The 137,567-nt window shown below is 44.3% G+C and overlaps 2 protein-coding genes across 6 annotated transcripts; both read left to right on the top strand.

Moving 5' to 3' along the window:
* The first annotated feature begins 7,947 nt into the window (after nt 1-7,947).
* COQ3 (coenzyme Q3, methyltransferase) lies at nt 7,948-24,397 on the top strand. Of its 3 annotated transcripts, none has more exons than XM_059732240.1 (7): nt 7,948-8,085; nt 15,836-15,956; nt 16,665-16,817; nt 17,309-17,408; nt 19,258-19,500; nt 21,151-21,310; nt 22,663-24,397. In XM_059732240.1, exons 1-7 carry the CDS (start codon nt 7,995-7,997, stop codon nt 22,863-22,865), a joined length of 1,071 nt encoding a protein of 356 aa, XP_059588223.1. In that variant the 5' UTR covers nt 7,948-7,994; the 3' UTR covers nt 22,866-24,397. The 3 variants fall into 3 exon arrangements, with proteins under 3 accessions (XP_059588223.1, XP_019341933.1, XP_014466564.1); XM_019486388.2 differs by lacking the exon at nt 7,948-8,085 and adding an exon at nt 9,739-9,766; XM_014611078.3 differs by lacking the exon at nt 7,948-8,085 and adding an exon at nt 10,097-10,253.
* Nucleotides 24,398-56,224: 31,827 nt separating this feature from the next.
* FAXC (failed axon connections homolog, metaxin like GST domain containing) lies at nt 56,225-123,760 on the top strand. 3 transcript variants are annotated; one of them, XR_002089939.2, is made up of 7 exons: nt 56,225-56,775; nt 60,696-60,831; nt 76,403-76,599; nt 89,518-89,735; nt 109,719-109,835; nt 112,222-112,952; nt 120,289-123,760. XR_002089939.2 is itself a non-coding variant. In XM_006276070.3 (6 exons), exons 1-6 carry the CDS (start codon nt 56,513-56,515, stop codon nt 112,509-112,511), a joined length of 1,221 nt encoding a protein of 406 aa, XP_006276132.1. In that variant the 5' UTR covers nt 56,225-56,512; the 3' UTR covers nt 112,512-116,164. The 3 variants fall into 3 exon arrangements, 2 of the variants coding, with proteins under 2 accessions (XP_006276132.1, XP_059588203.1); XM_006276070.3 differs by lacking the exon at nt 120,289-123,760 and having other exon boundaries at nt 112,222-116,164; XM_059732220.1 differs by lacking the exons at nt 56,225-56,775; nt 120,289-123,760 and adding an exon at nt 57,745-57,882 and having other exon boundaries at nt 112,222-116,165.
* The last annotated feature ends 13,807 nt before the right edge of the window (nt 123,761-137,567 follow it).

The following is a 137,567-nucleotide window of genomic DNA, read 5'->3' as shown; positions in this document are numbered from 1 at the left end:
AATCTTCTTTTTTGGACTATCGAGTAGCATATGCTGTGTGTGTAAAGTATGGATTGCTCTGTAATTTGAAATATGCCAAAACAGACCAAGCACCAGTGGGAATATGTGCAAGTAACTGATCGTGTGTGACACTAGTTCTCAGCTCTGGAACTCTATTCCTCAATCAAACACTTTTTATTTTGTGTTCAAAAGAATGTTCTGGACATCTGGGATTATTGTTTAAATAAGACTCAATTTCTGAATAAGATATTTTATTGGTTGTGCGCACATGTGCACAGAGACAAAAACTGAGAGACTAGGTAAACTTTCTTTGTGACACACATGACAACTATGTAGTAAACTTTTTAAACCAATATATATTTTTAGAATTAAGAGAATTGTAATTTTAGTTAAATGTATTTAGTTAGGTTTCTATCTAACCAGTTCCTCATTCTTTTAACATTACAGTAATTTATAATGAAAGAAGTTAATCAGTGTCTTTTTTAGTGAAGAAAATTAACTCATTATAATGAACCAGACTACAGAACAAAAAAAAAAAATCCACTAGTTGACTGGTGATTTATAAAGGCTATTAATTTAGAGAGAGGCTAAAATTCTGGTGCAGAAATCTGTGCCTACAAATTCTGGTATGATGTTCACTTCTAAAGCAAGCTGCATAACGTCATTAAGTAAGATATTTCTGAGGTTTCTCTCTTGTAAGACGAAATAAACTGTACTAGGCTAAATTTGCAATGCATGTCTTCTTGAAAGAAATTATCCACTCCACTAAAAGTAGGATTCCATTACATAAGATTTTTGCCAAGGTGTTTTTTTCTGTAAATTACAGGCAGAGATTTGTAGTGCTTCCACAGAGTTCACATTTTTTAACTATATGTTTATTGAACAAGTTAATAACCTATGTGAATAAATGCATGTTTGTCAAAACTGTGTTTCATAGACTGATAAGAATTAATTCAGTTAAAATAACAAACCCAAAAGAATTACATTCTATAGGTAGAGTAGTCAGTCATACCTCTCAGAGGAAGGCATAGTTTGCAATACACTACTTTTTAAACTTGCACTCTGAACAGCCTTTAGGTTTTTAGTACAAGCGAGGATTTTCTGAAGAGCTAAATAGCTTGACAGTTTAGATATTTGGGAATGAGTAGATTTTCCTTTTTTTTAAAAAACAACTACAATTAAGATGAAGATAAACTGCTGAGGAATACAGTTTCCATGATGCACTGCATTTGGTTTTCAGTCCAGATTTTATATTATCTGTTCAATAATAATACAAAAAATGTGTGTGCAAGCTTTATATACTCTACCAACAACTGGAATTGTCACTTCCTGTAACTATGAAAATTACATTTCTTTTACACAAGTGCACTGATATGGGTAGTGACTGTATGCCAATAAAAAGAGCATACTAATGCTATACTTAACTGTTTCATAGAGCTTTCTAAACAACCTATTCAACACATCATTCACTAGCAGTATATTGGTATAATTTTTGTTGACATTCATATACATTAAACTTTATCATGATTTATAAGAGTTTCTTTATGAGTGCGATTAGAATAAGAAAAATAAATAAGAATGCCAAACATCCAGTGTTCAAGTTGTAGCAGTTGTACTACATTTGAATCACTCCTAGCTTGGTCACATGTAAATAAACATCTCATTTAAGGCAGTTCTGGTTGTCCCAGGTTTAGGCACAGTTAAAACAGCAGCAACACAGCATTTTACATGTGTAACTTTCAAGGTCCACTGCTGCCCCTCTGCCAGTAGGTGGCTGAAGAAAACAGCCTGCAGCCTGTTGATGGGTACCTCGAGTTGGAGAATCACTGGTTTACACACTTAAAATGTAAGAGCTGTTGCCCTTTGCAAGAGTTCCTCCTTTGTCCTTACTCTGAAAGACCTTGGATTTTATGAAGTGCCTCCTTTCTGTCTTTGAACTATGGTTTTTTGACAGCTCTGCTTTGGAATAAATAAGAGATATGGATTCTTCCAGGGGTTTTAGTATTCACTTCTGAATTTATTAGATCTGTGGTTCTATTAGGCATTATGTATGAGTTTAACTGTAGGGGTACATAAACATTATTATTTGAAGTGAAAAGACCAGCTGCCATATCTCAGTTGCAGACAAACTTAAGCGAAATCAGTGACAAGGAAGCTGGTGTAATCCAAGTTGTCTTTTGAAACTAGAACTAGCTTCTGGAGGAAATCCAATTAATCCAGATTCTTACTATTTTCAGTATTTGTTGCATAACCCTCCTTTTTGGCAAATCATTTTAATTGTAATTAGTGTGATACTGGGGAGAAAATAAATAGTTGCATTTTTTTCAGAGATGAATGAGGCATGGAGAATTCTGTAATAGTAAGCAAACCTTTTTGTGACGGAAGTTACAGAAAGTCTAAGACCTCAGAGGTAAGGCAGGCGTACCTGTCTTATCCAAGAATGGTTGAGGAGAAATGTCACTGCTTGCCAGTATTCTCTGTTGTGAGCACTTGTTCTCTCCAACAAAGGCCTTCTGGACACCCTGCATCCCTCCCTCCCCACCCCCCATCCAAAAGGACATCACTTCTATGACGTTCTTATCCTTGTGGCTCCTTAAAAATGTAAGAAAACTTGTCCACCTTTCTTAAAAACCATGGGCAAGGAGTTGGGTGCTGCAACACTGAATATGGCAGCAGCTAGTGTTTAGGCACCCTGTCAATTAGTGGAATTCATGACTTGGTTTAGTTTAGGCTTAGGCCCTGTACAGTGTATAAGGAAGATTAGGTTTCTTAAGACTGGGATGCATGAAAGCTGGCTGCTGAGCTGGGAGTCATCTCAGCCAGCTCACAGGAAATGCAGAGAAAAGAGGTGTATCTAAGCACCAGTGTCAGGCCTCTTACAAAACAGCAGGGGAAGAGGAGCTTGGTGATTAGGGTGCTCACCTGGGAAGGGGAAGGCCTGTTTTTTTCAGACCTTGTTGCATGAATACTTTAATATAAAATATGTATAATAGATCACCAGAAGTATTGGAACTTGGGTTCCCCTCCCCATCCCTTCTGCTAGACAATGGACTTCTGGTCATACATACACTTTTTCTTATTCAATAAATATTTAACTTTTCCATGCAAAATAAGACATTCAAAAGAAGGGAATGAGAAACCCCAAATCCAGTTACTCTAGTTATGCTTAGAGCATTTAGGTATGATGTGGGAGAAGCAAGTTCAAATTCCCTCAGGCAAAAGAAGGACTTACCTGGGTTTTCTACAGCCTAGGTGAGCATTTTAACCACTGATCTATTAGATGAAGTGGGCACCATTATCACTTCCTGTGGCTGTGTTCTCTGCAGGCCCAGTCTGGGAAGTGTGCTCTGAGAGGAGTTACTGAATTGGGTCTGGAGAGTACGATCAGCTAAAAAACTTGTTTTGGATGCTAATATTGCTTAGGCATGAGCCAGGCACTGAGCAGGTTAGCACTGTTATGACTGAGGAAGTTTTGGACATGTGCAGAAGCAAACATTTTGGCATTTAAGAAACTTTACTTGTGGAACAATAGGTATCTATACAGTTATGTGGTAGCCAGGAGGATCTCTGGCCTATGTACTTCTGTAGCTTTAGCTTAAAATGCCTGAGGAGGAAATTTAACTTGCTGACTTCCCTTGAAATTTTACTAGCCAGTTACTGAAACATAAAAGCCACCATGCATGCCTAGGAAAGAGACAGAGGAGAACTAGCAAGGACTGTGTTTACTTGTATGACCAAGACAAAGTGGATGGGAGACAACTCTATAAAGAAATGGAAGGGTAGATTCAGATTTCTTTGGTCAGTGGGGAAGAATCCAGAATTGATTCAAATATGCAAAATATGAATGCAAACTCTGTTAACTGGAAGAAAGGAAATATTACTAAATTTATTAGGTACAAAGAATTGTTTTATTAATTTCCATTATTATATTCCTACTAGTAAAAGTGCCAGCAAGTTACTTTTCATCTGCACTGTTGCTTGTAGAAATGCAAAAAAATATTAATATTTTTTCAAGCCCTAGTGATTACAGAAGGCTAATCCTTGGAAACTATATTTATATTGGGTGTACCTAGTGTGTGGTTTTCTGGAGATCTGTTCTGTTGTGTTTTTTCAGATACAGCCCTATATGGATAGCAGACAGTTCTGTCTCTGTCTCTTCATGCTTTTTTGCTGCTTTTATATAACTAGTATTTCTGTGTATACCGGTGAGGAGACTGTTTCTGTCTCTAGACATGTGAGAACAAAACACTTCCTTCGTTTGAATAGTCTCATTCCCTTTTTCCTGTTAGAAACTACAGCACATCTTGATAACTTACTTTTAATCACAATTTTAACAGCAAAAGGCAGATTTGGTAATCCATCTATTAACCCTAGGTTGTCTACGCAGTCTTCATGAAAGAAGAGTTTGGGATACTAAAGTTAAGAAACTAACTAGTATCTTGTGCCTTGTTATTGAAGAAATTGATCATGAGTTTTGTGTACTTACCTCTCCAGGAGGAGAAATTAAAATCCTTCTTTAAAACCTCTAACCAACTTTTAAATTGTGGCTATCATTCCCTAATAATTCCTTGGCAGCACTTATTTTTAGGGGGAAAAGGAGTTGCTAGTAGTCATCTGCTTGCAGAATTTTGAGAACATCAAAAAATAATTCTAATTTTTCCAGATTACTCAATTTTTAACAGATGCAGATTAATCTGAATGCAGATTAATATCAATTTTAGAATTGACAGTTGTCATTCTGTAACTGCCTAATTGGATTTCCTCCTAGCAGTGTAGCACAGTAAGACTGACTTGCAGCTATTTTAGCATCTTTGTAATAAATTACAAGAAAACCTTAGATTGATTCTAGCCTTTAAATAATGGCTTACAACTTGGTATTTCTTAATTGCTTTTTGTTTTGTTGTGATTTTGATTTCTCTACACTTTATTATTGCAATGTTCTTAAACAGCACCAGAGCCGTGGTGGCTTTAGCCACATGTTCAGTTTTTCCTTTTGCCTGCTACAAACTATTAAATCTTAAAAATTCTTAATCCAGTAAAACCACTGTAGCCTGTATTGTCTCTAAACTTTATTAAAATCTTTTATGCTTGCACTAAATGCCTCTGACATGAAAGACTCAGTTGGTCTAATAAAAGATATCACATCTACTCAAAGAACCTTGCCTGATATGAATGAAGTATTTATAGCTTACTAAACAATGTTCCCTTAAAAATGTTCAGCAACTATGAAAATAACATTGTTTTCTTCTCCCTGCAATATACATGTGCACACACACAGTGAAGAATCAACTGTTGGGATAGAAAATGAATCTTGGGTGAAGAACTGTATGCAGCTTGTCCATCTTGGCCTTCACCAAGTCACACCATGTAAAGAGTAGGCTGCTGCCTGTGAAAGCTTAAACATTTCTGAATTAGTCTCTGACGTACCACTCTGCCCTGCCTTCTACTGTGTAAATATGCTAACTTTGGCACACACCGTTAAAAAAATTCTCTTTTGCAACCTATCCATTTATATTTCTGAAGCTCAGAAGCAACATTCTTTGATTAAACCTGTTTGGCCAGAGAGTTGGGTTTTCCTGACATAATTGCTTGCAATGTAATTCTTAGGGGTACATGAAACTCAGGTTAAGACTTAGAATTTTCTTTGGAAAAGCAACTTCTTTGAAGTAGGCAACACATTTAGTATTTCCCTTTATAAAATACACTGCTGAAAACCAGCCTCAGTAATCAACTTCACAGAGTTTTTTTTTCTTCCCCTAACTCAGACCCCAGCACACACACTTAGATCACCATACTTCCACTTGCTCAGTACTTAGTGTAGATGGCTTTAGTTAGCTCCCCAAATGGTGACAGGTGTTCTGCATTCTGTTACAGTGAGGTGGTTTAAGTGTGATGTGGGATCCTTCTACTGGGGAGCTTGACTGGATAAAGAATGGGGTTTCCTTAAGGCAGGCCAGGCTGCAGCCTACTAGTGGGTCCCTCTGCCAATTGTGGGGGACTGGTAGAAGATAGAAAAAATCAGGTGTCCGGAAAGGATTCTAGTTCTGATTCTTCAAATTAAAGATCTAGGCTTGGAGATCAGGTACCATTGAGGGGAAGAGATCAGTTAAAATACCTGAGGGACTCCTAAATTTAGGGCCCTCTTATGTCTTTGAGTAGTTCCTATGTCTCACTACTATAAATGTGTTTCTCATCTTTCAGTAGCACTGTGGGGGATCCAGGAGAGATTTCACATGTAGCAAATGAGGTTGTAGAAAAAACAGATTCAGCTCACAGATTACTAACCGAGTTATCTGGAGCTGGCTGAGTCTGGGTTTCATTGTGATTACTGTCTGCCTTGATCATGTAAGTGCATAGGCAGACCTGATTTTGAGGAAAGCTAGATGATTTCTGGTGATACACTCCAAGCTTAACTGGCTCACATACATAAAAGATATCCCCTGCTTTACTCCCCTCTCCCAGTCTCCTGCTAAAGAAGCAGAGTCCAGCTGTTTGCTGATTATAAATATTTGCTTATTTTGATTTATATCTTCAGGTTTATCTCTATGTAAAAGAGCTAAGTGTGGCTGAAAGGTTTAATAAGACTTTAGCTCCCCAGTGCATGTACTGTGATTATTTTAACTAGCTACTGACATAGTGGAAGAAAAAAAATAATGCCCCTAATTGTATGAACACCCCTCCAATGATCAAAAAACCTTTTAAGAATATTGTTTCATAATCTTATGCTATTGGTTAACTATATTTCTTAGCTCTGGAAGTGCTTTACAATGTAAATTAATGATGGACAGGTTTTTTATTCAGTTGTTTAATGCTGATTCTAGTCTTACTTTCAGAGTAAAATGGTAGGTGAAGTACTTTGAGTGTGTGCTGTTCGGGGGAATTCCCAAAGTGCCTGAATTACTTAGAAGCACAAGTTGCTACTGTGCTCCTAAATTACCTGGGTCTAGATTTACAAACAAATTTAAGCAACTTTACTACCATTTTTGGTGGTTAACTCCAATATCTACATGTAGCTGAGATCATCAACACCTTCCTTAGCTGCTTCCTGGTCCTATATATGCCTACATTTCAAAATGTGGGAATGCACAGAACATCTGAAGTCATGATGCTGCTTGAACTGTAGTGGGATTTGGGAATCTCAAACTAGGCATCCTGTTTTACCAGCAGGGTCTAGTCCAGTAGGAATTCTCAGTGCCTACTGGATTAAGACTCGCACAAAAAATAACCCCAGATAAGGTGCCAGCTGGCATGCATGCATGGGGCTACCTAATAATTCAGGTAGTCATGGCATTTGCCTGGACTGCTGCCTTATCTGGAAGTGGGCCAGAACCCCGGTCTAGGACCCAGGAGCTCACCTAGTGACAAGGCTGTCAACAGACACGTTGCCCAGGAGCTGAAGTTGGGAGTCAGGACCCTCAACTGGGATGGGAGAAAGCCAGACTCCTAAATCCCGGCCCAAATGAATTATTTACACAAAAAGGATGAGCTTTACTCCAAATGAACCTGCAGCCTGGGTTTGTGCCCCTGTTCCACCTCCAGCAGAAAATCTGGAAACAGTCACTAGATTAAAATGAAGTCTCTGGGTGCGCCTACACATTCATTAACACGCCATAGTTACGATGCATCTAGTGCCTGTAATTACAGGTACTCAATGCGCTGTAACCAGTGCTACTGTCCCTTGGCCAGATGAACTGGGGTTGGGGTTTTTTGGTGACGCTGCTGCGCATTAGGCTGCATGTACTGCGCGTTAGCCCGGGCCTCGCGTGCCACGCCACGATGTGCGGTACGGCGACTGCTGCGCGCACGTGTCCTGCGGCCTAGGCCCGGGCTCTTGAACTCGCGCGGCCCCAGGCCGAGGGACCCACCGCCCCTTCCCGCCACACCTACGGAGCCGGCCGGGGCGCGCCAAGGGGTTGCTCCTGCCAGAGGCAGCGTCAGTTCCCGCGGCAGAGGCGGCTCCGCCCCGCTGAGCCGAGCGGGGCCGGGCCGGGGCGATGCGGGGTTGCGGCGCGCTGGGCCGGGCGCTGGCGGCGGGGGCCCGGGGCCCGGCCGGGGGAAGCGGCCCGCGGCGCGGCGCGGCGGCCGGTGAGTGGCGGGGCCTGCTCCGGGCGGGGGTGCAGGCCCGAGCGGGCCCGCGGCCGACCCCGGGCTGTCGGCCTCGCGTGCGTGGGCAGGGCGGGGCGGGGGCTGTGGCCCGAGAAGGAGCCGGCGATCCTCCCTGGAAGGCCTCGGCCTCGGCCCTTCGCTGATCCGGCCTCATGGCTACTGCTGCCGGGTTGCCCTCGAGCCTGGTGCTGGCCCCCCGGGCCCCTCTCAGGTGGGCGGCCACCAGTGCTGCGCCAAAGACGCGTCTGCCCAGGAACCTGCATCCTTACACCCACACGGCTATAGCCAGCAACTGCTCGGCAGGGAGCCGCGCGCCCTCTGTCCCCCTGCTCCAAGGACCCCTGCTGCACCGGGGAAGGTGCTTCGGCCTCCTCAGGGCTGCGTCAAACCGCTTGTCTGTGTTTAACCCTCCCCAAGTCGAGAGATTTGTTTCTGTGTGCGCCCAGAACTGCCTCGCAGGCCGAAGCCCAGCCGGGTCCGGAGACAAGACCTCTTTCAGGCCACGTCCCCGGAGGGGCCCGGTGCAGCGGGTGGTCGTGGAGCGTGCTGACAGGGGCACGCTTCCTTCTGAAGCACCCGGTGGTGTTGCTTCCTGTAATCTGCTGGTGAGGGCACTCGCCCTGTGCGTGGGATGCCCGGGTTATAGGGTCTTTGGCCTGAGAGGGTTTGAGCATGCTCGTGTTAGGCGGTAAGTTAGGTGTGGGCTCTTTCTGCTCCTCTGTTGCAGGGAAAAAAGTTTGTGGAAATAGGAAGTGAGATAACAAGAAGAAGTATGACTAGCGTAGGGCAGGGGTGCTGAACCCCACATACAGGCCACAGAGGCATATCATCCAGTTTACGGGCTAAGCTTCATTACGAGTGCTAAACTTAATGTGCCATAATTATGGCGCATTGATGAATTTGGTGGCAGGGGAGCAGCGGCAATGCTAATTGCCTCTTCCTTGATGCCAAACTTTCAAACCTGGGAACCCTGTGGGCTAGATCATGTGGCCCTGCATGCCAGAGCACACCAGTGTGTGGCCAGATTGGTAAGTGAGCAGTGTGGCCAGACCATGGTGGCACAGAGCTGGATTGGGATGGCACAGGATCCAGCCCATGGACAAACCCCACTGCACTCAATAGTTTGGTAGATGTTAGGGTCAGAAGGGACCTATTAGATCATCAAGTCCGACCCCCTGCCCTGGGGAGAAATGAGTGCTGGGGTCAGATGATCCCAGCCAGGTGTCTGTCCAATCTCCTTTTAAACACCTCCAAGGAAGGGGACAGCACCACCTCCTTTGGAAGCTTATTCCACATTTTGGCAACCCTCACTGTACAGAATTTATTCCTGATGTCCAATCTGAATTTGTTCTCTTCCAGTTTGTGGCCATTATTTCTAGTTATCCTGACAGGCACCCTGGTAAACATTGTATCCCCTATTTCTTGCTGCCGCCCCCATGAGTTTGTAGGTTGCCACAAGATCACCTCTCAGCCTCCTCTTGCGGAGCCTGAAAAGGTTCAGGTCTCCCAACTGGTCCACATAGAGTTTTTTCTGTAGGCCTTTAACCAAACGAGTGGCCTTCCTCTGAACCCTCTCCAGGCCATCCACATCCCTCCTGAAGTGCGGCGCCCAAAACTGGATGCAGTACTCCAGCTGCAGCCTGACCAATGCCGCATAGAGGTAAAGTATCACCTCCCTGGACCTGCTCGTGATGCACCTACTTATGCAAGAAAGAGTGCGGTTAGCTTTACTTATTACCTTATCACACTGGTGACTCACGTTCATTTTGGAGTCCACTACGACTCCGAGATCCCTTTCCGCAATTGGGCTACTTAGAGTGGTAGCTCCCAGGCTGTAGGAGTGTTGACGATTCTTTCTCCCCAGGTGCAACACATGACACTTATCCTTGTTAAACTGCATCCTATTCTGTTCGGCTCATTTCCCCAGCCTGTCCAAATCAGCCTGGATTCGCTCCCTGCCATCTACTTTGTGTACCTCCCCCCATAGTTTGGTGACATCAGCAAACTTGGACAGGGTGCTTTCTACTCCCTCGTCCAAGTCACTAACGAAGATATTGAACAGTACCAGGCCCAGGACAGAGCCTTGGGGGACTCCGCTGCCCACATTTCTCCAGGTAGAAACCGACCCATCCACCACCACTCTCTGGGTACGTCCCATAAGCCAGTTTTCTACCCAGCGGACTGTGTAATAATCTACATTGCAACTGTTTAGTTTATTTATAAGAATTAGGTGTGACACTGTGTCAAAGGCCTTTTTAAAATCTAAGTAAATAACATCTACCTCTATTCCTTCATCCAAGCATTTTGTGACCTGGTCATAAAATGAAACTAGGTTAGGCAGGATCTGCCTGCTATGAACCTGTGCTGATTGCCCCTTAGCATCATTTTACCCGCTGGTCCCCCACAACTGTGATCCTTAACAATTTTCTCAAAGGTCTTGCCAAGGATAGAGGTGAGACTAACCGGCCTATAGTTACTGGTTTGTCCTTGAAAATAGGGACCACATTGTCCCTTTTCCAATCCTCTGGGACCTGTCCTGGGTACCATGAGTGCTTGAACAGTTGTGCCAGTGGCTCCGCTATGACTGCAGATAATTCCCTAAGCACCCTAAGATGAAGATCATCAGGACCTGTTGACTTAAATACATTCAACCCTTCCGAGTACCCCTTTACTAGGTCAGCTCGAACAGTTGGTGGGTTGGTATCTATACTGGTCTTGCCTAAGGTCCCAATGGTATGCGTATTTGTATTTGTGTCCAGGAACATGGATGCAAAGAAATCATTTAGAAGCTCCGCTTTGGCTATCCTATCTGTTACCAGTTACCCCTGTTCATCCTGAAGGGGCCCTAAGTTACCCTGCACCTTCTTTTTGCTTCCTATGTACTTAAAGAATGACTTTTTATTATCCTTAACTTTTACTGCCAGCCTAAGCTCCATTTCTGCTTTGGCTTTCCTCACTGCTTCCCTGCAAGCTTGAGCCAAGCAGGTATTCTCCTTGGTGGCTAGTTGGGCCAGGAGGCTGGGCACAACTGGCCTATGGCCTTCTGATGCAGGATGGGGGTTTCTGGGTAAGGGAAGAGTCCATGGTTCTGGTCTCCTGCTTTAGGGTGTTTTTCTGTATTTTATATTCAGCATTCACTGGATGAAATGCAGAAATAGAGCCAACTCCATTAACTTCTCAGCATTTTTTAAAAGAAAAGCTTTACTCTGTGAAAGAATTATTTTAGGACTTTGTTTTAATTAAATAGAAGAATCTGCCCACCTCCCATAGTCGAGCACCAAGACTGGAGAGAGGTTCACTACATGCCCCTGTTCTCTACTGGCTAAGCAGGGATCCAGGTTTTCTGTTTGCCTCACAAAAATTCAGTAAAACTCAGATGTTCTCTTTTTAAGGAGAAAAAATGTGGGAAACAGTGGGTTTCCCTTTGCAGGCTGGCTCCCCACCACTGCATGCAGTCCAGGGGGACATGGGGGGCACATGCCCCCCAGATCTGTGGACAGGGAGGGGGTGGATGCAGGCTGTCTGCCGCAGGCTCAGGCTCCTTGCGCTGCTGCCCTCCCCTGGGGCCTCTGTGGCCCAGTGGGTGAGACCCAGCACAGCAGGGTAGAGCAGGAGAGGGAAGCTCAGTGCCACCACTGGAAGCCTCGCGCTGCCATGATGAGGCAGCCCCTGCCTGTCTGGCGGCAGCAGGGCCAGCAGCACAGAGTTGTACCCCTTGCTGCTGCCAGGTAGATGGGGTGCCTCGCCATGGCGACATTGGGCTCCCAGGGGTGGCACTGAGCTTCCACACCCTGTTCTGCCCTGCCAAGCTGGGTCCTGCCTGCTGGGCCTTGGAGACCCTGGGACAGGGCAACAGAGCAGGTAGCCCAATCCTGCAGTAGTAGGCAGGCCTCATCTGCCCTCCCCTGCCCACGGGCCCTGTGCTCCACTCTGCCTTAGTAGCTGCTACCTTCCATGAGCAGCAGCAGGGCCTTGGGTGCTGCTGGGGCAGGGGGCAGGGGCTGTGGACTCGGGTCTCTGGCCCCATAGCCTTGGCAGCTGGGGGCCCCCTCCAGCAGGGCTGGGGGCCGTGGATGGGGAGTGAGGGCACCAACAGATCCCAGGGGGCTGCGGGTGGGGAGTAAGGGGCACCAACAGGTCTAGTGGGCTGTGGGTGGGGGCGGTGAGGGGCACCAAGAAGGCTGTACTTCTGAAGTGCCTATCTTTTTCCATGCCGTGTTATAAGGAGCCTAACATTAGGTTCTGGATTCTGCTCTGGTAACCAGACAACTACAGACTAGGCACTACGGCTCCTGTTTTGTAGGAGCCAAAGTCCTTTATTGGATCCAGCTCTTAATATCTCAAACGTACTGATCAGTAAACAATATGTTTGAGCTCTTTTTATTTGTATTCTGTACTTCCAGTTTTGTGAAGGCACCCGAGTCTTTCATGTTCCCTTAGCTCTCATATTTTTTGTCACTTAATAGGTTTATCATAAATTATCTAAATTATAAATAGTTTCGTATTGAGATTCCCTCTTTCCTCTGTCCCTTCCTGCAGGGTCACTGGCAGGAGGCTGACTGCAATACAAACACTTAACCTAAATAATTTAGTGTTATCTGCAGCTTTTGTTACATCTCTAGCCTCACCCTTGTTTGCAGAATATTAGTAAATGTATTAAATGATGAAGAACCTACGAGACCTTGAGAGACCCAACTGTTAACCTTTTGCCATGATGAAGACTGATCATGTAACTCTATTCTTTACTCTGTGTCTTCTAGGCATTTCTTTTAATTCATGACCATGCTTCACTTTGCTAGCAGCTCAGTTACTTCATAGTTAAGTCCTGTCCGAACTCTTGGATGTATACCATCTGGAGTCTGGTGCCTCAACTAATTCATTTCTACCCAGGAGAACTTTTACAATCTTTTCTCTGATGCCTGATGAAGGGTGTCTGTGCCCAAAAGCTTGCAATTAAAAAAAAAATGTTTTTGCAAAAATCTTGTTGGTCTAATCAAAGATATCACTTGTACTGCAAGCCCTGATTGCTCAATTTTCAGTTGGCTCCAGTGCTTCTTCTGACACCTTGGTCTCTGAGAGGACATCATTTTTATTACCAGGAAATAGGGAAACACAGCTACTGGACTTTCTAACACCAGACTTCACCACAGAAGAAGCAAAAATATAATCTGAGGAATGTCTCTATTACTTCCTTAGTGTTTTGGAATACGATGCTGAAAATCATGGCCCAGCCTACCACTTCCTCCTCCATGTGCACCAACCTGAAAATGAGAGTGGACCTGTCCTGCTATTCACAAGCCTGCATTGGTGTGAGAGCAGTAGCAGGGGTTACTCCTTTAGGGCCCTTCATTGCCTCATTTTTGGGTTTGCTGCATGCAGAATTGGGAGCAGATGGAGGAGTGTTTGGTGGCACACTCAAGGATGGCATGGAAGTAGTATAGCCATACCCTGTGTTTGTCAGAAATGCTCTTGTATTACTCTCTTTAAACCCCTAGGACAGTGCTTCCCAAACTTTTCCTCAGCAGGACCCCATTTCCTCAGCATAGCCCCTCAGTCCCAAGCCACAGCTGCCCACCCCTGTGACCCCATCTGCTGATGTTGCAACCCCATTTGCGGTTGCAACCCACAGTTTGGGAACCGCTGCCCTAGGATCTAGCAGACCCTCTGATTCTTTTACTGACTGCCTGCTTCTATATATTTAAAGAATAGTAATTTGTTTGTTTGAACACTTTTAGCTATTTCCTGTTCAATTCCATGTTGGCTTTCTAATTTCCTTCTTATTTCTTGACTGTTGTAATCTGCCCTATGGTTTATTGGCTTCTTCATGTTAAGATTTCCAAATATTGAAGGATTTCTTTTTGTCTCGGACTTTGCCATATTGTTTTTTTTCCTTGTTTTTTTAGTGACCTTTTTGTTCATGTCTTCTGAGACTGTAAAGCTATGTGCCACCTTTAGGGATGTTTTCACTTTCTTTACCCTTAACTCTTTTTCCTTTTAATTAACCTAATTTTGAAGATCAGTTTTTAAAGGTTAATGTCATTATAACACCTTTTGGTGTCCTACCTGCCTTTGGATGTTGAACGTAATGATATTGCAGTTACTCTTACTTAGTGATTCGGCTACTGTTACTTCTCAAAATAGCTCATGTGTTACTTACAGCTAAGTCAAGAATAGCTCTCTTCTTATTGACTTTAGAACTAGCTGTTCCAAGAATTAATTCATTAACATTTAGAGAAAATTTCTCTTAACTCTGCTTTGCTGTGCCATTTCACCAGTTTGTAGATGGGTGGTTGAAGTTCCTCTATTACTGTCTTCCTGGGTTTTGCTGCCTTTTTGCTTTGCTGAATGCTGTGTGTTCATTTACTTCTATCAGTTCAGAGGCAGCTTAGTTTCGGTAATATCTGGTATTCCTGCAGATTGGGATTTGTATCCAGATAGATTCAGCTATATAGTCCCCGATGCTCAATTTTTTTTCTCCCTGTAGAATCCTCTTCACTCTTCTCTCCTGTATAGCTAATAACCACCTATTGCAGTATGGCACTGATTTTTGTCATTCTCTCAAGTTTCTGTAATGCATGTCAAGACCCTTATCAATTGCTAAGAAGTCTAATGACCCTATTTTTGCTTTTAAATTACTTTTATTTGTGTATGAATATTAACAGTTTTTTTATTTTTGAGTTTTCATTTTACTCTGTAATTCAAGACCCTGATTTTATAGCAATTTTTATTGCTCTCGTTCCTGTTTTAGTTCAGTTATATTTGTATCGATTAGCAGACAGGATGCAAAAATAATACTTCTGTGATTGTCATTACCAATAATGCGCCTCAGATTATCCTGCAATTTAAAAAATATATTTACTGTTTGCTTCTCATTTTCATACTTGTTCTTCCCCCCATTAGAAAACTGGTCCTCTATGTTGTGGAAGGACATAAAATGTGCTAACAGTTTGACTATGGAGTTTCTGTTTCATTCATTTCTACTGCATATATATATATTTTTAACTGAGTGAATCCCCACATAGAGAGAGAGAGAGAGATTGATTTAAGGACGTTTTTGAACAATTTTATACCTGTCTGTAAAACTAAATTCAAATCCCGGCCCCTACCTTAAGGGTGGGTGGAGGTTTAGAGGTGTGATGTGACTCTGACCTGCTGTGCTGGGCTTGGGGTTTGAGAATTTGGCAGGAGGATGGGTGGTCGTACTAATGGCCACCACTCCCCCACTGCTAAATTTCTGGATGTTGAGAACCCCACGGACCAGGTAGGATGGCTCTGTAGGCTACATTTGGCCCATGGGCCGGAGGTTGAGCACCCCAATCTAAATAAAACAGATTACAAATGTGGACTGATGAGAATCAAAAATCCCATGGGAACTATGGGATTTCTGGTGACATGGCATTGATTAAAACCCCTGAGGATATGTATGGTAGTGGGAGGAGTTTTGAGTGCATTGGAAAATTTGGGGGCAGGCAGCAGAGGGAAGCAGCCAGTACTAAAGTGATCTGGTGAATTTTGGTCATGGGTTACTGCCAGGAAAGTATTTATTTTCCTCTTATTCCATGCCCCTTTTGCCCCTCCCTCCCACTCCTTATCCCCGACTCCTTCTCTGCAAGCTGGCTGGAAAAAAAATCTGTGGCATTTTAACCATTTTGACAAGTTGTATCTGTTTTACTTTTGGATCATCATAAAGGTATTGACTTTCACTTGATTGATTTTCTAATTTATGCAGTTCACCAATTTGGCCAGTCATCTGAGATGCACTCATGGGTGCTATGTGAAAACTATAATTGGAAAACACGCCTGCAATCCAGTAGTACATTTGGCTGTCTCTCTGAAATGAAAAATGGCATGTAAGTATAGTATACTAGAATTATGTAAAACAATGAGTGTAATTTACCGAGGAAAAATGAATACCATATTTTCTCACATACAGCATGCACCTCTTCTCCAAAAATTGCTGCTGGAAATTGGATTGTGCATTAAATGTGAGAAATAGGATAAGATGGGGTTCTGCTGCTTACTGGGTGAAACTGAATATAAAGTCTACACAATTCACCAGGAGCAGAGCAATGAGCCAGCTAAGCTCCCTAGCTGCTGCTAATCAAGTACTCGCTACAAGGAAAAATCTCTTTCTTAATTCTGTCTTTCAAAAAGGTGTGTTATGTTGTGTGTTATGTTGTATGTGAGAAAATATGGTATGTTGACGTGTCATGACAATTTGACAATCTGATAAATGAGGTCACTGATGAGACAGGCTTTTCAGGTTTCTTGCTGTTGCCTTATTAAAATTGCCTTACAGACCTTTAATCTATTTTACAGACTGAATTATTACTACATTGCATACAGTTAAAATATTTTTAAAAATATGAGAAAATTAAGGAGAGAGACTTTAAATTTTTGGCAGTGGAATTTAAATGAATAAAGGTAACTTTATCTGATTTTTTGTTTCTTTCACTCGTAAACGATATTTCTTACACTTTTAATCCAGCTTTTAATTTTTTTATGTTGGTGCCTGGTGTATCAGGGTTGGTTGCATGACTTTTGGCTCTTTTTTGCAGGTCTGCTGCAAGGCGACTATTCAGTGCTTCACACACAACAGTGGACCCAAAGGAAGTGAAAAAATTCCAGCTTTTGGCACACAAGTGGTGGGATGAACAAGGAGAATATGCACCTCTTCATTCTATGAATGACATTAGAGTGCCATTTGTTAGGTACAGTTTGAAAATATTTAAACTTTTTTATGTTTTCCCCAAGCCATCCTCTAAGACAGTGATTCTCAGCCAGGGTGCCACAGCACTGTAGGGTGCCTTCAGATCTTTTCAAGGGCACCCTGGGTTGCCATGCAATGTTAGTACTGTTAGGTGTACAAATATGATTCACAAGAAAAACTCAGAGATTTCAAATGAGAATCCACAGTGTTAAGAACATTCTGATCTGTGGTCTAGCTGAGTTCTTTGCAACAGAAGAGCTCCCCTATTATTTCTCTATAGTCAAAAAATGAGTGAAACAAAGAGCTAGCATTTTCCAGGGGGTGCCTCAAGTCTAATAAGGGATATCTCAAATCTAAAAAGGTTGAGAACCACTGCTCTAGGAAATGTAAAAGAGTTAAAGATGAGGCATGCCTTGGTTTGGCTATTTAGACATCTTTAAAACAATTATCTCAAACCCACTTGTATCTTTGTGCATGTACACTTTATTTCAGGGATACTTTATTGAACCTGAGTAGTGATCATCAGCTGGGAAGTCCTTTGTCTGGCATAAAGATCCTAGATGTTGGCTGTGGCGGAGGATTATTAAGTGAAGTAAGAGAGTTTGTTCTTGTTTCTCTTCTTAAGGAGCTTATGAAGATTTTGAAGTTTGATTTGTTTAACTTGTAAATGCTGGGGGTGAAGGATTTCCTCCCTTTTCTACAGTACTGGTGTCTTAATTACTGAATGTTGTAGAGTACGATACATATAGGCTGTGGCTTGTTATACAGCTGTGCTCCATTTGAGACCTTAAGGTCATCCATATAAATAGGTCCCTCAAATACCTCACAAACAGAAGAATAGCATACTTCTTTTCAAGAATGGCTTTGGAAAGTTATGACGACATGGTTTGGAGATTTATTAATGACCATTCTTGTTAATAAAGTGTCAATCCAGTAGATTCCATTATCAATCTATTTTTGGATTCACAGTGATTTTTAAAAATTTGCTTTTTTGTCTTAAATTTTTATACCGGGGTAAAATCCTCATCTGTCCCTTTACCCTGTATAAAACAAGGACACAAAGCAGCCTAAAGAGGCCCTGAAAGCTTTGTAGGCAGTAGAGAGATTATCCTGGTGCACCTTGTGGAAGACAGATGACATTAAGGTTGTTTCTTGAGGATCCCTTTGTGAATCTGGGGACAGGAAGTATGTTGAGAGCAGGAGTTCAGCACTCAGGTTCTGGGTGCTGCTGTGGTCAATAGGGGCAGTGCTGGGTAGCTGCTCTAATTTACACAGGTCCTCAGCTCTGTGTAAGTTGTTTTTGGAGTGTCTCCAGCCAGTAGGACACCCCAGGATCAGGAAGCCTCAGGGTTGATTTTCTAAGCTCATTGAGGTATAGAATAGAATATCACTGTAGGTCTCTGTCCAAAGGTGATACCTTCCTCCTTCTCCCTACTCCTCAAGCCTTTCCTAGTGGGTTGAACAATCCTTTAGTCATGATAGAAGAAGAAAACTCATCCTTTCTCTGCTATCAAACAGTTTTTATTTCCCACCCTCCACCAAAAGAAGACACAAACCAGATGCAACAAAAACTACATTAGAACCATGGAATTACCTTAATCTTTGCCTTGTCTGGGAAATATTAAAATAATGTGACTTGATTCAAAAAAGTTGCGACTGCCGTGCAGTACACAGGAGCATTAAATTGCAGGTGCACACTTAAAATGCATGCATTGTGCATCAGATATTTTTTTTAATTTCCAAATTCCCCTGGTGAACAAGTATAGATAAGGTAATGTCAGTGCATAATGGCAAACCCAGTGGTGCTTGTAACTTTCACAGAGGGAATAACTAATGAATTTAAGGTTGTAAGAATACAAATTTGGTCCTGTACAGCCTGTTTCAGTTTCAAAAGAGGTGATAATGATGGTGTTAACTTAAGTAAGATGACACTGGAGAAACTTCAATGACATCCAAGATTTTCACTATCCTAGTAAACATTGGTGTGTTCAGTTTTCAGTACTGAACAGGCTTCATAGATAGCCATGTATCAAATAGCCATTAAAAAGATATGTGGATTTACCATTACAGATAAATGTAGAGGAAAAGAATGACCACATGTATTCTCTCTGTTTGGTTTTCTCGTATCATTAAAGAGGAGAAAAATGTCTACTGGGGCAGCAAAGTGGGCAAAGAACAATTATTCTAAGAACATTAAAAACAGACTAAAATTTTTCCAGTGGAATTCATCATGTTGGAAAAGTGGAAAATCTAAATTCTTTGTTGTGTATTATCTTCAAGAGATCTTTCAAACAGTGCTGTAGGATCAGAACCCATTCTCATGGCTATTTGTCTCATTCTTCTAATGATGCTTTTTGCAAGCAAATTTATTTCTGCTAGTTTATGTAGGACTTACATAAATTGTTTTCAAGCTGAGAATAAACAGTGCTCCATATCATTAGCCTCTAGGTAGACTGGGAGCTTCGGTTACTGGAATAGATCCTCTGGAAGACAACATTAGAACAGCTGAACAGCACAAATCATTTGATCCAGATCTAGACAAGAGAATACAATACAAATCTTGTTCATTGGAGGAGATTGCAGAAGAGTCTACAGAAACCTTTGATGTAATCGTAGCTTCTGAAGTAGTGGAGCATGTGGCTGACCTAGAAACATTTATCTCATGCTGCTATCAAGTGTTAAAAGTAAGCGGGTTCTTTGTTTTCATTTAAGAGGTGTTATTCACCCTTAATATTAAGATTTTTGTTTAAAAAGAAATGAAAGAGGTTACAGAGACACCTGAGAAGCCTTAATGATACCATCACATAATACTGCAGAATTACCAGGATGTCCAATACAATGTGCATAGGGCCATACAGAGTCAAATATGAAAGAAATTTTCTGTAGCCTGATGGAAGAGGATTTGACAGGTATGTTGATGGTATCTAAAGATATGAATTGAATCTAAATTCTTTTTTCATGCAATTTTATTCTGACTCTAGCATTAAATCAACATGTATTCCTTGATTGCTTTTAAAGAGGGTAATTTATATTTAATACTCAAATTTTGTTTCTTCTTCTATATTAACCAGAAACAAGTATATAAGGATGTTTGTTCTAGTGTGCTAACTGGGGCTCTCCTTTATTTCACTGACTCATCTTCTTCCTCATAAGAAGGAACATAATTTATTTGAACAGGAAACTTTTGAGGGAACGACAACTTTTGTTATTTTACTTCTGCCAACAAGTTCTTTTCCTGTAGTGCACAAGATCTCTAAACATTTTTTGCTTTGTTTTGTTTGTTTTTTGAAGCTATTTGCATTGGCTCATTAAAAACATCTTTGCTTCATTGATTCCCTGTAGCAGAGTTATCTTGCAAATTATGCTGCTGTAAGTACTGAAAAATTGCTGGATATCTTGCTGTCTTGGCTGGATTCCAAAATGGGGAATTACCTTCTATGTACCAAAAAGACATTCTGTAGTTTCCTTGAAGTTAATTTCTACTTTTTGTCCAACTTAGCTTGTCTACACAAGATGTTTACTGTGGAGCTACCTAATTAGCTCAGCAGTAAAAAATTCAGCATCTTCACATGAGACCCTATTAGGCCACATGAAATTAATAAACTCCGCTGCAGGATAGGACCTGTAAACACAAGTCCTATCCTGCTGTGAAGTTTTTTCTTGTGCAACAATGCATGTGTAGATGCTGACAGGGCTGGGTGGGGCACAAGGGTGCTTCAGTATGGTGGGCTGCCTGTCAGCCAGCCCCTCCGCAGCACTTTGAGCCAAATTGGAACAGCCCTGGGTTGGAACATGTTGTCTACATATTAAATATTAAGTTGTACTTCTAAAAACCTGGGTTTACCTCTGTGCTATACCCATGACCACTATTGAGAAGCATGTACTGCCCATTCACTCCCATTTGGCATGTGCCAAATTGTAGCCTTAAAGCATCTTTGAGCATATGCCTAACACCTCTCTGCCTCATGTACACTTCTTGGTGCATGCTGATGGCTGCTCTGAGGCACTGACACTGCCCCATTTGTGCGATTTGGCACATGCCAAGAGCATTTGAGCAAGTGCGAGGTGCTTCTCAGTGGTGGTGGTAAGTATGGCTGAGAGATGATATAAAGAGGCCCTCAGTAGCTACAGAAAACGTCACCAGATCCTGATTTCTCTATCACCTACAACTTTTTACTAAGTCATAAAACATGCCCCAACATGAGAATAGCTCTGGTTCTTTCAACCCTCAGTTTTTGGATGGACAGATTCTGCGTCAGCAATTTGAAATGATTAATCTTGGGCTTTTTTCTCAATTAAGTTCACTGATGAGTATGTTGTTCTTTTCCTATTAGCCTGAAGGCTCACTATTCATCACTACACTCAGCAAAACGCAGTTGTCCTATGTCCTGGGGATAGTAGTCGCAGAAAAAATAATGGGCATTGTGCCAGATGGTACTCACAACTGGGAGAAGTTTATTACACCTGAAGAGTTGGAGTGCCTGTTAGAATCAAGTAAGTGTCAGAAACATATTGCAGGTATACTGCAAGTGTTACTGTTGATAATGGCAGTTAGCTGGGAGCTGTATAGCCAAACATGTTTAGTAATGCAAATAGAACTTTTCCACATCTAGGTTATCAGTTCATTTTTGGCCATGGTTATGCATAGTTTAAAGCTTGTTCACACCTGATAGCTTCTCAGCCAGCTATACATAATTAAATGGGTCTTGTTCAGTGACAACAGTAGATAAAATAATTATCACGACAAGGCCCCTTTTTATGGTCTAAGTAAAGAGGCAAAGAAATTTGCATCCTGTTGTGTTTCTTAGAGATGTTTCCTGTAAATCAGGATTGAGACGTTTAATCTGTCAGCATTCAGAAGCCACACTGTTGCTTCACTGAATGACACCTTTGTGTAAGCAGAGGGATTTTCATCTGTGTGACTCACTCACAACACCTGTTATTAGCCTTGCATTCATTACAAGTCTTCACTTAAAAGAAGTCTGAAGCAGACAGCTTGATTTTTAAGTAAAGCTTGAAAGAGTACATCATCATGGTCAGATCAAACCCACTCCAGTTGTTCCAATAATTAGTTTAAAATATTCTGTACTGAGGTGTTGGAATTTTTATTTTGTTTCTTTCTGCCAGCCACTTTTTCTCTATAGATAATTTGAAGTGCATGGTGGTGTGTGGGGCTTTCTTTTTGTCTAGTTTCTTTTGGTTTTTTTAAACTCACATGAATCTTGCTGTAAACAAGGTAATGCATGAACTTGGCTCTATTCTGTATAGGTTTTTCTGCTTTCATCTGTGTAGTACCTGAATGTCTCCTCATAATGCCTTAAGCAACATGACTGTGTCACATTTGTTCTCTCATCCTTTCCCCAAGGAAAGCAGCATGTGTCATGGAATGTCTTATTGTGATAAGGTTTTTAAGTGTTTTATTTTGTCTTCTATTACAAATTGTGTTGGGATGACATAGCAGCAGACAGTGAGTCAGAGAGAGGAGGATGGGATCGTTGCATTACTTTTATTCATTAGATTTATATGCTGCCCTCCCCAAGAAGGCTTAGGACACTTGCAGTAAAAGGTAAAAACAATCTACTGGTGGTGAAACAACAGCAGACCTAAGAGGTGGTCTCTCAGATTCCTTGATCTAAATTCTTTTTTGCCGCCTCTTTTTTTTTTTTAAATTTAAAGGCGAACCTTTTTCATATACTTAAATCAGACTGTTGGTTTGGGAGCGACCAATTTCTGAAATATTTGGCCAATTATGTAGCCTCCCAGTTGTACAGTAGTGTTGCTCTAAACAAGTGCACTTTCTTGTACTGAACTTAGTTTTGAATCTGATATATATGTATTTTTTATAGATGGCTTTTTAGTCAAGGCAGTGAATGGAATGTTGTACAACCCCTTCTCAGGGTCCTGGAGTTGGATTGAAAGTACTAGCATTAACTATGCATTGCATGCCATGAAATCTAAGGCACAAGAACAGTCAAGTTCAAGAGAGCCACCTTCAGAGGCAGAAGAGGAGCAGCACCCAGCTAGAGCTAATACCAGGACAGCTGTCTAAAGCACTTGCTGGTAAAGCCTACAGTGGGAAGATTTGCATAGACATCTGTAATAAAACTATCTGGAACAACACATCTACTTGTCTGCATTACTTGTAGTTAAGCTGGTTTTTGCCAGTGTGTTTCAGAACAATTTTTCATTATCTCAGAAATCACATGGATTTTAAAATGAACAAAAATCTTAGAAAAGATTTGTTTTCTAGGGAAAAAAAATGCAAACCTACCAGTATTTGTTACAGGGCTCATACATGTGATGGTTATTAGAGTCCTTTCTCAAAAAGTTGAGAGGCTAAAGAATAACAGCTCACTGCTGGATTCTGTTTGGAGTGGCTTTTTAAAATGCAATGCTGAAGTGTGGTAACTAGAATATTTATAATAAAAATGTTTAAGTCACTCAAGTATACTGCTCTAAGACTTGTGGCTAAGTGTGAACAATTTAAAGAACCAAAAAAGCAACTTTTCTGATTGTGATCCCATAAGAAGTGTAAGGACAGGTGACTCCTTTGTGCTATAGATGAGCCTTCTATGGCTAGTTGTGCTAGTTCTGCAGGTAGTCAAACCACACTTAAGAATTTGGTCTCTTATTGTCGATCCTTTGCATGTCACAAAAGTGGAAGCTGTCATCAGCATTTCTAGCAAAAAATGTATCATGACCTGTCATGGGCCAGAGTCAGTTTGGTCATACCTGTGCTCCACTTAATGGTTGCAAGGAAGTTGGTGACCTGGATGCTAGGGCCTCCTTAGTCTGAAGGGATTCAGACCCACATCTCTGAACTCACCAGGGAGTTCCCTATGGACCATATACATATAGAATAGTTGGGAGAAAGTGAACTGTCCACTTGTCTTGCTGAAGCCAGGCCGCTGTGCAACCAAGAATTCAAGAGTCATGGCACAGAAAGAGAAGGAGGCATCATTGATTTTTAAAATGACTTGGCGCTGTGTATACTGATGACCTGAATGGGTGCATCCAGATGAGCATGCATGTGCCTCTTGCCCCATCTAAAAGGGGTTTGAGACGGGGCAAGAGGCACATGTGGGAATGAAAAAATGTTCCCTGCACTACAAACTTGCAGCGTGGGGAGAAAATTAGACCCCTGGATATTCACTTGCATGGTCAAACTACAGTCTTGCTGCCCAAAATGAATTTAGGCACCCAGGGCATTTTCTAACTGATAGAACTACATTTGGGATCACTCTTTGAAACTGTAGCAGAATTTAAGCCTAAATGGAATTTAAGGGCCATCTACAAAACCAGTCTAGACTTGCACTGGAAATTTAAGTCGTATTCATTGCCACAGTCTCTCATCTAACCTACAGTCCTGATGGAATGTATGCAGAGTGCTGATCTATTCTGAAATGCAATTTTCTAAATAAAATGATATTGCACAAGACTGTTTTCCTGTCTGTTTACAAGTAAAAAGAAAAATAATTGTTTTCCTGTCGACTTGGAAACTCAGGACACTTCCTACGCCACATCATCTGTTGTTAACTTTATATATAATTCATAAATAGTCTATTAAACTTTTCTAATGATTATTGTTTCAAGCCTGTAACTTTATTTTATCTGTTGCATCTGTCTCTTTAAGATACCTGGTTTTGACTTAAAGTCTGTGTCTACCATTCTGTGCTCTTAAGTGCTTCAGCCTAACCAAATGGATGGCCATAAAGACGAGACCATACCTACCAAGTCATAAATGTTGGTCTGTATACCTGGCCTATCTCCATCACCGTTTACTATCCAGTGAGGATTTGTTACCTGTGAGAGTTATCAGATTTTCTTCAATAGTGAATTTTCTTAAGAAAATAGATATTGAATAGCATTGGGTCAAAGATGCATTCCCAAGGAAGCCCACAGGCAACCCCTTTGTGGGATGATAGTTCTCTAAAAATAAACTGTAAATGGAGATTTATCGGGTAATATAGCACTAATCTAGGTGATGTCTCAGAATGGAGCAGCTGATATTATTCTAAGATGTTAATTAAATATGCTTGTATAGCCACTTGTAACCAGTCACTTGTCACATTCTCTTTTCCTTCCCTTTCCTTCTATTACTTGTTAGCAACTTATGTTTCCCTTTAAACTTAGAAGTTGTCAGGTATCTAGAGACAGGGCTGTATCTTAGCGATGTTGGCTCCTTTTGTACTAGGTGCAGTATAATGATCCTGATTATGTCTGTGTACATCCCAGTGACAGAAGCAACAAAACTTACTTTTGTTACCACCACTGACTACAGAAGGACAAAATTGGTTCTTTTTTCTGGTGTAAGCTTACATCCATGGATTTTATGGCAAAACTTTCGTTTTCTGCTTTTAAAATCAATTAAAAATCCTCTGAAAGGTGCTAAATGAGTGTGAAATACTAGGTTGCTTTTCAGAAGAATGGCAGCCTTCTTCAAGAATAAGAAGTTATGATAGAAGCTGGATTATTCAATAGATTGTTTTGCCAAGAAATAATTCCATGTAAGGATTTTCCAAATATTAACTCTATGTTGGATATGTGCATAGCACTCTGTAGGCAAAACAGGAACCCTCCTAACTGGGGAGGAGGAAAAAGGGGATTGGTCAAATTTTGAGTTTACTGATGTTCCTGTTGCTCATACAAGATTAATATCCTATATTCTGGATGTTTGAGTAGCAGTGTTATAACAAGAGATGAGGATTTTCTGTAATCTCTTACTGGACCGACTGTATAGTTAAAAAAGCGGTTGGACAAGCTTTTGGGTATCAACTGACCTTTCTCAGTGTTAAGAGACAATCCAAAAAGCTCCACTATTACTACTCAAGATACTAGAGTGTTGTGGAATGGCTTAGAAACATGTAGAAATTTATTTGTAAACAGTGGAATAGATAGGTTCTCTGTATAAGTTTTCCTTATTTGAGACACTGAATACATGAAGAGTTTCCAGAAAGTTCATTTATAAAAGTATGTACTGTGGCAAAGTACAGAAACCACTGTAAACTGGCATCAAACAATTAGGAATTCAGACAGAACACAGATATAGAAGATTTTAGCCCTGAAAAGAGGGGGGAGGGGAACAGTCATGCTAATCTGCAAATGAAAACAGTGATTTAAAATAGAAGGTATTACACACACAGCAGGCAATGCTATGCCTGCTTTGAAATAAATGTGCATCATTTAAGGGCTAACTGCTAAAGCAAAATTTGAGTTAAATAAGTTTGTTCCAAGAGGTTCCCATGCTATAGAACTATTTAGCAGCTAAATTTAAACTACCCCTTTACAATAAGTATTTTCCTCTTACGTTAAAGCTTTTTGCCTTAAAGTAGGGGTGGGCAATTATTTCATCTGGAAGGCCATTTAACAAGTGTTGGTGAGCTGCCAAGGGCTGCAAGGATAGCCCCACACCTTGACAGGTCCCTGCCCCCTGGCCACCATCTTGGGACCACAAGTGCTGCTCCCTAGCCCCTGACCTTTGCTACTGGAAGTCCTTCCCCTTACCCCAGAAGCACTCCTTTTGTGGGGAGAGGGGGGTTGCCATCTTGAAACCAAACAAAGCCCCAAATCCTATACTAAAACAAAATCAAGCATCCAGTATAATTTATTTTAACTTTATTTAAAAAAATTTTTCCCCTTAATATGTGTGTGTTTGCATAGTGTATCTAGAGGAGATTGCATGATAGCTCAAAATACAATCTTACTCTTGTATATCATGTGGTGGGGTGTTGGGGAGGTGTGCCGGGTGTGGGGGTATGTGCTCAGGGTGGGGGGTGTGGGAGCTTTGGAAGGGTCTGGGTATGTGTATGGGGACTGTGGGTATGTGTTGGAGGTATGGTGTGTGGGAGGGTGTGGCTGTTTGGACTGGGGGGGCCTCGGAGTCCCTGGAGCTGCACGTGGTGGCAGTGAACAGGGCCAGCCTTACTTGGCCCCATAGTGTGCAACACCCCGCACTCCTTTCCCAGTCCCTGGCCGCAGGTGGCAGCTGCGTGTGGGGCCAGCCCCACCTAGCCCAGTTGTACTTCCACCCGAGTCCCTGTCTACAGGTGGTAGCAACATGTGGGGCCATGACCACCCAGCCCCATAGTGCGCAGCTCCTGTGCTCTTGCAACATGCAGGGCTAAACCAGCCAAACCCCATAGTGTATGGCTCCCTGTGCCCCTGCCCTCTTTCCCCTGGTGTAGTAAGAAACCTTTTTTTTTGGCTTGCTCCCCCTCCAATGTGAAGCCCCTCCATATGGCAAAAAGCCCCTTTTACAGTATTTGCCCCCTTTTGGGGATGCTTTCTCTTTTCTACCTTTTCTTCCTTCCTCCCTCTTCTTCTTTTATTATATTATTATTATAGAATATAAGGTGTTCTTGTAATAAAAATATAGTTTGTAGATGCTTTTATGGGTATAATATAGTATTCTGCATCAGTATGTCCGCCCCCCCCCCCATTGTATTTGGTCTATTTGTTGTACGTGTCATGGCATTTCACCCTTCTATGTTTTATATTCTATGCTTTTTAATTTTGTAACAAATGTACTTTAAGTTTAAATCTAAGTTGTACCATGTAACAATGTTAGCAAGGGCGGGAATCAAAACGCAGTTTCTCTGTATGGAGTGGGTCCCTGAATGAATCTTGATTGATTGCGTAACACAGTAGCTAGACAGGATAACAAGTTAATGAGTGGCAATTAACACCTAGGAAACCACAGACTAAGGAGAGGAAAGGATCAATACAGAGCCAGGAACTCCCTGAAACGTCACTGTTAAAGGTGCAGAAGCCCCGGTTTGAACTAATCAATGCCGAAGACCAACTCCTGGGACTGAATACCACCCTCCCCCCCCCCCCCCCCCCCCCCGATCAACTGCCCCCAGAGCCCTATTCATCACAGCAGTGAATTAATCAAACTTCATCAACGGACTTCCAAGATTGCAAATACCTGCGGACATGACCCCTGGAGCTGACAGCTGCCATCCAGCAACCACCAAGGGGGACATCCTATGAGGTCAACGTCCCCTGGATTGGGTAAGCTCGAAAATAGGGGAGTCACCAAAGTCTGCCAGAGAGGGATAAAAGGCAGCAAAGAATGACCCCCAAGGGCGCCCTCTTTGATCTGACCAGCACCCTGCCTGTGCAACCAGAAGGACCGGCCAACGACCCTTTCAGTGCTTTCTTTCAGTGCTTCTGAAGCAACATCGCACTGAAAGAAGCCCCGACTGGCCATCGACGTCGGACTCCAGTACTTAGGGATAGGTATATCTTGACACCGGTGCTTAGTGTTCATAGCTAGTTACTGTGAGTGTGTATGTGTGCATGCATGTGTGTGTTTGAGGGGATCAGTCCCAAGCTTTATGATCTGACTTTTGCATCTGTCTAATAAACTAGAATTTTATGATGATCCTATGAGTTGGTCCTTTGTAGCCAACACTAGCGAGAGTGTGGGGCCCCGGCCCGGTGGAGCCTGCACCTGCATCTCCAGCCTCACAGGTAGGGAGGCTAGGAACAGCCTTGGGGTGGCCAAGCAAAAGCCTGAGTCAGGCAGAGGCTTTTTGTCTGGAGTGCCTTGGGGCTGGGGGCTGTTCAGGCCAGGCTGGGGTGGAGGGTGGTTGCTTAGCAACTGGAGCTGCACCTCCTGCTTGGAGGTACTGGCTTGCAGAGGAGCAGTGAGGGCCAAGGCTTATAGAGGGGCCCCACGGGCTGGATGGAATTGCCCGGCAGGATGGATCCGACCCATGGGACATATTTTGCCTGGCTCTGCCTTAAAGGCATCCTAAAATTTATCTTTCTGTGAAACCTCCTCTAGCACATGCATTGTGATTTGTAGGATTATTCTATTACCAAGAATTCACTGCTCCAGAATTCTGCAGCCTGGATGAGCTAGGAAATACTCTAGTACTTTCTAAGACAGCAAAAAGCATGTTTCTGAAGTGGATGTGTGTTCTTATGACACTACCGCTATAACATCCGACTGCCTCAGGTAGGTTAATGACTTTATTTCTGCAATATATTGCAAGACAGTGAAATATTGTTATCTGTATTACAAAGATGGGGAAATGGAGGTAGAAACAAATTGCGACTTTGGGCGGGTCACTTAAAAGGAATCTGTGGTTGATCCAGGGATAAAAATCCAGATCATTGCAAGGCCCAATTCATCCATGACCTAGGTAAAGTCAAAGTCAGATGATCCTGAATTCTAATTCTGGACCTCGCACTGACTTCCTCTGTGGCTTTTGACAAATCACTTCCCACCTCACTGCTTTAAGTTCCCCAGCTATAAGCTATTGCTGACAAAGCTTCACAAATTGCCAAGGGAGTTGGTTGATTGTATAAGTGTTTTAAGTGCTTTGAACTTAAGCCATTAGTAAATTAATGCTAATTAGACTTTCTTATATTGATTGTTAATTTTGCTGTTTACCATTGAGTGTAGAGGGCCCCCCTTTCCAAACCACCTCTTGTAATAACCACCTAACTTGTTTTGAAGTCTAGAATTATAACAAATCATAGCAATTGTGATAAATTCTGGACTCTGGTAATGATGTTTATTCTAACTCATATATAAGATACAACTTTATATGATCAGTGAAAAAAAATTTGTAGTTCATTTTTTTCACAATATAGTTACTCTCTAGGTTAGATAAAGAGTTACTGTTACTCTTGGGTGGAAACAAAGCCTTCAAAATAGGTTCAAATATACCATATTGGGCATTTGATTTTTTTTAAAAAAGTGGAAAAAATTAGAAGAGTCCTCTTTTCTCCAGATTTCACTTCTACCAAGTGAAAGGTACTACTTGTAATGGAAAGAATTACAGTAGTCCTATCTTCTTTCATTAAATGGATTCCTGGAGAAAATTTCATAATGGGCATATAGTAACTGAATCACTTATAACACTGGCTCAACTATGCTTGGTTATGCTATCATCTGGCATAGGAAGGTATGCTTGTAATCTTCCTTAAGAAAGAAATAAGGGGAAATATGTATTTGTGCATCACAAAAATGTCTTAAGGCATACAAGGATGTTTTGTAACATCTTTTATCATCACATTTGCTGACATAGGTAGGTATACTTGTAAAGTTCACAGAAAACCAAAAAAGCAAATGACACATTATATAGATTAGAAGTGTACCCCTGCTCAAAGCAGCAGATGAGCACGTTTATTTTTTTTACATCAGGTATTCAAATGTCCTTCACCTCCTGTGCACTGGAGCACCTTAAAATCTTCATGTTTTTATCCTTGCAGGATCCCTTTGAGAGAAGGAGGTGTGGCTTTTTTCTTTTTTTTTTTTAGAATTGAAATAGGGGGTCAGAGAAGGAAAAAATCCCCACTACAACACAGCCAACCCCAAATATAACCATAGAATCATATAATCCTAGAAAATTAGGGTTGGAAGGGACCTCAGGAGGTCATCTAGTCCAAACCCCTGCTCAAAGCAGCACTATCCCCTACTATATTATTTCAGCCAAGGCTTTGTCTAGCTGGGTTGTAAAAACCTCCAAGGATGAAAAGTCCACCACTTTTCTAGGTAACCTGTTTCAGTGCTTCACTACCCTCCAAGGCTAAGTACAGACAGTCAAAAAGCCTGAGGCTGAATTGATTCAGTCTTTGCAGGTTAATCTAAAATGCACAGATTACATTGAAACAGAAGTGAACAGACATTTATCTTTGATTCAGGAAATGCAGCCACATACCTGCAGTGGCTCAGGCCAGAAGCCAGGGAGCACTAGAGCATGGCTATCTGGCTGTGTGTTCACTTCCTCTTCCTGCTGCCCCTGAGGTCTCTGGGACTTGCAGTCCAGAATCAAAGCAGCAGGACTCTGCAGGGTTTCTCATAATTTCCTCTTCCTGCTTCCAGATGCCTCTGGGATTTGTAGTTCACAATCACAGCCAGCAGAAAACTTGAGCAGGAAAAGGGGTTCTTAAACCCGCTCCCTGGCACCAGACTCCAGCTGGGGCTTGCCTGGAGGGGGCATCCCTCCTCCCCACATGCAGACTGGGCTGTCTCCCCAGCCAGGCTTGCTTCCCTCACCCCCTTATCAGCCACCCCTTACTGCTTCAGCTAGGGAACAGAGGGGTAGGGCCAGCCCTGCTCTCTGGAGCAGATAGCACAGCCCAGGCCAGGTCTGCAAAGCATGCTGGGATGCTGGGGGACTGATTTAACTTGAACCAAGTAGGGGTCTGAAACAGAATTTTCATCAACTGGTTTGACCCAAATCAGTTAAGTCTGATACTACATTCAGCCAGGTTTATCTTAAATCAGTTTCAGCCATTTTGAAACTGATTTATGTGCACTGAACTTCTGTTCTGTTACAGGTTTAAAACTGTTTCTGATCACTTAAACTAGTGTATATGTAACTTCTGTCCCCTAGTGAGAGAGTTTTTCCTAATATCTAACCTAAATTTTCTTTGCTGTGGCTTGAGACCATTGCTCCTTGTTCTGTCATCAGCCACTACTGAGAACAGCCTAGCTCCATCCTCTTTGGAACCACCCTTTAGGTAATTAAAGGTTGCTATCAAATCCTCCCTCACTCTTCTCTTCTGCAGATTAAATAAGCCCAGTGCCCTCAGCCTCTCCTCATGAGTCATGTACCCCAATCTCCTAAACATTTTGTTGCCCTCCACTGGACACTGTCCAACTTGTCCACATCCTTTCTGTAGTGGGGTCCCCAAAACTGGACACAGTACTCGAGGTGTGACCTCACCAGTGATGAGGGGAATAATTACTTCCCTTGATTTCCTGGCAACACTCCTACCAAAGCAGCCCAGCATGCCATTAGCCTTTTTGGCAACAAGGGCACACTGCTGACTCATATTCAACTTATTGTCTACTGTAACCCCCAGGTCCTTTTCTGAGGAGCTGCTGCTTAGCCGCTGCTTAGCCAGTCAGTCCCAAACCTGTAGTGGTGCATGAGATTCTTCCATCCTAAATGCAGGACTTTGCACTTGTCGAACCTTATGAGACTTCTTGTGGCCCAATCCTCCAATTTGTCTAGGTCACTTTGAATCCTAGCCATGGGTGACTGGTGCCTCCTGAATTAGGGGGGACGGGACACTGAATCACTGAGCAGGGGGAGTGGGGCCCAGCAGCCGATCATAGAGCCCAGGAATACCAGCAGTGAAACCGGAAGTACTGCCGGGGGCCCAACTTTCCCCCCCCCTTGCCCCCCAGGTACACCACTGCAGGGGGGTACCAACCAAGCACCTGTTGATGCTGCTGGTGGCATCAACGGCAGGGACGGCCCTGTCGGGGGGCACGTGCCCTCCTGCACCCTTCCTACGCATCACCTATGATCCTAGCCCTACCCTCCAGAGTATCTACCACGCTGCGCAGCTTGGTGTTATCTGTGAACTTTCTGAGGGTGCACTCCATCCCATCTTCCAGATTGTTAATGAAGATATTGAACAAAACCAGCCCCAGGACTAACTTCTGGGGCACTCAGCTTGGTACTGGCTGCCAACTACACCGAACAATTGATTGCTACCCTTTGCCATCCTCACTAGGTTAGTGAGCCTGTTTGTGAATATGCTCTTCCCTCTCTTTGTCAGGTGGATCTCGTCTCTTCCTAGCAATCCTTCTTAGAACAACTTCCCATGGTCAAAGAAGCCAAATCCTTGGTGGTAATACTAACTTAACAGCTATGCATTGATCTGTAGGATGCATCCACTCCTGCCCGGGCCATTCCCTTTGACCAGAAGGATCAAGGAGAATACCACCTGTGCCCCCATCTCCTTCAACCTTGCACCCAGAGTCCTGTAGTCATTTTGATCTTCTCAGGGTCACCCCTGGGAGTATCATTAGTGCCCACATGGATAAGCAGCATGGTGTGGTATTCAGAAGGCCAGATGAGTCTCGGTAATCCCTCTGTGACATCTCAGATCTGCCCTCCAGGCAAGAAGCAGACCTCCCAAGACAGCAGGCCAGCAGATGGATCCCTCCATCCCCTGCAGAAGGGTCTCCGACCACCATCACCCATTGCTTTCTCTTGGTGGCAGTGATCTCTGTCCTCCCCCACCTTGAGGATTCCTGGCCTGGCCTCTTCCACCAATGGAGTGCACTGTTTTTAGTGCTCGATAATCTGCTCTCCAGGCAAACCACTGCAGGTGGGGATGACAATGACTTCTTGCTGCCTGAGGTCACAAGCTTCCAGCTTCCACCTTCCTGGGTGTCCGTGCCCTCTTCCTTTTCTAGCATCACCTCTGGAAGTCCTTCTTCCACAGTCCTAGCATGGAATCGATGAAATCCTCATGGCAGAGGATGCAAGGAGACTTGCTACCTCCTCCTGTAGCTCTCTTGCATTGTCCCTGAGGGACACTACCAGAAAGCACCACTCACATTGCGGCCACTCCCCCACATGGCTGACACTGGAAGGAACCTGTAAGCCAGTCTACACGGCACCAAACCAGGACCTGGGTGGAAGTCTTGACAGTGTGTGGTTCTGCCTGGACAGACACCTCACAGGTGCAAGCAGAGGAAGAGCTGGAAGTGGCAGTGGCTCTGGGATTGTGACATCCTCCAGCCATCTCTCTGGGTCTTCTAATCTGCTGCCTCTCACTGCCTGCCTCTTTTCAAGCAGACCTCCCCTAGCAAAATTCTCTAGCTTTTTTTTTTTTTTTAAATAGAAAACTTTTCGTGTTCCAAGCCAAATCAATTCCAAATCCATGAGTCATTCAAGAACCATAACTGGCCCTACTATCGGCAAACATCCTCTACCCCCACCTGGGGCTTCAGCTGTTTCCAAATCATTTGCCGGCATCCTACGTGCAGACCCACGCCCGGAGACTTAGGGTTTGAATGCCCCCAAGTTTCACTTGCCCTCAGGCGTATGGCCGCAGGAGCAAGCTAGGGAGTGGGCATAGAGTCATAAAGCGGGTGTAAAGCCAAGATCTTCCCACTGGAAGTAAAAGTTGGAATACGTTACTTCCGCGGGTACTACCCCATGCCAGAAAAGCGGTTATAACCAGTGACTAGGAAAACGGCCTTAATGGTCACGGTATGTCCCCTGCCAGGTAAGTATACTACCCAGTATACTATCTAGTATACTTACCTGGCAAACTCCTTTGTAGCTGCCTGGCCTGTTAGCCATTCCTTGATGCTGAAGGGTCCCTTTTCTCTGCAAGCCTCTTTTCTCTCAGCAGGCTACAGTGAAGGAATGCAAGAGTTTCCAAGCCAACTCCCTAATTAACTCTCTTTAGCTCTGAATTCTAGTTAAACAAGGGGATTACATTTTGGTCTAGCTCCTGAGTTTTAGCTGCTGAAAATACAATAAAGTAGGTTAGTCAACCTTAATTACATATTAAAAAAAGAATCTTACCTTTTCTTTCAAAGAAACTCCCCTTCGAAGAGGGAGGCAGTAAACCAACTTGCAAATTGCTTGCAAACTATCCTGTTTGCTGCTCCCCTGGTTGCTTGGAGTGTCTTCTTACATACACTTCTTCTGGGCTTGGACTGGCTAGGCTTCTTTGTTAAGGCCCTTTTTCACACTCAGGCAGCAATCAATCAGCAACCAGACGACTCACCTGCTCAGAGCACACACCTACGCACTAAACCCACCAAACAGCCCTTAGCAAGTTAAACGCACAGGCAACTGTGGCTCACTTATGTTCCCAGAGCAGGATCTGGTGCTTGGTGCCTCTTCCCCCTCCTCCTCTTGCTCCCAGTGAACTGCTAGCAAACTGTCCTTTTTGCTTCTCCCTGTTCATTGCTCCCCTCAACAGACAAAAGCAGGTCCTTAACTGACTCATCTGAAGTCTAAGCAGGTAATCTACCTCTTCCTCACCTACCTTCTTGAGTGTCTGAGAGACCATGGCCACCTAGGCTTGACAGTAGAGTCCCCAAGGCACTTAGAGGGCTGCTACCATAGATGCCCAAAATTGACTGCCATCTTGCCAGTAGGTGTGAGTAGCTCACACCTTACCATGTTTGGTAACTACAAACTAGTGCCTAGGTTTTGAGGCTGTCATTTGGTGCATTAGTTCTCTAATCCAGAAAACAACACATGGCTCCGTTTTGCCATATCCATAGCCCCACAACAGTCCGTACACTGCACATAGCACCTAAAATGTTCTTTATGTTGTCCTTTAAATACTTAATCACTGCCCCTCTGTTCTAGAGCATTCTGCAGTTTTTTGGCCTTCTACAGCCCTGCTCTCTGGCTCACTGTCAAGAGCTGGCCAAAGTATTGTGTGACCAAAAGCTCTAACTTTCTCAGGGCTCACCTCTAACCTCCTCTTATTTCCTGGTCTTATGCTTCCTGGTATGGGCAGAACCAGAAGTGGGTGTGTTCATAGTCGTATAAGAACACCACTTGGTGTTACATCAGCATCCTAGAAATAGGGAAATGTATCCTATAGTCATGCCCTGTAATAAGCAGAAAAAAATGCTATTGTGTGTGTTGCATCAGCTTGTTGCATGGCTGGAAGACTTTGTCAGTCAGCCCCTTTCAGAAGCACTAGATTGCCTGCCCATCCCCACAGTACTGGTTCAACACAACTGGCCAGAGGTCTTTTAGCTATAGAATAGCCAAGGTTAATTTCTGTGGAAATGCAACATATTAGTTTCCATCACATGAAATGAGCAACAGTGAGAGGAGGTGCTTCGTTTCTTGTGTATGTTACTGCTTGTTACAGTACCATCACTGTATTCAGGGAGAGAAAAAAATTCTCTGCATGTTATGTTTTTGCAACATGCAGTACTTTATTTATTTAGATCCTAGAAAAATGATTTCCAAAGCTCACAAAATAAAAACTCTGCTGAGTTTGTGAGTTTTTTTGTTTGTGAATTCAAATGATAACGCTGTTTCTCTAGCTCCCTCTAGTGATAGTCCCATCTTACAACAGACCACAGCTTCTCAATTCTGAGCTTTTATTCCAAAAATCCGAACTGAGCTGAGATCCTCTTTCAAAAAATTACCAAAACAAGTAGCAGACATATATGAAGCTTGCCAAAAATTAAGATATACAGTACTTTGTTCTTCAAGCAGATTTCTGAGATAAAATGTACATCATTCTCTTAAAAGTGTGGTAGACCTCTGATATATTTTAGAAGCTTTATTATGTCTTTATACATCACTTTGCTGGGTTCTTGTGCAAAAATATGACTTTAATTGCTGAATTTGTGTGTTCCCAACCAACAGTAGGAAAATAACCCTTTGCTTAACTGTATCTCCTTTAGTATCTGTGTAAGATATTGATTTAAACTTCAGGAATGTATGACAAAAATCTTTTTCACTGACTGTTTTTATTGTCATGTGTAACCATTTTATCTTTGCTCACTTTCTTTTCTTTTAAAATGTCATCTTTTTCACTAGGTTTTGGTTCTGTTTTTGCTTTGCATGGATAAATTAGGACCTTATTTCTTAGTTTGTAATCACCCAGAACCAGGAGCAATCATCCAAAATCCACTAGCAGAGACTACTTATCTCATTTTCTTGCAAAACATCTAAATTCTAACTGAACCCCAGAACAAGGGCCTAGTTACATGCTTCCCTGAAGCATCTACCCGGCAGTTCTCAACCTTTTTAGACTCAAAGCACCCTTTGTTAGACTCGAGGCACCCCTGGATAGACTCAGAGCAGCCTTTGAGAAAATGCTTAGTTTTTGGAACTCATGGCAGAGGTGATATCTTTTATTAGACCAACTAGATATTTGCAAAAAAAAAGTCTTGATTTGCAAGCTTTCGAGCACACTCACTGTTCTTCAGGCATAGGAGAATGCGAAGATTGTAAAATTTCTCCTAGGTGGAAATGAAAACTCATTTTTCACAGGAGAGCTGAAGGTGTTGTCATTTTTCACAGGAGAGCTGAAGATCTCCTGGTTGGAATAGTTCATTTTGTGCAAATTAGGCTCAGATAAAAGTTGGACCAGTTTATTCACTGCTCTTAGTTTTCACTTTTTTTTTTTTGTTTTGACTACAGAAAAATAATAGAGAACTTTTTCTGTTGCAAAGAATCAGAAAGACTGGAATGTTTTTAACTCCATAGATTCCTATTTGAAATCTCTGGGTTATTTTGTGAATCATACTTTGATACCTAATAATATTATTGTGTGGCACCCTGGTGGCACACTCTTGAATGCCTATCAAGGCACCCCAGGGTGCCATGGCACCCTGATTGAGAATCACTGCCCTAGACTGAGGAGGAACATTTCAAGTAATACCATTTCCCCCCCAGTGGCACCACACTGAGAAAATGATCTGATTACCAGGAAAGGTTAGCTAAGGAGATAGGGTACTGCCATCTTGCAGCTACTACCAAGGAAAGCAGTATGTACTGAAAACTGAAGTAGTGACTGCACGCTGAGACTTGGGGCAGGTCTCCTTGGTCAGGGCTGAAGGGTGTTACATGGGTAACACTGTCTGTGCCTCACCTCCTCTGTAGATAAGGAAAAGGTCTCACTCTTTCAGGCCATCCACCAGCACCAGATTTGCAAATAAGCAGAATCACTCACCTTTCTGTTGCTGTGCTTATTTGTTCATTTCCTAGAGAATCCAGACCATGGGAAAGTTGCTGCACCAGAATCACCTCATCTGTCTTTATTACTGGAAATTCTCTGAATCTGAAAGAATAGTGCATGGAGTTTCACACGTTTCACATCCCCACCTTATGGGCCTTTTCCTCTATTTCCATCCCTTCAATCTTATTTTTCTGTTAATGTGACCTTGATTTGTAGACCAAAAAAAATGTTGCATCAAAATTATTAACATTTGTCACCGCTCACTGTTTTATTTTGTTACACTGTACTGATAAGCTTTGTTTCAGATGATGCCAAATTATTTTATTCTCCACAGTGTGTAGTAGCTAGCATTTTACCTGTATTATCACAACTTCAGGCTGTTTTTTTACTAATCCAAGACAGATGCACATAATATTAGTAACCCATTCCCAGGAAATTAGTTCAGATTTCCCAGGCAATGTGATTACATCTGAACTCTGTGTGCATATTTTTAAATGGTAAATAAAGCATGCAAAAGGAAACCCCAGAATGACTCATTTCTCTTAATTACTAATCAAGTTTGAGTAAAACCATTGGGCAGGTGTTAGGAGATTGCAAGATGTTCTTTAAATACCACAGCATAAAACCAAAGGAAACCAGAACAGTAAAGAACAGCATCTATGCATACACAGGGAAAGGCAAGATTGCATTTTAAGACAAAGGATTATTTATTAATTGCTATTAGTCCAGTTTTGTTTGGAGGCTAACAGGTTGTAAAGTATATCTTCTAATGCTGAAATTATGTGCACAAAATCCATTTGCTAAGCACTGATTCCTGGCAGTACTGTTATAGCTATTCTATATAGCTACTTCTACTCCTTACCTCACTGTATGTAGTATTTGCTGTGATGCAGCATGAATTGCACACAATACGCTCCAGCAGTGCTGCTCAACCTTTGGGCCCTGTGTGCTGGATGAGTGGGGAGGGGCCAGTCTATGGGCCAGATTGAGCCCTGTGTGAAAGGATCGGTCCCTATGCTGCCTCCCCTGGGCCCTGTGTGGCCATAACAGGCCCCACAACACTTCTGTTCCGCCTGTGAGCTCCTGAATCAGCCCTGTTCCAGCTGTGCCCAGACCCACGCACTCTTATTGGGCCCCACATGCTGGATCTAGTGTGTGGGGCCATGCTATCTGCAAAGCTTCCCATGAGTCCAGGGGAGTGGCCCCTGCTTGCCCACCACCACATTTTTGAACCTGTGGGGAGCCTTGCGGGCCAAATTATATGGCTCCACAGACCAGATCTTGTTCACCATTCAAGGGTTCACTTGTTCACCATTCAAGGATTGATCACCCCTGCTCTACAGCATACTAGCAGTAACATATGCACCCTGCCAGACCATTATACCCCAAGCAAAGGACAAAGCAGAAATGAGGTGGTGAATTATCAGAATAGTTGACAAAGATCTCCATCTGTAACTAAGATGTGTGTTTGGGATATCAGGCAGACCCAATATTTTATGTAAGCTATCTGCTGTGGATTCATTAAAAGATCCACAGTGGTACCCAAAACTTTCCGGTGTCAACTAAGAGCAACCCATGTATTCTATGTAAAGATGTAGCAGGAGCAATACTTTGCTGGATGTGTTGTAATGCTTGGAAAGCCTATGGGGACTTTGTCTTGGATTTAGGAATGTGACTTCTGATCCATAAGGCACTAATAACATTCAAGGTCACGAAAGAGGATGGAGTAATTGTAGTCTGAGTGAATCGACTGAAAGTGTCATTTTCTTTCTTATTTGACTCTAAATAAACAGAAGACATAAGACACCTGCATTTAGTTATGACTGAAAGAAATTCAGGTATTTGGTATATACATAGAGCTTAGGGAGTCTGGCATACTTAAGAGCTGAAGTGGGCACATCCAGAGTAGCTTCAGTGTCTTGTTTCCCGGTTTGGTGCATAGTTTCATAGTTGTTAGAGCTGGAAGGGACCTTACAGATCATTGGGTCCAGCCCCCCTGCACTTGGGCAAGAAAGACTGCTGGGATCAGATGACCCCAGCAAGATGGGCATCAAGATGTTTTTTGAAGATAACCAGAGTGGATGACTGTACCACCTCTGGGGGTAGCTTGTTTCAAGCCCTAGGCACTTGATTTGTAAAGAAGTTTTTCTTATGTCTAGCCTAAAGCTATCTTCAATTACTTTGTGCCCATTGTTTCTTGTCCTCCCCTGGGGGGCCTTGGTGAACAGACCCTTCCCCAAGCCCTGATGTATGCTCCCAATATACTTATAGGCTGCCACCAAGTATATCAGGGGTGTACATCAGGGCTTGGGGAACATCTATTCACCAAGGCCCCCCAGGGGAGGACAAAAAATAATGGGCACAAACTGATTGAAGATTGCTTCAGGCTAGACATAAGGAAAAACTTCTTTACAAGTTGAGTGCAGAGGGTTTGGAGCAGGCTGCCTCGAAAGGTGGTACAGTCATCCAGCATGGCGATCTTCAAAAAATGTCTTGACGTCCATCTTGGTGGGGTCATCTGACCCCAGCAGTCTTTCCTGCCCAAGTGGGGAATGTGATCAGGAGAGGATGGGTGGGGCATGTTTGAGAGCAGCCTTCCCCAGGAGCTCTGGTGACATGGTGTAGGGATACTTTTACTGTTGCTATTGGACTCTTGAGATTTGCAGAAATGGAAAATAATAAGAGCAATGATACTGGCATGGAACGTTTCTAAACACAAAGAAAGGGATAATGTTGTCACCTTGGAACCCTCAAAGTCAACCCTTTACTTGTATCATTATACTGCTTATAACATGGTATAGCACAGTAATTATAGCTAAGTGCTGAATGATCATATGATAAGATGACAGAACTTGAGGATTCTGAGATATATACTCATCACACAGGAACTATCTTTTTGCTGTTTACTGTCATTTATTTTTATTTGAAAAACAAAAAGGTGCCTACATACAGCTCTATACCTCCTGACACTATGTAGATTACAAGGAAACAAACCCTGGCAGCATTAAGAGCATGTCTACAAAAGGAAATCCAGAAGCCCAACATGTTTAGAAAATGTCTTGTCCACCTTCTCATGTCCTCAGGCCTTGGCACAAGCCCTATCAAAGGCACAAGCCCTATGGTATCTTCTAGAGACAAATGATCACTAAATTAGGGCTAATACACTAAATCAGCAAGTTCAAGAGAATGCCCTTCCCTCACATGAGAGGAGAGATCTAGCTTTGATGCCTCTACTGATCGTATCTGTGGCAGTATGGTTCAGAGAGAGATACAACTGTGGGCTTAAGAACTGTACATTTAAGTAGTTTTGCTTCCAAGACCAAAAGTCTGGGGATCAATTTCAGAAACCTGGGTTCTGTGGTGCAGAGGCATTTGGAATTGGCTGTATAAGAAAAAGGATCCCTTTCAAGCAGCTTGGGTTCAGAATCACTGCTGGCTACCACATGGTACTAGCAGTAAATAGAAATTAAGGAAAAGAGCTTAAGTGGGGGAGTGGAGTAGCTAACAGCATTATCAGAGCTTCAGCTCGGGAAAATATGGAAGATGAGTGCAGGATTCAAAGAGTGCATCATTCTATATCTGCAGGCAGTTGGTACCAGTGAAAAGAAAGATGATCAGAAGGTAGGTAGCCTTATTTCTGACAATAGCAGGTTCAAGTGAACTTGGTTGTTTAACAGTTTTCAGCTAACTGAGGCAAGGGAGGGTAGGTGTAAAATTACATAGGTAAACTTTCAGGAGTAATGCACTCCATGTAGAAATGGAACAAAATGGGGATCTGTTTTAAGCTTTGGAGTACAAAAATAAGTGGAACTGTGGATGACTGAAGGTGGAGGGGTAATTTTGTTGATTTTTTGATGAGGTTGACCTTGGGTGGATCCAGGACTTAATGAAGGGGAGTGTGGGAGCAGTGACCTGTGCTGCAGGGGTGGCTATATCATCTCCCAGTCCCACCCTCCATGCATACACCAGGACAGACACTGTGCCACAGGAGCATCAGTGGGGAACTTTTTTAAGTCCCTCAAGCTTGTAAAAAAAATAACCTTCCCTCTCTCCTCCCTCTCCTTCCAGCTAAGGTATTTTTTAGGGGGGAAAAAACATTTTTGATTGTATTGACAGTACAACAATGGCAGAAAAGTGACCAAAGTTTTGGGCACAACTAGGAAAAACAAGAATTTCTGGGCTAAAGCAAAGCAGACAAAAATATGAACTCCTTGTAACAAAAATACCATACCTGGAGCAGATCAAAATAAGGTAGAGGCATCACCAATATGGCTACCTCAACAGGTGAGAAACAGGTACCAAAATTTCTTGGAATGATAAACTAAGGGAATCTGGGCATAACTTGAACAGGATGGCTCCCAAGGGCTGCCATGATCCTGCCCAGATCCTGCTCTAGCTTCTCAGGGTCTCAGCCTGGTCCCTTGTCTACCATGCCTTGGTGTTAAAAGGTAATGAAAGGAGGCTGCCTGCAGCAGCTGGTGAGCCCAGGGTGCTTTTTCTCTCTGTATTTGGTCTTCCTTCTGGGCCAGCCTTGGCCCATCTAAATTTTGGGTTCTGACTTTCCTCCTTTGGCCCACGGTCTCTTGGCCCTGGGGCTTCCAACTCTGCTGGCCCAAATTTCCTTATGAGCTAGATTTTTCACCTCCTTCCATCCTTACAGCCACACCTATGCCTACAGATGTTGCTCTGTTTACAGTTTAGTCCTCTTGTAGAGACCTCAGCCCTCTTGGCTTTAGCCCCCCTTTACTTTGGCTTCAGGGTTCAAGCCCTAGCCCACTGGTTCAGACCCAGCTCTTTTGGCCTCAGACCTCTGTCTCTCCAATCTCCAGGCCCCTTGGCCCTGTCTTGAACCTTGTCCCAGCCCCCCTGCCATTTTTGACCCAGGGCGAGGCTGCTCTCAGTTCAGCCTCCTTCTAAGCATTTGGGTTTCTGCCCTATGCAGTCCACCAAGTCCCAGACCCTGGAAAGGCTCTTTGCTGGGTACCTCTGAAGCATGCCTATGGTTGCCTATCCACCTCTATCAGTCACACCTCCTCTTTCAGTTCTCAACAAACATAAACACCAGAACAACTGAAATACAAGCAAACTGCTTCCTCAAAGTATTTCCCTGCTGTCAGTCAACACCCTACTACAAGCTATAGTTCCCAGTGATCGGCTCCCTCTCATCCTTGTGTAGCTTGGGTATCCCTGGGTAGTGCTTTCTGCAGTCACTTCCTCCTCTCTCTGCAGCCTGCAGGGTTTGACTGCCTGCTCTGGCTCAGGCCCTGGGCTTATATGTCTCAAAGCACCACCCCTTTATGTCATGTTGCTTCCCCCAGCCACACACAGGGGTTTTACCCTCTTAATTAGGAGTCAATCTAAAGTCCTGCTGCTGCAGCACACACAATTGGCTCAGCCCACTGCCTTCTCTTCAAGTGACAGAAGCTCCTGGCTCCCTGTTACAGTAACCCATCTGCCTGTATGAACCAGCAGCCCAAGAGTAGTAATGTGCAATGATGCCTAGTGTGCACAGGGTACAAATCATGAGAAAGAACCTGAAAAACTGAAGGAGTTAATGATAGAGACCCTAATTCTGATGTCCTGTAATGGTGAGCAAAAACTGAAGTTTCCACCAACACAAGAGGATTTTGGTATTGTTTTTTTATAACTATGATCAAAACTAGATATCATATTTTATGTGTCCTGGGTACCAAGATAAACTGAATGTTAATAGCCCCAAGTAGAGGAGACAGCTTGGGCTGTAGTCCATAGGTGTAGAAGTTTTTTGTCTTTATAGGAAGCAAGTGTCAACTGAAATTGGCTATAAACCACCTACTGTTTCGCAATTGCCAAAACTATCTTGGTAAACACTCCTGAGAATACAGAGAATACAGAGATTTTTCTGTAAATACAAAACTGAGAGGGATTTGGTTGTTGTAGACATACCTTCTATGATATTTGGCAAAAGTACAGTGGAACAGTTTGATAAAAGAAATTCTGTCTGATCTCAGATGAAATATAGATTGTCTTTGGTAGAGTAACAGCTCAGGATAAGAATCTGCAGAAAATATTTATGATGAAAACTATTATAACTGGGCAGCCAGGATTGCATGTTCACAACCTCTGCCATAAAAGTAGCAGCAGAATGGTTTTCAGTTATAGACTGGATTTAGTTTAAAGGTGCAAGAATGACTAAGGTGTTACAGAGGGGTAGTTAGTCATGTTCAGGAGTGGATCCAGAGGGATGCACTGGTGCACTTGCACCCTCCTTTGATTCCTGGTCCACCCAAAGTTTAAAACCAACTGCCCAGTGGTAGAAGTAGTACTTCTGGTCAGGCAGTGCTGAGGGAGTCAATTGACTTAATGGCTCATAAAAATCTACCTGATCTGTCTAAACTTTGCATCCCACAGGTATTAACAATCTTCTCTTCCTTTTAATGGGCTGGATGTTCCACCAATCAAGCTATCCTTTCTTCTGTAATTCTGCTGTCTGTTAGCTGCTCCTGGTAATGAAGCTCCTATTTCACAGCCCTGCAGGTTGTTTTTACCTTATTCCAAATAAGTTATATTTGGTTTTGCTTCAGTACACCTCAAGCTCTTGGCATGCTAGTAAAGCTTCTAGTTTATTTTTAACTGGAGAAAAATGTGTTGTTTTATATGTGATAATGCACCTCACCATCTGCACCCCCTCCTTTCAAAATTCTAGATCTGCTCATGGCCATTTTAACATCAAAACAGGAAGAAGGCAGGGCAGAGTGGCACCTTAGAGACTAACTAATTAATTTATGCCTTTCTGCCTAAGGTGTTACAGGAAGTATGTTTAAAAGGATAAATAAATGCCCCTTAGACATTAAAAAATCTAAGAGTAAAGCTGAAGACATTTTATACTGGCCTCAAATAAACCCTGAAACTGAGGAATCAGTTCTTCTTGTACATGCCGAAGAAATGTCAAAGCAGGGTGGCTCCATAGCTGGATCTGGTGCACAGGGCTGGGACAGCATGCTGAATCATATCTGTGGACTGACCTCACACTCAGGATTTCACCTATGGATTGACCATATGCCACTCATCTAACCTGTGGGGTCAGATAGGTTAAGCGCCACTGTTCTGTAGATTATTTTCAATCCAATAGGTTGGTAGAAAATGGCATTAAAATAATGTACAGCTATTGAAAAGGTTCTTGCAGACTCTGATCTGTACTTAGCATCCTTAAATTACAGGACATCACAGATGTAATACTTTTTTGCTACCTGCAGGTATCTTTTGTTGTTGGTCTTGTTCCAGCACACTGAGAAGTAGGAGGTTTGTGATAACAGAATCTGAGATCTCAGGCACTGCGTAAGTATGAAGAGACAGAAAGGTATGAACAAAATAAAGCAGTATGATTCGGGGACCTGGGACTGCCCTACTTTATGAACAAGAGGCTGTGTTCTTTTCTGAGGGAAATCAATAGTTAGAATATGTATTAAAATATCTAGCACTGTTTTATGTCAACTTTGTTATTGAGTGTTATTAAATTTTGGCTAGGAGATGAGGTATTGGGAGCAGCCCTTGTAAGCAGTTTTGCTTTGGAGACAGGATATCTAAGGAGGGACTGCAGAAGCCAGTGTTCTGTTAGGCAGAGGTGGTCGGAACTGGTCACTGAATAAACTGGATTTCTTTCAAGCATCCGGGCCCCCAAATTTGTAATGAATGCCACAGTGATCCCTCTTAGAGCAGGGATGTCAAACTCATTTGGCCCAACAGGGTGAATCTGGACCATGGGGTTTCTTACCAGACAACCTGTGAGCAGAGGGAACAGCATTAACTCCTGTGGCTACTAGAGCTGCTGCATTGGTGTAGCTCTGGAAGCCAGGGGGTTAGCACCAGTGCAGCTTACCCCCCATTGTCCTCTCCCCCCATTGCCCCCCATTGTCCTCTCCCCCCATTGTCTGTTAATTGTCAACAGCAACTAAGGGCACCCAAAAGCCACTCTAATTAAAATGCCCAGAGCATTTTGTATATCAGTGTCCCCATGCTTAAAAATGGCAGTGGGGCACTTTAACTCAAACTTATCAAACAAGCTTCAGTTAAAGTGCCCCTGCTGCAGTTTTTAAGCACAAAGACGCTGGTAATTACCACACTCCAGCAGACTCACTTACTGTCTGCTCCAATGCACCGTAATTATAGTGTGTCAGAGCAGCCTTGCTGCTTGTGTATAGGTGCCCTATAAGCCCCAATTTCCCCAGTGGGTACAGGGGGGGAGGGTGGTAGGTGGTAGTAGTGTTAACTCCCTTTGTTCCAGAGCTACACTGATAAAGATAAAGGTGCCCAGGAGGATTGGAAGCTTCTAAAGGGCACAGTAGTGGACACTGGCGATGTGTAGGGGGTGCACGTGGGTGCATGTGCACCCCTGAGCATGGTGGTGCACCCCCTAGGAAACGGCGCCGCCGACACTGCTGGTGGTGCCTGCGGGTGGGTTGTCGCTCACCCCCCACCCCACCCCAGCATCTGCAGGAGGTCCACGATCATCACTAGCCAGTGCTGCCACTGCCGGAGGTGTCTGTGGGTGGTCACCAACCACTGGTCGGCGCTCACAACCCCCTCCCCCCTGCCACTGACAGCGCTGAGCCTGCCTGCGGCAGCTCCACACTTACCATCGCCATGCACTTACCGCCGACTGTGCCACCACTGCCTGCTGGACCTCACCATGCCCCCCCAGCTGCCGAGGGCACGCAGCATTCATGGTATTGGAATCCCACCATAATGCTGTCCAGACACAATGGTAGTACAGGAATGGCAAGGGATCAATGTGGCTGAATAAAGAACTTCTAGGATGCCTCAAATGCAAAAGGAAAGCGTGCAGGCAATGGAAAGATGGACAGGTCACTAAGGAAGCTTACAGGAAATAGTAAGAATTTGTAAGACCCAAATCAGGAAGGCAAAGGTAAAAAATGAGCTTCACTTGGTGAGGGAAATTAAAGACAACAAGAAGAGGTTCTATAAATATATTGGTGAGAAAAAAAGATCAAGGAAGCTATAGATCCAATAGACGATGCAAAGAATGCAGAGATGCTCAACAGCTATTTTGCCTCAGTCTTCACAATAGAATTAAGCTGCAAGCAGATAGCTAATAAGGATCATTTAGATAAAGGAATGGAGTAAACTGAGGCATGAGATACCCATCAAAAAGTTCTCTATTTCTTTGTTATGACTGATTTCAAGTCAGCAGGACCTGATGAAGTTCATCCTAGGGTACTGAAGAAACTTGCAGAAGAGATCTCAGAGCCCATGGCAATATTATTCATGAAGTCATGGAAAAACAGAAGGGGTAAATGAGGACTGGAAAAGGTCCAATCCTCTTTAAAAAAGGCAAAAAGGAGGACCCAGGGAACCATTGGTCTCACCTCAATGCTGGGGAAGTTACTGGAGTATATCATAAAGAAGTCCATTTGCAAGCATCTAAAGAAGGAGAAGTTGATTGTAAGCAGCCAGCATGGATTTACTATAAACAAATTGAGCCACACAATCTTGTTCTTCTTTGGCAAGATAACTACTTGGGTGGGTGAAAGGAAAGCAGTGGATATAGTATACATGGACTTCAAAAAGGCTTTTGACAAAGTCCCCGCATGACCTCATAAACAAATTGGAGAAATGTGGGCTAGACAAGACATCTATAAGGCGGATAAAAAACTGGCTCAAAAACCACAAGCAAAGGGTAGCCCATTTGGAAAGGCAGGCAGCTTTGAGTGGAGTCCCACAGGGGTCTGTTCTGGGCCTGGTGTTGTTCAGTGTGTTTATTTATGATTTAGATATTGGACTAGAACGTTTCTTGAGAAAATTTGCAGATGACATGAAACTGGAGAGGACTGCAAACACATTGGAAGATAGGATTGCAATTCAGAAGGATCTTGACAGACTAGAAATCTGGCCTGGAGCTAACAGGATGAAGTATAATGCTGACAAATACAAGGTGCTATGGGAAGAATAATAAAAAACAGACATTCAAAATGGGTGACAATTGGATGGATTCAACATGCCAGAGAAGGATCTAGGAGTCTTGGTGGATCACAGATTCAGCATGAGTCTGTAGTACAATGCAGCTGCACAAAAGGCAAATGTAGTTTTAGGATACATATATAGGAGCATTAGGTGTAAGACACAGGAAGTAATAGTGTCTCTTTACCTGGCACTGGTTAGACCTCATCTAGAGTACTGTGTGCAATTTTGAGCTCCACATCCTAAAAAGGATATGGAGAAGTTAGTGAGGGTCTAGAGGCAGGCAACAAAAGTGAAAAAGGGCTTGAAAGGCAAGCCACATGAGGAAAGGTTGAAGGCCATAGGCATGTTCAACTTGTGGAAAAAGTATTAAGGAGGGACATGATAGCAGTCTTCAAATATCTAAAGGGATGCCATAAAGAAGAGGGAGAGCGCTTTTTCTTTCTGGCTGCAGAACGCAGGATACAGACCAACGGCAGGAAGTTGCAGGAAAGTAGGCATAGACTGGATATCAGGAAAGACTCCTTCGCTGTTAGAACAGAAAGGCAGTGGAATAGACTGGCTAGGGAAGTTTCATCATTGGAGGTGTTCAAGAAGAGGTTGGACAGGCATTGCTCAGGGATTATGTAGAAGTAGATATGCCTATAATCTACGTTAGGTATTTCCCATGCTTCTGGGCTTTGCTTGTTGCCACATGGGGCCCAGAGGGAATTTCTTTCTTTCCTGATGCTGCATGTATCAGGATTTTTAAAAGCCTTTCTTAGAAGCATTGGATGTTGGCTGCTGCCAAAGCTGGAGATTTTGACTAAGGTGTACTAGGATTTAAACCTAGATGTTCCTGACTACAGGGTCTTACTCATGGTCAGATTGATTGCCATATTTGGGGTCAGGAAGGAATTTTACCCCATGGTCAGATTGGTGTGGACTATATTTTGGGGGGGGGGAGAAGGGGGGGTTGCCTTCCTCTGTAGCCAGGGGATGAGGGGAGGATAGCCCTCTTCCTTGGATCTCTCAAGTGTATTTTAACATCTCTTGCAGTCAAAGGGTAGTGGCTGCTGTGGTCCCCCTGTTTTACTTGTGGCAGATTAGGCTGCTATGTCTTGTGGCTGTGTCAGGGTCCATTGCATAGTTTTGCTAATAGGCTAGACAAAAGATAGTTTGGATAGGGATAATCCTGCCTCAGGCAGGAGGCTGGACTAGATGATATCTGGAGACTCCTTCCAGCTTTGTTTCTGTATGATTCCATGATCTGAATTGCCTAATATCTTTCATATATAGAGGATAAAACATCTCATGCTCTGGGCAACATATCCGGTATACCCAAATAAATGCTGAACACTGTTTCATTAGTGTCATTTGATAATTTTAAGATTATTTTTTATGTGATGATATGAACAAATGTCTAAATTTTAGCATGTTTAGATCTGTGTATACCAGTATCTGATAACCAGTGTTTTGCTTTATTTTGGGGAAGATGCCATTCAGAAAGATAAAGGCATTTGTTAGTACAGGAATATAGGGCTATCTTATCTAATGGGAACACAGATCTATAGCATATAAAATAAAGTAAAATCTTGACCCTACAATCTGTGTGCAGGGGCAGATCCAGGAAGGTACAGTGGTACAATTGCACCCCTGCTTTGATTCCTGCCCCACCCCAATTTAAAACCAGCTCCCTGGCAGTGGCAGCAGTCTGGGAGTCAATTGGCGTCAGAGCTTATTATAGCCTACTTCAGTGGTTTTCAGCCTGTGGCCTGTGGGTCCCTGAGGGTCCACAGGCTATGTATAAGAAGTCCATAAAGATTACTATGATCCTCTGTTTTTATGAACAACCCACGTAAGTAAGAAGGGGCCCAATGGGCATCGGGACAGGGGGACCATGAAGGGCACCCATCGGGGGGCTCAAGTGTGTCTATACTAATGCTAGGAGTATGGGGAACAGGCAGGAGGAACTCATTCCTGCCTGTAAACAAGAACTTTGACTTAGTTGGGCTAACTGAAACTTGGTGGGACCCTATGCATGATTGGGCAGTAAGCGTTGAGGGCTATAGGTTGTACAGGTGAGATAGAGTAGGGAAAAAAGTGGTGAGTGTTGCTCTCTATATTAAGGAGCAATATACATCTTCCGTAATCAAGATGGGACCAGAGGAGGGGCAAATTGAGGTATTGTGGGTCAGAATGCAAGGTGGTTCGGGGAAAGGGACTTGGTAGTGCGGGTCTACTACAGGCCACCACATCAGGAGGATGAGCTAGACCTGGAATTCTTCAGACAGCTCTCAGAGGCTGTACGGTCAAGGGACATGACCATTGTCATGGGTGACCTAAACTACCCTGACATCTGCCAGGAGGAGCAGTCAGCTAGATCCATCCAGCTGTTCACGTAGGTTCTTAACCTGTATACAGGACTGTCACCTAATACAGGAGGTATATGGTCCCACTAGGGGAAATGTTTTGCTGGACTTGATACTGGCTACAGGACATGACTTGGTGGGGGATCTACTGCCACAAGGTAACCTAGGGGACAGTGGCCATCACTTGATCAAATTCACCATCTGGTGTAGAGTCGGAAAGATAACCAGTAGGGCAGAAGTGCTAGACTTCAGAAGGGCTAACTTCAGTGTGCTCAGGAGATTAGTTAGTGAGGTACTGAAGAACAGGAGCATAGGTGAGATGGGAGTCCAGGAAAGGTGGTCGTTCTTAAAGGGAGCAATCCTACAGGTGCAGATGAAGACAATCCCATTGTGCAGGAAAGGAGACAAAGGGGCCAAGAAACTCTCCTGCTTGACAAGGAAATCCAGGAAAGCGTAGGGGCAAAAAAAGAGGCATATACAGGTTTCCCTCGCTTTATGTGAGTTCTGAATATGCAAATTCAGTCTTATGTGATGACCCTGTTTATACCAAAAATTTGTTATATGCGAGGTAAATTCACTCTTATGTGATTAGTGTGATGGAAGCCTGCAGTCAGCTGCTTTATGTGATGCATTGTGGGAGTGACACGCACCAAATATAGTCTCCTGTGTGGATCTGTGCTCCTCTCTTGTTGTCTGCAACACGTTTCTGTAGTTGCCATCCCCATTATGATAGTGCCCTGTGCTTGTGTGTACTGTCTGCTGTTGGTGAGTACCAAAATTGTCTTGTAAAAGTGGTAGAAATAGGTCTGGGGATCAGTAGAATTGCGGTCTTGGAACATATTCCTATTTGTTACATTGTAAAGTGGGTTCCCTTTATGCAAATTTAAGTTATGCGCCATTTTCCAGGAATGCATGTACAGCATAAAGCAAGGGAAACCTGTAGGCTGTGGAAGCAGGCAGTAGCTACCAAGGCAGAGTACACCTACTTGGCCTGCACTTGCAGGGAGGCAGTCAGAAAGGCCAAAGCAGAAATGGACCTTAGGCTGGCAACAAAAATTAAAGACAACAAAAAGTCCTTCTTCAGGTATATAGGGAGTAAAAAGAAGGCACAGGGTAGCATAGGACCCCTACAGGATAAACTAGGGCAATTAGTGACAGATAGGAGGGACAAGGCTGAGCTCTTCAGTTAGTTTTTTTGCCTCTGTATTCCTGAACATGGATCAAGACAAATCTCCCAACTGGATCATAGACAGGCATCAAAGGCAAACCAGCCCACCAACTGTTAGCGCTGACTTAGTGAAGGGACATTTGGAAGGGCTAGATGTGTTTACGTCAGCAGGCCTGTATGACCTTCATCAAAGGGTGCTGAAGGAATTGGCCAGTGTCATAGCAGAGCCATTGGCACAGCTGTTTGAGCACTCTTTGTGCTCAGGTCAGGTCCCAGAAAACTGGAAAAGGGCCAATGTGGTCCCTATTTTCAAGAAGGGGAGAAAGGGGAGGATCTGGGTAACTATAGATTGGTTAGTCTCACCTCTATCCTCAGGAAAACCTTTGAAAAAATTATTAAGGATCATATTGGTGGGAGTCCAGCAGGAAAAACATTGCTGAAGGGCAACCAGCACGGATTCATAGCATGTAGATCCTGCCTGACTAGCCTTGTTTCTTTTTATGACCAGGTCACAAAACGTTTAGACACAGAAATTGAGGTAGATGTCATCTATTTGGATTTTAAGAAAGCCTTTGATATGGTATCTCATACTATTCTCACAGATAAACTGAGAGGCTGTGATATAGATGATTACATGGTCAGGTGGGTGGCAAATTGACTTAGGGGTTGCACCCAGAGAGTGGTGGTGGAAGGGTTGGTATCAACTTGGAAAGATATGGGCAATGGAGTCCCACAGGCCTCAGTCTTTGGACCTGCGCTCTTCAATGTATGGATCAGTGACTTGGATGAGAGCGTGGAAAGCACTTTGTCCAAATTCACTGATGATGCCAAATTATGGGGTAAAGTTAATACACTACAGGGTAGGGAACGAATCCAGGCAGATCTGGACAGGTTGGAAATGTGGGCAGAACATAATAGGATGCAGTTTAACAAGGACAAGTGCAAGGCACTGCACCTAGGGAGAAGGAATCACCAGCACACTTATAGGCTATGGGAGGACTTTCTCAGTAGCACAGCAGTGGAAAGGGATCTTGGCGTCATTGTTGACACCAAGATGAACGTGAATCGTCAATATCACAAAGCGATCAGTAAAGCTAACCACACTTTATCATGCATTAGCAGATGCATGACAAACAGGTCTAGGGAGGTGATACTTCCCCTCTATGCGACATTGGTCAGGCTGTAGTTGAAGTACTGTGTCCAGTTCTGGGCGCCGCACTTCAGGAGGGATATGGACAACATGGAGAGGGTTCAGAGGAGGGCCACTCGTATGGTTAGGGGCCTGTAGGCAAAGCCCTACGAGGAGAGATTGAGGGCTCTGGATCTGTTCAGCCTCTGCAAGAGAAGGCTGAGAGGTGATCTTGTGGCTGCCTACAAATTCATGGGGGGGGGGGGGGGAGGGGGCGGCGCAGCAAGGAACAGGAGATGCTTTGTTCACCAGGGCACCCTGGGGAGTAACTAGGAAAAACCACCACAAACTGACAGAGAGCAGATTTAGATTAGATGCTCAGGAAGAACCTCTTTATGGTAAGGGTTGCCAGAATCTGAAATGGGCTTCCAAGGGAGGTGGTGCTCTCCCCTACCTTGGGAGTCTTTAAGAGGCTAGACATGCACCTGGCTGGGGTCATCTGACCCCGGTGCTCTTTCCTGCCCAGGGCAGGGGGGTGGACTCAATGGTCTGCTGAGGTCTCTTCTGACCCAAACATCTATGAATCTATGAATCAAAAGTATGTGAATGCCCACACTTACAATTCAGAGTAGTCTGTACCTTCATTCAAAATTTCCAAGAGTCTGCACCTTCATTTGAAAATTTTTAGGGGTCCGCAAATGAAAAAAGGTTGAAAACCAGTGGTTTACTTGATTCCTTCTAAACACTTCATTCCAGAGGTGCTCACTACCCTGTCTCCTCTTTAAGGGTCTTAATGTTCCATTAGCAAAGCTAGTTTTTCTTCTGCAATTCTGCTGTCTGTTTTCTGCTCCTGGTAATGCTGCTCCTCTTTCACAGCCCTGCAGACTGTTTTTAACTTATACCTATAAAGTTGTATTTGTTTTTATTTCAAACTTAAACTTAATAACACAGCCCTAGGCTCCTAGCATATTAGTGACGTTTCTAGTGTATTTTTAACTGGAGAAAAATGTTTTGTTACATATGTGATCATGCACCTTACCCACCTGTATCCCCCTTTTCAAAATTCTAGTCTGCCTATGTCTCTGTGCATTCAAAACTCTCACTGTAGTAATTAATTTAGAGTTATGAGAGATTTTATGCAGTTTATACCAAATGAGTACCAATAAAATCATTATATCACCTCCTGATACAATCTATTTGTTTATGCCATTTTTATTTTAGTATCATTTTCTAAACATTTTTTTACCTTTGCTCTTTGCTTTCCTTAATGATCATATTCAAGACTCAAGTAATAGATTCTGAATTATTCCAAAGGGTTTTTTGGGGATTTAAAAAAATATATCCAGAGCCATGATTGTATCTGGTGCTTCAGTGGGGCTGGATATGAATGTATGTGATCCCAGTTCCTCAGTGAAAAAAAGAGAGCTGGAGAACAGTAAGAATCATGTCTTGTGGGCTATCAGTGTTTTAGATGTGATTGGCAGAATAGAAATGAAAAACCTTCAGTGAAATCCTAGCCCACTGAAGTCAATAGCAGAACTCTTCAGGATTTCATTCCTTGTTTTCAAATGTGATTACCTAAGGTCCATCCAAAGATTTGCAAACCTCACAATTGTACCTGCAGCATAGATGATCTCCTGTGATAACACATAAACATGCAGCTTATCATCCATACACCCCCCATATATTTATAAATTATAATCTAATATATGCATATACACACATACGCACACAAAGTTGGGACCACAGCCATCCATATCCAGTCCCAGCTGAGCATTATGTGTATGTGTATATGTGTGTATTATACATATTATCATGTATACACACACTATCATATATCTATACACACACACACACAGAGTACTGTCATATACAGAACATAAGAACTGCCATTTACTGGGTCATACCATTGGAGTGCACCGATAAAGATTTTTTTGGCTGATATTGATGGCCAATTATTAACCAGCCATATTGGCAGATACTGATCCGATAGCCGATATGCAGCCCAGCTGCTTGGAGAGCGGCATCCAGCTGGTAAGTCTGTGGGGAGAAGGGCAGAGGGGAGAGAAGGGGCACTGCGGGCAGATTGAGGCCCCCATGGTGAGGGAAGGAGTGGGGCAGGGGCAGGTGCTGCCCAGTCAGGGGAATGAATGCTACCCTAGTGTTGGGAGCGAAATGGAGCCATGGGCGGCTCTTTAGGGGGGGTGCAGGAGGGATGGGAAGGGGGGTGACTCCCACTGCTGCACACACCCCGGGGGAGGCATGGGGGGCATGTACCCCCTGGATTTGTGCACAGGGTGAAGGTCCGCTGTGAGCTCAGGGCCAGGGGCTGCACTGGCCTCTTCCTGCGGGGGCCTGGGCCGGGGCTATGCTCAGGGTGGGCAGCAGAGGCACTGGGAGGGGATTATGGGGGGCTATGGTGAATTTTGGGGTGGTGGTAGCCAACCCTGTAGCCCCCATTCCCAGCACCACCATCTCCCACCCTGCCCTGCCTGCCCCGAGTGCAGCCCTGGCTCAGCCCCTCCTGCTGGGAAGAGGCCAGCACAGCCCCAGGCCCCAAGCCCACAGCAGGCAGCCCGCCTTTGCCCTGCGCACATGCACCCCATACCTCCCCCAGGGGTCCACACAGCAGTGGAGAACTGTCCCCCCTCCCCACCCTTGCGCACCCCCCCGGACGAGCCGCCCACAAGCAGCACCTGCCTCTGCCAGCCCCAGCCCCACTCCCTCCTTCACCATGGGGACCTTGATCTGCCCCCCCACACCCATTCCTTCCACCTGCCCTATCCCCTCACAGACTTACCGGCCAGACACTGCCATCCAAGCTGCCAAGCCTCACTCCTGGCTGCTGTGGCTGCATGCATGCATACAGCATTTATCAGTGACATTATCTGCTACACTGGCCAAAATAAGCTGATTGCTGACAATATCAATTTTCCTTTCATTGGTGCTGATCTGATATGGGCCAATATATCAGTGCACCTCTACATACCATAAAGCCATCTTGCCCACTGTTGAGGGCCAGTGGGCACTGCTGTACATCTCCCCTTGGTGCACTCATCATAAATCTATGGCCCTCACTCCTTTCTTTGGCTTTCTTTTACTGTCCCAAGCAATCAATTGTTATGTTCTCAGTGGACTCCTTAATGGAAGGCTTATAGTTTTACTTGGTGGGCCCAAGCTCACGCTTCCCCAGTGGTGTAAAAAGTAGGCCTGTGTCACACAGTGGCAGAAAGCACTTGCTAAACAGTCACTGGAGAGTAAACTGGGTATGATCAGGGTTTTGTTTTTTTTGGGGCAGGGGGAGGGGGGTTCCTCTTCTGTTCCTCTCTCACCTACAGCTCCCAGTGTTTAAGGTCAAGGAAGTTATGATTCAGGCGCTGTACCCCTAACTCCCATGCTCAATACCTACTGGTGTGTGTGTGTGTATACACACACACACACACACACATGTATATATACATGTGTATATATATCCATGGGTGACTGGTGCCTCCTAATACTTGGAGGGGGGTGGGGGGGCAACGGCAGCTGATTGCTGCTGGCAGCAACCCAGAATGCTTCTCTAAGGGGGTGCATGTGCACCAACATGCACCCCCTGCACATCACCAGTGTATATATCGATATATATTTATATATTCTCATGCTCCCAATATATATCAATTCCTATGCTCAGAAGCTACTGATACACACATGCACACACACACATATATACATATACATGTGCATGAGTACACACATATTCAAGTGTAGAATAACAGATTCTTATAATAGAGATGTGTGTATCAGTAGCTATTGAGCATGAGCATATATATATTCATATACATACGCACGCACACACACACACATATAAGAAGCTTTTGTGTGTGTGTATGTGTGTGTCTGTCCATGCATGCCCACATACATATGTAAACCAAATGTTTTCTAAAGCTAATACGTACTGGGTTCATAAGAGACCCGGCTCCTAACCCAGGACAGCAGGCACAGCCGTACTAGATGCTCATCCCCCCCCGCGGGCCAGACGCTGCATTAACCCGGTTCTCAAGAGACGCTGCAGTTGGTCCTTGTCCTGCTGCGCCCGGGGAGACGAGCCGGCTCCTGAGCCTGACCCGGAGCCCGGCCCCGAGTCAGATGCACTGGTCACCCGGGGGTGGAATGTCCTGGTCGGGGGGGAGATGCACTGGTCACGGGGGGGCTGGTGGCGGGTGCGCGCGTGTCCCCTGCAGAGGCAGCCCGTGACGTGTCCGGGCCGTGCCCGTCGCTGTGTCCGTGGGGCGGCCGAGGGAGAGCAGCTCGGCGCCGCAAGCCGGTGCCTCCAGCACGGCCGCCCCCCCGCGCCGGGCCCGCGGTGAGTGCTGCCCCGCCCCGCCCGTGGCGGCCGCGCTGGCGGGAGGCAGGTGCGCGGCGCTCCGCACCCGGGGCAGTGACATCACGCCGCCGCCCTGTGCCCGGGGCCCGGAGACAAAGGCGAGCGGCAGCCGCAGCGCGAGGATGCTGCAGCGCGTTCCCAGGAGCCGCAGCGCCGCCGCCGCCGCCGCCCCACGGCGCTGAGCAGCCCCCGGGCTGGTCGGGCCGGGCAGGGCCGGGCCCCCTCCCATGCGGTCGAGCCGGAGCCGGAGCCGGGGCCGTGCCCGGGGCAGCCGAAGGCGGCGCGCAGTATGCCCTGGGGGGTCGGCCTGGCCTCCTCCCGGTGCTGCGTGGTGGGGCTGAGCCGCAACCAGAGCCTGTCCCTCGGCCTGTGCGCGGGAGCCGACGAGCCCGACGCCTTTTATGGGGAAATCATCGCCTTCCCTTTGCAGGACTACGGCGGGATCATGGCCGGGCTGGGCTCCGACTCGTGGTGGAAGAAGACGCTGTACCTGACCGGCGGGGCCCTGCTGGCCGCCGCCGCCTACCTGCTGCACGAGCTGCTGGCCATCAGGTGAGAGGGCCCCGCAGGTGCCAAGACCCGAGGCAGCCCCATGGCAGCGCCACCCGCCGAGGTGTTAGGGCCAAGCTTTGGCTGGGAGGGTCTAGCTGGGGACGGCTCTGCTTTGACTGGGTGACCTCCTGAGGTCCCTTCCCACCCGTTGATTTGGGGAATTCGTGGACAGGAGACCTCAGTCTGAGAAGAGGCAAAAGGGGTTTTCCTCCAAGCCAGCATCCTAAAAGTGGGACCAGATGGAAACTCCCCATAAGGGAGATCAGCACCATACCTAGCGTCCTGGCGGCCCCGGGGAAACTTTTATTATCGGGCCCCCCTTCGCCAGAGATCATGATCATAATAATCATCATTATTTTCACCATTTTCAGGCCCCCTTTCTCTCCAGGCCCTGGGCAGCTGCCTGGTTCACCCATGCCTGTGCCCAGCTCCAAGGGAGATGCAGGCAAGCTGAAGCCCACTAGGAAGGCAAACCCCCATGTCCTAGGCAGCTCAACACCCAGCCCCTCTGCAGACAGGGCCTCAGCCCGGTGGTAGCTGTAAGCAGCTACCTGGGTTGGCCTGACTGCTGGATGGGGTCTGGGGATTAAAGCAAGGAGACAGGTGGGAGCTATGATTCATCAAATATTCTCCCTCCTCTGGCAAGGTTAGCTGCTGTGCCAGGGCATAGTAGAATAAACTGTCATGCTCTGAAGCCTCCTCATCCCTTGTGTGTTTCAAGAAGGTAATTTTGCCTAGCAGCAAACAGCCCCCTGTTCAGGCCTTCTTAGCAGCCAGCCCCAAAAACAAATGATGGTACCACTCTTGTGAATGGTGCAGCATCAACCTGCCAGGTGCAGCCTCTTGAAAGCAAAAGCATCCATGGTTGGGGATAGGATCATGTTGGGTGATGTTTACTCTCTGCAGCTGAAAATCCGTGATCCCATGAGTAATTAGGGAGCCTGAAAGCCAAAGAAAAAAACACATGGGCGGGTTTGTTATAGGCTTGGATCAGAAGTAAATAGTTGCATGGGGCTCTGCAGTTTGTTTACACAAATAATACAGTCGGCTGGGAAAATGGTGGCTTTAACTACTGATTTCCCAAGGATGGACCTGGAAGCATAGGAGGTGATGTGTTGTTAGCAAATGGTTTTGTGTGTTTAAAGCCATCTCAGGGGATTTTACGTACAGCTACCATAGATGTACAGAGGAGACTGACATTTTGTGGGAAAAACAACACTGGTTCAACTTCAAACCATTATTGACCCTAAGGCTCACTTTTTATTGAGCCATTTTACTGCATAATAGGGCAGTAATTTATGGTAGTAAATCACCATTACCATAATTGCTTTATCAGAGAACTGCTTGTATAATATAAAGACTGGCAAAATACAGGAAATATTCCTGGACTCATTATGGAGGAAAAAAAGATGCACACTGGGCTCATATTAATGGGCAATCAGTCAGGCACAAGATAAGGTAAACAAAAATAATGTTGATTTTGATAATAGTTTAAAACCACCATCATGGAGGGAAACAGATTTGATTGCCTTATTTTCTTTCAGCTTACAGTAAAAAACCCACATAAACATAGCTCTTGGAAAATATATCTAGCCTTCAGAAAATATGATAATTAAAAACATCTGGAATGTAGGGATGATTTTATAATTCAGTCTTTGCATTTAGAGGACAGATATATTTAATTAAATGCCTTGCAATTGACATATGACAAGTATATTTCAGATTTCTGGAAAAAATGTTAAGCTCTAGCTCGCAGGTTTGATACCTATGTGCCTCTTATACAGCCTTCTAGTGATAGTGAATATATGGTTGAATGTTTTACAGTTTACAGTAGAGAAAGTTGTGCTGTAAATTATCTCTAAAATCAGGCCATTAAAGTAGTGGCATTTTTGGCACTTTGGCACTCAAATTTCAATTGCTAGTAGCTCATTTTGAAAAGCACGATAAAATAGTGCTCCTAAAGCTGTAAATACAGTCTATGATGGTTCAGGTATCATTTCTGAGGGTTAAAATCATTGTTATCCTGGTAAGCAGAAGTGCTTAGGCTGCTGGCTATGATATACAGATTTATTTTGTACAGTATCTTTCGTGGAAGCCACGTCCCAAACACATCACAGACGTAAGTTGTATATGACATCAAAATAGTGAGTAAGGGTTAAAATCAGGGCTTGAGTCAGAGAAGAGGCTGTTTCCAAAAGAATCAATAGGAAGCGGGCTCCTCATTCTCACTTACAGCTGATGGTAGTGCAGCACCCATATGCTTCTATGGAAGTATCTCCAATAACTGTGGGCAGATACTGTAAAAGACTTTTGAAGGCCTAGAATTACATTTTAGAAAAACATTTCAAAAGAGACTGCTGAGGCGAGAGATTCCAAAATGCTGCTTAAGCTGTTAGGAGCCTCTGACTTTAAGGCTATAATAACAACAGTGGTAAATGCATGTGGAGTTAGGGGAGGCAGAGTAAAGGGGAATGGAGAATCCACAGACCTTCTTTCTCCTCTAACATCAGTTTTACACCAATGTTATTTTTGTTTTTTACTTTAATGTGTCCCATGGCTCTTGGGCCAAGTCCTGCCCTTAATTATACTGGTGTACATCTACCATAATTCTCTGTATTACTAAATAACTGTGTGCATCCACACAAGACACTAACTGCATAGTAGCCTAATAATACTGCGCAGTAGTGTGCTGGAAAAAACCCGTGCTAATATGCGCTACTGCACAGTAGTATTAGGCTATTGCACAGTTAGTGTCTGTAAAAAGCTGTGCTCTGGTGCTACTTCACAGCAGTGCCAATTACTGTGCATTGATTTAATGCTTGGTTATGCAAGTCCTAAACTTAATGCACAGTAACTATGGTGTGTTAATGACTGCGTAAACCAGGGATGGGCAAAATTTGTGGCCTGTGGGCTGGATGCGGCCCACCAGGCCATTCTGTCTGGTGCGCAGGGCCCCTAAAAAGATTTAGACATTTAATATTTATCTGCCCCTGGCTGCCTGTCTTGTGGCCCTTGGTGGCTTGCCAAAACTCAGTAAGCAGCCCTTCGCCCAAAATAATTGCCCACCCTTGGTGTAGACGCACTCACTGAGACTAGAATTTGGCCCAGCAAGGGTTTAAAAAAAGGAGAAAGACCCTTTGACTTGGATCCAAAAATGAATGAGTAGCAAGCAGATCTCATCAGTATCAGGAGTGATGTAGTCATGCTTTGTAGGAGCAGGAGCTTGGAGAATTGGATCTCCAGAAGCTAGAGATGAAAGTCAAGGAAAGAAGGGACAAAGTTTCCAGCAGGGGTGGAGTCAAAGCAGTGTGTATTTGGGCAGTCAAGTGCAGAGTGATGAATGCCTTAAAAACAGGTGGAAATATGGAGAAGGCAGAACTAGGCCAAGGGTAATGATGAGGTTACAGAAAAAGGCAGTGAGTCTGTAAGTGGGGATGAAAGATCTGGAGTTATGAGAATCTCTTTTTTTTTTAAGGAACTTGGCTGAATGAAATGCAGTTGCAGAGTCTGATTTTTGCCACTGCCTTGTACCTTGTGTTGTCATTTACAGCTACACAGAATGGGTACAGAATATTACCACATCAGAATGAGTGTTTTACGCTGACTTGTCACAAGGCATAAGGAAGGGAGAATAAGGCCCCCACTTACTTATTTTGTCTTATCAGTTTACTCTTGCCAGGTTTTCAGATAGCTCCACTACAGAATGAGCTAAGGTTTCTCTTGGAATTCTGACTCAGGAATCTAAGTGCTTTTAGTGACTTTGGACTTGATGAATAAAAAATTACAATAGCCCATTAGGGGGGGATGAATGTTTTGTTTCAGCCATTCGTTTTCAGTATGCACTTAATATATTGATGTATGGCACATAATATAGTCTGGGTTTTTTGCCCTGTTTTAAAATTCTGTTTTGTTTTTGCCAGGAAAGAGCAAGAGGTTGATTCAAAAGATGCCATTATACTGCATCAATTCTCAAGGCCCAATAACGGTGTTCCAAGTTTATCTCCTTTCTGTTTGAAAATGGAAACTTATTTAAGGATGGCTGATTTGCCCTACCAGGTAAACTTGAGTATGTTGTTTTCTTTTACATTGTCTCACTGAACTTGCATGTAATGCTAAATGTGTAGACAGAATATTTATCTCACTAAGCAAATTGTATATGCAGAAAGGGAGCTAAACACTTGTTATTAAGGTATATGGTCTTAAAGATGGGCCTACTGTAAGCAGACTGGTCTAAACATTCAGGCAGTTTCAGAGTTCACTGCTTGATGGTAAATCTGTGTGTATTTGGAGACTTAATTTTGGGACTTTGTGTGTCATGCTAAATGATGTCTGAAATGTACTAAATATTTTGTTGTTTAGTTTTGTTTAGCCTACAAAATTCACTATGTTAAATAGATCATACTTAAGTTGTTGACATTTTTCTTTCCCAGGAGCGTTTCACTTTTGAGGTCTCCCTAAAATGCAATGAAAAATTTCCGACATATAGGGCCGTTCACTGCAGGCACAGCTCCTCTAGCTGAGGGTGTTGTTTTCAGAGCCTATAAATACCACTTCTTAATAGTGGCACTCATTCCCTAGTAGTGTGGGTGAGTGTTGAGCAAGATGAGGTGCTGTCTTTCTGCAGGGGATGGAACCCAAGCTAGATCAGGGGGTGAGAGAGAGAAAACTAAGCAACTTATTTTGGTTCTTCCATTAGTCAATCAGACCAGGCCACAGAATAGCTCTCATTCCACTGCATTTTAACACAGCTGTGACAAACGTGTGTTAAAATGTAAGCTCTTTGAAGCATGGGAAATATATTTTTATGTGTGCAAAGTCCTGTGTGAATGTAAGATCATAAAATGAATATTGAATCACAACAACCATAAATTATGATGATGATAATGATAAAGTCCCTGAGGTGTACTAAATCTTATAGTTGGCAAAGTTTAGGATGACTACATTACTGTCAAGCAATGGAGCAATGAATAAGCTAGATGGTCATTCTATAGGGGTTTTAGGAACTTTTGATGCTATGTTTCAGGGCAAGTATTTGTTGATGTCACACATTTTATAGGAAAAAATATTTTAGAAATGCTTTGTAGTGTTTTGCATTTTCTTGTGTGCAACCATCCATTTCTAAAAGTTGACTGCTTTCCTGTAGGAATACAAGCATAAGCATTTCAGAGGTAACAAAAAATTTTATGTAACTAATACATAAAACATGTGCTTTATAGTATTGGTAAGGGAAAAATTCCAGCCCTTGCAGTGGTACATAGTTTTAAATTCCAATTTGAATGGCTCATAGATTATTGAACTTCAGATGTTTCACAAGACCAGGAGACACTTTACTGACACTGCCTGCAGAACAGTGTAATTTGGGTATGAAATGGCACATTTGTGGGAGGAAAAGCATATTTTGGCAGATTATACTTTCTTTTTTGTGGTTGCTCATGCAGTTCTGAGGTTTGGAATGATTAACATTGTTCCATAGGATGTGGCTTACCAGGCAGAAGGCAGATCAAATTGCAGTAGAAAAGAAGCTTATCACTGGGCTATTTTTTACAGGGATGTCACTACTCATTTATATAATTTAATGTCTTCTCCCCCTTTATGTGAATGACATGTTTTGGTTATATTGCACGTTCCATTTGATAGACCAAAATTCACCCTTTCCACTGGGAATTGACAGTCTTGGGAACCACCCAACCCAAGTGGCATGGTCAGTGATTCAACATTATGTGATATGATGGATGCCCACAATGACCACTGACAATGATACCATCAGCTTGGACAGGTTTAAAGTCCACACCTATAGTATTACCCCTAGGCCTGCCTTCCACACCGTGGATGTGTAGTTCCCCATACCTGCTGTTCCCTGCTTGTGAATCCCAACCTAGGCAGTGGAGTGCCCTATGCACTTACAGAGAGAGCATACACATTCTTGCAGGTCATTAATGGACAACCGTGCATGTGCCACTCTTGAGTCTTCCTCTTTGGCAGGATATTGTGACACATTACCTCCTGCCCAAGGTCTATAGTGCTTTTGCCAATGTGTGTGCTTTCAAGTAGCACTGACCTGCTTTGTTTTGTATTGATATTACCATGGAGCCTTACGTGCAGCTGGAGGGAACTGCTTGATGTAGTCCTCTTTGGCCAGTAGTGGGTTCATGTGGTCACATGCACCTGTCCTGCCATCATTTGTCAAATCAGGAGTACACAGAGCATTGCTTATCTCAGTGCATCATGGGAGCATGATAGCAGGCTTTTTTTGGTGCTTTCCTGTCAGGTCCATTTTGGTGTGCCTGTTCACTGTGCAGGTCTAGGGGTGCACTAATAAAGATTTTCTTGGCAGATACTGATAACCAATGATTAACCAACTGCATTGGCCAATGCTGATCTTATAACTGATATTTAGTAGTAGTGCAAGGCATTTTAAACTACTGACATAAATAGACCTTTTTTCTATTTGTTATGCGTTTATAACAAACACATATGCCTCCTGCCTGCTTCAGCCCTTGATGAGGCAGGTGGTGATTGTCTTATTCCCATGCATGACTCCCTCTTACCCACAACTCCTACCTGCAGCTCTGCTCTCCACGCAGCTCATGCTGCCATCCTGGGCAGGTGGAGTGGACCTGTGCTGGGCATGCTTGGAGCACGCTGCTGTCTCAGCACTGGTGGGCCCCATGCAACTAAGCTCCCATGGCTGTTGGCCTATTTGTGACCTTGTGTTACATGGGCCTATACCCCACTAAATTACAACAGGTTACCACTTAAGGGTGGCGATAGATGGAAGGCCATAACTGAATGTGGGGGACAAAAAATGAAAGAAGGGAACGTGTGTGTGGGTCAGAGGGTCAAAATAAGTGCACCCTCGGGACACCGAGCAGAGCACCCTAGACAGTTCCCACCAACTCTCAAATGCAGCTAGAGAGCCAGTGGCTGCTGCTCAGTGGTGTTCTGCCTGGAGACAGGACCAGAGGAAACCCAGGAAAACGGCCTCACAGTCCCCAGGGACCCTCTTGGCCAGAACCTCCTTCCTGGTGACATGAATAGCCAGCTTGGCCAGGGCTAGGAGGAGGTTAACCAGGAGCTCCTGGGCTTTTGTGGGGCCACCCATGGCTGCTGGGGAGGAGCCACTTTTGCAAAGGCATCTGGTGCCTGGTGGAGTGGATTGTCCCTTGTGCAGCTTCTTATGCTGCCTGTGCACAGCTCAGTGTCTCTGCAGCAATCCCGTCAGTCCTGCACAGCCCTGTCGCTCAGGCCCCTGCTGTGCACATGGCATTGCCGTGGCAGGAGCCAGTAATGGTCCTTTGTTGCTGAGTGTGGTGCCCTGTGACCACTCCTTGGTGCCCCCTCTCCCTTCCACTGCTCACCTGAACCTGTCGCCTGCTATGGGCTCAGGCTGGCAGTGGGGCACGGGGACTGGGCTACGCTCGCCAGGGTGCTCTGGGCACGTGGCCATAATTATTGCCTACAACGACCAAAAAAAGTTGATAGTCGATAACATCATTTCTCTTTTTATCGGTGCCAGTCTGATAGCCAACTGACATATCTGTGCACCCCTACTTGAGACACTTCTTTGTGCCTCACAGGATGTTGTCTGGAGGTAAGGACGCATGTATTTGGAGCTGTTTCAAAAGGGGGACCTGCTGATTGGGAACACACAGCAGTGGTTATGTCCTAACAGTTATGTGTGGAGAAGCCAGGAGCAATGCAAATGTAGCTCTAACTCTGGATGAAGCAGTGTTAAGTCTGGAGCTGTTTTGCTGCATTTGTCTTGTTCCCTGCTTGTACCTGTGTCACTGTAAAGATGTAACAGCTGCTGCCTGGTTAGGAGGAAGAGATCCCCCTCCAATTTTGAAATGGCTCCAAATGTATATGTGAGCGTACCCTTGGGACACCTCCTTTCTTAAATAAACCCCTACACCTTGCTTGGCTGAAACAATAAACATCTGAGTGCAGTTTCAGTAAAAATTGTACAGATTTTGAGGATCTGAGGTATTTTGTGTCTCTTGCCCCCATTCAGTTTGAAGCTGTTATTGACAAAAAAGCTTTCAGGCCATCTGATTTTAGTGTGCTTTTTAAAATTTGATGTGAATTAAAGAAGTTTCCTTGTTTTGGTCCTACATGCATTGTAAAATCAGTAGTGCTGGAGAGAGGGAACCAGATGGATTATGGCTGTCTTCTGACATTGGGGAAGCACCATTTTTTATTACTGGGCAGATTGGCTTTAAGCATGGTTTTGTTGTGTCACTGAATCGTGCTAGTAACAAGAGGGAACCTTCTCTTAACCATAATGGGGGGCATTCGTTTTGTCAATGACTTCAGGGAGAGCAGAATGAGGGAAAAAAAGTATTTTTGAGGAACCAACTATTATTCTCTAAGCTGGTCCGCTATTTCTGAGTTGAAGAAGCGGCTCTAATATCTGAAATAATCTGTATCATCTTACTTGCTATGAACAAGGTATTAAGATGCTTTTGGAGATAGCATCTTAAGGAAAAGGCATGTCAAATAAAGATGGAATTAAATTGTTGGGAAATATTTAGGATTGCTCAGAAACCTATGTTAGTTGGACTGTGAAACAGCACAGTTTTGAACTGAATCATTTATCATTCTCTGCAGGGTAAATTTTAATGATCATGGGGTAGGGAATAGTTATTTGGTTAATTTATCGCAGTTTTTTTTCCCTTCAGTGTGAATAGAGGGAAGCAGAAGGTGATACTTAGACATCATACAGTCTCCCTACTGCCACTGGGACTGCCACTGGAAATAAGTCCTGCCCACTAGCTCCCATTCCATCCATAGAGAAGCTTGGCATTTGGGTGAAGTAGATTACTTGGACAGGTCCTAATTGCATGCCTTAGAGCCACCCCAGGATTACTTAGCAACACTTATTAGACTGAGACGTGTTTAGAGGACCCCTCTTAGTCTGCCTATTTGATGTGATTGAGCTTAGGCGAACAGGAACAAGTGGGAAGGACTTTGTTGTGCTGTGGTGGTCCTAGGATCCACCAGTACGATCACGACTGTGGAATATTTTGCTCAATATTTAATATCATAAAGAGATAGAGGGCACATCTACACAAGATGCTTACTGCAGAGTTGCCTAATTAGCTCTGCAGTAAAGTCTCAGCGTCTACACATGCGGCCCTATTAGGCCCTAAACTAAGAAATGTTGCCATAGCTTAGTACTTGTCAACACAAGTAGTGTCCTATGGTGATGTTATTTAGTGCAGCGCAACACATGTGAAGAGGCTGATGGGGCTGGCTGGGACATGAAGGTGCTTCAGTGCAGGGGCTGCTTGCTGGCTAGCCCCACACTGAAGCACCCTTGTGCACAGCCAGCCCCTGTGCAGCATGTTGATCCAGGTTGGAGGAGCCCTGGGCTGGCAGGCTGACTCCCCCGGGGCCCTTTGCCAGCTGGGGCTGCTTTGACCCGGCTTAATGTGTCGGTCCCAGGCAGTTGAATTTATTTCAGTTGAATTAGTTTCACATGTAGACATGCCTAGAATATAACATTTACTTACTCCTGTTCAGGTCAGTCAGGGTGTTCTTCCTTCTTGCATTTAGTACATGCTAGAGGTTTGTGGGCTGGCAAATATGTGCCCTACCTACATTTATTTACATACCACTCACACTCTTTACCAAAACATTAACTTTCCAAAATCGGGATATAAGTCTTAAGTGGGAAAGCTGATTTTCTGGGCAGAAGAGAAGCATGGAGACACTGTAAGATGTCTGCTGCTTCTTTTCTTTCTTTTCCCTCCAGAATCTGCATGGTAGAAAGGGTAGAGTCTAGAAGGGACAGATTGGGAGAGGTGCAGTCGTGTGGTCACTCACCTTTGATTCTTGCTCCACTCAAAATTTAAAGCCACCTGCCTGGTGTCAGAAGTATCATTTCTATTCAGATAGCACTAAGAGAATCAACTGATTTCATAGCTCATTCTGATCTACCTGATTTCCTGGTAATGTCTCTTTACTCAACAGGTGTTAATGACTCTCCCTTTTTAATGATCTGGATATTCCACTAATCAAGCTATTCTTTCTTTAGCAATTTAGCTACTCCTGGTCTCTCTTCTCTTATTGTACAGCCCTAAAGATTGTTTTTAGCCTGTTTCTAAATCCTAGATCCACTCATTGACCTCAGTCTTCAGCAGCAGCTTCAACAGCAGCTACAATTTCAGCTTTTGGCTGAGCAGCCAAGAGATTTTGGTAATCCAGCTGTGAAAGGGTAAAAATGGTACCTTTTGCCTGAGGAGGAAGGGGAGTGTGAGTCAGCTGAAGATTAGGCTCTATCGCTGCTCTATGTAGTCATAACACTGGAAAAATCTTTTTTCCCCTGCATTCTGCCTTTCCAAAAACAAGGTTTTTGTCTTATTTGGGTGTGTGTAGTATGTAAGAAAATATGAAAAGGAAACACATACCTTGTTATTAATCCTTTCTTGACCTTCCAGAGAACACTGTGGCTTCAGTCAGGCCTCCACACATGGCAAGGATATTTGACAGACTATTGGTTGGTTCAATTGTTGACAGAACTCCTTGTCCATTTTTTGTTGAACATCTTTGCCAATAGGCCATTGCAGTCTCCTCAGCTGATGTATTTGCTTTTTGCCTGTATTACTGCTGCTTTACTAGTCCTCCTGTCTTGAATATTGTTACTGATTGCTGATTGTTTCCAGGCTGGCTTGACCTGACCCCACCACTTTGTTAGTGTCCGTGACTGTTGTCTCTCTTTCTATCCTCATAGAGTGAGAACACAGTACTATGTAACTAATGCACTACTATGAAATTAAACAGCAAATAGCTTAGCTTGTAGTGCTTTTTGTTTGAGCCCCTATTTAGCACCACAGGGGAATAAGGGAGTGTTAGAGGTATGTTTACTTCTTGCTCTGCCTTGTTCAGATGATGACAATATCTTTGGCAAGTTGCAGGAGGCTGCTTGTCTTGTGACAGGTACCAGACAGCGAGGGAAAGGGCTGGCATCCCCTCTTGTTCTCTACTGTAGCCTGCTGGGTATACAAAATAGAGCAATAGTCTTCTCAGAAAAGGACTTAAATAACTTGCTGTCCCTTGCACTGCTGTGAGAAACAGAGAAATAACTGTGACTCTGATTTATAGTTCATTCTCTGGCCTGTGCCTACAGGCTGCATTTTGGTTAGGGCCAAGGTTAGGAACTAGTGTCCATTCTGAGAGACCTCCTGAAAGTTTGAAAAAAAAAAAAAGTAATTCAAAATCAGAAAAATACATCAACATTTAAAATTTTCCTCTAAAAAAATAAAAACATTGGAATTTGGGACTATCAAAACATTTTGTTTGGCTCTCATAAAATCATAGAAAATTAGGGTTGGGATGGAACTTCAGGAGGTCATCTATTCCAGCCCCCTGCTTAAAGAAGGACCATCCCCAACTAGATTATCCTAGCCAAGGCTTTGTCTAGCTGGGTCTTAAAAATCTCCAAGGATGGAGAGCCTACAACTTATCTGGGTAACTTGTTCCAGTGTTTTACTACCCTTCTAGTGAGAGTTTTTCCTAATATCTACCCTAAAGTTCCTTTGCTGCAACCTGAGACCATTGTTCCTTGTTTTGTCATCTGTTACCACTGAGAACAGTCTAGCACCATCCACTTTGGAAGCACCCTTTAGGTATTGAAGGCTGCTATTAAATCCCTCCTCATTCTTCTCTTCTCCAGACTAAATGTGCCTAGTTCCCTCAGCCTCTCCTCGAAAGTCATCTGCCCCAGCCCCTGAACCATTTTTGTTGCCCTTCGCTGGATTCTCTTCAATTTGTCTACATGGTTTTTGTATCAGGGGCCCACAATTGGAAATAGGACTCCAGATGTGTCCTCATCAGTGCAAATAGAGGGGAATAATCACTTCCCTCGCTCTGCTGGCAACACTTCTACTAATGCCGCCCAGTATGCTGTTAGCCTTCTTGGCAACAAGAGCACATTGTTGGTTTATTTCAGTTTATTGTCCACTGTAACCCCCAGGTCCTTTTCTGCAGAGCTGCTGCTTAGCCAGTTGCTCCCCAGCCTGTGCTGGTGCATGGAATTGTTCCATCCTAAGTGCAGGACTTTGCACTTGTCCTTGTTGAACCTCATGAGACTTATTGTGGCCCAATCCTCCAATTTGTCTACATCACTCTGAATCCTAGTCCTACCCTCTAGTGTATCTACTACTCCCTCCAGCTTGGTGTCACCTGCAGACTTGCTGAGGGTGTACTACTTCCCATCTTCTGGATCATTGATGAAGATATTGAATAAAACCAGCCCCAGGCCCGACCCCTGGGGCACTCCACTTGATACCAGCTGCCAATTAGACATGGATCCATTGATTACTACCCTTTGAGCCCAACAATCCAGTCAGTTTTCTATCCGCCTTACAGTCCATTCATCCAACCTGTACTCCGTTAGCTTGCTTGCAAGAATGTTGTAGGAGACCGTATCAAAAGCCTTGCTAAAGTCAAGGTATGTCATGTGCACTGCTCTTTCCGCATGCACAGAGCCATTGTAGAAGGCAGTCAGGTTGATCAGGCATGACCTGCCCTTGGTGAATCCATGCTAACTGGACCTTCTCCATGATTTTTTCCAGGGACTGAGGTAAGGCTGACTTGTCTGAAATTCCCTGGATCCTCCTTTTTCCTTTTCTTAAAGATGGGCACTATATTCGCCTTTTTCCAATCACCTGGGACCTCTCCCAGTCACCATGTTTTTTCAAAGATAATAACCAGTGGCTCTACAGTCACATTGGCCAGCTCCCTCAGCACCCGGGGGTGCATTGTGTCCGGCCCCATGGACTTGTACACATCCAGCTTTTCTAAATAGTCCCTAACCTGTTCTTTTACTACTGTTGGCTTCTCACCTCCTCCCCAAACTGTTGCCCGGTGCAGTAGTCTGGGAGCTGACCTTGCCTGTGAAGACTGAGGTGAAAAAGGCACCAAGTACTTCAGCCTTTTCCTCATCATCTCTCACTAGGCTGCCTCCACCATTCCGTAAGGGACTCACACTTTCCCTGATCTTCCTCTTGTTGCTGACACTCTTGTAGAAACACATCCTGTTACCCTTCACGTCTGTTGCTAGCTGCAACTCCACTTGAATTTTGGCCTTCGTGATGCCTGAGCCAATACTCTTACGATCCTCCCTAGCCATTTGTTCAAGTTTCTACTTGTAAGCTCCCTTCTTGTGTTTTAGCTCACTAAAGAGTTCCTTGCTAAGCCAAGCTGGTCTTCTGCCATACTTGCTAGCCTTCCTGCAGTGTGGGACTGTTTGTTTCTGTGCCTTCCATAAGGTTTCTTTAAAGCACATCCAGTTCTTCTGGACTCCTTTCCCCCTCAGACTAGCCTCGCAGGGGATCCTGCCCATCAGTTCCCTGAGTTTCTGAATCCAGGGTGCTTCTATTTAAACTTATTTAATCCAGTCTGTTCAGGACAATTGCAACTGTTTCTGCCAAGTTTGGGAACTTTAATGTTAACCTCTAAAAGTTTGAAGGGAACAGTTTTGGCTGCAGTAATTATTCCTAAAGAAGTCAAGATTGTGTATTTAGAATCTGATCAAGTTGGGCCATCAAAACGGTCCGTTTTCTTAAAGTCTATTATACTTGTTTAGAATTGGATTTAAACAGACAACCCCCCCATGCTACAGTACTTGGAAGGGTGGGGGCTAATTCCTTCAGGAAATCATTGTAAAATAAACCCCAGATGTCCCATGAAATTCTGCTTGCAAATTCCAGAGCTTCAGAGGAGCTTTCTTCACAACTGCTTTTTTAGACTACAGGTATTATATTGGGGTGGATTTTGTCTTTGATAACAATACCATATTTATTCACTGGTTTGCAGCTGGACTGACTCCTAAGTGAGAGTTTAACTGATAGTTGCTGACAATTGGTAGCAGCTCTAAAAATATTAAGGTTTTTTGGCTTAAAATATCTGCATTGTAATGTAACTTTTATCGAGGGATATCAAGTGTCTTAGCATATCAAAAAATGAATTATACTTCATTCTACAAGCAAACTACAAGCAAACATGGGAATACCAAAGAAATTTAAGATGCATCAGAGTTTAATCCATGTGATATGATTAAGCCATTGTTGTTAGTCAAACCTTACCTGCTGTGCTTCCTAAATATTTTGTACTTTCAAGTATAACCTTTAATGTTGTGGTAACATCATTCTTAACACACAAGTGCATATGCATGTGTATATACAGAAGTGCATATTACCATATTTACTTGATTCCAATATGAAGTTTTTTCCTATTTAACATAGGGAAGGGAAAGTTCCTCATCTTTTAATCAAGTAAAAGGCAGAAGTGGGGCAGGCAGCTGCTGTAGCTCCAGCTGTCACCCCAGCCCCTCGGTTGGAGCCACAGCAACACCTGTTGCTTGGCTCCCTGCCACCATCTGCCCCTTCTGCCTCTCCCCACTATAGCCTCGGACCCCTGTCCTCTCTCCCGTTTCCATTATCCTCCTTCATCCATCTTCCCCCCGCCCCCGACACTTACTTTTGCCCTGGCACCAGAAGCCTCTGTCCCTACTCCAGCCTGGGGTATGGAGCCTGGCCCTATAGCAATGATGCTGGCTCTATCTTGATGCTATGGGGCTGAGCTGGGGCTGTGCTTTGTGCCCCTGGTTGGAGTGGTGACAGAGCCTGCTGCTGCCAGAGCAAGGGTAGGTGGTTTGGGGCAGGTGAGAGGCGTAGGGTTTGAGGAAGAGGATGCGGTGGGAGGAAAGGGGGTCCGAGGGCCTGAGACTATGATGGGTGAAGGCAGGGAGCAGAGGCTACAGGGGTGGGGCAGTCACAGCAGGGGTGGGGAGGGCAGGCAACAGGAAGAGAACTGCCTCCTCCCATCCCTCCACTGCTTTCCTTGCTCCCACTGCCTCCCTACTACCTGTCACCACCTGTTCTTCCTGCAGCCTGTTCCCTTAATACCTCTCCCTACGCCTAACTCCCACTGCTGCTCCCCTACCACTGCTTTCCCTGATGAAGTGGTGGGGAGAAATTTTAAGGTCATCCTCCAATAATTATATTCTGCATGTGGAAAATTATAACAAATTTTATAAATTTTCCATGTATAGAATCTTATTATTTGCGGTTTGTCTTAAATTCAGGGTCATCTTGGATGCAGGTAAATATAGTGTATATAGCCTCCACTAACTTTTTTTTAATGAAACCACTTTGATTATTGGTATTACAGCAAAAAAATTGTACTTATGTTTTACGAACACCTAACAACTGCTCAAAATATTGATATTTTTATCACAACAAAAAGCTTGTGGAAATTAGCAGAGATTTAAACCAGCAGTGCTGCATACATAATTAATAGGGTTTTATAGAATTAATATAATTCTCGATTAATTCTTCTGCATGGTAGATAAAATATTTATTTTTTTTACTTCAAGTAATCTGCATTTTTACTATGAACCAGCACATCTTCCATCATTCCTTCCCCCTGATATGCAAGTCAGGTGATGCCTATTGCATTATTTTTGCATATCTAGCATCATATTTTTTATCTTCAGATCATGTGTGTGGCTGGGCAGGAATCCCAAAATGGCATGAAGCAGAAGGCATTGTGTTCCCAACAATATTCTCTTATTATTTCTTGTATTTTGATCTAGAGGGAATATGTGCCTAGAAATGGCCACACATTTGTAATACATTGTGCATCTGTATTTCAAAATGTAGTCAGGGTGGCGTACTATTAAAAGATCTTCTGCTGAATTCCCATTGAGATGGAGACATTAGTACTTCTGGCTGCAAAATGAGCTGTTTGTCCATATAATCCCTTAATGAATCTATAATAGATTAATGGAAGATAAATATTGAAGACCTAACCATGTTGCCATGGCATTGTTGACAGTGAAACTTAAAAAAACCAGGGATTAGGCCCTCAAACAAATTAGATTGGTTTAAAAATGACAAGACTTAAAAGTGCACTAAATTTTAATTTTTTTTATTTGGCTTCTCATTCTGAGCCTTCAGGGTATATGTTTTTCTGAGTTTTTTTGCTACGTTTTTGAAATTTATTCTGTTTTTGAATGTAGGTGGAGATTCTTACATAATAACAAGACTCAGCAAGATTATTCCAAAGTTCAATAATAAAAAATAGTACGATATGTTGTTAATATTAATGTAGCAGGGCACTTGATGTGCCTGTCACTTTAAGCGGTTAGGCAGCCTGTTGAACCACTGGCCGGTGGGGGTCAGGGCTAATTGCAGAGCCAGCTGACCCAGGGGGCCAGCAGGTGTGGCTCGGTCTGATCAAAGGAGGCACCTGATTGGAGGTGGGCTAGGTTTAGACAGGGTATAAGCCTAGACCCTGAGAGCAGGCTGGCAGTAACATCTTGGGAGCTGGTGTAGGAACATCACTGAGCAGAAAGACTGCCACTCCTGAATGCCAGCAAGGAGAAGGACATCCAGATGTTTGGGTAGGAACTAAGGGGATGGAGGAGGTTCCTGGGGACCCACTGTGGGGTCCAGAGCCCTGAGAGAAGGGCTGAGTTCCTAGGGTCTGTTGGGTGGCTAGATGAGGCTGGAAAGAGAGGGGCTGAGTGCACAGGGGTATAGTGAAAGATTATGCAAGCCCTGAGGGAGAGGCTGAAAGTGTGTAGGCCTATTGAAGGTCCAGGTGAGATATGGGAGATTGCCTGGGTCTGATTGCCTGGGCTCTGTTGAAAGGCCAGATGAGCCCAGAGAAAGAGACTGAGTGTACAGGGGCCTAATGAGAGACCAGGCAATTCCTGAGAGAGGGTCTGAGGGTTGGTGGGCCTACTGAGGGGCCAGGTTGTAACCAAAGAAGGAAAGGGTTGTGTAGGAAGACCTAAGGAGGGCTCTGAGCCTGCAGAGAGAGTGTGATCTATGGAGGGGCCCAAGAGGGTGGACCCACAGAGGTGAGGGGGCTGATGGTCAATGGACTGACCCTGCGAATCTCTGTGCAGGGGCAGGGCTCAGGATAGGCCAATGCTTGAAACAGACCACAGCGGAGATTGCCAGAGCCGGGTGGGCTTGTTGGCCAGTAGAGGTGAGGCCATGGCCAAAGGTCCGTGAGGGGCCATAGCTGAGAGACGAAAGGGTTTAAGAGGGGTGCAGACCAGGATGACAATGGCCAGTGGGTCCAAGAGTGAGTTGGGATCAGAGATGGAGGACTCAGAGGAGAGATGGAGCCAGGGGGCCCAGTGGATAACAACTCCGGAGGGGCGTTGGACATCTAGGGGGAGCCCAGAGAGGGGTGAGCCAGATCAGGGAGGTGTGAAGACTGATCTAAGGTAAGACCTGAAACTGCACCCTACTAGGAGCTGGTTAGCATGGTGGGGGCTACCTGTGGCGAAGCAGCCTCCGTGAAATGCCATGCCTGGGCCACTCTAGGGAAAGGCGAGGATGGACCGCTGGAAAGCTTCAGCTCCCACTGCCTTGTGGATGACACCATGGAGGGGGAATGCTAGGGGAGCACATCCCAACAGAAAAGCACTTGGCAGGGAAAATCGGTATCATATGGGTCCAGAGACCCAGTGAGGGGCCAGGGAAGATCAGGATCATGTGGGATCAGAGGCCCAGTGAGGGACCAGGGAAGACCAGGATCATGTGAGTACAGCAGCCCAGCCAGAAGCCAGGGAATAAAGGGTAGGACCAGAGGGGTCCAAGGCCTGGTGTTCTGAGGCCCAGCAAGGGGCCTCGGGCCTATAGTGAGGCCCAGGGGGTAGGGTGGGACCATAGGGGGCCTCACCCAGAGAACTGTGATGCCCAGCAAGGGGCCTCAGGCCTATAGTGAGGCCCAGGGAATAGGGTGGGACCAGTGCGGGGCCAGGAATAGAGTGCAGGGCTGGACGGGTTTGAGGGACAAGGGACCAGAAAGGAGCTGAGAGCCCAGAGAAGAGCTGGGAGAAAGACCAAGTGGCCTAGTAGCCCAAGAAATGGTTGGATGAGACTGAAGGGCTTACGGGCCCAGAAAGGGGCTGGAGGAGAGGTTGAGGGGTCTGGCAACTGGAGTGGGGTTGAGAGGCCAAGGGGTCGGAAGGCCCAGCGAGGGGTTGTGTCAGCAATTGGTTGAACATCTGTGAGGATGCTATCTATGAGGCATGGGACATGGTGTAGGGAGGTATGGAACCATGTATTTGGCCCACAAGTCCATGACCACAATTTGGGTGGTCATTAGAGTAAGACCAGGGCAGTCTCCCGTGCTCTTATCATTATATTTCCATCGAGCCGCGGCAGGTGAGACAGGAAGGCGCCCTAGGGGCAGAGTGGGCATGGTTGTGGAACCACCAGGGGGCATCATGGCATGATAAAATGGAGATAATACTTGTGCAGTAAGGCCCTGGTAGTGCAGTCCGATCTGTACATGCCGGCCTGTATGGAATCTCATGCACTTTAATGGGAATGCAGGCTCATGCCTGGTTCTTGTGGATCTGATTGAAGTAAATGAGTGACATTTGCAGAATGTCAACTGCTGAGATGGTTCATAAAGCTGTACTTCCTTCCTAGCCAAAGAGGCTAGGAATGTCTGTCTAAACTAGGCTTACTGAAGGCCTGAAAGAAGGTGGAGGCACTTGACTTTGGGATTTTTGCCTATTGCCGCTCTTGAGAAGATTGAGGTGGACTTTAGTCCCTCTTTCTCCCATTTTCAGTATGCGTATGCAGATTTGCATTTTCTATCTCAGGGCTATGAGGATATTTAATATTTATAAAGTGTTTTTAAGAGGAAAATTGCTGTTTTGTGTAAGTCCCAAATACTGTTGTTGGTTTTTGTTCTGTGATGAAAATTCTTCAGCATATTGGGTCCTGTGCTGTGGGATGCTGGATGCCTTTAATCCTCTTTGGTTTTTAATAGAATAATTAATACAAAATCATGCTACAGCAAGTGTGAAGGGCAAGTAACATTGCAGGATCAGGCCTCCTGCTTGGTATTAAAAATGACAGGTAAATTTTCTTGCTTTAGCATTACTTTTGCTGGAAAAACTTTTTGCTTTTCCCTTTAGGCTAAGTACTGACAGTCAAAAAGCCTGAGACTGAATTGATTCAATCTGTGCAGGTTAGTGTAAGCTGTATAGATTGAACTGATAAGCAAGTGAACAGACATTCACTTTTGATTTGAGAAATGCAGCCACATGCCTGCAATGGCTTAGACCAGAAGCCAGGGGGTGGTAGAGCACATCTCCCTGCTTGACCGAAGCAGAAAAGCATGGCCCAAGCCTCTCTGCTTGGGCAAAGGCTAGCCCACCCATCCTGTAAGAAGGGAGTTGCGGGGGAGGTGCAAAGCATCCTGGGATGCTGGGGGACTGTATGTTATCTTGAATCCGGAGAGGATCTGGGACAGAAGTTCAATAAACTGATTTAACCCAAATCAATTAAGTCTGATGCTACATTCATCCATATTTATCGTAAACCGTTTTTGACCATTTTGAAACTGGTTTATGTGCCCTGAACTTCTGTTGCGTTACAGATCTGAACTGATTTCTGATCCCTTATACTTGTTTATGTGTAATTTCTGTCCCTAAACTTAGAGTCAGGTTGTTGCTGTTTGGTAGTTACCTTGAAATTAGAATATTGCTTTTGTGATTTGGATAATTGCACCTTTTTATTCTGATTAAACAGAAGCTGAAGGGCTTTTTGTGTATGTTTTTTGTTTCTTTACTTGCTTCTTTTCTTAGAACTATTTTGATGGAAAACTTTCCCCTCAAGGGAAAATGCCCTGGATTGAATACAACCACAAAAAAGTATCTGGCAGTGAGTTCATTATTGACTTCTTGGAAGAGAAACTTGGAGTGAATTTAAATAAAAACCTTGGTCCACATGAAAGAGCTGTTTCTAGAGCAGTGACAAAAATGGTGGAGGAGCACTTCTATTGGTAAGCTTGCATGATAAAGCTAATTCTGTTCTAATGCTACTAAACCTGCAGCTGCATTTTTTGCCTGGAAACAAATGTCTATGTGGTCTTTCAAAAAAAAAAAAAAAATCAGAACCTACTTGTCGATCTCACATTCCTTTTCATTTCTGAGAATTGGTGCCTGTCTCTGCTCCTGCTGTTGGTGCTGTAGTGGAGTAAAATGACTGTAATAAGGATTCAGACACAGTCCTTTCTCTGCAACTTTATAAAAGCCAGTAATGCAGTGATTTTTGCAGTTCTTTCACACAAACTTGCTTGGCAATCTTATCCAACCTATTGCTCAGTCTAGTTAATAAGTGACTAGAATATGAGATTGCCAAAAAATGAGAAGAAAAATCTATCACTTAGTCTTAGTATGGTATAGTAATGCAATATTTTGAATTAATTCTAAGCTATATATATTTGCATGGTCACCTTCCTCCAATACAGTTTAGCTGATCATGTTTCATTGTTTTGCTGTTAGCAAAACCTATTATGAGTACTAATACATTGTTAGTAGTCACTATAACAGAAAAAGGTAGTTAAGCATCCAGGTGAAGAATAAAATTGATGGAGTTAGCAAATATAACAGTTTTAATATTAGTAATCTACATGTTTTATTAATACATTTAAAAATAATTTCTGTATTTGCTTTCCCTTATTTTTTTCCATTTATTTTTCAGTCATTTTTTCCAAATTGGAATAAAAGGAAGTAAAGTAAGAAAAGAATTATTGGATCATTCAGTCTCTTTCCCTGTAAATAAATGGATTGTTCCTTGCAGTACATTTTCTAGTCTGGATTCATTTTGTTGAATTAGCTTTTGTGTTTTAATATTTTTCATGATGGCATACATGAAAATGAGTTGACCTTGGTTGTCTGTGTACCTCCTAGAGTGGAGATGAATGGCATCTCAGGTACACAACCTTTTACATTTCCTCTTCCATTTTATCCATTGCATGCTACAGAACCGTTCTACAGTGATTTTGATTTATTTCTATGTGGATGCACTTTAATATCAAAATAATCAGATTTAAATTGTGGTTTTTGGAACACAAAAGCTGTTTCTAAATGTATTGTCGACAAATAGTATCTTCAGTTGATCCAATAAAAGATGTCACCTCCAAAATCACCTTGCCTCCATATATCAATGATGGCATTTCCTCAGAACTATGCATTGTTGTCAGGCTCCTGTAGCTGCCAAGGCCTCAATCCAACTCTGCCTTTAGAAGACAAGTAGCACTTACACAGCTGAAGTTAGCTATGTTAGGGGTATTTCTGGCCATTTAGGTGTATTTTGGACCCTCCTTTCCCTCAGGAATGTATATAAATCACAACAATAACAAAACTGAGGAGGGGGAGGGCAGGCCTTTCATCTTTTAGCTTAGGAGATGGGGTATGGATTGCAGGTTATATTCATCCAGAGGGCGTTTAGAGCTTATGGTTTCCACTACTAGCAAAGTGCTCCACTCCTTAGGTCCTCTCTTCTTCTTCTGTTGGAGCTGGACCATTGGGAGTCAAGAGGGTGAAATACATGGGGTCAGAAGGGGAACAGCCATACAGGTGTGGCTTAGTCAAATAAGACCTGTCCTGGAAGGCAGTGTGCCCTGGGTTTTGACTCCTGCTTCTTCCCCCAAAGGCATTTTTTCATTTAGTCGTCATTGTATAAAACTGGTAGATAGGAGTGGGATAGCTTCTGCATGGCCTTCAGACAGCTTCAACAGGACATGTGAAAGATGTTCCTGGCCTTGCCTTGTTCATGGCCTGGTGGCTTGTGCACTTTACTGGGAAGTTGGAGATGTAGGTTCAAACACTATCTAGGTGAGGTAGACCTAAAATCTAAGTCTCTCAGTCCCTGGCAAGTACCCTAACCACTAGCCTATTGGGCCCTCTTACTCTAGCATCACTCAGTTGCTAGTTGTGGTTTTTTGTGATTTAACATTTTTTCACAGAGTTTATGTGCCTTCCTGGCTAAGATAGTGACCACAATGCAGTTGGGTTTGACATCCATGTAGGAGAGGAGATGAGAAGAAAATCTACCACAGTAGTTTTTAACTTTTAAAATGGAGACTATACCAAAATGAGGAAGCTAGTTAAAAGTTAAAAGGGTCCCCAAAGAAGGTAAAGAATTTGCAAGCAGCATGGGAACTGCTTAAGAACACCAAATTGGAGGCACGGAGCAAATGCATACTGCAAATAAGAAAAATAAAAAAAAAGGAAAGGGGACCAAAAGAAAGCCAGCATGGTTTAATGGCAGAGTTGCAGAAGCAGTAAGTAGAAAGAAGGCTTCTTTCAAAAAGTGGAAGTCAAACACTATGAGGAAAATAAAATGGAGCATTACTTCTGGATAATCAAATGTAAAACTGTAATAAGAGAAGCTAAGAAAGAATTTGAGGAGAAATTTGCTAGAGATGCAAAAGATAACAACAAAAATTCCTTTAAGTACCTTAGAAGCCAGAGACTTGCCAGAAAGTCAGTTGGGCCTCTGGATGATCAGGATGTAAAAGGAGTGCTAAAGGATGACAGGACCATTGCTGAGAAACTAAATGTGTTCTTTGCATCTATCTTCACTCTGGAAGATAGGGAAATTCTGACACCAGATCCATTCCTCTCTAGGGACAAGTCAGTGGAGCTGACACAAATTTATGTTTCATTTGATGAGGTCATAGTGGAAACTGATAAACTAAGCAGTAGCAAATCACCAAGACCTAATGACATTCACCTTAGAATCACGAAGGAGCTCAGATCGGAAATTGCCAAACCGGATCTAAATCGGATTTATGCATGTGGTTGCATACTAACTATAGTATGCAACCTATCACAAAAACCAGCCTTGGTGCCAGAGGACTGAAGGGTTGCTAATGTGACTCCAATATTTAAAAAAAAAACTGTTTAGAGGGGGCCTGGGGAACTACGGGCTGGGTGAACCTAACTTGTGTTCCTGGAAAACTGGTAAAAACAATAATAATATAAAAAAGAATTGTTCAGCACATGGATGAATATGACTTACTGGGGTGGAATCAACATGGCTTTGTCAAAGGGAAATCATATCTTACCAACCTACTCGAGTTCTCTGAGGGTGTCAGTAAGCAGGTGAATTGAGGTGATCGAGTTGACATAGTATATTTGGATTTCCAAGAAGCCTTTGACAAGGTCCCTCCACAAAGGCTCTTAACTAAGTTAGGCAGTCTCAGGATCACAGGGAATGTCAACTCGTGGATTAGAAATTGGCTCAAAGATCTTTCTGTTTTGTATGATGTCAGATATCTAGTATCATCATTCATTGTGCAGATTCTATCTGTCCTGTCTGGGCATTTTTAAAGATTGTGGTTTTTGATTAAGTGCTGTGCTGTTGGCTGGACACTGAGTTCACACAGGGGGCTGTCCAAGATGTTCATTTTGTAGAGTGTTATTCTGAAGCATCTTTATACGGATCTCAGTCTGTTCAGCTTGACCCATGTTTCTCTGTCAAAGGTGTGCCCACTGGGAGACTTGATGTTGGTATAAAATACTGTAGGAATAGGTCTGATCTTTCCCAGCAGTCAGCCCACTCTATTTCTGCCCATAGGTTTGGTTCAGCATCCCCAGTCTCTTCCAGGAGCTTGTGGGCTTCATGTATTAACAGTTTACGACTCTTAAGCCTTCATATCTTTGGGTCTTCAGTTAACAGTTGATGGAACAGGTGATTTTTGTCATCTCTTGCCTCTATTGCCAGTAATGATGTTAGAGTCTGTTTTCTTATGTCACTTGGTTTAGTACATGGAGTACATCTGTGTGTGTGTAAATTGTGCATCTTGATATGAGTCTTAGTGCATTGTTCAATGTGCTCTTAGCTTGATGATTGTCCAGGTGGAAGAGTGATAATACTGATTTATTGATGCTCAACTTTAAAAGCCACTTGTGGAGATTAGCGATGAGTTCCATGTCTGTACTCAGTATCTTTTCCAGTTTTGTCATATCAATTCCTTGGGCTACTATGGAGCTATCATCAGCATTTGTATCGCTTAGATGTTGTATGTGGGAAGTCTGAGATTATGTACATTAAAACGTATTGGTGCTAGCACTGACCCATGAGAGACTCCATTCTTCAGAGTTTATACTCTGTTTTTTTTCTCTCTGACTAGTAGTGAGTTTAAATGATCTGCTGCCGAACATGTTCATGATGAAAGCACATAACTTGCACTTGGGTATCATAGAGTGAAGTTTATATTTGAGGCCTTGGTGCCATACAATATTATAGGCTGCTATAATGTCACTCAACTATATAGAACAAAGAGTGATTATAAATGTTGAGTTTTCAAGAAGGAAAGAGGATCCCCCCAAGGATCTTTGTTGGGACCAATGCTGTTCAACATATTCAGAAAATATCTGGAAGAGGGGGTGCATAATGAGGTGGTCAAATTTGTGGATTTTGTGGATGAGAAAATTATTCAAAGTGGTAAAGACCGAGGCAAACTGGGGGGAACTACAGAAGGCTCTGGCATGCTTGAATGAATGGGCAACTAAATGACAGGTTAAATTCAATGTAGATAAGTGCTAAGTGATGTATGTGGGCAAAAATAACCCAAACTATACATACAGTGATGGTCTCTACATTAGCTCTTGCCACACAGGAAAGAGATTTGGGAGTCTTTGTGGACAGTTTGCTAAAAACATCAGCTCAGTGCTCAGCAGCCATCAAACAGGCAAACAAAATGTTAGGGATAATTAAGAGAATTATAAACAAATCAAAGTATCATTTTTTTCCCTTTATGAATCCATGGTGTGTCCAATACTGTGCCCAGTTCTGGTTCCCACACTGCAAAAAGAATATAGAAGAACTAGAGAAGGTCCAGAGAAGGGCAACAAGCATGATTAGTAGCATGGAGGGGCTTCCAAATGAGGCTAGGCCTATTCAGAGATGCTACGGGTGGGGGGGAACATGATACAGGTTTACAAAATATTAAGTGGCAAAGATAAAGTAAGTAGGGATTTATTATTTATCAGCCCTCTCAATGCAAGAACTATGGGTCACAAAATAAAACTAGTAGATAGTAAGTTTAAAACTAACACAAGGAAATTCTTTTTCACACAGCATTGCCACCAGATGTTGTGGAAGCTGACAGTTTAGCCATATTTAAAAAGGTATTGGACAAATCCTTGGAGGAAAGAGGCATCAGTAGCTATTGCACAGGAAGTTAGGAATACAGCCTCTGAATCAGAACTTCATAGACCTTAAATGCTGGAGGCTGCAAATGAGAGAGGAACAGTGGGGGAAAAAAACCCTTATCATACACAGTTCACTCTCTCTTTTCAGCATCCACTCTGCCAGTGTGTGACACAGGATATTGGGCAAGATGGATCTATGGTCTGACCCGGTAAATGTCCATTCTTATGTTCTTAAGGTCACAACAGAGAGCAAGTGCCTGAAGTGACCAATGGCCACCCTGCTTTTAAACTAAGAAAGAATATAGCAGCATAAACCTCTAAAAACAACTCGTTTCCAAAGAACTTCAAATTTGGCTCATAGTTGACCTGCCAGTGGTTCTGATGCAACAAAGTACATACGCTTATGTACATAAATATTGTCATAAAAACCAAGTTAAGTACATGCTTTAGTACTTTCCTGGTTCAGAGTTGGGTTCACTTTGTTCATATGCACTATTTGAACCAAGGTTCCCAGAAATGAAAGGCTGCCTAATCTATTTAGGTTGGAAACTATGGGAACTTGTACATGTGACACCATTACCATATACACGTGATGGAAATGTCACTTTGTGTGGCTTAATGACATCACACTGTACAGGGTGCAAGAGGTTTGAGGGTTTTAAATTAGTTTGCATCATTGCAAATTGCGACAGTGCAGCTGTCAGCTTGCCCCCTGGCTGTGGGAGAGGCGGGCAGGCTCTGCCAAAGAAGTAAAATCAGGTCCCTTGCCACTTCTGCATTCAGCAGGCTCTTGTGGCTGGCAGAATGCCTGGGGCTGCCGTGGAATTGGCTGGCTTTCCCCTAGGGCAGCCTGGGAAGGTAGCAAGAGTGTGGCTGGATTTGCTGGTGGCTGGAGAAGGCAGTGGGAATGGTGCATGGGCACTGGAAGCCTGGGTGGGTTGCTAGCTGCCTGGGTGCTGCCCCAGCTTGGAGGCACCTGATCCAACACTTCCCCAAGCCCACTCGGGCTTCCAGCACCCCATGCACTGTCCCCATTGCCTTTTCCAGCTGCCAACATACCCAGCCGCCCTCCTGCCACCTCCCCGTGCTGCCTTGGGCAAGTTGAGTGTGCTAATGGCTGGAGAAGGCAGTGGGGATGGTGCATGGGGCGCTGGAAGTCCAAGTGGGCTTGGGGAAGCGTTGGGTCAGGCACCTCCAAACTGGGGCAGCACCTGGCCAGCAAACAGCCTGCGCTCTTGGACAGGCTCCAGCTCTGGCTCCGGCAAAATAAGAAAAGGATTGGGCCCCTTACCATAACGTGATGGAAAATTAGAAATAGTTAATGGTTTAGTCCTCAGTATTTTGTTCTTTGCCCCACTGTTTCAATTTAGGGGGCATAGAATAAAACCCTGAGGGCTAAACCCCCGTCACGTGTACAAGCACCCTATGTTTTTGGCTGAAAATGTGCTCAGAAGGGCACAGGGAAAGTAGGATCTAAATCTGTGTAAATGGCCCTAAATAGTGTTCTTATGGCTATCCTTAGCTGCATGAGTGCTACTTACTCTTTAAAAGGGAGCTGGATTTGTGCCTGGTTTTTGTTTTGTTTTTTAAACTAATATGGATGTCAGGAGGAAGCTAGTGTCTTTGAAACCCAAATGACCCATCTCCTCTTCCTTTTACTGATTGTTACATATTCCATCAACTCACTGTTTTAAATGTGAAACTCTTCAGAGCCAGACATATAGATCTGTTGTGTCTCTCATTACAAATTATTCTCTCCTACCTCTTATCCCTGGTCTATTCCCGGTGAGCTGACTCAGAACTTTTGATAGAAATTGAGGTTATTGAGATGGTGACTCAGAGAAGGGGCAATGGAAGATGGACAAAGACATTGCATTGTATTGTTTGTTGTAGTGCAGTAGCTACATTAGTGAGGACTGGGCTTGAGCCCATGTAGTTTTCCCTGCTACATTGAGGCAAGCTTTTCCAGTGCAAGTCCTCCTCTGAACCAAATGAAACATTTGCTAGTTTGACTAAAACTGTACCATTGCAAATCCTGTTTTGCAAAGAATTGCCTTGTTTATATAGCTTCTTTCCCCACTGTAGCTACTTTAGTATAACAACGCTGATCCAATTTCAGACTAAGCAGGTCCTGAGACTGAAGCATTTAAAAGGGCCTTATTTTCTGTTCACTTAGGGTATGGACACATGAACACTTGGAGCCCTTTCAAAAAGGGAATGTTTTGAAAGCACAGAGCCGGTACATACTATTGCAGAAAACCTGCTCCAGCTTCAGCACTCCCTCATTCAGGGGCAGAGTTGGAGCAGCATTTGGATCATTTTCAGCTAGTTCATCCCTAATAATTGGAATGAACTGGCTGCTGCCTTTTTGCAATGTTTCCTCTTTTGAAAGGGGTGGACGGTGGGGGTTTCCACCTTCCTCTGCAGTGAACAGCATGGCCCTCTACATAGGCTCTCTCAAGCATATATTCATAGAAGCAGGATGTAGGCTGCCCTGGTTCCTTTGCTTTACCTGTGGCAGATTAAGGTGTTGATGTTTTATGTTAGGGTTGATGGTAGTTTTATGAGGAGTTTAGATTATGGATTTGTTTAGGATGGTTTGGATAGGGATGATCCTGCCCCAGGCAGGGAGTTGGGCTAGATTAGGGATGCTCATCCTCTAACCCATGGGCCGTATGTGGCCTGAGGAGCCATGGCAGTTGGCCTGTGGGGCTCCCCACAGGTTGGAAAATTTGATGACGGGGAGCAGTGGCAATACCGCCACCCTCCCCTGCTTTCAAATCCTTTCCCCTCCCTCCCCGTGGGGATGGCCCAGAGCCAAGCCATGTACCCTTCCCCCCCGTTGGGGCTGGGCCATGCCTCCCTGCCCATGGAGCTGGGCTGTGCACCCTTTCCTGCCTACAAGGCTGGGTTGGCACGAGAACATGCCCCCTTCCCTCCCTAGAGGGCCAGGTCAGGGCTCCTTCCTGCTGCAGGACCTGGCCATACTTCTTTTCCTCCCAGCAGGGTTGGAGCTGAGTCACACCATCAGGGCCATCCCTAGGGGAGCGAATCAGGGCGATCATGGTGGGCCCCATAGAGTTGGGTGGAGCGGTGGCTCCGCATTCAGCCGCTCACTCCCCCCCTCCCTGCTGCTATTGATGGCGGTGGCAGCTTCTTTGGTCCCGGGCCTGTGGAACTGGAGTCGGGGCAGGGCCCTGCACGGGCTGATTTGCTCCAGGCCCCGCACCCTGTTCGGGTCAGCTCTGCACACTGTCTTCCCCTTCCCCCACAACAGGGTGAGGCCAAGGTTGGGCCATGCCCTTTTGTTCCCTTTGTCCCCCCATAGACTGGTTGATGCTTCCTCTCCCACCTCCCCCCATATGGCCAAAAAGATTGGGCACCACTGGACTAGATGACATCTGGAGCTCCCTTTGAGCCCTTCTTCTCTATGATTCCAAGCTTTTGTGTGTCCTACCCTTACACTCATGTAGTTCATGAATAACCGCATTGACTGTGGTGGGATTATATCAGTGTAAAACTGGCACGAGAGGAAAATCAGGCCCAGAAGCTATATCTGTGTAGTAGCCAGTAGCATAACTGAGTGGGGGCTAGGGTTGCCAACTCTGACTGAAGCTATTCTGGGAAGTGTTTTTTCCCAACATAACATAATGTCATTAGTTGAACCCGTTCACAATATCAATTTCCCGGATTGCTTTCAGTAGTCACCGGGAGATCGATGTCGATTCTGGTTGACTTCCGGCCAATCCAAGGGGGCTGGCAATCCTAGTGGGGGCAAGCAAGGCAACAACCCTTGGTGCTGCCTTCTTTTGGAGGGTGCAAAAAATAGTTGCCACTGCAGCAGCGGCAGACAGCATAGCTGCAATTAGCAGTGTGGTAGCTCAGTGCTGCCACGTACTTTGTGGCTGCTCTCAATGCAGAGCTGCCCTGCTACATCTTTGGCAGTAACACTGTGCTGATTACACTCGTATTCTCACAGTGGTAGAGCCTTCTTGGTTTCCAGTGAAAATTTACGGCGGGACACTGAAGCCTCTAATCATGGCATTGTGATACTTGTGATGTCAGGGGACTGTTTGCAGAGTAAGGGTTATGGAATGAGGCTCTTAATAGCAGATTACAATATTGAGTTTCTTTGTTTTTTATGATTTTGTTGCTTTAAATATATTTATTACAGACCATTTACTAGCATTTGGGAAATCTGGTCATAAATAATGAATACAAAACTGAGCTTTTCAATAAAAAAACAAAGTAACATGTAAATTCACAAGGAGCAGGTTTAGAACCATATAAAAATAGCTGGGATAATGCATCACAAAATGTAGTGTTTGTATATATCTTAATTTAATGCATGACTTGCTTGTCTTCCATGACTAGCCCATAAATATGTGGTGGTGTTATCTTATAGATGTCCATAGCAGGATATACAACACAAATTACTGTGTTAAAGATTTGAAAGCATTCCCATTTAAGCTTCCGTGCATTATGATACCTTTATTCAAATTTTCTTTTTCAAGTTTTGTGTTTAAAGATAGGTATTTTTAAACGCACAGAGCCGGCTCTTGCAGTCTGGTATCTCTTGGAAACCATCTGATTTGAATACCTCTGGCATCTTACAAGCTATTTCCTGCAAGAAGTGCTACCATAGAGTTTCTTCAGCTGACTGGAATGAGTTCATATAAACTATCTTGATACCAAGAATTACATTTAATGTAGTTAAACTTGGAAGAGGGTACAGATATGCACAAGAGCATCTGATTCATGTGGCCCAAAATAATGTGCGGCACCTTCCCTGAAATGTAGCAATAAGTAGTTTGCTGTAAATAGTAATCAAAGAATACCTGCTCTTGTCTTTCTGGCGATACCAACTATTTTATTCCAACGTCCTCTGGAAATTTTTTCAATGTCCCCTGTCTAGACAGGGGACAGGGATACATTCCTCCTTCAGACCTAGTCTCAGCCAGTAGGCTTCCAAATAGAATAGTTGTCTATCAAAACTAAACAAAATGGGTCTAAAACATCCCAGTAATAAAGAACGTAGGCATTAAATGTCCTTAGTTATGATAAAACAATAAAAATATATTATGACATTCAGAAATGTTAGTTATGAGTTCATCAATTTAAAATTAATGGTTACTTCTAGCCTCTGTGGGAAGTCTTTTGTCCTTTCAAAGTGTAGTGTGTCTCTTTCTGCTTTGTAAGGGATAGTTTAGACTAGGAAAAGAGGTTGAGATTAAGTCAGGTTTCGCTAACCTACCTTGGATACGTTTGTTTACTATGACCAAATGTTAGCTGCTTATCCCAAAGTAGATAAACTGGTTGGATCATAAGCTGGTGTACACTACCGCAAGTCCACAAAAATCAGTTGAGTTTACAGAATTGTACACCAGCCAGCATTTTGAACTTGCCCTAATTTGCTACCTTTGAGATTCCCTTTCTTTTGAACACCACTCTCTTGTCTTGCAGCATTTCAGATAGGGGATGCAGCCTAGCCAGGGCTGAGGATTCACCTTTCCCATCCTATCTCCTGACCTCTCTATTGAGTCCAAAGTAATTACCTGTGTTTGTGTTTCAGATATGCTATTCCCTTGTACCAGTGCTATTTAACAAGCTATAATTATTTTATTTCTATACAAAAATTTTGCAGGAATGCTAGTCAGAGGGATGCAGATACTTAAAATAATCATGTAATCATGTCATTTGAAACTGTTCCTTAAAGCATACATACAGGTGTGTTGTGCATTAACATGCACAGGTGTGTTGTGCATTTCCTAACTTTGCCACTTGAATAATGTCCTTTTAACAGATTTTAAGTGCAATTACAGATATAAAATGAATGCGTCATGGCTGTTAAGTACACATAAACCAATCTTTGGAACAGTAATATACTTTTAAAAGACCCTAGGTTGGGTCAGTTTTTTAAGTGGCCTCCAACTGGCCTCTACATTTGAACCTGCAGTTTTCTTGGCACACACTTCTTCATGCTTAAAAGCATGAATTAGATTGAGTAAATCAGATGATGTCTACTTAGGTACTTTTTGCAGGCACAGATCCAATTTTGGAGGCTTGTGAAAACTGTGATCCAAGACCCATCTGTACAAAGTGGTAGCCTCAAGTCTGAGAATGATCTTAAAACTGGGCTTTTACTGGATTACCTAGCAGCATAGTTGTTTATCCAGATTAGTTTAATATCCCTCTTGGGTACATCCACTCCTAAAGAAAAGGCATATTGCTACAAACTGTGATGTGAATCTTAGGGAAGCATTTTTATTGTGCATGCTAATTACTTTTGTGGAAAATCTTTCTTCTTTCTGTCTTGCAAAATAGAAACTGCTGGACATGCTTGATTATGGTTGGTCCAGTGCCAGTTTGCTGGTAAGATCTGGCAGAATAGTTATCTTGAGAAGACTAAAGAGCTGGATTGGTTGTTTGTGACAGCTGTGTTTTTCTAACAACAGCGCACCAGAGGACCATCCTCTTTTTCTTGCTATCATATTACGTGTCTGGCTCTGTTTTCTGAAACAAGTAGATTCATTCTGTTGTAACATTCCTCCTCCAGGCTGATTCTTTTTCCAATACCGATCAGGTCAATGGACTGAGATGCAAATACATTGGTTTATTGAAGTATGTTTAATCAGATTATTGAGCAATTCCCTTATGCTAGCTGCAAGATCAGGTTTCCAATCATGAATCAAGATTATTAGTTTTTATCCTTTGACCTAATACAGTAATATGGAGGAAAAACCCCTATCAGACAGTTTAAAATATCCTTTTACTTTCAGACAATTTTGTCTTCCTTCTTTTTTCATTTCTGTTCTCTACTGTTTGAGGATTAAAATAAATAAATAAATACATTCAGACACCTTTTTATTCAAAGATTTATGTTAAAGTAAACAATCCCATGAAGAAAACTTTTAATTTATATTTATTTTGGTTAAGTTATAATGAAGCATACCGTCTAGGAATAAAATGTGTCAAACACAAGGCAGCCACATTATTCTTTCTTGATTGTTTTTCATTTTGCCCTCTTAAATTAAATTTTAAAATTGTGTACTTTAGTAGACAGATATGTATTGAATTAATTTTGATTAGTTTATAATGTCTCTAGTGCTCTGTTTTGAAAGTATTGTTATCTTAAGCTTTTGTTGCATCTTGCTTAGTTGTTGAGTTTACATTTACCACAGGATTAGGACTAGTACAATGATGAATGGAAATCACTTTTCAAATGGGAGAATCTAGATTCTGATTATTTTGTCTGGGAAACTCCAGACATTGGAACAGTTTATTGGAATTTTATATATATAATTGTCTCTCTCTATTTCATAAAATCATAGGAAAGTAGGGCTGGATGGGACTTTATAAGGTCATCTCATCCAGCCCCCTGCTCAGGGCAGGCTCACCCCTGACTATACCATCCTTTGTAATAATTCAACTTTTTAGGCTAATTTAAGCTAAGTTATCATGCCTCCGTCAACAGCTTCCCAAAAGTTCAAAATATTTACACAGCTTTCATATTTCACAATTTAGAAATTACTCCAAATATCAATATGTATCCATAGACATCCAGTGTTTCAAGACACTCTCAAGTGCATGTGAACTTTTGTCACAAGTTATTGGCTAGCTTTCCCTGAGCCTAAGATCCCTTGAAGTCCTTGAGTATTGCATAATATCCTAACATACTTCTTTTGAAAGGTGATCTATAAATGTGTTGAACTGTGTGTGCTGCAAAGTAGTAACTTGTTTTCACAATATTGTAGGACACTGGTGTATTGTCAGTGGGTGGACAATCTCCATGAGACTCAGAAGATGCTTTCATTTACTGGCCCCTTCAGTGACCTGTTGAAGTGGATTTTGTGCCATCTAACAAAAGGAATTGTGAAACGAGAAATGTATGGCCATGGTATTGGCCGCTTCTCTGAGGAAGAGATATACAAGCTGATGGAGAAAGACATGCGGTCTCTAGCAGGCCTTTTGGGTAATGTACAATATATCATGAACTATATTCTCCATAAACACTTTTTGTGATCAGACATACTGGAATGCTCTCTATCAGGCTGTTTTACATTCTGTTTTGTTTCCAAACAAAGTATATATAATCCATCCCAGGCCTATCATTCAATGGTTGTTTCATCCTTGAACAGAAGATATCTCTTTCCTACTATCTGTATATGCATATATTGTCGAATTCTGTTTCCACAGTATACTTATTAGGAATTGTAGTGTGCATGTAGGTATACATGCTCAAGGGAAGAATTTTGGCTAAAATATTTTAACCAAATATTTGTAAAACTGATGTTTGAAAGATATTTGAACCTATTGTGTCTATTTTGATGAATTGAGTGTTTTAATTGATGTTAGCATCTTTGGGTAAGGCAGCTTCCTAGCAGGCTTTAATTGTTATTACCTTGATATTCAAGATGGCTGAGTTGCTGTTGGAATATGGCACAGTGTAGGTAGTTGAGAAAACTCAACCAAATTACTGACCACCTTTTAAAAGTCTTCTGGTTTCCTGCTTTAAAACAGTTAATTTACTTCTGCTCACCTTTGATAGAGAAATGTTGTTCAACTAGTCACTGAATAAAGCAAAAGTGACACTTTTGTAGTAATTAACATGCAAGAATTTAAGTTGCTTAATCTTATCATTTCCTCTGTCTTCAGACTTTTTACTTCTTCATACATGTGTAGTAAAGTTACATTTTTATTCAGTTAACTTGTGTAAATATTTAGAAAGAAAATATGTCGGAGAGTTGTGGATATAGAAGGAATTTACTGACTGCATATCTTATTTTGGGGACCATTCCCCCCCCCCCCCGGTCTTGAATGTGTTTTATAGTTACTTTTTCATACCTCTGCTAGCATCTGCCTGCTCTGGAGGATTCTTTGAGATTCATAGGTTCCTGGAGGATAAGGAGTTTAAGTATAGAATATAAGAGACCATTATATCATCTAGTTTAGGAGTGGGCAATTATTTCAGCTGGAGAGCCACTTAATGACTTTTGGTGAGCTGTCGAGAGCTGCAAAGATAGCCCTGCCCCTTCACAGGTGCCCCACTCCGATTGCCATCTTGGAATCAGAAGTCCTACTCCTAACCCTGACCTTTACCAGCAGAAGTCCCTCCCCTTACCCCTGGAAGTACTCCTTTTGGGAGCAGGGTTTGCCATTTTGGAACCAGAAAAAAACAAATTCATATACAAAAAATTAAACTTCTGTTATAACATATTTTAATTTTATTTAAAAAAATATTTTTATCCTGATTTACATGTGTTAGCATAGGGTATATAGAGTTGATCACATAATAGCTCAAACTAAAGTCTTACTCTTGTACATTGTGTGTGTGTGGGGGGGTGTGGGTGTGGGGTTAGTGGAGGAGGTGTGCATGGGTGTGGGATTTCTGGGGGTTGTGAAGGGGTGTGGGGGTGGTGGGTGTATGTGTGGGGTTTCTGGGGGTATCTGTGGGGAGTTTGTGGTGGGGTGGGTGCAGGGGTGTGTAGGGGTGAGTTTTGTGGGGGGAATGGGGTCCCCCACCGTATGCCCCCTTCTCTCCCTTCCCTGGCACACAGCTCTACTGCCAACAGCAGAAGCAGCAGGCGGTGGGCCCTTGGGGTGTTCATGGCCTGTGGCAGACAGAGCTCCATGGTGGCCAGCTGAGTCCTAGGGATTAGGGGTGTACTGATAGAGACTTTTTGGGCCAATACAAATGGCCAATTTTTAGCAAGCCATGTTGGCCAATACCAATTCGATTCTATTATGCCAGGCAGCATGGAGAGCAGTGTGCAGCTGGTAAGTCTGTTGTGGGGGAAGGGGCGTTGTGGAGGGGCAGATTGAGGTCCCCACTGTGAGGCATAGACAGGTGCTGCACAGCCCGGGTAGGGCATGGGACGGAGCTGCAAGTGGCTCATCTGGGAGGAGGGAGGGGGTGGCTCCCACTGCTATACATTCTGGGAGGGCATGGGGGGTGTGTGCCCCTGGATCTGTGTGCGGGGTGAGGGTGGGCTGCTGCTATGGGCTGGTGCCAGGCTGTTCCTGATGCTGGGCTGGGCTGGGCTGGGCTGGGCTGCACTCAGGGTGGGTGGTGGCGGTGCTGGCAGGAGGGCTATGGGGGGGTGGGCGGGTTGCAGCTACCCAGAAATCACTAGCTCTTCTTCAAGCACTGCTGCCACCTGCCCTGAGTGCAGCCCAGCCCAGCCCAGCCCAGCCCAGCCCAGCCCCCTGGCAGGAAGAGCCTGGCACAGCCCTGGCCCACACTAGCAGCCCGCTCTCACCCCATGCGCATATATGGGGGGGCCCCACACCCCCATGCCCTCCCAGGGTGAAAGTAGTGGCAAGAGCTGCCCCCCCCCCCACACCTCTTGGATGAGCTGCTTGCAACTCCCTCCTGGACCCCATCTCAGCTATGCAGCTCCTGCCCTTGCCCCAGCCCCAGCCCACTCCTTCCCTCACTGCAGGGGCCGCGTTCTGCCCCCCCCACACCCTTTCCTCACAACAAACTTACCAGCTGGACCCTGCTCCTTGCTGCTGGGCTGCGTTCCTGGCCACTTGCATCTTGTGCTGTGGCTTTGTACATGCAAGAGGCATTTATCGGCAACATTATTGACCACATCAGGAGAAAAAAGCCAGTTGCCAATACTGTCAATTTTCCTTATATTGGTGTTGATCTGATACGGTGCACCTCTGCTGGGGGCTGCATATGGCAATATGCAGCCGGGCCAGCCCGTTGGCATGCACCTTCAAACCAGACCAGACTGGCTCCATGCCAGCATGTGGGACTTGTAGCATTGCAGGTGGGAGCCACATGCCAGTGGACCAGGCCAGGCCGGCTCCATGCTTCCATGTGGGGTTTCCAGCACTCCAGCAGGAAGCTGCATGTGGCAACATGGAGCCTGCCTGGCCTGATGGTGAGCGAGTTGCCGTGGCTTCTGTTCCATGCACTGTCAGGCCGGGCGGGCTCCGTGCCATAATTTGGGGCTCCTGGCACTGCAGCCAGGAGTGCATGCTGCTGGGCTGGGCTGGGTTGGCTGCATGCCTCCATGTGTGGCTCCCCGCTGGAGTGCTGGAAACCCCACGTAGAGGCACAGAGCTGGCCTGGCCTGGTCCACTGACATGCAGCTTCTGCCTGCAGTGCTAGGAGCCCACATGCTGGCACGAAGTCAGCCCAGCCTGGTTTGAAGATGTACCAATGGGCTGGGCCAGCTCCCTGCTGTCATGTGCAGTCCCCAGAATTCAGAGTTGTGTGTCACTGTGGGGTTCTGCCTACCATGGGCCATGAGTGCCCTGAGGGCCTGTTACATACTGCTGCTGGTGGCAGTGGGGACTGTCATAGGGGGGTGGGGGGCCCTTCCCCCCACACACACACCCCCATAAACCCCACACCCACCATACAAGTGCGCCATCTGGCCAGGCAGGCTCCCTGCCGCCATGTGTGGCTCCTAGCACTGCAGGCAGGAGCTTCCCTCCCCACTCACCAGCTGTCCAGTCACCCACCCATCATGGTTGGCACCTCCACAAACAGCTTCCAGCTGGAGTGCCAGGAGCCCCACAGAGGTGGAGGCACAGGGCCTGCCCTGTACAATGGTGTGTGACCTCTGAAAGCCTGTGCCTCCTGCTGGCTTTCTGAGGGGCAGCTGTGGGCTGGTAATAATTGTTCTTTGAAGGCCCTGCAGGCCTTTTTTTTTTTTTTTTTTTTTGGAATGGCCTAGAGGGCTGGATTTGGCCTACAGGCTGGATTTTGCCTGCCCTAGTCTAGTCTGACCTCCTCTATAACACAGGATATTAAACTTCATTGCTACCTCTGTATCGAGTCCAATAATTCATGTGTGGCTAAAGCATATCTTTCAGAAAGGCATTTAGTCTTGATATGAAGACCTCAAGATCAAGGTGAAGAGATGGAGAATCTACCATTTACCTTTATAGTTCCACCCTGACCATTAAAATTTTGTTCCGCATTGAATTTTTCTGGCTTTCTATTTCTAGCTGTTTATTCTTGTTACAACTTTCTTTGAAAAATTAAATAGCCCTATAAAGAGAGATACTAATCAAACTGCCTCAAGCTGCCTCTCAATCTGCTTTCTGATAAGTCAAACAGATTGAGCTACTTAATGTTCTGACTGTTGGGCATTTTCTTCAGCTCTGGAATTATTTTGGCTCTTTCCTGTACCTCCTAAATTTGTCAACATTTAAATTATATATCACCTTTATATGCCTAAATGCCATTTAAGTAATTTGGCAGACAAGGTTCTGTAGGTAAATCTGACATCTTTTATTAGAGCAACTAAATAGTTGGAAAAATTGGCAGGTTATCTGCCTTGCCTGTCATCTGATAACCCCAGGTAACCTGCCTGCATTTTACCAGCTACATTCTACCACCAGGTCAACATTTCCCCCTTTACCCCCCACACCTACCTGTCTCACACCTATTGTCTCCCATTCCCTCTGATCCTCACTGCCACACATTTGCATTTTTCACACATCTGCATCTTGCATTTTGGCTTGTATTAAACCCAGGAGAGCACACAAAACATCAGGAGACTCTCCCTATGCCTGAAGAAGGGTGTTTGTGCCCAAAAGCTTGCAAAGAACAATTTTTCTGACTATTTAATTGGTCTAATAAAAGATACTACTACATTTACCCAAAGAAATTTTCAGTCTAAAAGTCATGAAGTACTAAGTCAAATGCCTTACAGAAGTCTAAGGGTATTGTAACCTTTCTCAGGTACTATATAGTCTCAAAAGAATCAAGTAAGGTTAAGCCTTGTTTCTATAAAACCATGTTAACTGACAGTAATTATATTTCTATTCCTTATTTGCTTATCATATGAATCGTGCATCTGCTTTTCCATTATTTTGTCTGGGACTGATGTCAGGTTAACTGGCCTATTTGACCAGGAGATTCTGGCATACTTCCAATTTTCTAGTCTCCTGGAATTTCCCCCATATCCAAGATTTATTAAATATTAGTACCAGCAAGACAGAGATCTCCTTAGCCACCTCTTTTATGTTTCATAGGTCCAGACTTACTGATTTATAAATCATTTATCCTGATAGCCTCCTTTTTTACTTTGTGTGGAGAAATATTATTTATTTCACAGAAGTTTTCAGTATTTTAAAATTTGTTTTCACTCTGATTAGGAGATTTGGATTTGCTGCCAGCCTGAGTTCCTTTAGAACTTAGGTGAGATCAGACTGTTTCCATGAAATGCTCCTATTTTGCTGGCTTAGCCAATACCAACCGAATTATGTTTTTGTCTTATTTTTTTCTGATCAGCTCTGTCTTTTTGTAACAAATGGACTAGCATGAATTTTATTATCATTGTCATCATCACATTATATGAGTGTGTTATCCTGTTTCTTCCCAAATTAAAGAGAAATATTAATCAAATACTTTTGCCTTCAATGTGGTATTATTATAAACACATTTATTATCTCCATCTAGTAATGGGCCCAATTGGATTTTGCATATCTTGGATTGTTTTTTTTCTGTCTGTTTTGCAGGGGCAGCAGTGACTTGCAGTTGTCGCTGTGCTGTGTGCATGGTTGTGATTGCAATCTAGTGGCTGCCAGCAGCAGCTGTTTTTTTTCCCATCAACCTCCCATCATTCTCCCCTTGTCAGTTCCCAGGGAGGTTGCCTCAGGCACTCTGTCTTAGTTATGCCACTGGAACCACCAACTTCCAGTCTAGTGTCTTCCATAATTCAATGTTTTTCATTAAGATAAGGACCAAATTAGAATGACCTCATGTTGGATTAAATCCTTTTTGCGTTTAAAGTATCGTACGAATTCTTAGAAATTCTAATTACTATTGACTACTGCCTACATAACACCCCCGGAGTCTGTCCGTACCTGATTGATGTTCTTCCAACAACATCATTCTTTCCCTATGTTATTGGCAGTGCTTAAGTTATAAATCATGCTGCAGTCTGGTTTGATTCAGTAATCTGCACCAAAGGATTAGCGGTTGGATTTGCCAGTAAGTTTACCATGTCCAGTACGATAAACTCAATGTAGCTGCATCCATGCTGTGATCTAGGTGTGGTAATTAACAATGATCTTGGTTTTCTGTGATTTAAAAAATTGCAAATTCTCTGATTAAAAATGTCCAATTCTCTGATTAAAACCCCCAAATCCATGATTAAAATGAAAGGCCACTATATATATATATATGTGTGTGTGTGTGTGTGTGTGTGTGTGTGTGTGTGTGTGTGTGTGTGTATATAATATATATATAAGTATCAGTTGAACACAATGTTTTATTGATATATGTACAGTTTTAAAGCAATTTGGAAGCCAACCAGTGCCTCAATCACTATACTAAAATAAATTCTAAATACCTATATTTTTGGCATTTGATTTTGGGTTTTTCAGCATGGAAAATTAGAGCTCCAACTCAGGCCACTCTGTATACCTCAAGGAATTATGTGCAGAAAATTCAAAATTATGCCCAAGAAAACTCAAAATTATGCAAAATTAATTACTTTTATTTTTATTTTTACAAATTAAATATAACACTATCTGAACCTTCCTTAGAAATATATGCAGGTACTTTGGTTGGGGGGTAAGTGTGGGGTGTGTGTTAGGGGGGAGATTTGTGAAGGTATGGGGGAGTGTGTAGGGTTTGTGGGGGTGTGTGAAGGGGTGTAGGGGTGTGTATGTGTGTGGGGTTTGTGGGCAGGTGTGGGTTTTGTGGTGCACAGCTCCTGCCATCGGCAGCTCGGCAGCAGCAGGCATCAGGCTCTCAGGGTGCTCAAGGCCACAGCAGGCAGAGCCCCCGGCGGTGCGCACATCTGGCTGAGTCCCAGGGCCTGCATGTGCTGGCATAGAGCCAGCCCAGCCCGCTGCTGAGCACCTTAAGACCACATTGGCTTGGCCCCGTGCCAGCATGTGCAGATTGTGGCACAGCAGGCGGGACCCATGTGTCATTGGGCTGGGCAAGCTCTGTGCCTCCACGTGGAGTTTCCAATACTCTAGTAGGAAGCCTCCCATGGAGACAAGCAGGAGCCCGGCTGGCCTGATGGTGCGCAACTCCTTGCTTCTATTTGCAGCTTCCTTCCCAGCCTGATGGCACGCAGCTCCCAGTCCATGTGCCACCAGGTCAGGCCGGTCCTCCACATGGGGCTTCCCGCAGATGCCTCTCCACTCCCTCAGCCCCCACCCACACATCCCCACCTGTCCCGCTAGCTCTTCCCACAACACCTAACACTGCCCTCCACTCCACAGGGCTCTTCCCAGCCCTGCTGGTGCATTCCATCCCTGATCTGCAGCCTTCCCCTCCCCCCCAGCCCTACTGGAGGGGGCCCCTGCAAGCCCCACTTACCCCAAAGGCTCCGGGAGGGAAAGTGAGCCTGAGCCAAGCCCTGGCTGACTGAGTCTCAGGTCTGCCCCTTCCCCTCTCCCTCCCCCTCGGGGCCAGGGCTTAGCGTTTGCCCCCTTTTTTGCAAGAAACTCTTGCAGGCTAGAACTCTGCCAGCCTGCAGAGAGCTCTTTGCAAAAGTGGAAAATCTGTGGATATCTACTGAAATGAAAAATCTGCTTTTTTCTCCGTTAAAAGGGAAAATCCCCGTTTTTTTCCCGTGGGAAACAGCATTTAGACACATAAAGGTGATTATAGAATTTGGCTCAAAGAATGATGAAAACAAGGACAAGGCAGGGTAGATTTACACCTTATGAATTAACTAAATCAGAGTTATATGAGCTTTGATAAGCAGCAGCTTACTTCATCAGCAGGGATGCTGGTTTTCTCTAATTTAAAAAAATCTCCAATTTTCAGGTTAAAAAAAGTAACCCAAAAATCCACATTTTTCTGTGATTGAAAATGAAATGCCAGTAATACACACACACACACACACACACACACACACACACACACACACACACACACACACACACACACACACATGGTATTTCATTTTGATCATGGAAAAATGTGGATTTTGGGTTACTTTTTTTAACTTGAAAATTGGGGATTTTTTTTTTTTTAATCGGAGAAAACCAGCATCCCTGTTCATCAGACACTATGGAGGGACCAGGATCCCTGCTGGCTAACATTGCTGAGTGATAGGGACAGTTAGCTTGCTCCTACCTAATTAGTTAGTCTTCAGCACTGGGTGGACACAACTACACTTCTGCTTTGGGAGACACACTCTGCTGCTCCTGGCAGGCTATGTGAGGGCAGTGCTGCCAGGCACAGTAGTCACATGGTCATAGATGCTCTGTCAGGCACAAGGTTGGCAAATTTGTGCTTCCCATGTGTTAATATTACTACTTTCTGAAGAGTATTTTTACATGAGATCATAATAGATTTGTTTTCAGTATTTTGTGGGTTTGGAAACTAATTAGAATATCAAATGACGGTAAATGGATCTCTGCCCTACCGTATTCTGCACTGTTTCCAACAGCTGGAGCATTATTTAGGGACACAATTGGTCTTTTTTCAGATGTGCATAGCTGCTGATGTAGACAGTCTTGCCACATGTAAATTAAATAAGCATGAAAAGTAGGACTGGTTCATTCACTGTTTTGCACTGGTTGGCGAGTCAGTTATGAACTCATCCTAACTTTCTTTGAGTGAATTCAGTATTTATAAGTATTCTGTGAATGGGCCAGTGGTTAGGGTGCCATTTGAGGAGAGAATCACTGGCCCCTTCATTTATGAGGTATTTGCTTGGGTTGATATTCTGGTCCACAAATGGCTTTTATTTGTTCACAGGTTTATGGGCTTAGTAAAAAATAAACTAAAAAGTAACCAAACAAAACAAAACAATGTCCCTTTCCATTCCTCTCAGTTTCCAATGGTGTTGGATAAAAACGGTGCATAAAAATGGCTTCACTTTTTAAATGCAGTTTTGTCATATGGTTGAGAACATTGCATTTTACACATTTAATAAAGTTAGGCTGGAAATGAGAAGGTTTCTAACTACCAGATGAGTGAGTTTTTGGAGCAGCCTTCCAGTGGGAGGAAGGAAGCCACAAAGCATAATTAATTTTAAGATAGCATTTAATCAAGTTATGAGTGGCTTCATGGGAAGTATTAGGCTATGGTAGGAAGGGGACATGGCTCAGTAGGTTCATTACAGGTCTGTGTCTTATGACTTCCCATATAAGCATATTACATTCTTAGTCTGCATTTCCCAGTGTTTGTGAATCAGATTCACGACTTGACAAGTCCAATAAACTTCAAAGGGACCTGTGTGAAATGTCTTATTGTAAGTCTGTAGTAATAAATAAAACGGGAGGGATGAACTTAATAATAGTTAGTCTGGCATTGTTATGTCGTCTTCATAGCCAGTGAGAAAGCATGTATAAATCTGTATGAACATTGTATTTTAGTTTATTGTGCTGTCACGCTAAGCATTTTCACGACACTGGCAAACTACATAGAGTCGGTGGCGATGGGCCAATAGGGGGCACTCGGGCACTGCCCCACCAGTTTAAAAGATAACACACAAAAACTGTCAGCTAAATAAATAAAAAAGAATAGTATCGTTAATTGGAAGTATCCAAAACAGCATTCGTTGAACTAACAATGTAAACAAAAGTAATAACATTTTTTTCTTGCCTATGTCTTCTAGTAACATAATCAATGATTATGCTCGTCCACTATGCATACACAACAAAAAGTTGAGTATGAGCAGTAAGCACCTTGGGGCGATCTCTTTAGCGCTCAAGTGGCGCATGAGCAGTAGAAACACCTGAACAGTGTGAATGGATGGCAATAACCACTTGCTTAAGTGGACAGTGGGGCACCTGTACTGATGCCCTAGCCCAGGTAAAGAGCTGTTACCTAGGAAACTGGAGGGGGAGGGGCAGAGGGAGGGAGAGGGCAGGGCCTGACGCTGTCAGTCACCCAAGGTTTGGCTCAAGTTGACTTTCCTTCTGGAGCCTGTGAGGTAAGTGGGGCTTACAGGGGGGTTGCAGGGCAGGCAGGGAAGCTGGCTGGGTGCTCCAGCAGGGAATAGGGGCTTGCAGTCTGGGAGCTAGGAGGTTTGCAGCCCAGGAGTTGCGGGGGAGTGGGGGGTTTGCAGCTAGGGAGCTGGAGGGTTTGAAGCTGGGTATCTGGGGGATTTACAGCTGGAGAGTCGGGGTTTGCAGCTGGGGAGTGGGTGGGATTTGCAGCCTGGGAGGAGTGGGGGGTTTGCAGCCAGGGAGCTGGAGGGTTTGAAGTTGGGGGATTTGCAGCTGGAGAGTGGGGGTTTGCAGCCTGGGATCTGGGAGGTTTGAAGCCAGGGAGTGGGTGGTTTGCAGCTGGGGAGCTGGGGGGTTTACGGTCTGGGAGCTGGGGGGTTTTGGGGAGCTGGGGGAGTTGCAGCCGGGGAGTGGGGGTGGGGGGTGTGGGTTTGCAGCCAGGGGCGGGGGGGGGTTAGTTTTGATAAACATAAAAAAATTACGTTATGTTTTATAGCATTGTTTTTGTAAACAAACAAAAATTAAATAAACAAAACAAAAAAGGATTTGAAACTGGATGATTCAGTATGATGCTTCCCCTGCCCCACATGTCTCAGAGTTCACCAGCTGTGCCTGCACAGAGTGGGTATATTTAAGAGAGGTGAACCGATACACTGGTCTGATATCCTATTGGCACCAATATAAGGAAAATTAACTGTATTGGCAATCAGCTTTTTTGGCTTATGTGGCTGATAATGTAGTTGATAAATGCTCCGTGCATGCACAGCTATAGTGCAGTACGCAGGCAGCCAAGAGCACAGATGGGCAGTGTGGAGAGCAACTGGGTCTGGCTGGTAAGTCTGTTGTGAGGGAAGGGGTGGGGGGAGGGAGGGAAGGGGCACAAGGAGGGCAGATTGAGATCCTGGTGGTGAGGGAGGGAGAGGGGCAGAGGCAGGTGTTGCACAGCCAGAGCAGAGTTGTGAGTGGAGAGGGCTGCGCACACCCCTGGGAGGGCATGGGGGGCTGTGTGCCCCTGGATCTTCGAGCAGGGAGAGGGTAGGCTGCCATTGCAGGCTGGGGCTGGGGTGTCACTGGGTTCTTCCTGGTGCGGGGGCTTAGCCGAGCTGCACTCAGGGCAGGTGGTGATGCTGGGAGCGGGGCTACGGGCCCCCTCTCCCCATAGCCCTCTCCCAGTGCCGCTGCCCGACCCGAGCGCAGCCCAGCCCAACCCCCTTCTGGGAAGATCCCGGCAGCAGCCCCAGCTGCAGCCCCAGGCTGCAGTGGCAGCCCACCCTCACCCTGCAAGCAGATCTGGGGGCACAAGCCCCCCATACCCACCTGGGGTGCATGCAGTGGTGGGAGCCACCCCCCTGCACCCCCTGGATGAGCCGCTGTGCAGCGCCTGCCTCTGCCCCAGCCCCAGTCCCTCCCTCACCATGGAGGCCTAGATCTGCCCTCCCCCTTCCTCCACTACAGGCTTACTAACCAGATGTCTCTTTCTATGTGGACCAGCTGCATCACAGAATCGGATTGGTATTGGCTGATATAGCTTGTTAAATATCAGCTATCAGTATCTCCCCAAAAATTCTCTATCAGTGCACCTCTAATATTTAATACAGAAATGGAGAAGCATAGACATTTATACAACAGAGAGCAACATGAAGAATCTCATTGACATCCTGGAATATTATATTGTTGTTCGTTAATATTTGCCATTCTTTCTCAAGTTGAATCGTATCTTATTATATGTGTAGTAAGATATAATTCTTAATAGTGCTCTTTATTTTATGAATTTCTGTGGCGCTCTATTTTCTTATTGTATGTATATCCATACTGTATATAGAAAGCATTGTAGGCTGTATGTAGATTCCATTGACCCACTCTGTAATGGACATCCCCCTTTAAAGGACATTCTGGGGCAGTGCGGGGGGATTCAGGCTCTTGAGAGGTCATAAGTTCTCTATGGAGAAGGCCCTTATCTCCTGTTGATCTGCAGAGATCATGGTTTCTGTGGCTAGGGGCAGAAGTTACACATCAGCCAGTTTAAGTGGTCAGAAACTGGTTTAAATCTGTAATGGAACATAAGTTTGGTGCACATAAATCAATTTCAAAATGGCCAAAACTGGTTTAAGACAAACCTGGTTGAATGTAATATCAGATTTACAGATTTGGGTCAAACTGGTTTGTGGAACTTCTGTCCCAGACCCCTTGCTGGTTTAAGGTAAATTAGAGTCCCCCAGCATCCCAGCATGCTTTTCAGTCCTGGTCTGGGCTGTGCTGTCTGCTTCAGAGAGCAGGGCTTGCCCTGCCCTTCTGCTCTCTAGCCAGAGCAGGAGGCGGGGACATGGGCAGATGCTAGTAATATGGCCCGCTAAGGCAAAGGGGCAGGGAGGGGATTTATTTCTCCTCCTTCTCTCTGCTTGGCCTCCCCGGGGTCTGCCTAGCCAAGGTGGAGCAGCCTGTCAGGATCCGCCCCCTCCTCTCTGCTCCAGGGGGTGGGTGTGGCCAGAGGCCGGGGCTGGGGCAGAGGCTGTGGGGCTGAGCTGGGCGGGCCGGGGGTGCTGCTGAGGGCAGGCATGGAGGCCCCCCCCCCCCCCCCGGCCCAGCCTCAGCCCCAGGTGAGGTGGGCAGATGGCGGGGCCATGCCAGCCAGCTCTAGCCAAGCTGCCTACAGCATGAGCAGCCAGTAGAGCAGAAAGCTGGGCAGACCCTGGTTGGGGTTCCTGTGCCCGTGCCCAAGAGGGAAGACAGGGAAGTTTAATCCCCTTTCCTGCCCCTGCTTTGCCTGAGACTGCTGCCTTGGCTGGCTTTGCCGACGCCCCCTGCTACATGAGCGGCCAGTGTAGTGGAAGGCTGGGCAGACCCCAGCTGGGGTCTCCGTGCTGGTGGGACAGAGGGGAGACAGGGGAGTTTAATCCCCCTCCCTGCCCCCGCTTCATCTGAGGCGCTGCCTAGGCTGGTGTCTGGCCACCCCACACCGCCCCCCCGGGACAAGCCTGGCAATGGCTGCTTTCCCATTCCCCCTTCAGGCACACCCTGGATGCGATCCCTGGAGGCCCAAGGGGGCGGTTAAACCCCAGGCTACGTGCCCGCCTTGCTTCCTCTCCTCCTCCTCCCCCTCCCCCCCCCCCCCCCCCCCCGGTCAGAATTCCTCCAGCCTTGCAGCTGTTGCCAAAGGGAAGGGAGGACTTGCTGCTTGCCTGAGCCACTGCAGGCATGTGGCTACATTTCCAGAATCAAAAGTGAATGTCTATTCACTTGCAAATCGGTTCAATCTACACAGGTTAGACTAACTTGCACAGATTGGATCAATACAGGCTTGGGCCTTTTGAATGTGTGCATTTAGCCTGTGAGACTTGCAGTGTAACCCAGTGGCCTGTTGCTGCGGGTGCAGTTGGGCTCCCCCTTTCCCTGCCATGAGTTTTCCCACTGGAGGTGAAACTGGAGGGACTTTGATTCTTAATCAGACTAACCCAGGGCAAGAGTAAGAGAATGAAAATGTTGCCCGAATGCTAATGCAAAGTGGCTTCTTATGCTGAGTTGATTTTGAGACTGTAATGCTTCAGACACATCAGATTAATTTGAAACTCCTTTTTGCACCACAAATATATGTGCTGAAGCAATGATAATTATTTTTAGCTCCAAAAGAGGTTTCGGAAAGAATAATCTGGCAGCTGCCTAATCTCAGTACACTAATCTGGACATTCCCAGTCATGTCATTTTTATCTTCATTTGTTCTATTAATTATTTTTTTCTTCTCTTTTTTTAGTTCTGTTTCAGCACCTCTTATAAAAATGCATATTGTACTAAGAACCCAGTACAGGTGACATGCGATTAAAAGTGCCCTGGTCAATTATGTCAATGATCTTGCTGTTTCTAAGGCATGAAAATCTTTTTCTTGCTTAGTTTGAAGCTTCAATTCACAGCTCACCTGGTGGCATAAGGCATCATTGGAAGATTGTGAAATACCCTTCTATACATGGATGGTGCTGTTAAATGTATAAAATAAGGCAAAAGAATTTTATGTAGCTCCTTTCCCATTCAAGGGGCACAGCTACACATTCATTAATGCACTTTAGGTAACGTGTATTTAATCTAGTACCTCCATTGTGAGGTACCAGAAAAATGTGCATTAGGTTATTTCAATGCCCATTAGCTAAAGAGTATGTTTTTTTTGTGATGCTTTAATTCACATTAAAATAGGCTAATACACATTAAAGCGCATGTGTAGACACTTCCAAGGTGTTCCAAAAAACTTCAGCGAGTCACATACCTAATTTTGGACATGAGCAGACAAATCCTTGGCTGGCACAAATCAGTTGGAGTTACAAAACCAGATTTGCATTATTGTTGAATCTCTTTTATTCAGAGCTTTCTTACTGGAATTTTCTCCCACTCTTTTTGAAAAGCATCATGTATCAAGCAATTTTGGCATTCAGGTCAGAGTACTAGACACTGGGGATGAATGATGAGTGCATCCCACGCCTTGGCTGCTGCCACTGCCACACACGTTCTACCTCAGCTGCTGTTGCTACTCCATGGTCTCTCTGCAGGCCCTGTTCTGGCACCAACTCTCCCATGGCACATGGGGCTGATGCCCTGCTCATCCTGCTCTAGTTATGCTCCTGGAAGGGGCCTCCCAAGTTATAAAGGCATCCCCTATGGTTGTAGCCAACCAGTTGTCCAGAAAGGTCTACAAGTCATTCGCTGTGATTCCTCTCACAAACCACAGCTACATAAGCAGCCTATGAAAAAATCAAACAAACAGGCCCCACACCCTGCCTTGGTGGTTTAATGGTAGGGAATATGCTCAGATGATCCTAAGAAGATGACTGTCTTGCATTACAGAGGAAAGCAAAAAAACCCATGGCCCTGCCAGTCTGACCCAGGGGAAGAATTCTTTCCTGCCCTGATCTGTCAGTAAGTTTGATGGAGTGCAGGAACAAAACCCTCCAGCCAGGTGCCTGAGTGGTTTCTAATACTGGCAGCAACACCAGAGCTCCTCAGTCACATTCCACCTCTGGCTCTGGCTAATGTCAAATGCTTCAGAGGTAGAAACCTCACCTGAAGCCATATAATACATAAATGGAGGGGAGGGGGAAGGCTTCTCAGCCCTGCAGGTGTCCGGCAGAAGCCCTGAATCATGAGATCAATGAGTTCTTTTACTTCCACATAGGTTATATCTAGAGCTTCCACATCAGAAGCAACTGAGTTGTCAGAGAGATGATGGAGTTAGTACGGTACTCCTTTCCTTGGATTTTTCTTTACCTTAGGGACTTAGATCATTGTCCAGTACCTTTTTCCTGCGGGAGGTTGGAGTGACGCAGCTTGGGCCAGAGGTAGGTTGGTATTGGGACCAGGCTGGTGTTGCTATGATTCCCCACCAGCTTGGACACAGCAAAGGTGAACCTCCCCATTTCCTCGCCACAGCCCAAGTGAAACCCCTCGCTGCAGAAGCTCTGCAAGCTGGATCCAGTGGTTCCACAGGCTGTAGGTCACTGACCGCCTAATTTATAACTCCCATTACAGCAGACTGATCTTTAATGTATTTTTCCTCACAGTGGCCTATCCTATGAGATAAAGAAGCACCAGTCCTATTTTACAGATGACGAGCTGAAACATGAAAAGATCCAACATTTAGGCACCACTGACATTCACAGAATCCCTGCATAACCTTGGGGACACTGAAGTTTCTGCTAGTAGGCATGGGCAAGCCTGCCTGAATCCTGACACGGCTGAGGAGCTCAGCACCCTCACCAGGCAGTCTAGAGTTCCTCCAGGTATCTTACCCATGGGACACCTGAGCCAAACAAATGAAAGAGATGGGTGTTACTGGCTGATCTGTGTCTCCTAATACAATGACTAGTGTGCTCAACTAAGGTGTGGAAGATCCATGTTTGGAAGCTGCATACGTCTCTGCACTTTCTAGGAGAGTGCCCAAGCCCCACCAGGCTTGTGTGTGGTGAATAGCTCCCTGGAAGCTGTTCCACTTCGTATAAATAATTAAATATTCCTTAGGGCAGAAAGAGAGAGGTTGACCCTCAAGTCGGGTGGCTAAGGCACTCTCAGGGGGGTATACCATTGCTGTAAGTCAGTGGGGACTTGAAAATCAGTCTCTATGATGAGTTCCCTAACCCCATAGGTTGTTGGGGATCTTTAGCTGGGTGTCATCTTTGGAGGAAAAGATTGATGTTTTGAGCACCTACCTCTAGGATTGGGTTCCTTGCCAAACATCTCAAGCAGAGTTAGAGGTCTAACTACCTTGGCATTTCTCATTGATTTGCTTCGGTGACCCTTTGTTTGAGTTGCTGGTTTCTATGAACCCCTTCTGTATGCACATAACTCTCCCTATACAATGTATGGGCAACTGGGTGCCTACCTTGGGCCTGAGGAATTTGCTAGGTGCCCAGGCCCTTAAAAGTTGGACATTTCAATGCCTAAGTCCCTGTGTGCCAAGTGAGTTACCCAAGTCACATAGGAAATCTGTGGCAGAGTAGGACATTGAACCTGGACCTCTTGAATGCCAGGGCACAACACCAATCCCAGTTCCTCTCTAGTCTGGGGTTGCATGGCAGCCTTAAAATGGATGTTGTAAGCAAAAGTTAGGTCCATAGTAAAGTTAACGTTGCCCCAAAGGAAACTCCTAAATCTGCAGTTGGAGAGGTTGAAAGGCTGGGAGGTGAAGCAAACAGGAACACTTGGTGACAGAATATCAGCCTGCACAAATGTACATTTCAGGATTGTTTTTGAAGCTGCAAATGAACAACACATGTTGGTGGGTGGCTCAATAGGCTGCTTAGCAGTTCTCAGTTGGCAGTGTGAATCAGGCACCCTGGCAGTGGTGTATTTTGATCAGGAGTATGAAAGTGGACAGGGTGGTGACTGAATTGGTTCAGGGACAGCACTTCATGCAGAGTGGAGTACACGGGTGTCGTGCACTGGGAGAATTCTGAACCCTCAATTGATTCCCTGTGGTGCTGCAGGATGGTCTCTCCTTTCATCAGACTCTTCCTGATCCTTGTGGAGGATTCCTTGCTACTTTGATTTTTAACTAAGGTCCTGAAGGAAGAAGATCCTAGAGAAATTCTGGATGTTTGATGATTTCTTGCCATCCTTTAAAGGCAGATGGTGACTTGAAGTATGGCCCTGAATAGAGCGGTGGGAAAGTGTTTCCCTGGGAGGCAGAGTGTCTCAGACCCTTGTCTGCAATGTAATTTGATGCTGGTTTGTACCAGCAGCAAATTATGACATGACTCCCGCTGGCTAGGCTGCTCACAAAGCACATCGGGGATTTCTGCTTACTCCTGTGCTTCTGGACACAGCGTTCAAGTTGGTCATACAGGAGACCAAGGGCTAGGTCACAGTCATGCTGGTAGGCCAAATATTGAATTTTTAGGGAACCCTGGGAACAGACATGCAGGAAACCCTATTTCCTTCCCCACTCAGTCTAGCTTGTGCCTTCTCTGAATAGATCCTGAATAGATGCCTGAAGAGATCAGCTGAGGTCATCCCCTCTTGAGCTAGGAGTTGGATGAATAAATTTACCACTATCACTTTTAAAGAGCATGTTATCTCTGATTGTCCTACTGTTCTGGACTTGAGTCTCGAACTCAGTTATATTGCCTCAAGTGCCTGATGTTAAAATGGGATTTTAATTCAAAATATACCGTTTTCATTTGGGGAGCAATTTTTTGAGATTTGCATGAGAGAATTAAGGAGCTGACACTGTAATTACCACAAACACACTTGCAACATTTATTCGCTGTCAGATGGATTCTTTACCTGAACATCCTATTCAGACCAGGGGGTTGCCTGACTATGAAAAAGCAGGAAAATGTTGCACAATTTTGATACTATTATTGTTATTGCTGTTGTTATTGCTATTGTTGTTGATGTTATTGTTATTATTGCCTTTTTACAGGGAGTTATCATTATCACACATTCATAGTGCTGCTTTGCTATGATTTAGTACCACAGAGAAGTAAGCTGTAGAATTTTGGAAAACACTCTGTTGCGTTGCTGTGCAGCATTGCTGAAATTGTATAATAAACCTGAAGTTAGAAGACCCAGCAAATCCAAACCAATTTAAATCAAATCCATGAAGACCATCCCCAAGTGGTGGGGTAAATGGATTTGAAAGATTCAATTAGAGACAATATTTCACAGGGTTTATAGCATTTAAGGCCGGAAGGGAGCATTAGATTATCTAGGCTGACCTTGAAAATATGGGAATGGCTCATAAAATAGTGTGCAGGGAGATACTTCTCTCCGTATTGTGCTGTATGTGTATGCGTGCTCTGAAGCAAGCTCATGCTAGATGGACCTTTGCTAATGGCGACTTTGAACTGCTGTGTAAAATAAATCTTCTTTCCTACCATATTTATTAGTATTGTGGTAGCATCCAAGGTTTCCTATCATGGGTCAGCACCACACTGTTCTAGCCACAGTACAAACACAAAATGAAAAAGACAGCTCTGTCAGGAAGAGCTTGCAACCTAAGGCAGTGGTTCCCAACCCATAGCTTGTAGGCACCAGGCTGCCTATAAGACCTGCCAATATTGCTTGCAGCCACAGGAAATTAAAAAGTTAAAACTGAGGTTGACAGGGAGAGCAAAGTATGATGCTGCAGCTTGTTACATGCTCAGTGCTGTTGCCCGTGGGTCAGATTCCTTAGATCAGGGGAACTACTGATCTAAGGAATCTGATTTTCATATATGATTCTCATTTCACTTGCATAAGAAGTTGATAATAAAATGGCCAGTTTGGTACACCCTGGAAGAGGGGGAAATGTATCACAGCACTGATCCAAAAGTATTTTAGCTTTACCCAGTTCTCTCTGCCCAATGTACAGGACTGGCAGAGAAGAAAGGGGTGAGTAGAGCTGGCAGTTCATAACTATAGCATTGATCAGTTGTCAATTAGCTTTTCAACTGGTTTTGTGAAATGAGTTGGTGATGTGGGTTTCCTTTCTAGCAAACTAGTGTTCACATAACTCAGACGACTATCATTGTTGTACTCGTGCTGGCAATCTCTGCTACGAGGTCAAATGACTGAATGAGACCCTGTTATGCTCCCTCGTTTTGAACCCAAGATGGCAGTGTGCATCTGGGACAGCCTGGGAACTTTGCATTGGTTGTGTACACACCTACCATTGCTGAAGATGAAAAAGTGGAGTTCAGACCCCAGGACTGTTTTTCTGGCCTCTTTTAGAAGTAGTTCAGATTGCTTTAAAATTCTAGGATGAAACTGGGTATTATTTCTGAGATCTATTAGCCATGGCTAGGGCCTTTGTAAACTTGCAAATGTGAAAAGGTACTTTGCAAACTTCCTTACAGCCCCTGCATGGGCATCCTAGTCTAGAACTGCACCAGATACCTGGCTATCCAGTCCTAGGCCTCTCTCAGGCAGAGCAGGCCAGTGTTATTGAATCATGTTATGGTTTGCATTTGGATGACTTTGAGCAAGTCCTTAGCGGAGGCCATCATTCATTTTCATTGTAATCTGAGGGGAAGACCTGAAACCAGATCTCTGCTAGCAAGAGGCCCATTGGGCTACCAGCTTCCTTCCATCAAGATAGTCATCCTGGTGCAAATTTATTTTTTTCCAGAAAGAGGAAATCATACCTCCAGTGCCCTATTACTAGCATAAAAGGCCTTGAACACATCAAAACAGGTAATTTTTTTATCCTCTGAATGACATGGTGGATTGCTCTGCCCAGTATGCCAGAGAGGCAGAGAGAAGAGGTGTAAGTCATGTTGGTGGTTCTGTAACTGTATAATTTAATTGGCACGCAGATGGAGAAGCTGCAGTGGTGAATTCTTTCCCAAAGAATCCTGGGAATTCTGTAGAATTATCATAGAATTATCAAAATTTGCTCTGAGATCTGGCTATAAATCAGCCCACATGCAGTTGCTAAGGCATAGGCTCCAGACATTGATTTATTTTTTTTAGAGTATACAGGTGGCCAACCAAGTAATTTCAAGAAGAAGTATTTTTGAAAGGTGCAGCCAGTGATTTGACTGGTATTTATATGTGGGGAAGTTATGTGAAGGTCTGTAAATGTTTGGTGTTTTGCCATCTGCAGGTGACAAGAAGTACATCATGGGACCAAAGCTTTCCACTGTTGATGCCACTGTCTTTGGTCATCTAGCACAAGCAATGTGGACATTGCCAGGCACAAGGCCTGAGAGACTAATCAAAGGTAAGAAAATCTTAGATGCAAGTACCGTTCATTTGTCAAAAGTCCCTCCACAGCATTCTTCACTTGCAGGTCTGGAGCAGGCTTTAAGGAAGATCTCATTGCAATACTTGCAGGAAGACACTTTCAGGTTCACAGAATATTTGGAAGCAGGAGGAGTGCTTAATATTCTACAAGACTGTTCTAGCCTTTGCTGTTGCACTTATCTTCTTCAAGGTCACTCTATGCTCTGAGCCAGATGCAGACTACAGGGCTTTTCATAAGCTGGTTCTAGCCTGGGGTGGCAGTTCTGGTATAGAGTGAAGGCTTCCACATGGGGTGGCGGCAGAGGAGGTAGGGAAAGTGACTGTAGGCCAAGCAGCCGCTAGCGGCAGCAACAGTATCGGTGATGGATCAAATGACTGCAGGGCTAATGGGGCTATCTCTGTCTGCTTGCCATCCTGTCACCAAGGGCCACATCCATTAGGGCTCAAGAACCCTGCTTTCTACAGCAAGCCATGCCCCCAACTTCCCTAGTCCACCAGTAGCCCAGCAGGTCAAGTGAAGCAGCTCTGAGGGGTGTATGTTTGACATCCCTCATCTACAATGTTTTTTTCTATGCCAATTCTCATTCACTTTCTTCTTTAAGTTTTTCTTACTAGTTTTTCCTATTGCCATTCTTGGTAATTTATACTACATCTTTCTGTTTAAAGAAACGTGGTCTTTGTTTTGTTAGTTGATTTTGTTAATAATTTATTAATAGTTAATGCTTTTATTAATTTATTTTAGTTCAGTTTCATGAGTTATTAATTTATTAATAGGTACAAAGTAATTAATGTTTTCAAGCATTTGAAAGGGAAAACACAATGGGCCATATTCTGCCACTCTCGTACTGGGTACTGTCCTAGTATCAGTTGAAACAAGAGCCTCAATTATTGCTGAAGATACGGAAGAGGAGAGATCCAAGCTTGACTTTTCAGATGTCACAGTGAGTGTGTACACATAATTAGGGGGAAAAAAAAAATCTTCTACTTGTAAACTGAGCATATTTGGTCTTAATGGATTAATGCCATATTAGCTGAAATCCAATTACCTACCAAAATAATCAGATAGAAACTCCCATCGTATGCATCACCCACACTGCAGTGTGGCCCTTGATAACCACAGAGCTGATTAGGGTCAGGTGATAACACATTGTCCAAAATAAATGGATGCATTTGTTATTTAGTGCTTCATTGAAGTGTTTATATCTTCACCCTAAATGCACCCACCCATACATACATATACTTACTAGTTTAAAAATGTGCTGAAGTGATCATATACAAGCCTGTTAAATTTATCTTGTGAGCAATGCTGCCATCTGGTGGTTGAAAATCAAAACTTTCTCCAATTACACCTGAAGAAAGTCTTGCATTCGAAAGTTTGTCCAACATTATCAATGCCACGTAGCTGGTCCAATAAAAGATATCACCCTAAGAAGTACTGGCCTCTCCAATTACACTTCATTTTAGTGTGCCAGGTTTCTGCCAAATCTGTAACACAAGGGTTGGCAGCATTTTTGGGTAGAATGCCAAAAGTACCCACAACCTCGACTTGTGAGATGTTGGCATTCCAGGGATGGATGGCTGGGGAACTGTAAGAAGCCTAATCCTTGTTGTGGCAGCAGAGCCCTGGCCCCTGGTTCGCCATCTGCCCCGAGGCACGCATACACACTTAGACCCCGGTGCAGCTGCTTGCAGCCTCCTGGCTGCCTGCCACAGCTGGCCCAGGCTCTGGGCAGGCCTTTGCTGCCCACCATGGAGCATGGGCTGCTCATGGCAGGTGGTGGGGAAGCTGCAAGCTGCTGTACCAGGGTCTGCAGAATCCTGGCCCAGCTTATTGCTAGCAGCAGGTGCACCTGCACATCAAGGCCCATGGCATGGGGGGGGCTGGGGATGTACTGCTGCAACAAGGATTGGGCCCCTTGCAGCTCCCCCACTGTCCACCCCAAGGAGTGCGTGCCAAGCAAAATGCCTTTGTGTACCATGCTCTGGCACAGGTATTGGGGGTTGCCTACCCCTGCTATAACAGTTTTTTGGTGATCAGTTTTTAAAGTAGTCATTCTCTTCTCTAGAGTCACCTTTTAAAAAATTAATTGTGGTTTGGTAATACAGTTACATCCATCCATAATTTTTTTCACATTGATCCTTGCTTTTTACAGGTAAGTAATCATAGATCTTCTAAATTCTATTGAACTTGTAAACAGTACCGTTAAGATGCTTGATTACAGCTTAGGCTTTTGGAGAGAGGTTTTTACTTGCTACCTTATTTATTTCGCTCAAGAGAGCTCCCTTGGATTTCCTTGGTAGCGAATGTATCTAAGGATGAGTCCCTAGATGCACTAACACTGGCTTTTTTCACTATGTTGCAGGTGAACTCATTAATCTTGCTATGTACTGTGAAAGGATAAGAAGGAAATTCTGGCCCGAGTGGCACCATGATGATGATAATACCCTGTATGAATCTGAGGAAAGTAGTGAAATGAGCAAGGCTCAGACTCCATTGCAGGACTTCAGCTTTTACTCAAGGACAGAAACATTTGATGAGGAAGGCACAGAGAACAGTATTTCCCATACCCCCGACACGGATTACACTGGTCACTCTCTCTTTGATTCTGACGTGGACATGGATGACTACAGAGATCATGAACAATGCAAGTGAGACATACAGATGCCTCCCCTTTTCTATCAGAAATGCCACCTCTTGGGATGGTTTGATCTTTCCCGAGGTTCTGAAGAGGTTAATGCCAGTTTGGAAGAAATCATTGTGCTTGACATGGGTGTCACATGCTACCTGGACAATGTCCTCCTTATTTCATTTTGTAAAACCATTTAGATGGAACTAAGGTAAACAATTAAAAAAATATAGGCCAACAAGAGGTCCAGAGCATCACAGGATTTTTAGAGCTACAGTGTGCTCTCACCAAAAAAATAAAACAGATTTCAGAATCATGTGAGCAGACTCTGCAGCAGGTGGAAGAGACCCTGCAGCAGGTGGAGAGAGTTTGTGAGAGCTGGTTTGTGTTCAAGGTCCTGTCTTCATGCATAAAAGTTGAAGATGGAAAGGGAAGAGAGGTTACAGGAATTCCTCTCTCTCTCCGTGGTAAGAAATGATCGTGCTGTACTGACACAGTAGTACAGCAGGGGAGCTTCAATCACTGGCTTGAACTTTGGGTGTATATAATATGGGTGTGTGTGCACATGCAGGAAATGAGTAGGTGTCTGGTTGCCAGTAGATTCAGAGATGGTCAGTCATTAAAGACGAGGAAAAGATGTTTATGCCAAAAACAACTTCTATTGTTCCTGTTCTTTACAAGAGCTCGCATCTCCTAGGTTCATAACTTTTTGGTCTAAATGGAAATTGTCCAAATATTTTAGCTCAGGGCTGTTGAACTTCTAAGTAACTGGGGGCCAAACACCCTGGAGGCCACACCAGCAGGGGCTACATGCCTGTGGGATGCCCCAGGGCAAACCAGAGGCTGCATGCCATGGAGATGCACCCCTGCTGCCCTGCACACCTGTGCAGGCAGGCATCCCGTTGCCACTGTGCCACATGCCTATGTGGTTGCCTCCTCTGTACTCCCCCACTGTACCACGTGCCCGCATAGGCGTCTCCCCCCAACAACTCCCTTTATTGCTGTACCACATGCCCTTGCATGTCATAGCCTCACCATCTGCTTCCTGCGCTGTATCATGCTGCCCTGCTCCCTGTGGTGGAGTCAGGAAGTAGAAGCCAGAGGAGGGAGGAGGAGCCCAGAGACCGTGAATGCTGTTGCATTTGGAGCTTTAGGGAGACTTGTGGAAGATGGGAGCCTGGGAGCCACAACTTAACCCCTAGCAGACCATGTGTGGTCTGAAAGCTGGCAGTTGGATAGCACAGTTAGCTCATTACCAAATATTTCCCAGAAGTTCATTTGGAAGGTCAGGCATATACTAGGTCCATCTAAATTCACTCTACAGTTCTGTCTGGATTAGGTGTTCTTTTTCTCTTCCTGCCACAGATTATTGTCAGATAGGCTAGGCATTATTACACAGCTGTGGTGTGTCACCCAAAGCCAGCTGTATTGCAGAGCTGGACGTTTTAATCTCTCTCTTTGTGCATCAGATGGTAAAGTTTGCAAATCACTTGAAAGGGCTTTAGGGTGTGAGATGCTGTGTAAACCCATAATATTGGACTAGATGCTCAGAAATTGGACTAGATTCTCTCCTGCCTATGCAGGGGGTTGGACTCAACAATCTATTGAGGTCCCTTCCGACCCTAACATATATGAAATACAAGGTTGCCACTTGGCTTGACTAGGGGAAGCCTCTGCTTTGTTTGTAATGGCTCCTAAGGGAGCATGAAACACTCCCTAAAGCCAGCTGTTTGGAAACAGATAACATACAGCCAGCTGTGCCAGTTCTGTACCCAGTGGGGATTCTCTTACACCAGAGAGGAACACCCAGATTCTCTTTTGGCCATTTTTACATCCTTTTGTGCTAGCAAGGTTGAGACTCTGTTCATCACTATAAACTTTAGTAGCTTGAAACACAAACCAGTTTCTTTGCAGTAAAGTTTTTACCTCCCTAGCTTAGGGACTCACAGAAGTATCTGGAGTTAAACCCCAGTTTTTTTTAAATCGTGCATATGCACTTATCTTTCAACATGTGAGGATTCCAAATGAATTCAGTGGAAGTACTCACCTACGTGAAGTTGTGTGTGTATATAATTGGTTGTTCACATTCATTAACTGATTTCACACAGAGAAAAAGCATGGGGAATAAAGAATATCATGGTCTTTGTAAACATGCTTAAGCGAAATCCAATTCTGAGCCTACAAACTGTGACAGTATCCTTTAAAAATATTTTACGTGTGGCTCTCTGCGTGCTTTAAGAAAAAAATGTAATGTGAAGCAACAACACTGTGATATTTTTACTAATGCAGCTTCCTGTATCCTGCATTCTGAACAGCTAAGAGTAGAAGGGGCACGTGAGGACTTTTAATCTCATTAGTGGTTCTTTTTATGGTCAGAATTTGAAACAAGGAGTTTCCCAGGGCTTTAGAAGAAATCCATCCTTTTCGAGATGTTCTCACCGATTTACAAAGAGATGTCTAACTAGGAAAATGTTTGTTTTACGGAATCTCAGAGCTGGCTATGGGCCTGGAATGGGGTGCAGCTTACACTAGGAAAAACACTCCTGGCAGCTGCTCTTTGTGTTTTGTTGGGAGCTATTACTGATGCCTTGCATACCATGGCGTGTGTATGGTTTTGTGTTTGTTTTAGAACAGAGCCTGCACGTTCCCCTGCAGTCATGCTTCTGTCAATTTTATCTCCCACCTGATACAGAAGTATCATTTGTGAAATGAATATGATCAATAGCTGAATCATAGATGAAGAGGAGGAAGATGCCGTCTGAATATTTAGGAGCCAAGTTAGCAAGCCAAGCACAAAAATAGGGTGCAAAGCAGTAAAGCCTTGGGACTGAAAGTACAGCTATGACAAAGATGCTTTTGAAACTTCCCAGATAATTTAACCCAGGTATTACCTGATGGAATTCAGGGATTGATATTGGACAAAAAGAGTCGCATAGGACAGGCAACTTCATTTCTTAAAAATGTCAATGTGGTAGGGACCCTAGTGTCCATGTCCTATTTTTTCATATATAGACTTAGTCAGGAGCTTAAATTTGCAGACCTAGGATAGGGACAGAAATTACACATAAATCAGTATAAGCAATCAGAAACCGATTCAAATCTGTAACACAACAGAAGTTCAGCTTTCAAAATGGCTAAAACCCATTTAAGATAAATGTGGATGGATGTATTGTCAGACTTAACTGATTTAGGTTAAATTGTTTTACTGAGCTTCTGTCCCAGATCCCCTCCAGATTCAAGTTAACTCACAGTCCCCCAGGATCCCAGGATGCTTTGCATCTGCCCCACTAACCCTTCCTTGCAAGGTGGGTGGGCTGGCATTGGCCCAAGCTGATTGCTTGAGCTGAGCAGGGTGGCATGTTCTAATGCCCCCACCCTGCCCCACTTCTGGTCTAAGCTACCGCAGGCATGTGGCTGCATTTCTGGAATCAAAAGTGAATGTCTGTTCATTTGCTTAGACTAACCAGCAAAGATTGAATTGAATCATCCTTGAGCTTTTTGAATGTCTGGACTTAGCCTTAGTGTCCACAGATGGCAACTAGGGGTGTATCAAATAGAGATTCTGGGGACTGATACCGATGGCCGATTTTGAAGGAAATATATTGGCTGATACTGATTCAATTTCCAATACAGCTGCATGCAGCTGGTAAGTCTGTTGTGGTGGATGGGGGGGGGGGAGGAAGGGGCGTGGGAGGGCAGATCAAGGCCCCTGCAGTGAGCACAGGGCAGGGCGCGGGACAGAGCCGTGGCTCATCTGGGTCCCACTACTGTATGCACCCTGAGAGGGCATGGGGGGCATGTGCCCTCAGATCTAAGCAAGGGGGACGTGGTGGGCTGCCTCTGTGGGCTAGGACTTGGACTGCACTGGGCTCTTCCCACTGTGTTGGCAGGACACACACACACACACACACATATATGACTGTGCCAGGCTGCTCTCGGGGCAGGTGGTGGTGGCACTGGGAGGGAGGTTATGGGGGGGGGCTGTAGCCACCCTAAATTTTGTCATAGCCCCCCTATAGCCCCCTCCAAGCGCCACTGTCTGCCCCAAATGCAGCCCGAGCACAGACCCCTTGCGCCAGGAAGAGCCTGGCACAGCCCAGCCCCAGCTCCAGCCCTTAGTGGCATCCTCCACACACTGCCGCCTCCTGTGCCCTCCCAAGGTGCACACAGCAGCGGGAACTGCCCTCCCTGCCCTGCCCCCCCCAGATGAGCCACAGCTCTGTCCTGTGTCCTGCCCCGGCTAGGCAGTGCTGGCCCCAGCCCCAACCCACTCCCTCCCTCACCATAGGGGGCGTTGATCTGCCTCCCTATGCCCCTTCCTTCCCCCTTCCCCTTTTACCACAACAGACTTACCAGCTGCACGCAGCTCTCCAAACTGCTGGGCTGTGCTGCTTGCTGCCTATGTGCTGCGCTGCAGCTGCATGCAAGCATGGGCATTTATCGGCCAAATAATCGGCCACATCAGGCCAATTTCCGATACAATCCATTTTCTTTATGTGGTGTTGATCCAATATCAAACTGATGTATTGGCGCACCTCTCCTGGCAACAGATGTGCCATAGCTACAGGCTACTCCTGTTAAAAAAGGAACCTGAGATAGAAGCCAGTCCATCTAGGCTGATAAATCTGCAGTGTCAAAAACTGAAAGTACTCACTCTACCCAATGGGCAGCAAAGTTCCCCTGCTCTATGCACAAGGTCTCCTGATTTCACATTGCAAACAACAGTAGCTAATGAAATCAGTGGAATGACAATGGTGTCAAGCCAGCAGATTAGCATCCTATTCTCCATGTTGTTAGGGACTACAAAAGCTGCCTACTCCCAGTGCTCACACCTATGTGAACAGAATCTCTCTCATGATTGCACAATGTATTTTGTAGTGTGAAATGGCATAAAACATCAGAATGGCGAATGAAAATTGATTATTTTCACAGTCTTCCCAGTTCCAGGGAGAGTGAAAAATAAGAATATGCCAGAACCTTTCCTTCTGAATAGCTGGGATACTAACAGATTTTTACATTTTCCCCCTCTCTCTTTTGTGAATTCTTCCATATTTTGATGCTTCTTTTGATGCTTCACTTTAGAAAGGTCATATCAGGAAATTCATTAGAAATCCTTTGACAAGCACTGTCTGGCAATAATCTTTAGATGTTACAGTGGAATCTGGATAGTTCATAAGGTTAAGTCCCTTAAACCTGGAATCCCTTCCAGGTTAAGGGTTTGGAAACCAACTGGCTAACACAGCTGTACAGGATTGCTGTGGTGCTCCAGTTGAGTGGAGAAATGGCACCCTTTGAAGTAAAAGCTACAGCAAACAGGTCCACAGTTTTTCCTTCACATGGCAACCCACTGAATTACAGGGGTTGTGAACCACCCAGATACAAGAGATCCAGGTTCTATTGCAGAGGAGCGAGAATTGGAGAAGGAAGGGGGTTCAGCTAAATGGTCTACTCTGGACATTTCCAGCAGTTAAAATGCTGGTATACAGAGGAAGGCAAACAGGGCGGGGAGAAAGGGCCCGGTTCTGGAACTCAAAGAGTATGTGAACACTCCTTACCTGTGCAGGAACCTCCGCCCCCTTTGCCATCAGTATCTTAAATCCTGCCCTTGTTAGTGCAGTGTAAACCTGGAATGCTTTCAGTTAAGTACATGTACTGAGACTGATTTGATTCAGGACAGAATTTGGACCATTTGGTCTGCTTTAATAGGGTGCTGCTTCAGTGAGTAAGAAGGGCTAATTTTGAGCCAGAATTCAAAAAGGACTTATGCTTCCAAAGTGTGACTTTGGCAAAACTGCTCCCTGCCCGCACTGCCACTTATCCTTAGGTTTCAGTCTCTGCTCCAAGGACTCTCTCTCTCATTCAGTAACCATTTCACTGGAAATAAAGAAACAATCCTTGCACAGGGACTGGACCCTTCCACTCCCCCCGACCCAGAGTGTCCCTAATAGCTAGGTTAGTGAGGCATGTTCACTCTTGTTCCATCTTTCTGGTTTAGTGAGAATTCTTTTATGTACAATGGTGCCTCTTCCAATGGGAGGGAGAGAGTACCTGTGCCCCCAAATAGCCTCTGTCCTGGTGTTTACAGCACTCTCCTGGAGAGTGGAAGATGTAGGTTTGCATTCCCAGAGACAGAGAAAAGAATCTGGGTCACATCACAGGTGAGTGTCTAATCACTGAGCTGTTGCACAAAAGGAGTGCCACTGCTTCTTGCTCTTTACAACTATGTTCTAAAAGAAAAAAGGGACCCGTGCTCTGAAGGAAGGGGTTAAGGTACCTTCAGGAGAGAATTCCAAATTGTCAATCTTGATTGGAAGGAGACAGCTCCCTAGAGTGCAGGAGAAGGCACCTATGCCCCCAGAAGACTTCAAGACACACCTCTGTTTTGCAGGCAGACTGGCCACTGTAAGCTGCTCCCTGGTCTACAGCCGGGTTGCTCTGGATCCCATTTTGGGGGTCCTAACTTCTTCTGGACATGACATTGGGAACCTTGCTGTCTAACTCAGGTTTCTGGCTTTTGCTATAGGAGTTAGGTGTGCTTACAAGTTAGGCATTGCCAGTGCTCAGCATTGTCATGCTGAAGTCCCTTTTTGGATCCTGCCTTTGTCCTGAAAGGAAGAAGAGATCAGAAGTTTGTCTCACTGAAGCCAGGGATGAAAAAGGTTGTACAACAGGTATTTCTGCAAATAAGGTTTGTTTTTTTTAATTATTGTCATTGCTGCTACTAATTATACTCTGAATATACAGCACTGTGGGTGCATCTCCACAAGATGCTTAATTCTCAGTAGACTAATTCTACTATGCATTAATGTATCACAGGAAAAAAAGTGCTAATGCACATATGCTCAATAGAACTAGCCTGCAGTAGCAATGGCATATTAATACTTGTGTAGACACACCCTTTTTCATCGACAATTCACTTAAATCTGGCAGGAACGTGGTTTATTTTAGAAAACAGTTGAAAGAAAAACAGTGGAAAGAGCCAAAGAGAGGACAAGTGCAGCAGCAACCAGCCAATATCAACAGATTTTCTAGCTGCACAGATTTTCCATATATTGATCAGTTGTATTAATGTATTTATAGCATGTCTCATGCCTTTCTTTGTTAGGAACTATGCAGGTTATTTGAGAGGAGAAAATAACGTTTTTCACATAATGGTTACTTTGGGAGAAGTCTTCATTTTTGTGTTGATCACGTGTATTGTTTTATTTTAAGTGAAGACGAATTTGCAGAAATAGCATTTGTATATAAAAATAAATATGTTCCTTGTACATATATTTTATATTTCTAAGGTCTGGCAGAAAACAAGTTGATGCTGAACTTATCCCATCCAGATTTTCAAATATTAGTTGTGTTTTTTCCTGATAGATTTGTTCAAACATTTTTTTGTCCACTTTTTTTTTAGTGAAAAATGGCTTTTGACTATAACACACACACACACACACACACACACACACACACACACACACACATTTTAAAGATGTCACATAGACCAATCTCTTTTTGTTGAGGGGGGGGCAAAAAAATTAAAATAAAACCTTTTGTTCTTGGATGAAATCACTCCTATTTACAATGTCTTAGTATTTTTACAATGGGAAATAGGGTTTTTTCTTCCTTTTTTTTTTTAAAGTGAGAAGAAAACAGTAGTAGTGTGGAAAGGAGGGAAGAAAATTTACTTCTTGAAAAATGAATTAACTGGTTTTGAAACATTTGAAGAAATTGTCAAAAATGCAGACTTTGATATTCCTCACAATGTTTCTTGTATTGCCCTTACCCTTTTTGACCAGCTTTCTTTTCTACCATCAGGCTGATGAGATATATGGAGTTGAAAGCTGTCAGAGAGCATCTTTTTCCCCACTGTTGTTTTTCTCCTGTTCTGCCCCCTGGTTTAATATCCTTTCCCTGACGCCTGCAAGTGACTTTTCCATGGCTGATGAAGCTTGGCTGAGACTGGAGCCTCTCAGCTGTGCTCCTGGACTGGCCAGAGGACACGTTGCAGAGTGACATTAAGAATGGGTCTAAGGGCCTTCAACTCCCGATGAAAATACTTGATTCTGAAGGACTGCCTGCGCCGTGATCAGGGTCTGTACAGACTCACAGTGTTTGACCTGGTCATCAGAGCTGGGTCTCTGGGTCTGTGAGGGAAAATGCTGAAACTGGGGCCACCAGTTAATTCAAGGAGTATAATTAGTAGTTTGGATTAATCATTTGTTCATCAGTATCAGTCTTTATGAACTTGATTCTAGCACAGACTTCATCCCAATCCATGCATGTACATGTATTCCCTTCTCTGTACAGAAAAAGGACCCAGGTGCCTCTTCTGCTCTACCCAGTCCCCCTCTGTCTGGTAGGCTCCTCACGCAGTATGGGATTACATAGGAAGATGAGATAGCTTTAAATGGACAAAGGATGTTTCCTAGTAAAGGTTTCCTTCCCTCATTTTGTAATGGAAGGAAACAGTCTGAACCTCTGATCTTAGTCTGGTGGTATGTGAATATAACTCCACTGACTGCTGGAGCCACTACTGTCCCAAGTAAGAAAAATAGATTCTGGCTCATTGTTGCTGAGAGTCAGAATATTTTTCCTTTTCATTCTGTTCCTTTTTAATATAACAGTACCAATTTTCTAATTCTTGGTTTTGCAAAAGTCTCTTAGCAGAATAAATACATATTTCTAACCTCCCTTTTCCATTTGGCAAATGTCAACTTTGATCCTTCAGTTTGAATAATGTTGAAATGTTTGGGTTTTGTTGCTATTGCAATGTCATATTGTAGAGCTTGGTTTCATGTCAGAGTGGATTTGTTTGTAAACAGTAGCATCATCAGCTGGGGCTACCAAGCTCCTTGCTTCTGAGTAAAGTCAGCAGAGAAAACATACTTCTGGTTTTATAGGTCTTACAAAAAAATCACATAAATGTGATTTATTTAAAAGCCAAATCAAGCTTGATGTTTCAAATCTGGGGGACTGTCCCCATCCAATTATAACACTGTAAGTCCCACAGTTTGATCTTCAAATCCTTGACAGTGTCCCTTCAAATCCATTTTCTTTTTGAAGAATATTGCCTGAAATATTTTGCAGCAACAGTCTAGGCACAAATTTCCTTTTGTCAGTGATGTCTGCTCAAGTAATCATGACAGTTTCATGCTGCTTCCATTGAAAGGGTTTTATCTGTCAAGTATTAAGAAGCCTTGCAACATATTGCCTGCTGGAAAAGTGTGTTATGTGCAAAGATTTATGCAGGGTTGTTCACCAAGCAAAATTTCTGTGGGAGGGGATGAATTCAAGTGGATCTTGACCTTAGATGCTGGAATAATAACACAAGACCTTTATCTTTAGATACTCTAGCTACACTCTGTGCAAGAGAAAAAAAATACCTGTATATCTGTGCAAAAATTGTGGATTTGCATCTGGGTACCATGTGGGCTATACTTTGTATAAAGCAAGTTAGGCTCATAGAGGATCAGAAAGCAAATTATTTTTGTTAATTGCAAAATCATGTTACACACCATGATGCCTGAGAGGTGGAAACAAGTGTATATAGTACGGTAGCACGTTGCACAAATACAGTTTTGGGGAATGTCAAAGTAGCATAATCCAGGCATTGGCAACATATGGCCTGCAGGCTGCATCCATCCTGCTGAGCCATTGGATCTGGACTGTGGAGCTGCAGGGCTTTGCCTGTGCCCACACCAGGGCCAGGATGCAGGGAGGTGTCCCAGGGCTAGGCAGCTGTGCCCATGTCATTGCTGCCTCTCCCCACCCTCCCAGCTCCATTCTGACATGGTCTGAGTGGTTCCCATGGCATATCAGCAGTGGGAGGCTTTGCCTGCAGCTGGGCTAGGCAGCTGGAAGCTGCGCCTACACACTGCTGCTCCCAGCCCCCCTGCTTCCTGGCTGCAGTGCAGGAGCATCTCCCAGACCGTGGGGAGCTGCTTTGGGACTGTGGGTGCAGCTGTGCCTGCATTACAGCCTAGGGGGAAGGCGGGGGGAGAGAAGTGGAACCATCACAGATGCAGTTTGCAGCTACCTAGTCCCAGTGCAACCCCCCACTGACTGGAAGCTGCACCCACAGTGTAGCCAGGGGAGCAGGTACTGGGAGAAGTGGCAGCATGGGGTGTGGGGAAAGCATCCCATTGCTGATGTGCTACCAAAGCTGCCTGATGTGCAGTGGAGCAAGGCTGGGTTGTTCCGGCCTGTGGCTTGTAAAAGATTACAGGCCCCCAGTACAATGTGATTTTCCACACCTTCTCAAAGATGATTGAGCAGACCCTTCTAAGGATCTGGTTACAGAATGTATAGTTTTCAGTAGCTTAGTAGTACCATAAGTGTCAGAGATTTTTTAGAGCCACATAGGTGTTAACTAGTATGCAAGACAGTCAGTCCTTAGGCTATTCTACTCTGCTTGTACTAGAGAATAGTCTGTGTGCCTGTAAATGAATGTTAGTACTGGTAGGAGCCTTTTTGAACTGGACTTGTTTTGGCCGCATTGCAGCGGCTTCAGTTTTACACTTCTTAGTGAACATGATCCAGTGAGGTACCTTCAAATCCCATTGAAACCAATAGCAGCTGGAGGCATTCATTACCTCTCCATGCCTGACAGGATCAGGCCCATTAGTGTGGACTATGAAGGGAACCTGATTTTTAAACTACTAACTCTGGTCTTCACTTCTTTGCCTTAGTGGAGAAAAGTACACAACATTAATCAGCTTGGACTCAGCAGTTTTAAGGAATCCTTTCTTTGATGGTCATCGTGGAGGGCTTCGCTTTCATTCCTTTCCTGTACTCAGTAATGTAAAGTATGTCTTATCAGCAGAGAATTTGCAGTTCCTTGATTCAGTGTTTAGAAAAGAACTGAAGTATGTGTGTACAGCACAGGGATCTTTATATATAAAATACTTCATGTGAAATCTATAAGGCTAAATCTTTACAGCCAAATCCTGTTTGCCTTAGTCATGTGCTTTAAGACCAGAAAAGACAGATGTGATAATTTATTCTGACCTCATGCTGACACACAGCATAGAATTTCACTCTAATTTCCAGACTGAGTCCACTAACTTGAGGTTGAATTAAAGCATATGCTTCAGAAAGAAAGAAAGAAAGTCTGTCTTTCAGTAATGTGCCTCTATTGAGATCAGTGGTAAGGCTTCCATTAACTTCACTGAGGCCAAGTTTTCACCCAAAGGTTCTGAGTAAGGAAGAATGTACTATAACTCATATTAAACTGTCCTATGGGTAATTACCCTCCACTTAAAACTTAATTCAATGTGACTATTCACTTGAGTAAGACAAGTAAGATTTGACCCTTGCACTTTTTAAAGCTCTCTAAAGAAAGTACTTTTTAAGCTTCACTGGTTGTAATGATATTCTCACAGACAGTGTGCTTGTCTCTCTTCCTTCCTTATTTTTAATTTTTTATCATAACTATTTCTTAGAATGTACAGGTTTTTATTTTCAAGATATTTGACAATTGCAGGTCCCAGAGTTTTTATAATTAGAATATGTAATTTCAGCAATGTTATAGACAGACTAGAGAATACATGTGGTGGTAGTGGGGAGAGTTGGACCCAACTATACACGGTGTACAATGTTTTACCAACATACTGAAGTAACACTTTGCTAAATGATGAATCTAAATGCTATAGCTGCATTCTGTTGTTTGTCTACGAACATACAAGAGACGTGAATTATTTTAGCACTGTTATTACGACTAGTTTATAAAGCCATATTTAAAACTGTACACTTGATTGTAACATAAATTTAAATTGTGCACTATGTTGATCCATGTATATACATGTGAAAATCTATATATTTGGTCTTACTGCTGTATGTAATTGATGTGTAAATTATAACTAATAGATATATAATAACTTGCTGTGCATGTCTTTATTCAGACCAGAACTGCAATTTGTAGATACCCAGGATCTAACAATACACAGTTTCTAATCCATATTCAGTTAAACATTTCACCTGTAGATTCATCTGCGAATGCATATTTTGAAGATAATGATAAGCCCTTGTCCTCCATATGCTTAAACATGTGCATAACTGCCTTTTGCACTAAGTCCCACTAGGTTAAATCCTGGCTGTTTTGAAATTAATCACAACATTCCCATTGAATTGAATGTAGCCAGAATTTAACCCAGTGGGATGATTTAGTCTGTTTCAAGTTAGACATGTGACAAAGTATGCACAGGAGTGAGCCTAACATTCCTACATAGTGAATGAATTGTGTGGCTGTCCAATGGAATTTCAGCTTAATCCTTTTAAATAAGAAATAGAACCTAGGAGGAGCCTCCTAGGACAGTATTTCTCAGTCTCAAGGTTGAATTTCCAAGGGAGGATGTGGAGTAAAGAGGAGAAACAATGGGGATTCCCCACTGCAAGGGTACTGTTAAGAGTTTGGGAGTTGCATAAAACTTTTCTTTCTTGTTCTTTTGGCAGCCTCCAACCTGCTGCCTGTAAGAACAGGATGCATACAAAGCCACCAGAAGCAACTTGACTACCTCTGCTGGTCTACATTATCAAGTTCTCCTGGCAAGTTCGATGGAAGAAGTTTTCATGTGTAGAACCACCAAGATCTTCCTTGGGGACAAGGGTCCCAGGTTTCTGTTAGTGGCATGACACCATGGCTCTGGAGGTGCAGACAGAAGTGCAACTCCCCTGTCTAACTCATGATGTTTCACAAAAAGCACCACGAGTTAGACTGATCCTCCCTACCCAACAGACATTAGCTGTTGGGTCAGGAGTGTGAGGGGTTGAGCTCCAGTTCAGAGCTGATCCAGGGAGACAGGCTGCTTCTGCAGCCTTTTTCCCAAGCCCTGTCCCTCCTCTCCCAGCCTCAAAGTGATGTCTCAGGATGGGACCAGGAAAAGGCAGCAGAGGAAGGTCCATTCATGGGTTTCCCCACCCTGCACTGGAGTGTGTGTGTGTGGGGGGGTGGATTAGAGCCCCCCATTTTGGTGGGGAGGGGGCTCCAATCCACCCGCCCACCCTCCAGCACTGGCTGGACAACCCTCAGAATGAGCTCCCTCCACTCCCGTTCCCCACTCCCATTCTGAAAACAGCACCAGGAGCAGGGTTGGGCTGTGTCATCCCAGCCCTGCTCCCGGCATGTGCAGACACAAGTTAATGAAGGTGCTCTGCTTTGGAGCACCTTCATTTGAACCCTCATGTAATGAAGGTTCAGATTGTCATGGGATTAGGCCCTTTTAAAATGCTCTGCAGCCATGCACTTGAGTTAGGTCATGGCTGTAGAGCACTTTCAGGGGCCAGATAGGGTGAAAACTTATCGGTTCTGTCTGTGCCTTGAGCAACAGAAGCCTTTGGCTACCATGGACTTGCTGGAAGAAGATGTATGGAAATGCTCCTGCTTAGCAATCCCCTGGTAGCAATCCCATGTATCCTTGTGTGCATAGCTCTGGAAATAAGCTTGACCTCTATGGGCTAAAGAGAACAGAAGATGGCTCTCTTTAGAAGTGGCCTGCCATTTTGCAAACTCTTATTCTTTCCTAGCTCATATGTATGTCAAGGGTAGCAGCAAATGTGTGTAACAGAGTTTGTCTTCAGGTTGAGACAGGCTGTAACTATTGTGAGCGCTCTTGCCAGGGATAGGAGGGAGGTTTTGAATCTCCTTCAGCCATTGGAGTGAAGGGGTTGTTCAAACCCAGCTCCAATTCAACAAGAAAGAATAGCATGTGTTTTATAAAATTGCAGAAGCCAGGTATGCAAAGAGAAGAAGCAAGTGCTGGACCAAAGGAAAAGGTCTTCAACAGGCATGCCCCAACTAAATGAATAGCTCTGTCGGTATCTGCTAGAGCAGTGTTTCTCAACCTGTGGGTTGCAATCCAAAAGTGGATCTCAACAATTTATGAACGGGTTGTGAACAAACTTTTAAAACGGATCAACAAATTTAAAAAATGGATTGTCCTTTTAGGAGAAAACATGGGAAAAACATGGGAAAGGAGAAAAACATGGGAAAGTATGGCTTTTTCATTGCAGGCTGGCATGGTTCCAACCTGTAAAAGGCTGCTTGGGGTTGGTTGGGGCCCCGCATGCCTCACATACACCCCATCCTGCCCCACATACTTGGGGGCTGGAGTCTCGGGGTGGGGAGAAGTGGGTTGGGAGTGAGGGGCACTGGGTTGGGACTGGCCATTGATGTTTACAGATGGGTCCTGGTACAAAAAAGTTTGAGAACCACTGTGCTAGTGTACTTTTTGAGGAGTATCCTCAAGGATAAAAGAGATATTTTTGTTTAGGTGAGTAAGATTCTCAAGTCTGCACAGGCTGGACAATCGGGTGACCATCACTGAAGACAGTCTAGTTGTCCTCTGTCTTCTATTGATACAAAACTCGATGCCTTAATGTCCTCTATTTTTTTTTCTTGAAGAGAAAAATAAAGGACATAAAGGCATTGGGTTTTGCATGTATAGAGAACAGAGGACAGAGTAGCAGAAAACTGAAATGTCCTCTATGATGGCCACAGTACTGCACAAGCAACATAGCTGTTCAGAGGACAGGGCCTGAAGTCATGGAGACCAATACCTCCATGCCAATTCCACAGCAGGAATACCTTTCTACCTAGTCCTGTCTGCCTCTGCCAGTGATAATCCTGTACTCCACAAGCTCACAGCTACATCCCTAGGAGCTGACAACTAACCTATGCTTCCACCTATCTTGACTAGTGATGCACCTGCACACACAGATCCAGTAAGCTCTCTTTAAAGTGCCTAGTTGTTTACAAGTGCTCTATGATGACTTAAGTGCTAGGGATTGTGATTTAAAGATGCTCCCTAATTAAGGAGACTCAGGAATCTGGGAATTGGGAGGTGGTTCCTGAGTCAGGTTAGTATGAGCCAAGTGGACAGAAGGTCTGCAGAGGTTGCCCATTGATCCACAAATAAAATTCACTGTTTAGTTCTTTTAATTCAACTATGCCTGTGTTTATCGAACCTGGTGATCACTACAATGACCTCCATAGCTTTTAGCAGTTCCCTACAAGAGATATGATTTCTGGCATGCCTGAGGATAGCTGCTGAATTGAGCCTAAAGTAACCCCACTAATGTAGTTCTGGGCTTGGAGAATGCCCGCGGGTGTGGGTATTTGTGGTGTGGTGAAGTGTGCTTGAATACTTCTGATCTGGAACTTGCCACTGCCAAAAAAGGCCTGATCCTGTAGGAAGAACCCTGAGCACACATAATACACACTGACAGGATTGGCTTCCTCAGGATGCCCCAGAGAAGGACAAGGAGCAATGGCCATAAACTGTTAGAGGATGGTTTTAGATTGGATACAAGGACAAACTTCTTTACAGTAAGGGTGACCAGAACCTGGAATAGACTTCCAAAGGAGGTGGTGAGTCCTCAATCTTGGAAGTCTTCAAGAGGACACTGGGCAGACATGTTGCTGGGATCATTTGATCTCAGCAGTATTCCTGCCCAGAGCAGGGAGTTGGACTAGATGATCTTTTGAGGTCCCTTCCTGCCCTTAATTTTAAAATACAGCAGAAAGATGACATAGTTATGGTAGGAGAACACCCATCTTTTATAGTAAATACCAAGTGGTAAGAGTACTCACCTGATGTGTGACTGACTGTCTAAATATAGGGTTGATGTTTTGGGCAGGGCCACCCTCCATCTCCTGTTAAAACAGTAACTGCGCAATAAAGAATGAAAAATTCATTGGTCCAGAGTGATAAAGTGTGCAAGAGGGAGCCTGACTGCGGTCTGGTGATTAGGGCCTTGGGGGAAGGGGTTCAGGTTTCTAGTTCAGGGGTGGGTAAAGTCCAGCTCACGGGCTGGATTAGGCGTGTGGTGGACCCCATTTCCCAGCAGCCCCTGCCTGCATCGTTGCAGCCAGTTTCCATGGAGATCAGTGGTGGCACTGTGAGAACGCAGGGCCAGGGTTTCCATAGACACCAGCCCCAGCAGTGCTGGCAGGGCACACAGCTGGGCAGGAGCTGCTCCAGGGCTGAGATCTTGCAGAAGTGACAGCATGGGGCAGAGCTGCAATGCACAGCCTGCACGCCTCGGCTCCAGACCACACAGTCACCATTGCAAGATCCCAGCCTCAGAGCCCCTCCCCACTTAGCCACATGTCTTGCCAGCGCTCCTGGGGCTGATCTCCATAAAAACCCTGGCCCCTGTGCTGTCACAGTGTCACCATTGCTAGGGTCTCCATGGAAACCAGCTGCAACTATGTGGGTAGAGGTTGCTGGGAAATGGAATCCAGCCACCAACCAGATCCACCATTTTGCCCACTCCTGTTCTACTTTCTGTTTCCATCACTCTTTAAGGTTGCTTAATCCAATGACCATGCTCTGGGCGGAGTGCTGAGGGAGATCGGTGCACAGGTGGTATTCTCTTCTGTCCTACCAGTGAGCGGATGCGGAAGACAGCACGAGAACTGCATTAGAGAGATCAACTGGTGGCTTCGACAATGGTGTCTTGAGGCAGGCTTCGGCTTCCTGGACAACGACTCGCACATCACGATGAGGGACATGCTCAGTAGGGATAGGCTTCACCTGTCCCCCAAAGGTAAGTGTGTGTTCTCTTCTAGGTTGGCGGATCTCCTCCGGCGGGCTTTAAACTAGACTTGTTGTGGGGAAGAGAAGATGGGGGGGGGGAGCCGTGGACCACCAAACCATGTGGCACCCACAAGGACAGCCCAGCCTGAAGAAGGAGAACATCGGGAACCTGCAACCCATGGGGCGGACAGCAATACAGCACAGGTAAGCAAAAAGCAGGTAAGCAATAAGGGGCCCTTTGGGAATCGGAGCTGGGGGGCAAAAAAGGCACCAGTCACAGGGCTCAAGTGCCTATATACTAATGCTAGGAGCATGGGGAACAAGCAGGATGAACTAGCACTCCTGCTTGCAGAAAACACCTACGATTTAGTAGGGCTATCTGAAACCTGGTGGGATTCTTCCCACGACTGGGCGGTACATATTGAGGGTTATAGGCTGTACAGAAAGGACAGGGTGGGGAAGAAAGGGGGAGGGGTTGTGCTCAATGTCAATGAGCAATATACTTCAACCCTCATCAAGACGGAATCGAAGGAGGAGAAAGAAGGATTGTGGGTTAAGTTACATGGGGGGCAAGGAGAAAGGGATTTGGTGGTAGGGGTCTGCTATGGACCCCCACACAAAGGGGAAGAACTAGATTCGGGGCTCCTGAGGCAGCTCTCAGAGACCATAAAAACTACGGAGGCGGTAGTCATGGGGGACCTAAACTACCCAGACATCTGCTGGGAGACACAGACAGCAAAGTCCCACCGTTCATGCACGTTCCTATCCTGCGTACAGGACCTCCACCTGACGCAGGAGGTACACGGTCCCACTAGGGGGAATGCCTTACTGGACCTGGTATTGGCAACGCGGGATGATATGGTAGGGGACCTACAGCTTGGTGGTCACCTGGGGGACAGTGATCACCAAATAATAGAATTCATCATAAGACGTCGAGTGGGTAAGGTAACTAGTAGGGTGAAAGTGCTAGACTTTAGGAAAGCTGATTTCAATGAACTCAGGCGATTAGTCAAGGACGCACTGCAGAGTAGGAGTTTTGAAGAGATGGGAGCCCAGGAAGGGTGGCTGTGCCTCAAGGAAATGATCCTTTGGGCACAGAGGGAGACGATCCCGATGCGAGGAAAAAGAGGGAAAGCGGCCAGGAGGCTTCCTTGGCTGACCAGAGAAATCCAGGGCAGCCTGTGGACTAAAAGGGGAGCATATAAAAAGTGGAAACGGGGAGAGATTACCAAAGAGAAGTATACCTCCTCTGCTCGCGCTTGTAGGGAGGAAGTTAGAGGGGCCAAAGCTACCATGGAGCTGAGGATGGCATCCCAAGTAAAGGATAACAAAAAATTGTTTTTTAGATACATAGGGAGTAAAAGGAAGGCCCAGGGTGGAATAGGACCCCTACTAAATGGGCAGAAGTAATTGGTGACGGATAGGGGGGACAAGGCTGAACTCCTCAACGAGTTCTTTGCCTCATTGTTCCTAAGTGAGGGGCAGGACAAGGCTCTCACTGGGATTGTAGAGAGGCAGCAGCAAGGCGCCAGACTGCCATGCGTAGACCCTAATATGATGCAGAGTCACTTGGAGGAACTGGATGCCTTTAAGTCAGCAGGCCCGGATGAGCTTCATCCAAGGGAACTGAAGGCACTGGCTGATGTCATTGCACAGCCACTGGCAGGAATATTTGAACACTCGTAGCACACGGGCCAGGTCCCGGAGGACTGGAAAAGGGCCAACGTGGTCCCCATTTTCAAGAAGGGGAGGAAGGAGGACCCAGGCAACTATAGGCCAGTCAGTCTCACCTCCATCCTAGGCAAAGTCTTTGAAAAAATTATCAAGACTCACATTTCCGAGAGCCCGGCAGGACAAATTATGCTGAGGGGAAACCAGCACAGGTTCATAGCAGGTAGATCATGCCTGACAAATTTAGTCTCTTTTTATGACCAGGTTACAAAACGCCTGGACGCAGGAGTAGGGGTTGATGTTGTATACTTAGACTTCAGGAAGGCCTTCGATATGGTATCCCACACCATACTGTTAAACAAGTTAAGAGGCTGTGACTTAGATGACTACATAGTACAGTGGGTGGTGAATTGCCTAGAGGGTCGCACCCAGAGAGTCGTAGTGGATGGGTCGGTATTGACCTGGAAGGGTGTGGGCAGTGGGGTCCCTCAGGACTCGGTCCTTGGACCGATAGTCTTCAATATCTTCATCAGCGACTTGGATGAGGGAGTGAAGTGTACTCTGTCCAAGTTTGCGGATGACACAAAACTGTGGGGAGAAGTGGACACACCGGAAGGCAGGGAACAACTACAAGCAGACCTGGACAGGTTGGACAAGTGGGCAGAAAACAACAGAATGCAATTCAACAAGGAGAAATGCAAAGTGCTGCACCTAGGGAGGAAAAATGTCCAGCATACCTACAGTCTAGGGAATGACGTGCTTGATGGCATGGAAGCGGAAAGGGATCTTGGAGTCCTAGTGGACTCCAAGATGAACATGAGCCGGCAGTGTGACGAAGCCATCAGAAAAGCTAATGGCACTTTATTGTGCATCAGCAGATGCATGACGAACAGATCCAAGGAGGTGATACTTCCCCTCTATCGGGCGCTGGTCAGACCGCAGTTGGAATACTGCGTGCAGTTTTGGCTGCCGCACTTCAAGAGGGATGTGGATAACCTGGAGAGGGTCCGGAGAAGGGCCACTTGTATGGTTAAGGGCTTGCAGACCAAGCCCTATGAGGAGAGACTAGAGAACCTGGACCTCTTCAGCCTCCGCAAGAGAAGGTTGAGAGGCGACTTTGTGGCTGCCTATAAGTTCATCACGGGGGCACAGAAGGGAATTGGAGAGGTTTTATTCACCAAGGCAACCCCGGGGGTTACAAGAAATAAGGGCCACAAGCTAGCGGAGAGCAGATTTAGACTAGACATTAGGAAGAACTTCTTCACAGTTCGAGTGGCCAAGGTCTGGAATTTACTCCCAAGGGAGGTGGTGCTCTCTCCTACCCTGGGGGTCTTCAAGAGGAGGTTAGATAAGCATCTAGCTGGGGTCATCTGAACCCAGCACTCTTTCCTGCCTATGCAGGGGGTTGGACTCGATGATCTATTGAGGTCCCTTCCGACCCTAGCATCTATGAATCTATGAATGACTGTCCAACATGCAAAGCAAACAAGCTAGAAATTATCCCAAGAGCAAAGAGCAGTAATCAGGACTCTACATTCCTTATTCAAAATGGCTGACCTGATCTGGGTTTAAGATAAAGCAAAGATCAGGCCTAGAAACATTTACCTCCTTTACACATTTGAGAATGTTATGAGGAACTGGAAATGCTTTAGCACCTGTAGCACTTGTGCAGAGCACTGAAAATGATCTCGGGTCTGGGAGACAAGATCTGGGAGGAAAGGCTGAAAAGGCTAGGGTTATTTAGCCAGAAGTAGAGAAGATTCCAGGAGGGATTTTGTAACAGTCCTCCAATACCTGCAGGACGATTATAGAGAGAATCTATAGAGATTATAGAGAGCTGGGCTTTTCTGCCTGGCTGTAGGAGACAGGACTACATGCAATGGCCTCAAGCTGCAGCTTGGGAAATTCAGGTTAGAGATTAGGAGGAACTTCCTGACTATGAGGCTGGTCAAGCATTGGCAGGCTACTTAGTTGTGGAATCTCCATCCTTGGAAGTTTTCAAGGGCAGGTTAGGCAGACACTTGGCTGGGATGGTTTAGTCAGAAAAGATCTTGCCTTAAGCAGGGAGCTGGACTAGGTGACCTTGTGAGGTCCTTTCCAGCTCTACGTATCCTATGATAGCCCATTATGTGGGAGCTGCATGAAGAAATGGCATGGCATAAAGGGTTTTTAGGAATGACTATGGAACAGGCATATTATTCTTATTGAAGAAGGCAAGAGCTATACAAACTTGTGTTTTATACATGCTGGTGCTGTAACAAGTCAGGTGGAAATGCTGGAGGCCCCAATTCTGTTTTGTAATTGATCACGTAGTTTAACTAGAGATAAGTGGGGGGTACCAGCCCTTTGCACAGTTTTAGAGGGGGGTGCCAGAATGGTGGCCCCAGATAAGTCCACATTACACAGGTTGCTGCAGCTGGTGTGAGAGGAGCCTGCTTCGCAACAGCAGCAGCCCTGAGCACCTGCCAGTTCAGATGTTGCAGCCCTGGTATGGTGCCAGGGAAGCAACAGCAGGGATCTTTGAGCTTCCAAGGTAAGATAAGAGTTGTGGATAACACCCCCGCTCTTAAAGCTGGGCACAATCTCCTTCCTCCTCAGATTTGCTCAGGGTGCCAAAATAGCCAGTTATGCCTGTACATAGTTGTCACGTGGTCATTAAGAATTGCTGACTGGACCCCAGGTATTTGACTATTATACCACACTTCATTTGAGCTTTCTTTTTCTCACTTTTAAGTAGGTTTAATTAGCTAGGAAGTAGACTGTAGGCCTATTAATCTGACTCCACCAATGCTTCTCTTTTCATATGGCTGGTCAAACAGATTGACGCCCTCAACAATACTTTTGCAAAAATCAATGGACAAAGGAAACTCCCAACACTGCAGTCCTACCCATTCACATTTTCAATATAGGTAGATCTGTCCTATCTTAATTATCACAGCTTTCCCATGGGAGGGGTTTACTCTATAAAACTTCCATCCTCCATTTTGAAATCTTTTTTCCAAGCAAACATGGCACCTTACCAGCAGGCATCTGTTTCCAGACAAGGTAGGTAAAAGATGCAAGAGAAATTTCATCTTTAGTTTGTTTTTATGGCAGCAAGAGTAACGGCAGACCAGTAGGTATTTTCACCTCTACCAACCATTTAAAGAGTCTGCTACCAAAGCAGCATGAGAATGTCTTGAAAAATAAGGAAAGTCCTAGTAATGACCTCCTGAGGTCCCTTCCTTCCAACCCTAATTTTCTGTGAGTCTATGAATGCATTCTGAGTTCTTACTCTCATTAGGGTTTATAAGCTGCTTTCTGTGATGATGAGGGCTAAAATTTCACTTCATTTTAAATGGAAGCTGAGATGCTTATATATAAGTTGGACTCTTGGAGAAAATCATCAAATGTCCCAGGACTCAAAGGGAAAGGGGTTGGTCAGGTTACAAAACACCTAGAGAGAGCTGGTAAATGTATCTTCCATTCACTGTAGTTTCTTGCAATTTCTGTGGAAAAATGGAGTAGGAATATAGAAAGAAGTGGAAAAGTAGTCTTCAGGAATTTACTGATGTAATGTGCATTTCAGACTTGTATATCCCTGAACATCATTTTTCTTGTTCTTCTCTGGTTTTTTACTTTGACTTCTTTTCCAATCTCATCTGGAGATACTTTTTTTTCTGTGCATGGTCATTTCTCTGGCTTTGCTCTTGTTTAAAATTTGACCTGTATGATTTTATTCTATATATTGTTTGGGTTTCCAATTGGCAATGAAAACCCCTGTATTGTCTTACACTGACAAGAGATTTACTAGGACTCCAAATTTCTAAAATAGTACGTATAAAGATGTAGTGTTATGTAGTGAATTATTTGTTTCCTCATAGGCTTTTCTATGCTGCGCGTCACTAGAGTATCTGAGGACTTTACAAACATTCATGGTGTTATTGTCACAGCTATCCTGTGAGATATAATAATAGACCTGAGTGGGAAAGTAGGGAACGGCAGATTTATAAAATGGACCTTAAAGGTGAGGACAAGAAGATGAAATCTGAAACAGTGAAAAGGAGGGATTCAAGGAAAAGTGATGATATTGATGGCTAGAAAATGCTATTTAGAGGTTTGTTTCAGGGATTGGCTTTGCAGGTAAAGTAGATATATATTAGAACAGTGGTCCCGGGCAATGGCAAGGGTTAGTTGATTTCTAAAAGCCTGTTTGAGATAATTTCTTCAAGGCCCACTGTGTCTGACACAAAGCAGCAAGCAGACACACAGGCTGGGAAATTGAAGACATGTACCACACTGTTCCATAACATGAGATAAGAGACTCTGCTGCATTGGCCAGGTCACAGTGCCCTTGGGATTTCTGGCTTTGGTAGATTGACCAAATTAGGAGAAACCGGTAAAGCCCAAATGAGGATGTGTTCATGTGGTGGGTTTGTGAAACAAAGGAATATGCTGACAGGACAGAATGTGGACAGTATGATGACCACAGGGTGACCAATTAATGATGCCCAAAGATGAAGAGTTATCAAGGGAGAGAAATAATACAAAAGGAGGGATTTCAGAGTAGCAAAGGGTCATTGAGAGGGGAACCTGAGGCCACCATGGACAGAGGGCACACCACTAGCCCAGGTCACCTACCCCACCAGGGTGGGGTGGGCCTCAGCCTACAACCTCTAGGCTGCTGACATCTGACATTCAAGAGAGAACCTCAGAGTGAAGCTTGTATACCGGCCAGATGTACCTCAACTCTGTGAACCCCGGGACTGGTAGATATAGAATTGTTTGCATTATTCTTATCTGCTATCACTGTGTACCAATAAAATTAGCCTATTATCAAATAGAGAGGTCATGGTTGGTCTGAGAGTTTTGGGTCAATGTATCTGGGTCATAAATCCAGTGCCAACAATTGGCGATTCCACTGGGATGGGGATAGTGACTCTGACTCAGGGACGGACCAGGTCCAGTGCCAACAATTGATGACTGGGACTCTGGGACTGGGACTTGAGGGCAGTAACCTGACTGATCAGGGAATTTCTTGATACAGAGTGAACCTCTTTAGAGGGGTCAGTCAAGACTCATAGTTGGGTAAAGCTGCGAAATTATGGGTGAAGATCTATTTGTAAAGTAAAGTTGTATGGTAGTTTCAACTAGGGTTGTAAGCACAGGCAAGCAGGAAGGAAAGTGCTCTTAGTAGCTGCACTTTGAGAGGAGACGATTACTGTAATTAAAATGGAAGACAGGTGTTTGGATTAGAATTGTGGTTGTTGTGAATGAAGGAAAATGATGGAAATGTCACAGAGGGAAAAGTAAGAAATTCTGGACACAGTTTGCATGACTGGAACAAAGGAGAGAATGGAGACAAAGCAGGTCCCTGGTTCCTGGACAAAGCAGGTCCCTGGTGCATGTTACATGAAACATCCATTGGATTAAACAAAAGTAATCCTGTGAACAGGGACTCAGGCTCACTCTTCCTTAACCTCCTTTTAGACCTGTGAATTTACCCGGTGGCCCAGCTTCCACATGCAGAATGGAGGGGGTGGTACTCCCAAAAAAGACTTTCACTTGCCTAGCAGGTAGAAGATGTGAGTTTGAAACTTCTCAAGCTGAGAAGGGCTCAGGACCTATATCTCCTGCCTTCTGCTTGTGTGCTGCAACCACCAGGTTATAGTATAAAATGTCAAGAGACATTTGAATGTTTATCTTGCTGGGATCCTATGATCCCTGCTGACTTCCTGCCCCTGGGACAGGGGACTGGACTCGATGATCCTCTGGGGTCTCTTCCAGCCCTAGTGTCTATGAAATCTATGAAAATGCAGGCACCAGCAACTGTTGCTCCTTTGAACGACAGGAAAGTAATAGTACTGGTGTTTTGTGCATCAATTTGTAGTAACCATGTGTACAGATACATTGTCATATAAGAACATAATAAGAGGACATTTGAATAGTTTTCTGATGGAGGCTTCATTGCGTGCATACTTGCATCTACCAGGATATAACTGTAAGAGCAGGACCCATCATATCTGTCTTCTTTCCTCATTGAATCTTGTATCCTCCAGCTGATCCATTGCCTTCTTTATTATGACTCTTTTTAGCAATATAGATGTAAATTTTCATTTGTACTTTCACTGATACACTTGTTGTCAGCTGTGTTATACCTACTAAAAAAATGCATATGATTACTTTAAAGTGCATATAAGGAAAACATGGGACTCAGGAGATGTTTGATTAGCTGTTAAAAATCTAGTTGTAGCTCATACTGGTGTGTCTACACATGCACTTTAATGCACATTAACTTATTTTAATGTGCATTAAAGCATCACAAAAAAGTTCTTGTCACACAAGCCTGCTCTCTGCTAGGACTACCCACAGATGCCCCCAAAGGTGAACCACCCTCAAGTCATCTGCCATGTCTTTGATCTTACAAAGAAAAAGGAGGAATCAGTGATGTCATTGAGGGCCATGGGATTACTCGTGTGGTGACGGGTTGATGACTTGGGGCTCCACCTTCCCTACACCCTATCCATGCGCCAACTGTAGGTGTTGCCAAGGATGGAATCATTACCTGGTCAATGCCAATGGGTGTATTCAAGGACATTGGTGCTGGAATCACTCAGGGGAAACCTTGGCACCAGTACTCCATGATGCTGAAGAACACTCTATGGCTGTCATCCAAAATGCCCCGGTTTGGGTATCAAAGAAATTTCTGAGACCAAAATAAACAATAATATACCTCAGCAGTAGAGGCATGTGCTTTTTCTTTTGAAATCATTGATGGGTAAGCTTCTAGGTTCCCTGGACCAAGATTCCCTCTCTTGATCCAGATTGCCCCTCCTTACTAGGCTCCCTGATATTCCCAAAACAAATATCAAGGAAACAAAATAAGTCTGAGAGGGCCATTCAATTTCA

The sequence above is a fragment of the Alligator mississippiensis genome, chromosome 1, assembly GCF_030867095.1.
Source record: "Alligator mississippiensis isolate rAllMis1 chromosome 1, rAllMis1, whole genome shotgun sequence".
Taxonomy (NCBI): domain Eukaryota; kingdom Metazoa; phylum Chordata; order Crocodylia; family Alligatoridae; genus Alligator; species Alligator mississippiensis.
Note: the sequence above shows the minus strand (reverse complement) of the source record. Positions and strands in the feature narration are given on the sequence as shown.

Coding starts and splice junctions, on each gene's coding strand:
- FAXC (XM_006276070.3), top strand. CDS start 56,513: ATGCCCTGGGGGGTCGGCCTGGCCTCCTCCCGGTGCTGCGTGGTGGGG. Junction 76,600..89,517: donor GTGGAGGAGCACTTCTATTG/GTAAGCTTGCAT, acceptor ACAATATTGTAG/GACACTGGTGTATTGTCAGT. Junction 109,836..112,221: donor GCCTGAGAGACTAATCAAAG/GTAAGAAAATCT, acceptor ACTATGTTGCAG/GTGAACTCATTAATCTTGCT.
- COQ3 (XM_059732240.1), top strand. CDS start 7,995: ATGCGGGGTTGCGGCGCGCTGGGCCGGGCGCTGGCGGCGGGGGCCCGG. Junction 8,086..15,835: donor GCGGCGCGGCGCGGCGGCCG/GTGAGTGGCGGG, acceptor TAATTTATGCAG/TTCACCAATTTGGCCAGTCA. Junction 15,957..16,664: donor TCTGAAATGAAAAATGGCAT/GTAAGTATAGTA, acceptor TCTTTTTTGCAG/GTCTGCTGCAAGGCGACTAT.